We start from the raw sequence: 114989 nt of genomic DNA on the forward strand, positions 1-114989 counted from the left end.
CCATTCTTTTTAGGGTGATTCTGCTTCATACTCTGCTGGTAACTGACAGCAGCATAATTCCTCTTCAGTTTTTTGTTACAGCTAGGTTTCCTTTGTATGGTAGATTCACAATGAGACCAACTTTCCAATCATTTGGTGCTGTTTCTGTCTGCATAATGGTTTGCATGATAAAATTTGTGAATGTTCTTGTGTCGAAGGATTTTATCTCCTATAATAAGGATGTTTTCTTGACAAAAGTCCACAACCATTGTTGTCTATCACACCATAGCCATGTTTTCTTATTGTGGATTCCTTCCCTTGGTTGTTTGTGCAAACTTTTGCATTGAGATCATCCAGTATAAAGACAACATCAAGGACTAGTGTTTCCTCCACTGCCTTCAGTAGTTCTTCATAAAAGAAGTCCTAGTCTTCCCCCTCTTTGTCTTCAGTTGATGAGTAGCAGACTATAATGGTCAGTTTAGCCTACTTCGAATTGAATCTTGCCAGGAGAAGTCTATCGCTGAATGGTTGCCAACCTATCATACACTTCTCTAGTTTTATGTTGAGTATTTAGCCCACACCGCTGTTGTGCTGCCCATCATTTCTGTTTTAGTAAAACTTCTGATGACCAGTTGCAAGTTTTCAAGACCCAGCTCATGTACATCTTGTTTCACATGTGCCTAATAATTGGATGTTTTACCTCTCCATCTCCTGTAGGACTTACCCAATTTTCATGTCTGGTAGAGGATGCAGACAGTACAAATCTATATACTTCTTTAGGGGAAGGATGTTCACTATCTGGATGAGAGTTTATGTTAGGTTTGGCAGCCATGTATCATCTCTTCAGTTTCCTGAGTAGCTTCGATCCCACCGTGTATTTTTAATTCTCAGATTTGGTTTCTATAGCGATTATACTTTTTGCATGTTGTATTGCCGTCCCTAAACACAACCCACTTGACTTTAATGGCCAGTGGTATTCTGTTGGTGTTTTCCTTCACTTAGTTACTGGTTCTGCTTATTTAAAGTCGCGTTTTACCACTGTCACCCAGCTGCCATAGCATTACCAGGGTCACCAAGGTGGAGAGGTATGACATGTGACTTGCTGACAGAACGTTTTTTAAGACATTTAACAAATACAAAATCAATCATTCAGTATCACTAAATATATGAAGTATTTGATCGGTATCATTAAGCAAGCAATCATAAGTATTTGATTTTTTTGTTTCGTTGATCTAGAACAACCATGGATGATCATACTAATGCCCAGGATGTGCCCCGATGTGACCTTTGTGAGACCGTCATAGTACAAAGCTACTGTGATTTTTGTCATGTCAACCTCTGTAATCCCTGCATAGGAGAACACATCTCTGATGAATATGACAAACATAAAATAGTTCCATTCCAGGAACGAAGAAAAACCCTCATTTATCCGAAATGTGAAACGCATCAACAAAAGATTTGTGAATTACAGTGCAAAGATTGCAATGTTTTTGTTTGTTCTTTGTGTATTGCAGCAAAACAGCATAAGGGGCATACCTTTGTAGAAATTACCAAAGTTTACAAGACTAAGAAAGAAGATATTAAAAAAGACACAGAAGAGTTGGAGAATCATATTTCCCCTACATACGAGGATATTACACTGGACTTGGAAAAACAGCTTGCCAACCTAGATGATGGATACGAGAAACTTACAACAATAATGTTCAAACAAGGAGAGCAATGGCACAGAGAAATCGACATCATCATCAACAAAATGAAGTCCGAAATCGGTGAGATAAAAGTAAATCACAAAAACATTTTGAAGAAACATTTGGATGAAATTAAACAAATACAGTCTCTCATTAAACAGACATTTCTGGCTTTGAGGAAAATTGAGAAGTCCAATGATATATCTCATACCGTCCAATACAGCTCTCAGATCGGAGAGTTCCAAAACCTTCCACCCATGGTTCTGGTATCCCTTCCAACATTCATTTCACAACCAATAAACTGTGAGGAGCTGTACAGATTGTTTGGATCTATCACTCCATTAAATACTGCTACAGAAGAAAGAGTTTTTTCACTAAACCGTCCCGACACTTCAGTCAAACAGCTACTTGATGAGCCAGAGTTTGTTGCCACAATACAGACTGAGTATGAATGTCCACGCTGCGTTTGCTATCTTAATGAAGACGAAATATGGATGAGTGGACTGACCAGTGATATCAAATGTTTTAACATAAAAGGTATGCTACTTAAAACAATCAATGAAATTTCCGGAATATTCCCTAATGATATAGCTTTGGACAGTGATGGAAATATCTTATACATTAGTGGGGAAACAAAGACAGTTAATAAAGTAAAGAATGGACAAAAAGAAGTGTTGCTCACATTGCAGGAATGGATGCCATCCAACCTGTGTGTCACCTCTACCGGTCATCTCCTCGTTATCATGTGCAGTGCTGATGAAACTCAATCCAAATGTGTTCGCTATATTGGATCTAAAGAAAAACAAACAATTCAATATGACAAAGAAGGTAAACCTTTGTACTCAGGAGAGTGTGTAATTAAAAAGATAACCGAGAACAGAAACCTTGACATTTGTGTAGCCGACTGTAAGGCCGGTGCAGTAGTGGTTGTTCATCATGACGGGACACTCAAATGGAGATATACTGGTCATTCCTCAGTCACTAAGAACGAACCATTTGATCCCTGTGATATCACAACTGACAGTCAGAGCCATATTCTTACAGCAGATCGTAGCAACCATTGTATCCACATTCTGGATGAGAATGGACAGTTTCTCAGTTTAATTGGTAACTGTGATCTGAATAGTCCTTTTGGTTTATGTGTAGATAATAATGACAATCTGTTTGTGTGTGAAATTTACAATAGCAAGGTGAAGAAAATTAAATTTTTAAGGTAGACACAGCCGGTGTCGGTAGAAGAGAATGACCATATATTTACTGCATTTATATTATTTACAAAATACCTGGAATTATTTATTATCATCATCGTATTCCATATTTACGTGCATAAATATTTTACTTAAGACTATTTTACTCTTACAATTATTATAATGTCTTACCAAAATAGCTTCACCCCATGGCCAGGCAGAAAAAATTCATCAGCATTTTACAATTAATGTGTCTGTCTGGACTACGAAGTGGAAAGTCCTAGCTATTTAATTTACAAGCTATAGTGCAATATTTTGGCGGGAATAGGTTAGAAATAATGTGAAAAAGTTATTTATAGATAAGGTCGGTTGTCGCTTTGCTAAAACTATACACTCATGCATACGCAAGCACTTAAAAAACTGTATATTTGATAATAGAACCATAGTTACAGAGACATATTCCATTGTTATAATATGATATAAAATGTTAATTAAATAAAATTGGCCTTTTTGTTAATATATGTAGGCCTATATTAAACCTTGATCTTGGAATTTTCTTTAAAATACATTTAAAACTGTATTTTACTGATACTCTTAGTTATTCATTAATTCCATTAATTCAGCTACAATTTATAAAGGTCGGGTTTAGTTTTAATCGTAGATAATTCATAAAATGAAGACTCTCCTTTTTAAGCAGGATCAGATTTTGTTTTTCATAAGATAGGATTTTAGCAAAACATGTTAAAGAGGTTCGTTCCTTAGGTTTTGGGTAGCCATTTTTAGTCATCTCTAGTCTAAAAATTCTGCATCACATATCAATTCTAGTAGAATATTTATATTTTACAATGCCGAATAAACTATATTGAATAAAATTGTTCTCCAAATATTACATTTTTACAGAGTTTAGTAAGGGACTATATTTTTTGGCGGAATGTTTTCAAGAAGTAATGAACAATTTTCGTAACTCACTAGTGTAAGAGTACTGTTACTTTTGCTTCCTTATTTTCAGCGCAGACCAAATGTCTAGATAGTTTGTGTATTACGATATATTCATGATATTCTGAAAAACATATTTAAACAATATTTTGATTTTCTATGGATGTATAATGGCATGCTTACCTTATATATCATAAAAGTTAAGAAAATATTTATTCCAATTTTGGCCTAAAATTAGTCTATTTAATGCTATATCTCAAAATCTTGAGATATGACCCCAAAATGTGTTTTTTTTTAAAATGAAATAATGAATGTATGTCTATTTGTATGCACAGTTTTGGAAATATGACATTACTAAAAAAAAATATTTGCGTTATAATTTGATTGCTCCAAACTTGTGTAACATCTGTTGTTGTGTTTATTATGTACTGGTCTTCGAAACCACCAGTAGAGCAAAATTTTAAACTTTGACTTAGATTTTACGTTTATAGTCACTACATGTGTTTCACATGTGTTCAACTTCATACTGTATTAAAATTATAACTACATAATGGTTAAACCTATAAATATTTGTTAATTTCTTCAAATTATCAATTTCTATGTCAAATTTTAACAAATATTTCTGGAAAATTATTATTTCTGTTTTGTGCCATATATTTCCAAAAATGGCATGTTACATGGGTCAAAAATAAAATAAATGATCATTTTAGGTCCCCATCTCTATATCTAGGTGGTTTTCGGATGACATTACTATCGTTTCAGGTGCTAACCTCCTTAACTGACATGTGGCATGCTATATTTAAGGAATTAGGGATTATTTTTTTAGTGTTATGAGGTTATATTTTCGGTCGGGGCGTGATCAAATCCAATAAAGCACGGAGGGCTTTATGATAGATTTGATCACGCCCCGACCGAAAGTATCACCTCATAATATTCAAAGAATGATTCCTTAATTATTACTTATATTTATATAATTTTAAGCCATTGTAGGATTTAATATTGGCAAATAAATAGGAAACCCCGCTGGCGCCTCAGTTATACGCCATTTGAAGTTATGGGTGATACAGTACAAAATCAATACTTAGTGTTATCACAGGCAAAGACACTGGAAAATGTAAATATATCAGGATAGAGATACATGTAGATTTTAGATTTAAGACCCTGTCAGCATGTAAAATGTTTCATTAAGAGACAGGCTGACTGAACTTTTTCATACTTTTAGATCATAATTCATACACAGATTTACTGTTGTTTATAAATTATGTTTTTTATGACCTTGACAATGAACACACGGCGGGTTCGACCGGTCATCCTTCATTGCACCCGATCTTCTGAAACCGTGATCAATGTCACACCACGAGGACTCGCCGTAAATACGCAAATCGCGTTGACCGTAGTTATATAAAATCAGTAAAATTTTCATTTTAACAATGTATTAACTTTCATGTTTATCGACGAATATAAATTCTACCGGTACAACATATATCATAGCATGCATGGAAGCAAATAAAAGTTAATATATGATAATTTCTCATTTGATGGTTTTATACAATTAAGAATTAGATACCACTTGGCCCGTGTGTGTAATATCTGTAACCAAGATATAGAATTTATATAACATATGTATGTTGACTGCCTTCATGTCAAAGAAATATTATACTACCTTGAAGAATGGTCAAGAAGTAAGTTGAATTTTAATGACACTTTATAAACAAACTTTAACTAATTTTTCGTAAATTCAAAAGAAGAAATATGTAAAAACTACAAAACTAATTTATTCTTACAACTAAAGAAATTGTTTTGGCCAGTAAACATAATAATATCCAAAAAATTTCTACGCTTAATTACAACACAATGATATGATAAGCTTGAGAAACTAATATCGCTTAAGAATTGAAAATTTAATGAGTATGATAATCATTGGCATGCTAAATCTGTTACATGTATATTATACCTTGTGTTTATAAAATGTGCAAGGATACTGAAATCAAATTAAATTATAAGTTTATGAATATTAAAAAAAACCTGTTAGCTATTGTTCCCCACTCGTTTCCCCCTTTCACCCATTTTTATTAAAAATACTCAAACTTTTATGGAGAAAGAGTCGATTAAAGAAAGTAATTGTCAGTGTTTGTGCATAAACATGAGTGACTGTTGATGTATATACTTGTCTGTAAATTTACATGTTTATTCAGGGTATGTGACTGTGTTTATATATCTGTCTCTGATGTACATGTATGTATGTAATATGATACAATTGTAACATACCGCTTAATCATTTTATGTATATAATATACAATTCCTGTAGCAAAACAGGTAACTGACGAGTGGCATGGTAAGAATCAGGATATAGGTGTATGTAGGTTTAAAAAACAATTAAAACTTTGATATAGCATAGATATCAGGTGTACAGTATAAGTGAAAAGTAGAAGATCATAATGAGGATTAGATTTATAAGATTATACCTAGATTTTGTAAAATATACTTAGAAAATGCGACATTTACCGTCGTAAACTGTTAATAATATACAGTACAACATATATTTTTTCATCATCCGATATTTATAAATGCCTTAGTTTTCAACAGATGTGTTGAATGTTGTTTATTATTTACTGAAGGAGTATTTGCATATATAAAATGTGATATCCTCTTTTTAATATTGTAAGATATGTATAATTAAAATAAAAAAATATTAAATAATATTTCATTTAACACTTTGAGAAAATTAAAGGAGGCTTTGAAAAATTAGTTTAAAAAACACTTGATCAATATTGAAGTAATGTATTGTTGTATATAACACATTCATAGAGTAGACTAATGTAATAGATAAAATTGATAGAGTTGCCTTTGGTTTTCATGATATGGTTTACTTTATAAGCACACATGCGTCTTTTAATGACGTGACGCATATCACGCATGACCGTTTACTTCTCCTGTCATGGTTTTGGTTCTACTTATCTTTTTGTTAACATTGCAATTAAAGATTTGGCCGAGAAGTAAACACTGTTTGATAGTGTAAAATATTTAAGAACACGATTTAAAAGAGAAAAGAAAAGGTTGTTTACAATATATACAAAAGATAAATCGGGTGCACTAGTCTCGTAAAGCATGTTTAATTTTTCAAATTAAATAACTGTCAACAAATCGTCCCGTGAACGATCAAGTTACGTGCATAATAGCACCCCATGAGACATATAATTATCCTAAATTGCTTATACTGAAAAGATAGCTGTGAGGAATTTTTGTTTCTAACTTTACTGTCGATTTGTTTAGTATTTGACTCCAATATAAACATATCCAGGTTATGATAATTAAATTATACATCTCTTTGATAGAACCGAAAAGTGTAAGTTTTCGTAAGCTTATGCCACTTTAATTTTCATTCACAAAAGTGATAAATGCACATGAACCCAATATTACATAAACAACACAAATCATGATCGACGGTGTCAAAAATTGTTGTCTCCGAATCGAATCCTTTTGTAATTCAAAAAATTATAAAGTGCATTGTATCATTATCACATTTTCAATAAAATATATGCACATGCAAATTTGACAGGTGCAATACATATTAACAACAACAAGCACACATTTTTCTACTCTTTTGATACTCAAAGACATGAACTGTACATGTCACGGTTTCCAATTATGTTCCGTTTACTTCAGTGTCACGCCTGGCTCTTTAAATGCAAGCAGGACTTGAATTTATTTTTAAAGACGCGCGTGACTTGTACATTTTCCAATGTTATTATTACTGTACTACATATTTATTCCTGCCATTACCAGTTTGTTAGTAAATTCATGCAATGTGCTGCACAAGTTTTGTTAAAAACATCCCATAATTATGCAATGAGATGTACGTTTTACGCCGTAAAATTAGAATGCCTTACCCCCCCCCCCCCCCTTACACACACACAAATAAAGTCGAAGTGTATTTTAAAGCCAAAGTCTGTTTTATTTTTTTAAACCATGAAATATATTTGTACGAATTTTGTTTACAATCATAATTATATTCTTTATATTATACTTTACTCGGTTTTTGCGTTTTGATTGATTTGACTCGTGAGAAACCTGATTCATTTCTTTGTTAGCTTAATTCGATTTCCAAAATCAACATGTTTCCAAAGGTTGCGATAACTGAATAAATCCAAAAAAATAGCAGAGAAGATGCGTTCCTAATTAAATGCATTGGTGAAATTTTGGGGCATTTCCCACATATAAGGAGAACTCCTCATATGTTCAGTTATTATGTACTAAAAGCAAACAAGGAAATAAGGCGTGTAAAGAAGCCATACATACTCTAAACAAAGTGCATTTAAGAGAGAGAGAGAGAGAGAGAGAGAGAGAGAGAGATCAAATTTATTTTCTATATCAGGCTATGATGCGCTTTGATTGAAAAAGTTTATTTATTTAATATTTGTTTATTAATTGTAAATTAATTTTTTATCAATTAATCTAAAAATAAAATGAATTTGACTTATTGTAAACAATCTATATTGAGTTATTTAGCCAATATATTATTTTTATTCTTTTTTTGTTTTTTCTTTCATCTTTTTATTCCGTAACTCGTCATATTTGCTTGGTACAAATTGATGGTGAAACGTGTGCACTTTCCCAATTTGGATGACCAATGGTAATATCTCTCTCTCTCTCTCTCTCTCTCTCTCTCTCATCTTTATTTCGAGGTCCATATTCTGTACATATTGTTAATAATACACTTTAATTTGTAAATGCATGGAAATGTAGAGAAATGCTCAGTCGCCATTGTTTGTTTTTTGACAATATGTACGCCCCCTTTTTATCTGGTCATATGTAACTTAATCCTCCAATCGTTTCTACAAATAAGAGTGGATCGTTTGAAAACATGATTTGTACAAACATTATCCGGCAAGTTAAGTGACAAAAATCGTATGTATATGTCTAACATTTGAAGTCTTTCTTTAAATATAGAGGCCAAGATATACAAAATAAAGTTTAAATGTTCATCAGTTTCCATTTTGTTCACGTTTTGGCAAATGTAAAATTCATAATGCATCAACAAAAAAAATTCTTTTCTTTTTATGTTTTTCTTACTTGTATCAGTCATTTATTCATTTTCTTCCACTATATATATGAAGCAGTATTATGCTATTTTATCTGAACTGATATAATTTATATATTAGAAAAACACTAAATTGCACTTGTAATTATATAACATTAATTTATAAACTTTTTTAGGGAGGGGGGGGGGCTGAAAATTTCAAATTTATTAAATTCACTTAGTAAATTTATCATAAATTTATAAGCCTCGGACACCCCGTCCTACCCAGCAAACACAAATATCCTTCGGACCCTCTACCCACCTTTGGAAATTTTTTCTATCTATCCACGCATGTGGCGGCAATTAAAACAAAAAATTACTTTGTTTTCTTTAACCTTTTACTGAATTTTAGATGAATTGTCTAAAAATGATTTTCAAATAGAATTGACATTATGTATTTGATATAATTCATTTAGAGCAAAAAAAAATTAAAGGCAAAGAATCAAGCGATAAAAATTTTGCAAAAGGCAACCAGACTGCTAAAAAATGGGGATCTCAAACAAACTGCTATCCTTACAATGTCAGGGATCTTCTGTTCCGCGGCCACAACTTGATTCAAGACACGCAACGTTGCGAGGACAACAAACTGCAAGATAATGGCGATAGCGATGAACGGGAAGTAACTCTGATAATTTTTTTTCACTTCTTATTTAGACGTCACCAGAGCAGTATCAATCATGTTACGTACACGCATTCCAAACAGTTAGAGATTGTGAAACCTCTTGTTAACAAGGTATGTAATCGATGTATTAATACATATTCACTTAAACATTACACAATTTGCTACATAATATAGCTATGCTGATTAAAACATATAATTCCAATTAAATTAGAAATTAAGCTACTTTCGTTTTGTATATTATGATCGTTTATTCAATTCAATAAACTAGTGAATCAAACTGAATAGATCTGATTCATTATAAACAAATGATTTATAAACTTAAGTAGCATTTTTTGAAAATATATTATGATTTGTATTAACGTCCGGCATAAAAAATAGGCTGAAAGGGTGGCGTTGGTGTTTTAGGTGAATTTTAAGAAAAAATTGATACAATTCATTTTATACACAAACAATCACTTTGACTATGTGTATGAAATCTTTTATCTTTAACATTAAACAATCATACTTCTTTGATTTTTTTCGTAGAAGAACCATGGACCCTCATTCTAGTGGCCAGGAAGTGCCCCGATGTGACCTTTGTGAGACCGCCATAGTACAGAGCTACTGTGACTTTTGTCATGCCAACCTCTGCAAGCCCTGCATAGGAGAACACATCTCAGATGAATACGACAAACATAAAATAGTCCCATTCCAGGAAAGAAGGTCAACCCTCATTTATCCGAAATGTGGAACACATCAACACAAAACTTGTGAATTGCAGTGCAAAGATTGCAATATTTTTGTTTGTTCCTTATGTACTGCATTTAAACGGCACAAGGGACATAACTTTGTAGACGTTACAGAAGCTTACAAGACACAGAAAGAAATCATTAAAAAGGACACACAAGAGTTGGAGAATAATATTACCCCCACGTATGAAGAAATTGCATTGGACTTGGAAAATAAGCTTGCCAACCTGGATGGAGGATATGAGAAACTTACAACAACAATTTCCAAACAAGGAGAGCAATGCCACAAAGAAATAGACATCATCATCAACAAAATGAAATCCGAAATCGGCGAGATAAAAGTAAATCACAGAAACATTTTAAAGAAACATTTGGATGAAATCAAACAGATACAGGCGCTCATAACACAAACGTTTCTGGCTTTACGGAAAATTGAGAAGTCCACTTATATATCTCCTACCATTGAATACAGCTCTAAGATCATAGAGTTCCGAAAACTTCCTCCCACTATTCAGGTATCCCTTCCAACATTTATTCCAAAACCAATAGATCGTGAAAAGCTGTATAGTTTGTTTGGGCAGATCACCCCATTATCTACTGCTACAGAAGAAAGTGTCTTGTCACTAAGCCAACCTAACCCATCTTTTAGAGAACTACTGGATGAACCAAAGCTTGTCGCCGCAATAAAGACTGAGCATAAACAACTACGCGGTGTTTCTTGCCTTAATGAGGACATGATATGGACGAGTGGGCTGACCACGAAAGTCAAATGTTTTAATATCAAAGGTGTGTTACTTCAGACAATCAATCAAAATTCAGGAATATTTCCTAATGATATAGCTCTAGACAGTGATGGTGATCTTTTGTACATTAATGGAGCAACACAGACAATTAATAAAGTAAAAAATGGACAGACAGAAGTGTTTATCAATTTTCATGGTTGGGTGCTATTAAAGCTGTGTGTCACCTCTACTGATGATCTCTTGGTTACCATGTTCAGTGCTACTAAAACTTCATCCAAAGTTGTCCGTTACTCGGGATCTACAAAGACACAAACAATTCAATATGACAAAGAAGGTAAACCTCTGTACTCAGCGAATTCCAAAATTAAATATATCACTGAGAACAGAAACCATGACATCTGTGTAGCTGACTGTTTGGCTTGTGCAGTAGTGGTGGTCAATCAATACGGGGGACTCAGATGGAGATACACCGGTCATCCCTCAGCTACCAAGAACAAACAATTTGATCCAAAAGGTATCACTACAGACAGTCAGAGGCATATCCTGGCAGCTGACTTTAACAACCATTGTATCCATATTCTGGATCAAAATGGAGAGTTTCTCCGTTACATTGATAACTGTGACCTGAATTGTCCTTGGGGTGTATGCGTAGACAATAATTACAATTATCTGTATGTGTGTGAATTTTTAAAAAGCAATGTAAAACAAATCAAGTATTTAGGGTAGACAATATCCATTCTTGAAATATGATACACAATATGATGTAATATGTGATGTAAAGCAAACGAAAATTGCCTTTTTCTGATTACGTGAATATTGAATTTCATTATTTGAATTTCAATCAAAATGCATTTAAAACTGACAAATAGCATGTTATACATCAGGATAGAGGTGAATGTAGAATTCAAAAGAATTAGAGTTTGTCTTTGATTGCAACAGTTACTTTAATAAAACTTTCATTTTAGATGTACAATACTAGTAACACTAAACCTAAACTACGTGATATCCGATGATTTTCGCGATAATCTAAAATTCGGTTTTTTAGCAATCTTGTTCAAATTGCAAAATATTCAGTATTCAGAAATCCTTGTATTATTTTCTATAAGAACCTTATAAAGTCGCAAATGACTGACTGACGCAAATGAAAAATGCTACATATGTTCCCCATTTTCGCAAATTTTGTGACACGCTGAAAAAAAGTTATACGGTATGTGACTTTTTATGTCAATAACAGTTACACTTTGTTTCTAGATATTCATGTCACATATTTTCTTTTATCGTATACTCAAAGAAAATATCGAAACGTTTCATATCCCTAGAGACCAGTTATATAACATATTAAACAGCCTTTTTCGGTAATATTCGATTGTTATTGCGCATCCCTTTTTGATAATCATCGACTTCATGAATGACGTTGAATTCGATGTGTTTTTTATTTCCATTTTTTCGGGGGGTTTTTTAAAATGATTTCATCGAAGTCAACTTGGTATATATACAACTGGCGCAAACTGACAAAAAAATGTAAGATACAAATATATACATGTAGACAGAGAGCGATTTGTTGACAATACCGGTATCCATTTATCCCATGATGTATTTTGTTTTTGTTTTTCTATTTTCTTTAAGTATATGATATCAAAACCATAACATGGTATTTTTATATCGCATCCCAAATTACCCCTCGATCGCTGTATATCAGAGCGTGAAGGCTCTCGTGCTGATTTACAGCGATTTCGAGCAAATATAGAAATGCTAAGTTATAATCTAATATGTACATTTTTGAAATGTGTTGTTTTTGTATTGTATAATTGTATATATGTCTACTATCTTGTTTTAAAGCTTACAGAAATTAAATAAAAATATGACACTTTTATTTTTCATTCTGTCACCCACACCAGATATGGGGAGATATGGGTTTAGTCATAGACTTCAATTTTATTGTTTACAAGAAAAAATGACATGTACCATCCCATCTCTCCTATATATTTCATGCATGCATTAATGCTAACGGAATGATATTCTTATACATATGACGCTCTATAAATTATACACTGTACATGTATCATCCTTATTACAAAATGGAACATAATATGTTATGTTTGTTTTCAATCCCATACGTATTTTGAACCAGACAGCAAAACAACAATAAAGGTGAAAGTTGAAAAATACAACAGCACCGAATTAGAAAAGGACCAACTGTTTACACTGACAAGATTGATATATGTTTTAGTCAATGTAAATTTCTTTTTGTTTGTTTTTTTTTTTTTTTTGGTTTGTTTTTAGTTTCACACTTAAAGCGCTGTCGTCATTGACCTCATGAAATAATTTTTAGCTGGAATTTTTTTTTAATGTCTCCCTTTATTTAAAAATGCACATGCAATATACGCGTAGGTTTTTTTTTTAGATGGGTATATTTAAAACTAGTTTTTGTTTTCAATACCAGTACGTAACAGTAAGGATTATTATAAATATTCTGATGTATATCAAGAAATTCTGTAAAGTTGTAACAAAAAAATTTCATTTTTACCAATTTTCACCTTTGTATAGAGAAATAAGATGAAACTATAATGTTTGCATAAGAATGGGTTGGTCTAACAGAACGTGTAAAAAATTTTGAGTTATTTTAATCATGATTACCGGTACATAATTAAATAAAAGACATTTCGAATTTTGAAAAAAAAAATAATAATTTAAGCATTGAATGCTTATATTTATATCTTCATACTGATGTCTATTTGTATGAAATATTTTTATCGCCGCCATAAAGCTATTATTTACGCTCTTAGTCAAGATATGAAACATACATGGAGCAGCCATATTAACTTCTTAGCTTCAACGACAAAAAATATAGCGCCAGAAACTTTGTGGAGGAAAATCTTTTTATTAAGGAGTAGATATATGATAATGATTGTTTTTCAAGTGTACATATCCAATTGGTTATGTACGTTTCATAAATATTACAAAAATAACTATATTAAAAACACTTGAAGACGTTTGTATCTGTGCTCATGGCGCATGAACAAGGAAAGTGTATTCATACAAATTTGAACGTCGCAGATTTCCAATGCAATCATAAAGAAAACTAGAGCAAAGCTCGTTGCAAAGCAACGAGTGGGTCTTCCGTTAATGTCGGAAGTAAAGCTGGAAGTTCCTGTAAGAAGCAGAGCTCTTGAACCAATAACAAGTGTAACAAAAATAAAAATATGAAAAAATCGAATTATTCCTGGTACGACTTAACAAAATCCGAATGATTTTAAGTACGACTTAACAAAACCCTTCCTGATTCCAAGAACGACTTAACCAAAAAAATCCGAATATGTTCAAGTACGACTTACAATTATTTTTGGTACGAGTTAACTTTACTTTGAAGATTACGCTATTTTTTAAACCAAGGACGCGGAAAAAAAATTTCCGGAAAAATCAATTTTAAAACCCCGATATCTCTTTAATGCATTGTCCGATTTTAAAACGGATTTCAGTGTTAGATTCAGTTTGATAAGCTCTATGAAACACATATTCATTTTTGATTTGATCCAAAAATTCATTTTTTCGAAAAATTTGTTTCACTTCCGGTTTTGACCGGAAGTGACGGATTTTTATTTCCAGCCTTATTGCACATGTAAATTGCCAAATTCATAACCACAGAAAATTTCAAGACTCTATCTTAAAGCGTTTCTGAGAAATGTCGCGGACAAAATGACTTTTTTTAAAATTTAAAAATGACGTAACGTCAAAACGGAAGTGACGTTGTTATGGAAACTTTAACATCTTTGAGGCATTCTAATTGCACATAATCTCTGAAAGTTTCCTTTAACTAAGTTGAAAACTTTTTGAGTTATGAAGCCGAAAAGGAGTCAGAAAAAAAAGAAAAAGAAACTAGAGCAAAGCTCGTTGCAAAGCAACGAGTGGGTCTTCCGTTAATGTCGGAAGTAAAGCTGAAAGTTCCTGTAAGGAGCAGAGCTCTTTAACCGATAACAAGAGTAACTAAAATAAAAAGATGTAAAAAATCGAATTATTCCTGGTACGACTTAACAAAATACGAATGATTTTAAGTACGACTTAACAAAAACCTTTCCGATTTCAAGAACAACTTAACAAAAAAAATCCGAATGTGTTACAGTACGACTTAACAATTATTTATGGTACGAGTTAATTTTACTTTAAACATTACGCTATTTTTAAACCAAGGACGCGGAATCAAAATTTCCGGAAAAATCAATTTTTAAACCCCGATATCTCTTTAATGCATTGTCCGATTTTAAAACGGATTTCAGTGTTAGATTCAGCTTGATAAACTTTATAAAACACATATTCATTTTAGATTTGATCAGAAAATTTATTTTTTCGAAAAATTTGTTTTACTTCCGGTTTCGACCGGAAGTGACGGATTTTTATATCCAGCCTTATTGCACATGTAAATTGCCAAATTCATAACTACAGAAAATTTCAAGACTCTATCTTAAAGCGTTTTTGAGAAATGTCGCGGACAAAATGACTTTTTTTAAAGTTTAAAAATGACGTAACGTCAAAACGGAAGTGACGTTCTTATGGAAACTTTAACATCTTTGAGGCATTATAATTGCACAAAATCCCTGAAAGTTTCCTTTAAATAAGTTGAAAACTTTTTGAGTTATTAAGCCGAAAAGGAGTCAGAAAAAAAAGAAAAAGAAAAAAAATAATAATAAAAAGAAACCGAAGAATAACAAGAGGGTCTTCCGTTGGAAACGGAAGACCCTAAAAAAATAATAATAACTAGAGCAAAGCTCGTTGCAAAGCAACGAGTGGGTCTTCCGTTTATGTCGGAGGTAAAGCTGGAAGTTCCTGTCAGAAGCAGAGCTCTTAAACCAATAACAAGAGTAACTAAAATAAAAAGATGAAAAAATCGAATTATTCCTGGTACGACTTAATAAAATACGAATGATTTTAAGTACGACTTAACAAAAACCTTTCCGATATTAAGAACGACTTAACAAAAAAATCCGAATGTGTTTAAGTACGACTTAGCAATTATTTTTGGTACGAGTTAATTTTACCTTGAACATTACGCTATTTTTTAAACCAAGGACGCGGAAACAAAATTTCCGGAAAAATCAATTTTTAAACCCCGATATCTCTATAATGCATCTTCCGATTTTCAAACGGATTTCAGTTTCGTATTCAGTATGACCAACTCTACAAACCTCATAAACATTTGAAATTTAAACGAAAAATTCGAAAATTTCAAAACACTTCCGGTTTGGACCGGAAGTGTCGGAAACTAAATTCCAGCCTTATGTCCAAATAAAAACAATCAATGCTTCAACACAGAAAATTCCAAGTCTTTATCTTTAAGCGTTTTTGAAAAACGCCCTGGACAAAATCACTTTTTTAAAATTTAAAAATTGACGTAACGTAAAAACGAAAGTGACGTTGTACTTAAAAAATTAACATCTTTTAGGGACAGTGATGTGTCATAATCCCTGAAAGTTTCATGTAAATCCGTTGAAAACTTTTTGAGATATTAAGCTTTAAAAAAGTCAGAAAAATAAAGAATAATAATAATAATAACTAGAGCAAAGCTCGTTGCAAAGCAACAAGTGGGTCTCCCGTTAATGTCGGAAGTAAAGCTGGAAGTTCCTGTAAGAAGCAGAGCTCTTAAACCAGTAACAAAAGAAAGTAAAATAAAAAGATGAAAAAATTGAATTATTCCTGGTACGACTTAATAAAATCCGAATGATTTTAAGTACGACTGAACAAAAACCTTCTTAATTTTAAGAACAACTTAACCAAAAAAAATCCGAATGTGTTCAAGTACGACATAACAATTTTTTTTGGTACGAGTTAACTTTACTTTGAACATTACACTATTTTTTAAACCAAGGACGCGGAAACAAAATTTCCGGAAAAATCAATTTTTTAAACCCCGATATCTCTTTAATGCATTGTCCGATTTTAAAATGGATTTCAGTGTTAGATTCAGCTTGATAAGCTCTATAAAACACATATTCATTTTTGATTTGATCAGAAAATTCATTTTTTCGAAAAATTTGTTTCACTTCCGGTTTCGACCGGAAGTGACGGATTTTTATTTCCAGCCTTATTGCACATGTAAATTGCCAAATTCATAACCACAGAAAATTTCAAGACTCTATCTTAAAGCGTTTTTGAGAAATGTCGCGGACAAAATGACTTTTTTTAAAGTTTAAAAATGACGTAACGTCAAAATGGAATTGACGTTGTTATGGAAACTTTAAGATCCTTGAGGCATTATAATTAAACATAATCCCTGAAAGTTTCCTTTAAATAAGTTGAAAACTTTTTGAGTTATGAAGCCGAAAAGGAGTCAGAAAAAAAAGAAAAAGAAAAAAAATAATAATAAAAAGAAACCGAAGAATAACAAGAGGGTCTTCCGTTGGAAAACGGAAGACCCTAAAAAGAAACCAAAGAATAACAAGAGGGTCTTCCGTTGGAAACGGAAGACCCTAATTATACACGGAATGTAAATATTGAAATAAGAAATCAATATCATTCTGAAGTAATGAAAAAAAATAGATGAAATGTAAGATTTCTTTTATCTCTTTTATCAGTTATTTGACAGTAGAAAAATTAGCTTTTATAAATTGCTAGAATTTCTTTTGGGGTGAAGTGGGGTTATGGTTAGAATACGTGCAAATTGAAGAAATTACTTTCTAACATTATTGCGTTAATCATATCAGCTCCAATCTTACAAAACGTAATAAGCATTGTTTTCTCAAATAGTTTGTTACTTTGTTCTTCCATAATCTATTTATATAATTGAGTTAGTTTCAGTCCTTGGTTATATCTATATGTATCAATTGTAGAATACCTTTCTATAACCCCGCCTCTTGCACTACAGGTGAGTTGATCTGAGTGATTGCTGTGAACAGGTGCGCGTGTTTTTTTTGTGTGTTGGTGTCAGAGTTATCTATCTTCATCATGCGACCTCTGCCTAACGTTGTGTAAAATTAGCAGACGAGTCTTTAATTACCTTTCAGGTGAAACATTAGCATTTCTTTTACACATCCGTCAGGCACCTCATTAATCACCAAGTATGCGTAGTCGTACCGCCTCGGTTTCACTCCATCACACAGGAAGTAACGTGACGTAATCCTATTTGTTATCTGTTGGGGGAACGGTTTAGATTTGACGGGCGTAGGATATCACGCATGCCCAATGATCCAAAGAGTACCGTAAATATAAATAACGAACAAGTCATTTTGTCTTTCTTTATATTTTTTATTTAACGAGAAGAAATCCACTCAAAATGGCGGCTGAGATATTACAAATGTCGTCTCTGCTCACCAACATGAGATGCGGCTCCATGGTTGTCATGGGGAATCCACAGTGTTACTATGGCAACGTTCAACAGAGCCGCCGCGTTTTGTGTTGTAAGAATGGGTTCGTGTTTTCACCTCAGTATTGTAGATGTATGCCAGCTAATTTCGGTAAGTCATTGGTACAACTTAGAAAAAAATATCTTTGTAAGTAACCTATCGTTCATAAATGTCGTGTGTGTGTGTGTGTGTGTGGGGGGGGGGGGGGGGGGGGGGGGTAAATCAACATAAAAAACGATCAGACCCATCGATAAATGTTGAATGTTTTACCGAAAATATTTTGGCAACTTCACTCTTTTTTTTTATTCGTAAACATCTAAAAAAAAATTGTAAATAATTGTAACCAGCTGTCAATTCCAGCGATATGTTTTGAAAATCATTTGTTCTAATCTCAAACTACCGCTTGCTTATATTTACGATGATTATATTTTTATATTTTTTTCAAACGGATTAAGATAATGTTGGTCGTAATAAAAGTTGAATAATTAAGGTTGATGTCTATTGTTATTTTTGTATTTTTTCTTATTTCAAAATAATAGTAGCGTTCTTCTGTAACAAACGGGTGTAACGTTACTATACTAAAATTTAGGCATTTTGTTACAAAAAATGCATGTTATTTTCCCCAAAATTCCTTACTACATGAACACGTTCTAATATGTATTTTTACTTTACTTTCTATTTGAACAAAAATTATAGCTTTTTTTCTTGACATCAATGATATGTTAATGATATACTGCAAAAAGCAACGACAACAATTTTAATATCAATCTGGAAAAAAAATTGATGCATATGCAGATGTATAAGTATTATATTTTTCATTGATGAAATATTAACCGGCAAAATTATTTTTATTTCCATAAAAAACGATAGGACTTAGAGAAAATTTCAGAATAGTATTATTGCATCTACACATGTACATTGTAACAATAGGCAATTTTTCAAAAATCTTAATTATCTATCATTTATCTCTACATTTTTTGATGGTTTATTTTTAAATTTTCTTTTTTTTTTTGCCTGCTACGATATACTTACTCTTAAAATATCTTTTACATCGTTCAAAATTCTACCAAAAAATATAGCAGCAAGACAAAGAATCCATCTACAAGTTGCTTAAATGCACATACCTCGTTTACGATAATGTAAAATTCAGAACATTAAGCATGTGTATATAATACATATAATTTGTATCCTTCCTTAGTATGGTTATTTTTTCTGAAGTTATCTCTTTATACCGCGAATTAATTACATGTTAATCACAAAGTGTCCTGTATACATTCTTTTACCCATAGTTTCAGTTTTTCGTAAAGGACTACCGCTATTTTTAGGATGCAAACTTATATTTATCGCACATGTTAATTCAAAAATAAAGGAAATTAATTTTAAGACCACAATCTTTCATCGATGATAAATACTTTTCCAAGCATTACCTCATTTTTCATTTCTTCTTTCAAACATTGTAAACGGACTTCCTCGCATCGTTCCGCTGCCTACATACACACGCAATCTTTCATCGATGTTATTTACTCCCCAGGCACTACTTCATGTTTCATCTCTTCTCTAAAATGATCATTGTCCCGCTGTCTACATACACTTGTATATTTTCGTGGTTTTTTTTCCCCAGAATTAAACTCTGTATCAGAGAAAAGAAACAAAGCTGCAGCGAACAATGAACAAACCAGTGCCAAACTCTCCGAGACAATCGACCAACCAACAGCCGTGGTAGAAATTCAGTATCCACACAAACCAACAGGTGCCCCACAACAATCAATTAACAATCCACAGGCCCAGTACGAATTACGTGGTGTAAATCCTTTACTCAGGGCACCGCTACCGCTAATTAATTTCGCGAACATTCGACAGAGAAATGGAATGATACTCCGTATGCCCGTAATTCACGTGGCAGCCCGGAATTTCCGGAATCAGTTAGTTAGAAGAACAGTTCCAATTTACACCATTCGGGATGGTAAGATTTTCTTTTCAACGACTATTCGACAGAGATACCCACAAGTCATTGCGAGAGTACGTCAGCTCGAGGCGCAAGGAGTGGCTCTGAAGCCGACGTACGTTCGGCCGGATTCCGGCAGTTTACGGATATCACCGACTCCATTTGGAATCGGAGCAGCAAGGAGGCAGCAACAGGCACCAGTGGTCGACAGAATGACGGAAACTACCGACAATTTGGCGGGAACGGTCGAAGCAGGAGTCGGCGAAAACGGTGTCGTAGTCCCAGGCGCAGATCCAATTCCAGATACTATTTACCCGGCTGAGAAGAAATTGAAAAACATGGAAGCCGTTCCATTAATTACACCGACCAACCCCCCTCCCATGGTTGAGACTACATCCTATCAACCAACTACAGAGAGTGCGCCTGTACCTAAAGAGAAAAAAGAACAAAAGAAGGAACCAAACATGAACGAGTTTCCGTTTGTTCTGACGACAAGGGGAGGTAACACGCCAATCGACGCTCTAACAGGGCTGCCACTCAATCAGCCACTACCTGATAATTTCGTGCCACCGACATTTGGACCCCCGACGGATCTTCCACCCCCTCCGAGTGATCTCCTAAGAAAAGCCATGGATGGGGTACAATGATAAGTGTCTTTAGTAATTTTCAATACATTGATGCATTTAAATGATGATACGTGAACTGTAAATAAAAATGATGCCTTTACAACAAGCTTTTGTTTATTTGTTGAATCCAAGTGGTAAATAAATGAGCATTTTACGAAGAGAAATCCGCGGTCATTATTTATTAAGTGCATGCATATAATAGGTTTTTGAAAACCACAATGTTTGATAAGTGTAATCAAGGGATAAATTAATGAACATTCTATGCACAAGAATTCGAAGACATTTTCTATGAGGTGTATGTATATGAAGGTTTATTGAAACCACAAAAAATGCTTAAAAATGTGTATAACGTTTACGTTTCAATAAATTTGATTAGTGCATGTCCCATATTGTAAGGAGATATTGATAAATATAGATATTATTTTTCAACTTGTATTAGAATTAACATGTAATATGGACATGTATGTATTCAAATAATAAATAAGAAAAAAACTGTATTTGCAAGATGTTCACATCGTTTTATTCATTAATTTTTTTAGCTTGGTCTATTGTTTTAAAAAACGAGATTGCGTGACAACGTATCATAACCACTCTCTCAGTGCGGCATAAAAACTTCTCATACAAATACAAAAGGTTATCCTCAACGCTAAATGAGAGAGAGAGAGAGACAGAGAGAGAGAGAGAGAGAGAGAGAGAGAGAGAGAGAGAGAGAGAGAGAGAGAGAGAGAGAGCTCTTCGTTGAATATAATTTCGGATAACTAGTATAAACCTCACAGAGAGAAAAAGGCATGTTTTTGTATCCTTTTCTGTACTGTGAAATGATAATTTCACTTTAACTAGACTTTATACAGCTATAGAAACATGTTTCATGCAAATCTGAGTTTACTGACTGCAGAGTCTATAACACTCACGCCGGATCTCCCATCGTTATTAGACAACTGTCGCGAAGGAATATCCGGCTGATTGCGCAATTTCGTCACTTCCGGAGAATTCCCTCTTCTTTCTCCAGAGCGTTGCACATCCGTTCCCGATGATAATCCCATAGAAATAAAAGAGTTTCTTTGAGGCGCTTTTTCTGAAAGCAGCGTATTTGTTTTGGTGCTTTCAAAATTGTTAGAAGTAGGTAAAATAAGGTTCCGTTGTTCTGCTAGGCCAGCCTTTTGGAGATTGTTGAAAGCGGTTTGCGAATCCACACTCGGAAGATAGATGTCGCTTGGGTAATTAGTGTACATAGGATCCGTGACACTGACGTCATAATACGGAACTTCTGACGGATAATCCGGACTGGCGGGAGAAAACACGCTCATCATCGAGTCGAAAAATGACGTAATAGGGTCTGTCGGAGTTCGAAGAGCCGACGTGTGGAGGTAGTACGGAATCCTCTGTGCGATGATTCGGTTGTTCCGAATTTGTTCGTAATCAAACTCAGGAAAGTTTAATCTTCCAGTATTTTGAGAATTTGTTGTTGTGGTAGTTAATTTTGTCTGGGTTTTATTTTCGATGTTTGGTGTGATTGGCGAAGAGGTTGTTAAAGGTGGGTTTGTTTTTCTTGGCAACGGGGTGGTGGTTGTCATGGGAACGCGTTGAGTCGCTAACGTGAACCGTGGAGCTGTGTCTCTAGGATTGTAAACAAATCGGAAATATGCCTTGTCCAAGAATGGGTCGCTGGTTGGCGGGAATATGGTTGTCTGCTGGCCATAAATATTAACTGCAGAAATAGATAAGAGGCGTTAAAACAAACACATATACAGGCTGTAATACTGTAAACGTGTACGATAATTGGCGAGAATTAGCTTTTCTTAACAAGTTGGCACGGATTTTAATTAGAGTATTTCTGAATGCGATTGTTCCTATACGGTATATGCATTTCATTTAGCGATGTACTTGATTTACATATGTAACGGAAGCCACATTCCGGCCAAAAGCGTGAAATAGAATACACAGCCAAATGTAGTATGTTTACAGTATACAGTATATCAGTGGCAATGACTCTGTTTGAATATAGTCGAGATCTTAAAAAGTTGCAGAATTAATCCCTGATACCAAGTCAACTGAACAGTAAATGGAATGTGGCTTAAGGATGACGTTTACTCAGAATGAAAAAAAAATCCACTGATGATAATGAAAAACCTTCTATTGTGTGTTATAGACCTTTGCTTGTATTGTTATTTTTCACTTTCAGAAAAGTAGGTCAATGACATATTTTTTAGTTAATGGCCATTGAATATTTATTGAAAATTCAAGAAAAATCCCATAAAATTTTACACTACGATTGAGATTTTCTTAATTTTAAACATATTACAAATAATTAAACACTTTAAAAACTAAGATACAGTTGACGAATGGTAGTGGCACTAAATAAGTACACAACATTAAGATTTCAGCATCAATTTTTAAAAATAATTCAGTCCGAATTTCCTCTATCAGTTTTCAAATCCCTACCCATTTTTGATTCAATTTTACAAAAAATTGAATGATGATAATACAAACACATTTATGATATTGAACTACTTATATTGACCTTATTCTGTTGGCATAAAATTTATATGAGGTCAATGATCAAAATTTTGAGATATGATGTCTTTTATCGTTTTTAGGCATTTTTCAATATTATTATTATTACTGCCATAAGATTAATTTAATGAATAAGTGAGGTAAAACCAACGGAAAATATGCAAAATTACTTAGACTTAAATATAAAATCCTAACTTTTAATATTAGACTACTGCCAAAAAACTTTTAGCAGAAAACAAAATCTGCAAAATTTAGTCCGAATTTCCTCTGTTTGGCTAAAAGTCAATTTTTGTTTGAGCATAATTCCATAATAAAGTAAAACTATTGAATGTTTTGTCAATAATAATTCATTTCATAAATAATTTTCGTGTTTAGAACAAATTTTACTCATTACATTGAACTTTTTAACAATCGGAATTTGAGAACTCAAACCCTGAGTAAATAACACCCTTAACGATGACTGAATGATATACAAGTATAGCTTTACAATCCAGTCATCATTTCAGACCGTTAGTTGACAAATAAGTCAATCTGATTAAAATAAAAAAAAGTTAAACCCGCTCTCCAGTTTTCGCGTGTGGAAGAATTCCTGTGACGTACAAAAGACGGGGGAGCGGATAAAACTTCTGATTTTAATTAGATTTACATATATGTATAGCCTAGTAGATTGCATTCACAGGTTCGTCTTAAGAATCATTTTATTCAACTGAAGAAAAAAAATCTAAGAAGAAAAAAGTGCCCTCTCATACCTAAAGGTTATTGCAACTAAGGGTGTACCTGAGCTTGTTGTGACGGTCGAAGGAGGGGTCGGTATTGTTGTTGTGGGGAGGGGGACACTAACGGGTCCCTCAGGTAGATAAACTGGCCGACCCGTGATCACAGGTCTGTCGACTAACACTGTGGAGCTACTCTCGGTCTCGCCATTTTTCAAGTTCTTCTTTACTATGTCCATAAAAGAGTAAACTCTGTTCTGTTGTAAAACATCTGGCATTTTGACAGAGAGGGATGGCCTCGACCAATCAGGATACTCTCCTGTTAACCGGAAGTCGGAAGTCCTGTTCGGCACCCACAATGTACTCTGTTCTGATTTGTTGGTTCGTTTCTGTTTTTCAAGTTTGTATTCTAAGCTTGAAATAGCGTTGTCGGACCATTTACCTGCTACCATACCTTTCATTACGTTTTCAATGTACTTTTTATAAAACTTCTTATACTTTTCGGATCTTTGAATAAAAGGGGGTAGAATAGGCATTATTGGGTTTTGTGTTGTAGTGGGAGGGGCCGGGTTCCGGTTTACAATGGCGGGACGAGCTAACTTTGGTCTGTTACCGGAAGGAGGTAAGATGGAAATGTCTGCGCAGTTGTAATATTCTTCCTGTTTTCCGCATCCAAGTCCGCCGTAGCCATCAGGGCATACTCCCCAGTTGTTACCTACAAAAATCGTTCTTGCTTAAAGGTGCTATTAAACATTTCATATCAAAATGTTTCAGTAAATCAGCTATTATTTAAATTTAATCATGTTCGGCCTACCAGACTTGTTAAAAAATGACAGCATTATATTTACTATATGATTAAAACAAAATATATTACATTCATAAGAAAATTTTGCAAGATATGAATACAATGCCGGTTGTAAGATAAAAAAAAGTCTTTGGAATCATTCCAGGCTCAAATGATGCATTTAGTAACCTCATGATGGCATGCTGTCTTTCATTTTTATTTACAAAGTTGCACAAAAATCAAGTTTGGACTAGACCTGCTGTCAACTTAATTTAAAAAAAAAGGAATACGACTAGTGATTATGGTCAAATTGAACTTTCTAAAAAAAAAGCTTGATTCAGGTATAATTTGTAGGTCAGTCGCAGAATGGACGAGGGCTAACTTTTTATAAATACAGATTGCGTCATCACTTACCCCCGATCCACTTCCACTGAAGAACACACTGCGAACACGTGACTCCATCCGGGATCTTGAGAAACAGGTTGTGTTTGACGGCCGTATCCGGTACGTACCGACTTCCGTACCCCTCTATTGTCAGCGGGTATTTATCTAGGCACTCTTGCGTAATTGGTGACGTCACGTTGTCGTTAGGACAGAGATGGAACTCGAAGTAGCCGCCTATATTGGAGAGGACGTCCACTGTCACGTTCATGAATTGATCGTCCTGGTAATACTTCTTGACGATGTAGCCATTTGCGTATTTCCCGCCAGCCTCGTTTTTGCGTACCTCGTCATAGGAATCGCCGCACAATCCGCATTTCCCGCCATTAATTTCATGTAACCGCTGAAAAAAAGCCATATCGATATTAAATGTAATGATTGATATTATTTTGAATTGATTATGTCAGGACAATCTTAGCATATAAATAAAAAAAATATGTCTAGTCCGAGGTCGCAAGACATACGGTTGATTTTTTTATTTATTTTTTTATTTTATTATATATTTTTTTTGGAGGGGAGGGTATAACATGCATGACTTGTACCGTTATTCGTTACACGTATATAGCGAATTCGTAAGAAATCTTAAAGCGAATTCGTTGTAACATAATCAGCTAACAATACTTAAAACTATTTTCGGTTATGTAATCAATTTCACCACCATTTAAAAATGAAATGGTAATGTAACCTTTTACTTTACTTTTTTAAAAAAAATTCTTTATAATATTTGAATTTAATTATGCAATATATGCATCTTGAATTTCATTTATCTTCGATAGAATTCGTAGTAAAAATAATTCATTATATGCCCAAAAAATACGTTAAAAGTTTCCAAACGGGATCTTAACGTTACCTCGTTTTAGCCGTAGGTTTCTATAAAAATTTGGACGGGACATTAATAAAAATCGGGCATAGATGAGTAATATCCGTGTTCGTTATAGTCGCATTATGCTGTATATATTCCTTTCAACACTTTCATTAAGATATAATTTAACTTTTTTTAAACGACACACGGCTGCATATTCCTGGTTTGATTCAGTCTGTGACCTCCTTGAAAACGTGTAGATGGGAAGACTTGATCATCAGATCGTATATGCTGGAGATTAAATTTTGTGATTCTACCAGTAATGGATTCTTATTTTAAGACATGGATGAAAGAAACGGAATCGGCCAAACATTAAATTTCATTAAAAAAATAGTCTTTGCAGTACTGTAAGTAGCTAAACAGAAACATTTGAGTTGACAGTACGACCAAAGTTTCCGGCATAAATTCAGCTCTGAATAAATAATAATCCTGTATATTAATAATTATTTTCGATATTTTGCAAAAATACAATATCACTTATAAAAAAAGGCAATAAATCTTTTGGTACATTTTTACAATGAGTTTGAAACATGGTTAACAGATATTAAATAATATGAGAGCTATGTGTATAAAAAAATTAACTCTTGAGATTATCATAGTTCAACATATTTTACATTATCGTTTGCTTATAATATTTGATATATGCACACAATACATTCACTACAGTTTATCTCTGTAAATAGAAGTAAACATTTTACTGCCGATAATTGCTTGTCGTTAAGTGCGTGTTTTACACAAATAAACCCGCGCCACGAGTGATTACACGAAATGGCCACGAGCAACTCATTTACACGACGGAATGTAACGCTACAGCCAGAGCTATGGTCTATCTATAAAGCAGATTAGAGGTGTCTTTACAGCAATTAACGGTGGTAAACTCGAAATAAATCATGATGAATTAGAACTTTGCTGTTATTTGTCATGAAAACGACAGAAAATACTTTTTCATATTGCACAATGTACAGTCTTAGAAAAGAAAAATTTAACGTTTGTATAATTATGCACACCAAGATTTTGATAATTTTTCTATTTCTTTTTTTTTGGGGGGGGGGGGGGGGATAAAAGTGAAAAAAAAGCAAACGCAGAAGGAGGGTCCAAATTGTATCTAGGCTTTTAATATAAATAACTAATAATTGAGTACTAAAAAAAATTATATATATATTTTTCATTTATATGCCAACCTAAAGCTTATGGAAACTGTATTAAGTTGTATTTTGCATTACATTAGTTTATTATATTTCACCAAAGAGTTAAAGAAAAATTTAAAAAATAAATTTAAAAAATATATGAAAAGTTTGAAAATAAATTTGAATTATAAAGTACAAGTATTGAAAAATAAGTTTATTTTGAGCCTATATTTTCCCAACCTCAACATGGATAATTAGGATTATTTTCTGGTTTAAAACATAACGTCGATCTTCTTACCCAGAATCCCCCGCAGTTTAGTCCAGTGTCATCTACGTTTTTAGGAACATTCATCTGGTTCCACGGATAATACCTCCATAAACTTGACCTCATGGGAGGGTCAATCAAATGACCTCGACCTTTTACAAGGTCGATCACACCAACTATCACAAACAGTCTCAATAAATCACGAAATGCCTGCATGGCGTCGATCGATAAAGTTATCAAAACAGAAAATTCTATCTATTCGCGAAAGTCAAAGAATCCATTTTAGTGCGAAATTTGCCGTAATTTTCTCTCTCGCTTTTTGAAAATAGACCGAGAGAAAAAGAAAGCTTCGTCGTCGAAATTTTTCAAGTTTTTTCTTTCCTTGTAAACAAATCAAAAATCAAAAGAAAAGAAAAAAACTCTCACAAATTACTATCAGTTCCTAGACCACCCAATTGTAAGCGAATTTTCTCCCGAAAAACACTTTTTTTTGCTTGCAAGTGTAGATGGGTCCATTATTAATGTACAGTACAATAATTAGGAAGATCGGCACTATACACACTACTCAGACCGTTAATTAATATTTCGTGTTGATGACCCTCGGACTCTAATTGTTTTTGCGATGAGCGTCCCAGCACCGGGCTAAAAGGGGATAGGTATGTCAATGTGTTTTCGATTCCCTTTTTAAAGCAGAAAATATTTTTTCTCTCATTTCTGTTTTTCTTTAACTTTGAATCAGTATAGACAATTAAAAGCAGGAGATTTCTTTTATTTTCTGTCACTTATTTACATTGTAATAAAAGAAATAGGATTTAAATAAAAGACATTATTTCATTGTAATATTAAATACACGGAGGGTACAGTGAAAGAATAAAAACTGGCTAAATTCGCAACCCCTCGGGCCTTTCCGGCAGATCTCGGAAAAACTCCAAAACAAACCAGATATCGAATTTATTAGCATCACCAGATGTTAGATCTTATAAAAAATGGAGTCACTTCCCATCAATTTATTTATCGGCTAGACAATTTTGTATGTCTTTTCATTGTTATATTTTGGGTATATCATTGGATTATATGAAGTCTATTACAAATCTCAAGAGATCATAAATTGAGTTGTATTTTTATTAAGTTTTATATAAAGGGGATTGTGAAGAACGCCTATATAATACATACAACGTTTTCTTTTCGAGCTCTGTCGGAAATACTGTACATATGTCAAATAAGCGAAAAAAAATTGTTGATTAACAATGAAAAACTAAAAAATTCAATTCAGTAAGTAACAACAAAACCCCCTTTGGGAATCGAACTCGGGTTGTACGGATGTGCGGAACTCAAGCGCATTATTTGCTACACAAAGAAATAGAAATAAAATAGGTACCTATACAGGTGTATATGTCGTTTGCTTGTTTTAAGAAATAAGAAGCAATAAAATATATTACAATAAATTATCCTTCAAAAAGCCATGCACAGTATATAGATATAGTTTGTTACAATTGTAATTTATTAATTTCGTATGTTTACCTATTTAATGTGGAACGGTATGCATGAAAAGCATCTGCTTGCGACAAATATATATATATCTGCTTATCATTAGTCTCTCTTTTTGTAGTCTAATATAAGCTAAAAGAAGTCCTAAACTATGCATCTCGATCTATGTTCTTTGATCGATGACAATAATGATGAATAAATGTGTCAGCTTATTCATTTTATCTTAAAACGAGTTGGCAATATGATTTTTCACATCAAAGAAAAACACACTAGTAATTGCATTATTGCTTACTAAAATATCCTGTTTGATATTTATATGTAAATCGCGTCTATAGAGTTTGATGCAATAATGAGACTATACAAACTAATCTAATGGAATTGGTTATATTTACACAACCATCATACAATATAATAACAAGACGAAAGAGGGAAAATCTTGTTTGCAAATGGCTTCGTTATATTGTCGTCTGCGAGTCTATTTCCATCAGGTGCGCACGTAAAATCAAACATCATTTAATCCCGGGTTCAGATCAATAGCTACACTATAAAGAAGAGTGATAATTATAAAGGTATTGATCCACACACCTATCCCCAACCTGTCTGCAGCCTGTGGCCTCATCATGTTTTCTCCTTATTCAACCTGAGTTCGTGTACAAATGAAGCCGCGGAGAAGTCAATCGCAACTTCTCGAGGTTGTTCCCCCTGAGCTCTGCAGGAAAGGCTCGAGGAGTTGCGATTGCCTTGCAAGTGTCAACAGGTTCAGGTGAGAGAGTACTTATATACCACGGGAAATCATGGATGAATCGGGGAAGGAATGGCGGTGTGTCGGCAAGGTGGAAGAGCTAGCCAGAAAAAAGTGCCAGCGGTTATATTCGGCGGGCGGAAAAACGTGGGACCTGGCGCTGTTTCACAGCAAGGGGGTGTTCTATGCGATGGAAGCCTGGTGCTCACATCTAGGTAAATATTGAGCATCTATGTCTTAAGAATGTTTAAATCGATAATTACATACTCATTTTGAATCAGCAAAATCAATCTCTTTTTCTCTATCTCAAGAACCCCCCCCCCCCCAAAAAAAAAAAAAATTAACCCCAAAATCCGCGAAAGATATTTTTTAAATAAGCGAAAAAAAAATTGTTGATTAATTTTTAATATTGCTTTATGAATAGTTGTTAGGTTTTTTTAATTTCCCTTCATTATCTTATCAAACGCTTGTTCTAAATGTAAGGTATAATATATAATTTGATTTGTGCAATATCTAAACAAAAAACGCTTTCTTTGGTCATTCATTAAGGGAGCGATTTTGCAGAAAAAATAACATAACCCGATATGGCAGTTGCAACATTACAGAAAAAATACGTAACATTCAAGCTGCAATATTGCTACCTTTATTACCCGCATAAATCATCAAAGAAAAAAAATTCTTGCTAGATAACAACATATATACACATCTCTTTTTTTGTTAATAACTTAAGGGTTTGATCGTAAATAGTAAGTAAAATCAAATAAATAATTGTTTTATGTACATCGGTACTTTAAATCAATGAACTAGCCAAGTCGTCTTAAATGGAAATTTGCAATTGAGTCTGATATCATCATGATTATTATTTGTTGCAATCCGTGATTGTTTTTATGTTGCTGACAGTTTCGACTAAACGATAAACAGGGCGTGTAGATTTCAGTCCTGTCAGTTTCTACAGAGCTATGAATTACAATCAATTTCTGACAGGAAAAGAGGAATTCATAATTGGTGTATGTAAATATATATTAATTTTGTAATTGATATGTATAACGTTACATGTACATATATGTCATCTACAGTGGGTGATTATGTATTCATCATACCCGATGAGAGTTGGGGAAAATATGCACTCATTAAATATCAAAAGCTATAGACAAACACCGGAAGTGAACAGTGTTTGGACGAATCATAACCGCTGACAAGACTTAGTACTTGAAAATAATCGATAAATGCGATGTAATGTATTCAGAAGCATTGATTTTCAAGGATATTTATTCATAAATAATTTTTAAAATAGCTTGGTATTTTAATTGTACGAACAATTCAGATAATTTTGTAGTCGTATGAATTCGGAATACGAGACTATATTGAACTCTGGCGTAGGAATATTTCTCTCTGCTTGTCGGAGATTTACAGAGACAGCCGAGCGTCTGGTTGAACGAGACAACAATGAACACTGGCTAGTTGAACGAGACAAGAGTTCAATATTGCTCGATTTGATTCCTTAAATATCCAAAAATATTTAGATTACTGATACATGGGTTTATTAAATTAATTATATCTATAAATATTACACAACATGATTCCTTTGAGGATTTATCATAATTCTTGTCGGAAAAACCCCAAAATTCATACCGGTGTTAGTAAAAATGTATATCATTCTAATACTGGTATACTGTACAGATACATCCTTAAGCAAGTATTTGCCATTCAAAGTTACATATCGTTGATTTTAAACCAAATAATAATCCATAAAATCAACTCCCATCAGTACCTCCGTACTTTGATTTAATATTGATAACAAAAGAACACATAAAATGTCCATCAAAAATTCCATATAACGCATGCGCATTTTTGATTTGTACAGGAGGACCTCTGTTTACCGGTGATATCGAGGACTATAAAGGTCGGTGTCACGTGATGTGTCCATGGCACGGGTATATGTTTGACCTCAAAGATGGATCTAATGAAATTGGACTCAAGGTACGTAATACTATATACGGTGAACAATCTTGATTGTGATGTTCCTTTTCAATAGCAGATGGCCGGAAATGTTACAAGCACCAAATTTAGAATGCAATGTTGTTATGGTTGCCATATATTTTTTTTTCTTTTTTTTTTTATTGAGGAGGGGGGAGGGGGGGGGGGGTTGGGGGTGATTTTAATTTTTATATTTAGGTACACGTTGGAAAGGGTTGTTTTTTTAAATAATACACAACTCAAGTCCCTTTACTGTTTTAAGCACCGTGTATATTATCAAATGAATTCATTAATAAGAAGTGTTGAATGAGGGGTACTTGTTTATTAGGATGATCACCATATCTAGTAATTGCAGATTAATGTATGAACATTTGTCAATATACGCGTTTATATAGAAAATTTAAATCAAACTTCTTATATTTACATATATATATATAAGAACTTAACTAATGGGCTAAGAAAAAAGCCCGGTATTTAGTAAGTTCAATTGTTTATTGAAATGAGAAAGCATGTAAAAATTCGAGCATGAAATATGAACAGCGAAAGTTTTGTTCCAACTCTTTTGGTATATATGTTTCAGCAAGAAGTTCACGACGTCAAAATAGAAAATGGAGACGTGTATATCCTATATAGGACGGAGCTAAGCCTTACAACACCCGAATGAAAAACTGGTGCGCGACAAGATAGAATTCTTACAGTTGAAAAACCCTAATCATTGTCAACGTGTATAACTTTTCATACCTTAATTTTGGTTTTTCGTTTACAATATACATGTATGTCTATTTCAATGCATCCGAGACAATTAATCATTTTTATCTATACGTGTGCATGTGAAATATAAAGTAATGTGTTTAGTAGGCAGAGAAAGACTTGATTTGACGACCCAAAGTTTATTGACATCAGTTACCCTGAAATCATTTAAATTTGTGGTGGTTTAATTTTCATAAAAAAATGTAAGTTTTTTACATTTAATTAACGCATGACTACATATTTACAAAACTCATGCATGAACTTGTATTAAATGTATTCTTTAAATTTGAATATGAAAAATAACTTAGATTGAATATTTACCTTTTAATAAAAAAAAACAGGTAGTTTTTTTTTGGTTTTTACTTAAATCAAAAACTGAATCCCTTTTTTCTAAATCTGAATTATGTACACACGTTAGAATCATTCGAGTAAATATAACCATAGGAAAGCCACCTAACGCAACAATGGGCTTCAATCCAACCGGAGAATTTCATTCCGTCATCGCACATGCATACAAATAAGAAATGAACAACAAACATGGAGGAGAGAAAGGGTTAAAAAGAATTTGCTCCGTAAAAAAGAATAAAACATAACAGGGTTTATCAGTCATTTACATATTCGTCATCCTATTTGAATAATCCCGCCCATTCCACTGGAGGGATGGTCTTGTCCGGTGTATAACTGACTGTCAGGAATTCTCATCAAACGGTTACACCCCGCCCCTTTACAACAGAAGTTGCATTCAATTGGTTCGCCTGCTTTGCCAGTGGGCGTGTTCTGTTTTGATAGACACTTCGGATCGTCTGCTGTTACTATCCACCATTTGTTGAAGCACTCGTTTTCGGAGACACATCTGCGAAATGAGGTCGTTTATAAATTGATTAAAATTAAAAAAGTGAAGTAAATCATTAAAGTATTTATATTAAAGGAATCAGTATCATATAATATCCTTTCTATAAACATACTTCATGTTCATATATTCGCAAAACTTCACTGTCAGCATTATTATTTTTGTTCACAAAAAGTAAACACGTACACGCACATGATACAATACATGGATCAAAGGTTTATGAATCATTTAAGGGGTCTATCGAAAACTTTTTTTTTCTTTATGAAATACATGGTATAGATCTTTGGATGACATTGCTGTTTAAAAAAAAATACTGGTTGTGGAAAATATAAAAATTAATGCAAGAAGACCGCCCCCTATTTTTTTTTTAATTTTACACCGTCAGACACGTAGCTGTAATTTTTTTCACACTTTTTTTCATACTTAAGTAGGTTCTGACTTCTAGAGGGTGCTAACATTAGAACCGACCAAATATTCAAGTTTTCCTGACTCCCACTCTCTACGGACACCTACCGGCGAGTGATCTTACGACACTCGTCCCCACCCAGTTTGACTGTATTCATACAGTATAAACATTTCCCTGGCATCCCATCCTCGATATACACCTACTGGCGTGTGATTGTACAACTTCCATTCCCGCTTTGTTTGAGTGTGTTCATACAGTATACACTTTTTTCTATTCCTCACCCTCGATGGACACCTACCGGCGAGTGATGGTACGACTTCCGTCCTTGCCCTGTTTGAATGTATTAATTCATACAGTATAAAAAATTCTCTGAAACCCACCCCCGATGGACACCTACCGGCGAGTGATTCCCGTCCCTGCCCTGTCTGAGTGTGTTCATACAATATACACTTTTTTCTATTCCTCACCCTCGATGGACACATACCAGCGAGTGATAGTACCACTCCCGTCCCCACCCCGTTTGACTGTGTTTTAACAGTATAAAATTTTCCCTGACACCCCACCCTCGATGGACACCTACCGGTGAGTGATGGTACGACTCCCGTCCCCATCCCATTTGACTGTGTTTAAACAGTATACAATTTCCCCTGACACCCCATCCTCGATTGAAACCTACCGGCGAGTTATGGTACGACTTCCGTCCCTGCCCTGTCTGAGTGTGTTCATACAGTACTCGGTCCCTGTGTTACACTCCTGTAAGTCTCCATCAGTACAGTTCACACTGTCACACGTGTGACACTGGGGAACAGGGGGCGTGGTCACCGCAACCTTAGTTGTCGTTGATGTTGTTGTTGTTGCTGTCGCTGTTGTTGTCCTTTCTGTTGAGGTGGTCGTTGGTTTTGGTGTTGTTGTTGTGGTTGTTGTTGATGTTGTTGTTTTTGTTGTTGTTGGGAGCATCATCGTTGGATGTGTTGTCAAAGCCTCCTGTGTTGGACTGATAGCCGGGCTTTGAGTGGTATAAGGTTTTGTTGTTGTTGTTGGCTGTTTTAGTAGGCTTTGTAATTTTGATTTTGGCACTATGATAACTAGAGAAAAAAACAAAGGAGTTTTATTTCACAAAAATGATACTTATATTTGTTTATAAATTCTTTTCTTAATGGCCATATTAAATAACAAAACATTACAATGCATGAAAAAAAATATATAAACTGTTGCCGTCACTTTAGAAAAAAGCATGCCATATTTTAATGCATTTCAAGTGAGATGATATCGAATAATCCCTACAAAACCCCATAATCTGTGAATTTCTAAGCCTAACATGTAACGTAATGATGTAAAATTCCGTCCAGATTTCAGCCATTTACAAGCATGCACTACTGAAGCGGTTACATAGATCGGGAATAATAAGATATTTTTGCTATATGCAGTTACAATGTGTATCCTGAAATCCCCAAATTTTATACATTTAGTGAGCCTAGTTTTTGTGTGCTACAAATTTTGCAAAAAAAAAAATGAAGTAAATCTACATGATAAGCCAGTTTTGCGATTAGAAAAATATTTCAACAGTACACAATTACGAAGATAATATTTATCTGTTATATTGCTGCGATATGAAAATGATAGCGAAAATAGCGAAAAGTAGATCCAATCAAAACTAACAGATATTAGCATTTTACTTACTTGAGTTAGTGCTGGTTCTGTAGCGGCAGTAAAGGCACACAATGTTGGTTATATTGACCCTGAGTATATTCGTACAGAACTGATGAAGGAGGTCTGTTTCCCGATACTCAGGGATACAGTGATCCTCTGTCACAACTAAATGATGCAAATTAATGAATAATTAAAGCATGTACGTGTATTTATATCGAACCCTCAACTTCTTTCCAAAGAAAGAAAAAATAAATACTTTTTATATATTTTATATAAATGTATCATTTGTACTTAAGTTAAAGATAATATCGGCGTGAAAAAAAAGTGCGAGAAATGGCACTTAAATTAGACGCAAATAAATATAAATACCAGTTTTTTGCCGAAAATCTTAACACTTCATATATCACATTTTTAATTGACCATTACTCACGATTATTTTTTTTGGTTAAATCTAGAATAATCAGTAATGCATACAAAAAGCCAGTTAATTCCAAAATAGAAACTCAAGTTAGTAATTATTGACAAACTGTTGTTTTTGTTTGAAACGAACGACTTCAAACTTCTGCAATGTACGTGTATAATTTTCATGAAAAAAACAACCTTAATCTAGAACAGATCGAAATCCGAGTATTGAAATAAATTAGGCAAATGAATGGCGCCGTAGTACATCTAATGAATTATTTGGAACTTCTCGGGCCTTTACGTTTACTGTTCCCGGAAAACATTTCTATGAGAAAGGCCCGAGAAGTTGCGATTGTAATGAGCATCACTACCTGTCATGTGTGGGGCCTTTGTCGTTACGGGAACGGGTTGTTCTGTATCTAGAAAAACAGGAAAAATTGAAATGAAATTAAATTAAAAAGATTTACGGTGGTTTCTGCAACAACAAACAGATACATTTACGTACTTACTCTTACACTTCATAATAAAGTAAAAATTTATATTGGAATTCAAATAGTAAGTTCATTACTGGTAATACCTGTTAGTTTAGCTCATATTTTCTTAGATAAAGGTTTTGTTGAAAAAAAAATCTTTTACATACATGTACTTTCGGAATAAAAATAAAAGGAATCATGCTGAAAAAAATGTATTACAGCCAATTCTTACACATGGGAACAGATTGAGTATCAGGTGGTGTGTGGACTGGATTATCTGTAAAAGAAATTGACAAATTCATTCATATATCATAAAATTATATGTATGAGAGTTTTCGGCCATAAATAACAAGCTTCAGTGTTTTTAGTCAGACACTGGTTTTTAACCTAATATACAGCAATTTTTTAATCCCACCTCATATATATTGGATACGGTATTTTTTAAATCCAAAAAAAACCAAAACTCATAATATGCGACATGTAAATTATTCCAAAACAAAAACCTCAATTTTCTTGTCGTGCTAGAGAGGGCTCTTTAAATATAAATATTATTTAAAAACATATTTACTAGTATACGTGTATGTGTTTAGAAAACAAAATTTAGGTGCTTGCAAGATTGAACGTGGGTTTCTTTTTTTTCATGATTATGTTTAATTGTAGAAATTGTGTTTTGTTGTAAAACAACGAAAATAAAACAACATTATCAACCGTAACGATATAAAACACGCGTACAGAAAATGTCTGGATCGTCCAATTTTGATTCGTAATCGTGACCGTTATGCAATTAATAAGTAGTTTTTAAACTAAGTTTAAATTAGATTTAAAAGACTGTTAAAGGGGTGAAATTACTTTGCTTAAGCGTGAATTATTTCCAATAATGCAATACATGTACATGTATTAAAAACAGCTAACGAACATACTGTATGGGCACTTGGAACATTTCCCGCTGCAACCCGCTTGACGCTTTTTGCGACCAAAGACATTGTATGGACAGTATGCCGGGCAACTAAAGGGACAGTCGGCTGATGTCTGTCGCCTCACTTTATGGTGTCGATTGAAAATATGACCTGAAACAAATGCGGAATTACTTTAGTTTCATTTTTATTTGTGGGTATCAATTTTCGACATGTATTTTAGTGAAAATCTCCGTTTCAGGGATACGGAAATTTCTTGCCAATGATCTTATCAATACAATAGGAAAATTATTAGAAACTGCATTTCAGAGAACATCAACAACGAAATCCATGAAAATGTGTGTTCATTGCGTTTTGATAAATCCACAATATCCCTCTGAAAATACTGTTCAGAGGGGTGGAGTATTCAAAAATGGGGCCAATATCTTGCACAGGTTGCACACCAGTACATTTATTCATGTATTTACCAATACAGAGGCGGTTTAAGCATGGCATTTTGTCTCTTTATAAGATGTAAAATGTGCATCATAAAACTATCATTCATTAACAAAATCGGAGTGGAGTGGGTCAAAACTCTACCGGCCATTTGAATATCATTTTCCAGAATTGGAGTTTTACAAAGTGTGATGATATCACAAAGTCGATAAAGCTGGGTGGCTAACAAACAAACCGTCAGATCTACCTTTAAATTATCAGATTTTATTTGTTTAGTTATAAACGATCGTTTAGTAAAATAAAAATCATTACATTATGTATTTTAGATTGAAAATTATACAGAGCTCTATTTTTCTTAACAGATAATACAGTCTAAAAATGGTCATGACATGTCATAACATCCCTTGTAATCAAGAAACTACTATAATACATGTAAAATAATATAATAATATTCTCTTGTATGTTAGCATATGTTATACATTTATATCATATGCCTCTAGTTATAACAATAATTGTTCTCTTAAAACTGTGTATATTCAAATCTGTATATGATATGTACATTAACATTTAATTTCATATATGTTATATGTAGAACTGTGGGAACTGTGAAACACTTGATCATGGGCCCCCCTCCATTTTAGAATCCAAAGAGTCTAATGTTAAAATTTTATTATAATATGTGAATTGTTGTAAACTGATAGACTGTATTGCACAAAGTTGTATTTCTAAATAAAGAGCTTGTACCCTTCAACTGGCAGTCACAGAACTCGCAGGAGAGAGTCTTGTTTTGGTGGTTCACCAGGTGGCGCACCTGACAGGTGTTGGGACACAGGTAATTTTCTTGGTCACATGGGTTCTGTAGTGCGACAAACTGTTGATCTAAATAGACAAACAGTTATTAAAACCCTTGCAATTCTTCGAATTCCATTTATGAAAAAGGCATAATTATACATAAGTCGTTAAGTTTTTACCAAATGTTAAGACTAAGTTGATATTAGGTCTGTAAACTACATGTATAAAGAAAATAGCTGCGCTCGCGTTTCACTTTCATTTTTTTTTATAATAAAACTATGTGGATGAATAAATCTAAGCGATTCAGAGATATAACCTAAGCTGTAACTTACCCGGACAGTGGCAGTGATAACAGTGCCATTCACTGACCCGGAAGTCAACCACGGTACATCCGGTCGGACAGTCCGAGGGCTCCACCTGGCAGTAGAGCTGTAGGAAGCTGGAGTGAACTGTAGGGATGTATGGTGTATAGTATATATATACAGTATTGCTGCGACTGTGTGCATCTATTAACATCGTAATAATAAGGATATATATCAAATAAATACGAAAAAGATGTTTAGTTTTAGAAACCTTTATTTGCTACGAAAAACCTAGCTGCAGGTCTGTAGCTCCCGGTCTGAAAAAAAAGTCGTCCATCCGAATTTTTTCAGACCGGGAGCTACAGACCTGCAGCCCCCCAAAACTACTATGATTTTAAGGATTCTGCATGTAACATAACTTTGATAAAACGTTTCTCTAAAGAAGACTGATATAGTCAAACAATTTTAATACAAGACTACAATACTAGTAGTCTGAATGGGATTTAATTAAAGCCTAAAAAAAACAAACTGTTCGCATAAAAAATGATATATCGATAAAAATTTCGACATGAATATTGCATATCATATTGCTTTGAAAGAACAATTGATTATAACTGTAAAGCAAGTCCACATTTTGACATAATTCTCATTTTTTATATTAATGAGATGAATTGTGTAACAAGAAAACATAAATACCGGCTGTCTTTGTTGTTGGTGCAATTGTCGTTGAAGTTGTTGTTTCTACATGTATAAATGTATATACATTAGTGACTTTAATTTTAGTACAATTTGAATAAAAACTGCATCATTTTTGGAAAAGTGTTCTTTAGTCACAATGCTTATTTAGAGAATTAAATCTCATTTAACATTTATAAATAATAAAACAGAGCTGATATCATAGCAAATCAAACATAATCGAAAAGGTCATACCTGATTCATTAGAATTTAAGCATATTTAAAAGAAAGAACAAAAATTGTATCAAGGGAGGGTGGGGGTGGGGGGGGGGGGGTGGGGGAGAGGTTAATTGACCAATAGTTTGGCGATTGCAAGTAATCATGTTTAACCTACCAGTAGGTATACATCTACATTCCCGGCAACCATTGGGTGCAAGAGCGAACGCCATTCCATCAGGACAGCGGAAAATAGGACACGCAAAGTGAAACTGAAAGCAGGCCGTCCTTTGTTTGGAGCCGTATCCATGTCTTTTCTTTCTGTGTGCTAAAAAACATCGACATTATATTTTATTAATTCATTTCTTTTTTCTCTCCTTAAAAATGATAAGATGATTGTTTTAGTAAGATGTGATTTAGCATATCATTTGGGAGATAGAATATATTTTTTTTTATTTTGAGAAACATATACATGTATTACGTCAGGTACCTGTGAGAGATATATGTAGTATTAAGAACATACAATTTTTACTCACTTGTCAAGTTCGGCTTCACCAGGAATTTTTCTTTAAAGTCACGTTTTCCTAAGAGATCTGAAAGTAATTGAAACAAATGACCACTGCTTTGTCGAAATATACAACGGTAATTTTTCCAACAACAAAAAATCCCAGATGGAATACCGTATTCTTTGACTTTATTCAATTAAAAAAGAAAAAAAAATCAAACCCTATAATATTCATTTTCCTTCTCATATCAGAATTGACAAATACCGCAAAAGAAAATAATGTTTTCTTTCATTTTACAATTGTAAGCTCTTGTTCGGAATTGAATTTAAAAAAATCATATATATTGGAAAATGACGGACGGGTCTTTTTATTTTTCAATTGTATTAAAAAGTTCATGAATATTCACGCCATTAATTAAGGGGAAAGCACCGGTAATTAGAACACTACAAGAGATGGTACGTGCATTAATTGTAAAAAAGAAAAAAAAATGCCACCTATGAGATTTGAAAATTAAATTTATATAGGTGAATTTAATTTTTTGAACTTAATGAATTTATTATGACTGCAAATAAACTCAAATGTTTGCACAACGACTTCTCGGTATGATTGAACTAAATTGAGAACTAAAACGTTGATGAAAAGTATTGCCTATTTTCTTTTAAATTAAAAGCTAATATATTGAGAATAAATTGGTGCTTACCAAACTTTAAATTAATTTTGTTCAAGTTTTTAAACTAAAGCTCTTGATTGTTCCATCATTTTTTATCAATAAGAAATATTGGTGTTTTATTCAACAAATGGTAATATTTCAGGTTATAAAACTGTTCTACATTATAATATATTAGATGGTACCTGTAGTTGATTTAAACATTACAAAATTCTATGAAGCCGTGGGTTTTGAGTTGGATATTTTTTAATATAAAAAACTACCTAGTTTAATTAAATTAGCGTATATGCTAAGTAATGCTATAAATGAAGCTGGTACATGCAAATAACATCAAATGTATTCAGAACAAATGTGATGCATTATAAAGAATCTTGGAACAAATCAACATGAATCTTGATTAGCAAATAAATTCTAATAAATAAGTATATTAATTCTTCGATTAAAAATGGTTCAGTGTCTTCAATAATTTAGGCTTGTTAATACACTGTAGTTGCTTAATTTCAAGGAAAGCTACATGTATTAATAATTCTCAGACTTTCTCATTTTTTCGGGGGGGGGGGGGGTCAAACTTGACCATTATATTACCCATTTTTAATCCGGGTTCCAATCCGTATTAATAACAGTGAAATCATCATAAATAAGTAAGAGCCAATTTTCGCGGATGAATTATTGTTACAGTTTTATGGATGTAATTTCGTGAATTTTTTTTCTAAATATGTTCCTGAATTAATATGATGATTCATAATTTCTTTGTTAGTGAGGTTAACTAATGGTCAAATAAAATTAAGACCCTCTTTGAATGCCATCGATTCCACAACTTGTTCAAATCAAATATAAAGACCAAAAATGAAACAAAAAGCAGTCAAAGTTGGTGCTAATAAATTATAATCTGGTTTAATGAGATTTACCACGTGACCAACCCGTATTAAATTCCAAACTAATTCCAAATCATGAAAAATTCATTATATTTTTTTTCATACAAAAGTAGAGTAAGAATATTTACATAAATCCATGCAACCATCAACAAAAGGAGATAAATATATTATTTTTTGTTCAAGATAAAGGTCGAGAATGGAAACATACAAAAAAAAGTCCTTGCTTAAATACCACCACCAGAGAAAGTATATTTTGGCAATATAATTATGTATATGAAATACCGGTAACTATAATGATTGGATCGAACAAAGACCCAGAAAATGCAACAAAACATAAAATCATGGACCTAATACCAAAACATTTTACAACTCTGTAGTATGAATTACCAGTAATTAACGATTGATTAAAAAAAACCAGAACATTAAAACAAAACAAAAAAATCCTGGACCTACCCGTGATGGATCCGCCACAGTCGCACGTTTCACACATCGTCCCGTTGGGGAGGGTCTGTGTCCCCTTGGGGCAAATGAGCGGACACGAGGCATAGTACTCCACGCACGGGTGTTCCAACTTTGTGTAGACGATGTTATTAGCGATCCATTGCCCCGGGGGTAAGGTGGTGGTCGGCCCGGGGGTGGTGGTTGTTGTGGGGGTTGGGGTGGTAGGCTCAGGCCAGGCGACTAACAGAAGTAAAGGGCCAAAGCAATTAAATAATTCCATGATTTTTGAAGGGTTTTTTGGGGGGAAGAAACACAACCACCTGAATGCTGTCACCTGAATGCTGAATGTTATATACACTACCGCTGGGATGTCAATCCAAAACGATTAGAATGTCGGTTTACGCGGTAAGTCTTATTTTTGTAGGGGGTTTACCGTACCAGTTATAATAAGGTAGCAAGCAGGGATATATTAACACCGGTGTGGAATTATTATTGAGGCGGGGTGGTTTATTTTGGGATTTTGGAATGATGTGTGTTTATTATCTCTAAAAAGACCCGCCCAACCGCAAACAGAATATATGAAGGACAGTATGGTCACTGCGATATTAGAACAAAGTCCTCCACATGGCACGTGCTCAAAATATGTACCTGCAAATACCTGATATAAAAGTGCATATTAAGCGTATAATAATTCGACTTCGGGGTTGCGGGTAGGAATGTGTTAATTTTTTAATGTGAATTTTGTTTAAGATGCATGTGCTATTTTAAAATAGATAGGTTATATAAATTTGTGTATGGACACGTGTTTACAGAATGTTTCATGTTCATTGAAACTGTCAATAACAAGTGCCTACATCATTCCATTGGACAAAGTTTTAGGAATCGGATTGTTATGGCTAGCGCTATTTTCAGACTGGAATATCATGCACGTATCTTTGTATAGAAATATATCAGAATTTTCAAATCTAATCTATTAACCATAATTTTGTCCCCCCTTTTATGCAACTTTCTGCAACTTGATTTGACATCGCACATAAATATAAATATATTTCATATAAAAAGAAAATTAATGATATTTTTGCGTTTTTTTCTTTTAAAAAACCATAAATCAAGGTAACCAATATTAGGACAGGAATTTGGGTTTGATGACGATAATAGAAACAATCCTTAACTTTTCGAGTTTTAAAAAAAATACATAGTTTATCATATTTTTTAATTAAAGTTTTAAGTCAGGTGAAAACCCCGCCTTAGTGGTAAAATAAGTATATAAACTGTAAAACATGTACAAACATCAACAAAATTAATTTTGATCATGGTTTAGTAACGCAATGCAAAACTCATGCATATGAGTCCTTAATTAAAAACAAATGGCATAAAAAGTAAACTCCATGAAATATAAAATAAGAAAAAGAGATGAATTACTTGAGTATTTCGGATCATCGCAGACACAGAATTGACAGTTCAGACTTCCGGTCATGTAGGACACCCTACAGGAAGTGGAACATAACCGGAACTTCTCCAGACACGGGTTGTCCAGAGCGAAGAACTGCGCTGATAGAACTGGAACTGTAAGAACATAAAAAGGGATCGTTTCAAGATACATTTTTTCTTCTTCAAAAGATATAAGCGTAGAATTATATATTGCGATAGAACCAAAACTATTCAGTAATATGAAACTGCATCATTGCAAGAAACATTTTTTTTCAAACAGTTTAATTTAAATTTCAAAGCAAGGGAAATAAAAACAGACCTTTTTAAAGATTCAAACATCCTTATTTTTATATATTTACATTCTCCAGTGTCTTTGCCTGTGATAACACTACGTATCGATTTTGTACTATATAACCCATAATACATATGACGCCAGATTGAGGCGCCAACGGGGTTTGCTTATTTATATTTAAATATTTAATCGTATGATGGCTAAAAATTATATAAATATAAGTAATAAGGAATCATTCTTTGAATATTATGAGGTGATAATTTTGGTCGGGGCATGATCAAATCTATCATAAAGCCCTTCGGGCTTTATTTGATTTGATCACGCCCCGACCGAAATTATCACCTCATAATACTCAAAGAATGATTCCTTATTCCTTATTTAAATCAATGAGTAAAAAGATAAAGTTGTAAATAATTGATAACTGAGGAAATAAATTAAGACCAACACGTGTTGTAATTTTTGTCTTTAATAATACACTGTTTAAAATTCAAAAGTATATCATCATCCATATTTGGATTTTTATAACCCTAAAATTCGATCCAAAGAACCAAATTACAACAACAAATTGACAGAAAAAATGTCGAAACTCCTAAAATTGGTGCATGGAACCTCTTCCAGAAAAACAACATAAATTAAGTGACCAGGTCAGTTAACTGTGTCACGGACAGTGTTCTGATAAGGTGGCACAGGTAAAAACACAGGTGCTGGCAGGTGTCGGCATGGTCTCTATAATAGATGGGCTCCAACAACAATCCTTCTGCGAGTACTGACCGTCCCAGAATGCCAAACTCTCTCACTTTTTCTTTATTCCCGCTTTTCTCCGTCTGTCTTTCTCTGTCTTTCTCTCTGTCTCTGTCTCTCTCTCATCCTCCTCCTAATCATCATCACCATCATCATCGCCATCATCATCATCATCAAGCTGCATTAAGCGTGTGCAATTTTTTCTCTTATTCGAAAATCTTCCTTATATTAAAATTGTATGAAATCAAATCTTTTTTAATAAAGTCATGTTTAACAAATATGCATATTTGATTTTCTTTAATGGGTGCATTAATGTTCTTATATTATAATAACATATGCACATATGTACAAAAATGTGATATCACTTATCAAATACATGAACAATGCATTAATTGGGAAAAAAAGAAATCAAAACTGTCTTATGAAACTACTACGGTAAATTGTATGTACAAGTAAATGTGATTGTTTTCTTTGATTTTAATAGAGTGCATTTAACGATAACTGCATGCGACGTGCCTGACTCGTTTAAAATTCTGTGACCACTTATTGGTGCAAAAGGAAGTTGGAAATCGAAGATATCATGCAACAAACCCATAGCAGAGCGAGGGAGCAGTCCTCCTAAAAACTGATCTAATTGTTTCATGTATAATACATGTATACTTATATGGGAATAAACAACATAAGAAGGAATGTAGTAAGTTTATTTTAATTTCGTCCGGTGGAACACCGAAATCTCTTTATCCCTTAAAATGTTAATTCCTTCTGCATGATGAGTTTAAATGACTACCACGGGATCAACGTTTTTTTTGTTTTAGGGATAAAATTTCAATTTAAGTGACGCACAGAAACTTCAGAAAGGCAATATTTATTTATGAATATTGACAAAAATGCTGACTATTGAACAAGAATCTAGAAATAGAATTATATAATCTCAAAATCGACGCAACGTTGCCCAAAAATAGAATATAACTCTTAAAAATATCCGACACACGGCAGAATAGCGAAGATAACAATAATCCCCGATCGATTTCAAGATCTTATAAGACTATCCATTTGATATACTAAGCCAATCCTTACCTGTCAAAATACATCCCGCAAAAAGACATAATATAGTCCCATAATGAAATTGAGAGATCTCCATATATATCTGGGCCCGTGTACAATGTACTTATTCCCTTTCGCACCTGCCTGGCGTGCGTCATAGCAACATACCGGGGGGATTATTTGATTATCAGCGAAGAAGTTTTTCTTTTTTGAACTATCTCTCTTATTACTGATAAATGTTTCGAAATGCGGGCAGAAAGGTACATTAATGTCATTGAGAACAGGGGCTATTTATAGTACATGTAGATATATAAATATTTGTTTTCCCTTGGACTGAAATGTAACATTTTTATTGGTTTAAACATAGCACGTGATTGCCTCATATATCTCTATATTTGTTCTGTGAGAAATAATATTAGGCAATATGGCCGTCATTGGTCGACGCGTCGCTTACTCATTTCAACATTTCATAGTATTTTATACATAAACTGCATCCCGTTAGTTATTAAAGTATTTGGAGTAGTTGCCCTTTGAAATTCTTTTAAAATTAGAGTAGGTGCCCTTAGAATATTGACGTCACATTGTTTTGTCTGGAGCAGAACAAAATGGCAGCGTCGAAATTTGCTCAAATCTCTGCAGAGGAAAGGATGAAAACATTTAAAATTGAATAGCAACAAAACATTGTAAGTAACATGGGTGAAGCAAAGATTTTGAAAGAGTATTTGAAAGGTGGGATTGAAAATTTTGAAGAGTTTAAATGAGTTAAATTGGACGATATGTAAGGCATCTTGTACATGGCTTTGCGTAGATCATCGCTATTTGTGAATAAATATGTCGCTTGATAGTCCTCGGGAAAACAAAACACTTATTAGGTTAGTTACTGACTCACTACGGAAATATATTGGGTTGATCAATCTCATAGAAGGCTCGGCTTCGCCTCGCCATCTATGAGATTGATCAACCCAATATATTTCCGTAGTGAGTCAGTAACTAACCTAATAAGTAATAATGTACATTCTTTAACACGACGATTACCGTGTCTGTTCTAGGGAGTGTTCAATTCTGAATAAAACTTGTATTTCTATTACTTGTATCTGAAGAAAAATGAATTTAAACCAACTTGCAATTGAAACATCGTTTTAGGCATAATTTTGGGGGTTTGGAGCAATTCCGAAACATGCAGAATTGGAGTCAATTTTGTAATGGCAGTTCGCACGCAGTGACAATTTCGAAAATGATTTAATTCCTCTAAATTTGCATGTGAGTACAGCGTATCTGAACGTCCTTGTGAATGGAAAATTTATAAAAGATAAAATTTATTTTAAAATAGTTACAGTTTTTTATGAGGAGGTGGTGCATAATCAATGCGACATGCAGTCAATTTCGAAAACTATCTTATAAATGTAATTAAATATGCACAATAAACTACCACTAACACACAATTTATACACAACTTGTATCATGTTTTCATGAAATAGTGATTTTAACTATGAATAAAATTAACACCATGCTGTTTTGTTCGATTTTCATTTAAATCGATGCTCAAATCCTTTCAGCTAGAAGAATATTTACCCGTGGAATTGAGCAAATCGGTTAATCTTCAAACAGCTAGTGGTGTGGATTAAGATTGACGATAAAATATTCCGAATTTTTATTTAATAAAAAAACACAACCGGCATTGGCTAAATGTTTGTAATCTAAGTATATAAAACTGCAGGGTCAATAATCTTTTATCAACTAACATGACAGCTCGCTGCATTGCATTCACTGTTCCTCTACTCCTGATCTGGAGTTTTACCTCTTCTTTATTTTGCCTAAACCCGGAGAAATAGTATATAGGCCATTTCTTTGCGTTCTGTTAACTTCTGCAGGCATTGTTCTGCATGAAGACAAAATGTCGTCTGCTGCCAATGACTTAGCCTTAAAATTTCAAGAGCTACTGATGATGGCTTAATCTATGAAATTGCTAAAACAATCTTCCTCGAACTGGCTATTTAATTTACACTATTATTTACAATTAAAATATTTACACAGCAAACATCACTTGCAGTCTATTATTCTACATCATATGAGATGTTAAATTTGTCAAATATTTGGAAGTTATTGGCTGCGATCGCATGGCTTTGTTTATAAATAAGCATGCATTTAGCTACGACTTAATATAAATCAAGAATTGCATTGAAGCAAGTTCATTTCGACAATCAACATTTAAATGATCCTTTGCAAGCGTAAGACAGAAAAATAATACTATTTTTACAACAGTCAATTTAATTCTGCTCAAATAAATGAAACAACTGACGGTATTTATGCACATTCTTAAACATACACATATTTCATGTTAAATGAAGAAAAAAAATATTAAGATGTCAGCACCTTTTTCTTTAATTCACACTGACCAGATGAATTTGAAAATGTTGCAGTCACAGTGAAACATGAATTATTATATTGATAAGAGTTGTTTCCCTTTTGCTACGTCATAAATTAGAGTGAAATTTAATTTTCCTTAGAATAGATATATTTCAGCGTATTTTTATGTAAATAAGTTTATGTAATTCAATGCAAACATGAGGAAAATTACAATGTGAGGATGCCACGTGCAATTATTTTGCAAACTTATCTAAAATTGCTAACTTTAGAAAGATAAAAGTTTTTTTCACATATTGCACCAATCTTACACAAAAAGACATAAAGGCAAATGTTAAATATACAAATACAACGTTTGTGTGAGAGTCATGATGGCAAAGTGTGGAAAATTTAGAAAGGTATGAAATGCTCTACCGTTACGCACACAATGGAGATTCATCAAATTACAGTACAATATACTCTAAACTTGATTCCTATGATGAAACTGTACATAACGATTAATTGGCTAACACAAAAATCGAAACTTCCTAAAATTCTAGTAGAATACAATTTTTAATGTCATCTTTTCATCAAAACCTGGGTGAGTAAAACTTATAATTACACTCTTTTTAAAATCAGACAACTAAAATATGTTCTAGATTTGTTACTCTAATGAAAAAATATATTGTACATAAATAATTGAAAACAGGTTCCTTTGCCCTGTTGAACGGAAAACACACCCTTTCAGACTTTGCACTATTGCCTATACATGTACATATGAAGAAGGGTTTAAATACTGACAAATCTCTCATACCGACATCAAACACTATTACATGTTCTTTCAACATTCTCAGTCCCCAAAATTACACAATATCATATCATTTCAAATTCACAACTTTTCCCACATTTTTTCACAATCATACACAACTATAGTAAAAGACTCGCACATACACAATTGTAAACGGTTAAATCCCTAACACCAATGATACAGATTTAGCAATGTTCGAATCCTTCTCTACACAATTTCTCTTGTCCTCTTCTGTCCCCTTTCATCCTCTGTTATTCTCTGTGTATTAGCACAAACAGACCCAGGCAGGCAAGAATAGCATACTGTAACAAAAAACAGATTTATTTATACATGTAATTTACATCTTCAAGATTTCATGCTTCATAAAAACTTAGATTGCTTCTTTTGATACATGGTTTACTATGTATTTTTATCCTACTTGAATGCACTACTGTTTTTCATATCATACTCTCAAACTTTAGTATTTCTATTCATAATCATTTCATAAAACATATCAAATAATGCATGATGCTTAATCTATGGAGAGGTGTGGTTTTGAAAGGTTTTGGAAGAGTTTTTTCCCCTCAAATAAACCCAGAGCAATTGTACTTAATTCATAAAACATGAAGATCTAATTGGATAATTTGGGGGAAAATCAAATATGTCTAATGAAGTTAATCAGTAAAATGCTTTGAATCTCTGAAACATTTGTTTATAGTATTATATGATCTAATGTTGATATCTCACCTTAAATTTAGGATAATCATTCATCAATATAGTGACTATTCCAACATAAGGCACAAACCTGCAACAGAAATAAAATCAAATAAATAGAAACAAACGCAAGCTGGAGTAGAAATTGATGTTAGCCCAATCAAAAAGCATAACTAACCACCGTTTATACAACGTTAATATTATACCTCAGTCTGTGTACATTTTTATATACACTAATAAATTGGCTCTGTCTTCTAGATAATTTTTTCTCTGAAATAGTTTACATCCTGCAATAAGTATATGCCCATGGTGACTAAAACTAGTCAATGACGGTGTTCGAGTTCCCTCGCATTTAATCTCGGAACTCCTCTAATGTTATCCCAGTTGCTATGTTAAATTCCAAGTCCAATAACTCTAAATTGTTTACCAGCAAAAAACTCTGCATATCGACAGATAAAGTTTTCTTCTTATAATAATAAAATACCTTTTTACTGACAATTCGGATTATAGCAAGTATAGTGTCTTCCGAATCAGAAACGATTTTGCTAGGCAACAGACACTCAATGAAAATTGATTAAACAAATTCAAAAGTACAATTATATTTACATCTACCAAGTATGATTCACTCTTCTTCTTACGGAAACTTATAGTCAATTCATAGCTTTATAGAACAGCCAGACTGAAACGCCCTATTTATTGATTGGTGGAAATCTATCGCTGCTGAAACTGACATCAAACTAACAGGACTGAAATAGACACGCCCCGTTTAATGACTGGATGTAACCTACAGCGACCTAAGATAAATCACAGACTGCACGAAATAATCCTGATGATATAAGACTCAAAGTGTCACAGGAGACGATTTGGCTGGGTTTTTTAACAGTTATTTATTGAAAATAACTTATTTTTTATAATCAATTTCTCAATTAGTTAAAAGAATGCGGGCTATGTATTTTTTCTGCAATGTTGCCACCTTCATATCCTGTATGAATCACCAATGTTGCCACCTTCACATCCCGTATGAATCACCAATGTTGCCACCTTCATATCCCGTATGAATCACCAATGTTGCCACCTTCATATCCCGTATGAATCACCAAAGGCGCATTTCATTGTTTAAATGTACTTGTATTCAAATCCTAGAAAAAGTGGTAAGGCACAGACCCTGTTACATGTACTTTATTACAATAACTCACCCTCTAGCTCGCCCCACCACGTCTTTCTTTTCCAGCCAAAGCTGTCCAGGGGCATATAACCCTCTGTCATCTACCGAGTTGTTATCTCCCTTGGTAAGAAATTTTACTTTTCCATCTTCTCTGAAAAAAAAAAATTGTGTGATATTGATTTTTGTTCTAGTGTGAACTTGATTTTCGTTCTAGATAAAAACATTCACAGACTTTTTCCTCCACAAACTTCAGACTTAAAAAACAATTCTTCAACACTATACATTTAAGGTGGTAATGGACACCTCCATATTGTGACACAATATCTATCAAAATAAATTATAAAATCAAGTGTAATTTTATAAATAATTCATATTTTCTTTTTGTTAAAATGGTCATCCAACAGCGTAGCGCAATTGGTTGGAGCATTCACTACGAATGAGTTTGACTGCTGCTTGGGATTTTAAAATTTTTACGTTTTCAAAAATGTTTAAAACGTACATCTTGCTTAAATACTATAAAATTATAAAACTCTAAACCATTGAAAGTATTTTGATTATAATGTATTGTTATCCACATTAATATTGACAGGTGTCACATACCACCTTAAAGAGATTAAATGACTTACTTTTCGTGAACTTTCAGCACTCTGTGTACAATGGGAATGTCTCGCCCTTCTATTTTAAACACGACAATTTCTCCCACTCTGATTGGCTCCTCTCTGTAGTTGGTCAGGAAAAGTAGGTCTCCTCTGAAAAAGGCAGGCTCCATACTTCCACTGAAAATGAAAAAAAAATTACTTTGATGTGCATGCTATTTTAGGGTTTTTTTTCTACCGCATATTTGATATATATTAAGTCCCGTAGTAAGTCCCATTTTGTGTCCCTAGAGTCCTAGTTCACAAATTTTGCTACCACACTATGTTATATACAGGATTGTTTACTTTTGAAAGACTTTACATTAACTTACCTCAGAACAACAGTATTATAGAAATGTGTGTACTATACACGCAAGACATTACATTTCACTACCTGAGGACCACCACTATGTTATATATATACAGAAGTATTGTTTACCTTTTAGAGACATTAGGTTACTGATTTGAAGACCAACACTATGTAACAAGAGTGTGTATTTTGGGTAAGACTTTACGTTACGTTACCTGAGGACCACCACTATGGGACTCTCGCTGCCTGTGACCACCATAAGCCCCTTCCAGATCATCAGAGCAGACGAGACAATCATACCAAAGTTCAGCACTTGGTAATAGAGCTGAAAGAGAACAGCCATCAATTGCATTAAAAACTCAAAATCAGCCACAAATGGCCTTACAAAGTTGTAATCATATAAGAAGTATGCGATCAAAATTCAATACATATATTTAAATCATTCATGAAAATAATGATGTCATGAAAAGATAACATTGAATTAGGGTCAAGACTTTGAGTAGCTTATATTTTAAATCAAGAGATTTTTTTCTTTTTGTACTAGTCTACAGAATTTAACTTTCACAAGTAGTACAGGTATTCTGAGTGTTGGTAAAATGGCCCCTTAATTTTTTCCAATTAATGCATTCTTAGTGTGACAGTGAGATGAGTGTGTACTATACAGTCTGGGCTGACTCCGAAAACGGAGTGAACGGAAGTGATTTCTCAAAAGCAAAAATACTACGAAAAAGGAGTTCGGCGCATGCGCATTTAATCAAAATATCACATTTTTACGTGAAAACAGGGCACTCAGGAAAATTGATCGTGCAAAGCGGATTATTCATATGCAGGTCTGAAAATACGTTTAAATGCTTTATAAGACATGTTTCAACAGAATGTATTTGGCAAAAATATATGTTCGTTGGGCAAATCAAATTTTATTTGCTGTCAAAGTTGGTCAATTCTGTTTCCGATGACGAAGTCAATAAAAGTGAATAAATTAATGTTTTTTCCATGATTTCACTATTATTAAAGATTATTTATGTGCTAGCGTATGAAATAAACTATTACTGTGAGTTTTTTATCCCGTTTGTAGTCATTACACCATTCTTTTGATCACGTGTTGACTCGTCCAGTCGGCACTTCTTAAAACCTTGTATACATCGTAATTAGTCGTATTTTTTAAAATTAAACATCACCTAGGCCCTATATTAAAGGCTTGAATACTTACATGAGTGCAACATTTAAATTCCAATCTCCATACTTCCAAGTTTTAATTTGAAGTCTGATTTTCTTATCTTATAAGTCCTGGTCGACCACGTGTGAGTTTTGATATTTGTATGTATTTTTCCTGTTGTTTACCAAAACATTTCCACATTTCTTTTGATGTATAATTTTTAAAATTAACCATTTCTGAGTCGTTTAAATTTTTTTCACGCTTCTGAAGGGTTTTAATCTATTTTTCAATCACGTTTTTACGGGAAAGGGAGACAAATCTCCATTATTTTCATTAGCTACAAAACGGAAGTTGAGAAAATCGCAATGCATGACGGTGCCAAATACTCCGTTTTCGGAGTCCGCCCAGACTGCTATAGGATACTTATATATACACAAACTAATGGGTTAACCCTTAATTAACTATTTTTTTTTCATCAAAACCCCTGTGGACTTTTGAACTCGCTTTCTCTCCAGAAACTTGTGAGAGAAGTTTTATTCAGAAATATTTATGATTGTGTATGACTTTAAAAACCTACAAGCCCACTGGATTCCTGGACCTTTGATTCTTACTGACCTGACATCAAAATTAACTGGCAGTGGTCTTCGGACCACAGAGTTTTCGTGAAGACTGTAACAGCCGATTAAAAATGGTTTAAGAAGAGTTGCAATTATTCTACACAGACTCAACTCCACTTGATATTTTGGACTTTGTGCTTTACCCTGTTCTTCAACCCCAACAATGTCCAAATATTAAGCGAGCTGAATCTTCACCAATATTGTACATGTATTTCAAAGGAAAATAATCAATTATCTAACTGCAATGATAACACGCATCATTATTGTAGGCTATATAATGAAACATCAATTTTTCACAGCTCCAATATATATAAAATACTAAAAAGGGGAATTTTAAATTCGCTAGACCGAAAAGTATGCACCATATGGTTTGACACGTCGTTCGTCTCGTTTTCATGGGATTTAATACAACACTGCTGTTCTAATACAGTAGTATATTTCTTGCCTAACACATTTGAACGTATGATTCAATAAAAGTTCTATTGATCAATCTACAACAAATATTTCCTGGTTCTATGAAGAATTCATTCACAAAAACTGTTCAGAGAAAACGCGGGCTGTCAGCGTATGTTAGATTAAACAATGCCTCATTGATCCAGGTACATCGTACTGATAAGAAACAATTCGACAATGTTAATGTTAGTGATAATTTACCTGTCTCGGGTTCATACGCCGGACATCGTCCAGGAAATCCATATCAAGCAGTCCCATTTTGAAAAATCTGGGAATCGTACCGCAAAACAGGAAGCTGACCACAGTTCTCGCGATACTTCAATAACAAGTCTCGTTGTGGCGGTGTTAAGACGATTTGTTCCCTGTCCATTTGGACTCTGACAGTTTAGACCAAATTGATTATAATTTGAAACAAAAGAAAGAAGCACAGTATTTCTGTGATAATATAGCCTGTATTGATTTGCTCCTGAAGTAATAGTTTGACGAAAAATGAAATAAAACAATCGTAAATTAACTTATTGGATGGTGTAACTAAAATTTACAATATGACAGATTTTAAATAACGATATATGGCATGTCAAACGTTGCAATATTCGATCTTTTCCATTTTTATTATATAAATATTCATTTGTATTGTATAATTTTCAATTTGTATTCTATAATTTCCCATTTGTATTGTATAATTTTCCATTTGTATTGTATAAATTTCATTTGTATTGTATAATTTTCCATTTGTATTGTATAATTTTCCATTTGTATTGTATAATTTTCCATTTGTATTCTATAATTTTCAATATGTATTGTATCCGAGGGATTGTTTATTTGTTTTGTTATAAAAGATCGAAAATTGCAACGTTTGACATGCCATAGATATGCAGTAAACTTTGTATCCAAGAAATTAAAATTTATAATTTGACATTTGAATTTCACGTGTTGCTCTTCAAACGTGCTTAAGAAACGCGAAATATTTACTGACATGGTTCACATATACATGTACAATTACTAGATTTTTCAGATACAGATGCACTATAAAGTAACTGTTCTTATTTCAAATTATCGTCGGCAAGTTGCCAAATACTTTTATTATACTTTCATGTTAAATACTGAAATCTGATTGGTTTAGACGCAGTTGGTAATCCGTTTTATAACCTAATCAAAGGGATTTTGTTGTTTTATTACAAATTAAATATTTTCGTTTATTTTGTATGTGTATTCAAATTTGCAAGTGATCTATTGAACTGTCGGTCAATAGACTGCGATCTATTAGACCGCCGGTTAATAGACTGCGATCTATTGGACCGGAAACGTATTTTAGAAAAAGTGAAAATCTACAAGATGAAAAGATAACTTTATTATGTTTATTTTACTATTGGTCTTAAAATTTATCTTCATGGTATGAAAACCTTAAATTCCGTAATTTATAATTGTAAACACAAAATACTAAATACGGAATTAGGAAATAAAACAATTATTAAATGCCTGAACAGTCAATAGACCCGAATTTTGTTCCCTTGGTGCAGAGAACAGCTCAGTATGATCTATTGCCCTCGACCGTTGGCCTCGGGCAATAGATCATACTGAGCTGTTCCCTGCACCTCGGGAAAAATATTCAGGTCTATCGACTGCTCAAGCATTAAATAATTGTATATTGTTACAATTATGCGCGTATGGTTCGCCGTAGAATTCACTTCATTTCTGTATAATAAGACATTCAGTATAATAAAATAATTAGTGCCTAGCTGTTTGGGAGAGAAACTGTTGAAATTGACACCCCTCGAAAACCATTGTCAACCTCCGCTTCGCGTCGGTTAACAATAGTTTTCTCGGGGTGTCAATATTTCAACAGTTACCCTCCAAAACAGGCACTATTTATATAATATCATTATTTTACATTTAGACAATCTTTGATGTTCAGAAAATAAACAGACACTGTATTATATAAACTGTGCAAACTCAAAGTTCTGAAGAAAGTTCTATACTCATACATGTATATTTTCAATCATATCTTTGTTCACCGCTTGATGCTGTGTTTTCTTTTCTTTTTTTATGTATTATGTGTTCAAAGTGGCATATAGGCCCGACGGGTCGGGTGTTAAATCTATGCTGACTATTGTTAATATAACACTTGGATATGTAACCACATGTCACTATGAATAAATACATAAATAAATTACTTACTTACTTACTGTACATATGAATATGTAAGAGGACATACAAAAACTTTTTACCGTAATATTTTTTTCTGTAATTATCTTTTTGAAGATATTTTAAAGAACTAATTTACAAACCTGCATAACCCTTGCTTCCCAATCACCCATTAATGCGAAAAGTAACAATTATAAATCAGTTATATATACATGTACATTCCACACATTTTTAAAAATGATTAATACTGTACCTGATCTACACTGTACATATGTAACTTAAGAGTTTATCGAATCTAAAAGCAGTCCAACCAGTTAAAAAGTAAAAAGACATGAAGTGTATTATTGCATATATCATCTGAATATTAGGAACACATGGGCTATTTTGATAAAATAGAACAAATTAAAGATAATATATGTTGTTATACTTTCATGTTAAATACTGAAATCTGATTGGTTAAGACGCAGTTAATAATATTTACTATTACCCTCAGCGTTAGCAACGCACTTGGCAACGGGTAACATTAAAAAATGTTACATGCGCGAAAATTATGCGCGTACGGTTCGCTGTAGAATTCACGTTATTCCTATATAAAAGCAGTAAAATTTTCTTAAAAATTTTAAAAAAGACATTCAGTATAACAAAATAAATAGTGCCTGTTTGGGAGGATAACAGTTGAAATTGACACCCCTCGAAAACCATTGTCAACCTCCGCTTCGCGTCGGTTGACAATGATTTTCTCGGGGTGTCAATTTCAACTGTTACCCTCCCAAACAGGCATTATTTATATATTATTTTAACAGGTAAGGAACGCCATATAAATGGTTTAAATAATTTACTTCCTGGTTTCAAAAAATATGTTTGGTGTAAAATAGTGACATAACTATGGATTTTAAAAACATTGTTGTATATCTACTTGGACTAATATCATCAAATGCGTATGGTAAGTACATCATTTGCAATATCCTGTATTATCATGCCTCCTGTCAGTTTGTCGCTGTATATTCAATACTCATCTATTTTCGCATAGTATACAATGGGTTTATATAGCGTAAGCATACTATGCCGAAATAGAGCACGGCAAATCTTTACAACGAAAACTTTGCGGGTTTCGAACTCTTGCCACTAAAAGCAATCCGTCATGAAGCCCAACGCGTTACCGTTACACTACAACAGCCGATGATGTGTCTGACGGTATTTATATATATAAAACGTAGAAATATACGATTGACATCAAGCAATTAAAATTATTAATCTTTCCCAAAACACCTCATTATTGATGATAAATTTTATAAGCTAAAGTTTTGATAAACTTTTGAACAAATGGATTAAACAATTTTGAAAGAAATTCTACATAAGAATCACAAAAACGCCTTTTTAAATGACGCTTGATAAAGAATGTACTAGAACAAAATTCAATGAGATTTCGTCTGCTAAACATTTCGAGTTTTCTCGGTAAGGTGAAACGTCTCTCGTTTCTTGAAAAGGACATAAACCTTTGTTGATTTTTAACTGTACCTCAACAACTTGTTAATTAAATAATCAATCAATTTGAAATCAATTGATTAATTTGAAAGAACAAAGGCTAGCTTTTCCGGTGATTATTTTTTGGGACAAGACAACACTCAATTGTCACAGTTACTTATAGCAAAGCACGTCAATTTATACAACACTCGGCTAAATAATAACAATAGTGATGTGTTGTGCATGTACTATGCCTAAATAGTAGTCAGTGTTTGATACATAGTGCACTCGCCTCCGGCTCGTGCACCATGTATCAAACCCTGACTACTATTTAGGCATAGTACATGCACAACACAACACTATTATATAAATATAACTACTTGAAGTAAATTTTATGGCATGTTTCACAAGGGAAGATATTTGTTAACCTTTCGTAGCACTTTCTGTTACATTTATCGCTGCTTTGAGGTCAATCATTGATTTGTTTATCAGGGAAGTAAAAAGTACCCCAAGATCGAAGCACGAGGTCAATACTGTACTTACAGGGAAGCTAAATCACCACATTAATGGACGCCCCCGAAAAAAAAGCATTAGTTTATTATAAGATTCAGTGACAAATTGATACAAACACATTTTGCAATTGGGTTTTATAAAACGAGTGAAACCCTATAATTAACCTTGATTGATTTTGTTAACGTTAGGTTAAAGACATGATAACCGAACACAGTAAGATGACAGGAATGTAAATAACCAATTGTGGTATTTTAAAAAACCTCAAATATTATACACACCTGAAGATTCACGTTCAGGTAAAGGTAACTTCATGATAGAGTTATACATGTATGGCTATCAGCCAATCAGAGAGCAATAGGAATGAATAATAAAGTAAAATAATAAAGTAAAATATTTGACAGACGTCATCTGTAGAAACGATGTCACAAAATTAACGTACATGGAGTGAACAATTGTCAGTTACCTTCAGATGTAAAAAATAATATTTATGAAAATCAATTAAAGGATTACAAGACCTTACTTATTAAACAGAGAGATTGGCTTTATCATTCTGCCTATAGATTATTTTTTCAACAATGGAGAAATATGATGTATCAAAATGGGACTTTTCATATTTATATTATTATGATTTTGCTTTGTAGATTTTAATTATGTTCTTAGATATAAAACAATTATCGAATAATGACTCGTATTTTCTATTTCTGCACAGACGATTTATCATTCCAAAAAGTTGCATCACAATCAAGCTCATGGTATGGAGGTTTACATAAAGCTAGTTATGCAGTTGATAGAAATACTACAACATGGGCGAGGATACTGGATATAGGCAGGAACTCTCGTTCCAAGACTGCATGGTGGAAAGTGGATCTTGGTGGAGTGTACAGCATTTACAGTATCAATATAATATTTAAGAACTACGACGGAAATGGTATGTAATTTTGTATATTACCTAAAATTGTATCACAATGAGAATGTAAACTTATAGCACACTGTTCATTCACAAAAAAAGAACACCATTCTTCCCAAAAATGGGGGACAAATTTGTTTTTATGTGTGAATATGGCGCATTATTTTTTTTTCTTTTCAGGACTTTAAATCAAAGTCATTTGACAAACGTGTATGCAATCGTTTTAAGAAAATATTTCTAGTACTTATATCCAGCTGGATTAGTTCATTTTATTCGTATATGTACCGGTATTTATTTAAAATAATAATTTCAACATAAATGAGGAAATGAATTTCATACTAATTTTTTCGACTTAAAACATACCTTGTAGAACAGAGACAACGTGGACGTTTTGCCGGGTTCTCACTGTATGTATCTAATACCTATGTATCAGACACTAGTGACATAAAAGGATCCACACTATGCTACAAGGACGGTCCTCAGTTACCACCCCTGAACTTTACAACCACGTGTGCTGAATGCGGGCGTTACGTCACCTTTTACAACGAGCGGCTGGATGGACTGACCTACCCTACCAATTACGAAGTTCAAAATGTTTATACTGAGCTCCTCGAAGTTATTGTACAAGGTGTATATTTGCCCCGAATGATACACACTTATTGCTGTTTTTGAGGTCAATACGATGATTTAGCTACCCTCGAAGTTAAGTATTGTACTTCCTTGGTTACTAAATCATCGTTTTGACCTAAAAAAAACCCCAGCAATAATTGTATACGTTTACTGTTATAAGTGATCTATGTGATGTCAAAAGTGCTTTGGGAGGTAGTTAGAATTAGAGAGGAAACCAGTCTAATAATTTATTTTGATTTAGTAATTTAAAGCTGTAATTGACAGTTCGTATTGCATTTGAAAATGAATATGTAAGCCTTAAAGTAAAGAAACTATTTTTTCTTTTTAAAAAAACACAGATGACCACCTTTGATATCAGTAGTTGAATTTCAGATTGCAACATACTTTGTAATAGTGAAACTTTATCACCTGAGAGTGGTCACTTTTTTTTTTTCAAAACTCTCCAGTTTGTTTTTTTTTAAATGATAGAAAATCATTTATTTTCGGTTTCTTAATCTTTTATAAACGATAATATATTCTCTCTAGGCATCAAATGTAAATTTTTGAAAGATACATGCTAATGCCCAAGTCACACATTCACAGATCAACTCCACGGTTCTACTACGGAATATTTTCAACGGTTGACACCGGAAAATCAAATGATACGGAGTTAGTACGGATGCACTACGGAATGGATACAAATTGATACATACGAATTACTACGGATTTATACGGACTTAAAACGGACTTCTACGTTCTAAAACGGTTTAGTAAGTTTTTCTAAGGAAGTACTACAGTGGTTTCATCCGTAGTGGAATTTTGAACATGTTCAAAAATTGTCGCAGCTATACAAGTATTGCTACGTTTGGATACGATAACAGACGGAAAAGCCACGGGTCAATATGATTCCGGATCGCTTCCGTAGCTAATCCGGCATTTAATCCGTGAATGTTTGACTGGGGCATAACGCGCGTTATTCAATTTGTATGCACACACAGCTGCAGTTATGTGACTATACCTTCGAATTCTTACATTTTTTTCATCTCAATAATAAAAGTTACAATTCGGTACTTTAGAAAGAAACCATGCTAAGGTCGTAATCACAACCATCCATTGATCGTTTGGACTTACAAATAAAACATTTTTTTATTAAATGCACTTTACTTTCCGAATCGCACTATTTAAAAAAATATTGATTTTTGATTTATTCTTGTTCAAAATGATTAAGAAGAAAACATTTTTTCATTGAAAATTGTACTTGTTCAGCGCTAAAAGATCGTTTTCACTAAACCAACGACTTTCTTTGTTTTATTTCTGATATCGATTTAAAAAAAAGATCAGATAAACAAATAGTTAACTTTTTTAAAAAAATTTTACACGTTGTTTTAATTTTTTAAATAACATACTGTAAATGAAGACCCCCCACCCACCCACCCCCGCCAAAAAATCCATCCACAATCAAACGATTATTATCTTAATTTAATAATACTATAATGGTCAATGTCATTCCCAATGTCTTTTGAATGTTTTTTGCAGGAGCTTACACGTATGGTAGAAACTGTGACGTCCCTTGTCCCTCAAACTGTAAGGACAACATTTGTCACAATGACCATGGAACATGTTATGGGTGTAAACCTGGATGGACGGGGTTGTCTTGCACTATAAGTATGATCTGTTTCATAAAAGAAATATACATTTTATCTTGTTTGAGATTATTACAGTAAGGTATACTTGTGTAACTTTGTCTATTGCAGTTATATAGTTATTACAGGATATTGCATGTACAAGTAATTACATGTAAATTGTTTTGAAAATGGTCCTAGCCTGTTTTTTATATTTTGTATTTTCCAATGTAGATGTTATCTATTCAATTGGTTTCGTGTTTGCTATTCTTAGATGTGATACATTTATATCAAAATCTTCATTTTGATTTCTAATAAGATACGTGTAAGAAGTAATTATCTTCTAATTATCAGATATTTTTATTGTGTGTTTTTTTTTTCCACAGTAATTGATCAGTGTTCTCTGTTGATGGCCTTTGGTCATTAAGAAACTCTTACGAATTAAATCTTTTATATGTAAAATAATTATTATTAATATTATTATATTACATGTAATATATATAGATTATTCTAGCTTCATCTTCAAAGTATATACATGTAATTCAAAACCCATCTTTATTAATTTTAGACATATTGAATTAATTAAGTATTCTATTTTTAGCATGTAGAAAAGGCTGGTACAGTGATAACTGTAGTCAGCAGTGTGTAGGACATTGCAGAGATAACTCTACTTGTAACCACATGACTGGTCACTGTGATAAAGGTTGTGCCGCTGGATGGACAGGAATATTTTGTAATAAAGGTACGGAAAAAATAATGAAAATCAAGCACAAAAAATCAAATATGAAATATCAACAGATTGGTTTCTTTAAAATAGAAGATTTCGAAAATATGAATGATGCCGTGCTGTTTGTCATGTAATCGGCAAGTTCATTTGCAATTAATCGGCAAGTTCATTTGCAATTTCGTATTGTTGGAGAAAAATACGGAACTTGATTCAATGGTAAAATTATTAGACATTTTCACATTCATTTTGTATTATAGAGTGTGCTGACGGTACCTATGGTTATGACTGTGTCAACAACTGTAGTGGTCACTGTCTGAATGGTTCTCACTGTAACAAACAGACTGGTCACTGTGATAGGGGATGTAACCTGGGATATACCGGCAGGGACTGTCGCATAGGTACTTATATACGGTAAAATGTATTGTGTCTAAGTGTAATTAACCATTTAGAATTGACGGTGACTGTAACAAAGGTACATGTACTAATATACGATAAAAACTTGTTCTATTGTGTAACGTTAAAAATTGTGTAAAAAACAGTGCCAGATTTTCTAAAGTGCTTTATTTCTAGCCCAAGAACTCAAGGTTATTTTTCTTCAGATGGAAATGTGAAATAATGTTATTTGTCTACTTATTTTAGTCACAATTGTTAGTTAAATTATGTATGAACATTTTTCTTTCACCAATTTCAAACATCCTTTGACGAAAAGAATAGAAATAAACAAAAAGTAATCAAACAATGAAGGAAACATGAGTTTTAAAATATTAATCACTAACTATTTTTGACTTTTGTTGATGTAGAATGTAGCCCCGGATATTTTGGGCTGGATTGCATAGAGCGATGTAGCGGACACTGTATTTACGATGAACGATGTGACCATGTTAGTGGAATTTGTCCCCGAGGTTGTATTGACGGGTATATTGGACGACATTGCAACATTTGTAAGATTTTAACGAAATCGTAGACAAAATTTAAATAAATTTATTTTCATTAAAAAGATATACAATGATTTTGAATTTACTTTTTATAAAGGTTTGTTCATATTGTTTTTTTATGCCGTCCTTTTGTTTTTTACAGCTTGCCAACATGGGTATTATGGTAGAAACTGTTCTCTACCTTGTTCTCCCAACTGTAAGACATGTCGACACACAGATGGTCTATGTACGTGTAGGGCAGGTTGGATGGGTCATAATTGCTCAATAGGTAAATTAGATGAAAAATATTACCTTTGTAATTCTGCCAAAGGATAAATAAATAAAAAAATTCTCCAGCTCTTTAGAAAGCTCAACGTTAACTATATTTAAGATCAAAATCTAGTAAAAGATTCCATGGTGGTTTTGTTTTGGTGCTAGAACCATTATGACGTCATAATTGATTTGATGAATCTTTTCCCGTATTTTACGGGATTAATTATAAAGGATTTATGTAGAAAATAAAACAATATTTTGACATTCTATATTAAATCACTGTAAAAGTAATCCCGGTACCTATATTCAATTTGACATCATTTGAAAGAGGAGGTCAAGCGCTTGGTTAATGCCATTTTTGGAGAGACTGTAGGCATTCTATATATAATTTATTAATCAAAAATTGACAGAACTCCGAGATTTGTCACTTTTATCCTTCATATTTCATAGGAAATGGTTGTTTAAATCATGATTTTTCATTGTGTTTACCAAACAAGTAAGCCCCGGTACACCCTATGAAACACAGATATTGTTATGAAGAATCATTAAACGAATTTATATGTTGAATTTCATAAACCTGTTGGCACTTTTCATTAACTAGATCTTGACCTTAATACAGTATACCTTTCAGAATGTATTCAGTCCTATGGAGAAAACTGTCAGTATCCGTGCAGTGGACAATGCATTAACCAGACCTGTGATAGATTCAACGGAAACTGTTTGTGTGATGGCAAATATGGTAAAATATGACATACAATCGGTTAAAATCGAATTATAATTATTATACATGTATATACATATTATTTGTTATAATTGATTAAGGTAAAAAAGCATTTTTGTACAGATAGTCTGCGGAATTGTGAGACGACGGATGTGGCATCCAGTACATTATGGATTGTTGCATTCTTTATATCAATTCTCATCAACATCATATTTATTTCTACCACGTTGATTAGTCGAAGGTATGAAATAAAATACTTTTTTCTGCAATTCCGAAAGGGAAACAACTGTTGTTTATATTCTGATTTTGATTTCAAACAGTAAATATGTGATCTAGTCATTCAGATATTTATCTTTTTTCTCGTAGGAAATCATTCTTGAAACAGAAGTCTGAAACGGATAAGGTTAATTTTTCTTGTCGATCTGGGTCTATCACAGAACAGACAGTTACAACTGGTGACTCTTCTCACTATCAAGATATCAGTGTATCACAAAACGAAAACACCTATCAAACACTACATCAACAGTGACTCTAATTGGCTGAATCGTTGCCATCAGTAAACTGTATGTGCATATGAAGATATAAGGGTATGGACATGTGACTGCACTGCATTGAATGTCAAAGAATGAAAAAAAAGTTCATCCTGTGTATAATTTAAAATAATGTTTGACATGAACAAGTGAACAAGGACAAGTTGTACAGCAACTTTTCTTTTAAATAGATATAGAAACTACGAATTGTAAAACTGGAATTTTTCGAATGGTTGTGTTGTTGTAAAAATAGGTATATCCTAAACATTGTCATTTCAACGTACCGATGTTTAAATTAAGGTAAAGATCTAGTAAGTGGCTCCAGACTGTCTTTTTGGAGATAGAATCATTATGACCTCATAATTGATTTGAAGAATCTTTTTCTCGTACTTTACGGCTTTAAGGGAATTATGTAGAATATTAAACAATTTCTTGACATTCTATGTTAAGTTTTTGGAAAAGTAATCCCGATACCTATATTCAATTTGACATCATTTTAAAGAGGATTTCAAGACCTTGTTTAATTCCATTTTTAGGGAGACTGTAGGCATTCTAGATACATTTTATTAGCCAAAAATGGACAAAACTCCGAAATTTGTTAATTATTTCCTTCATATTTCGTTGAAAATAATTGTTAAAAACATTATTTTTCATTGTATTTATTAAAAATTTTAGCCCCAGCACACCCTATCAGACAAAGCTATTGTTATAAAGCATCATTGAAAGAATTTATATCTTAAATTTTATAAACCTGTAGGCACCTTTCATTTACTATATCTTGACCTTAAATGTAAAGATGTAGTTATGTTTATCACAGTTTATATGAAGGTACAAAACAGGATTTAAGGTTTGAATGTGATGGACGTGTAAAGCAAGACATAACTATTTTAATATTTTGAATATTTTTCTTTATTTTCTATACTAATATATTTTTTGTTGTTGATGCTTTGTTTCCTTTTTAAAGAATTAATTATGAATAAATAAGAAGAATTTATGTTGCATTATAAAACTTTCTGTAAATAATGATGACGTTGAGTCTGCATTGTAGAATTAGTTTGATTCCTATGTAACCGAGTAGTCAAGGAAAAATGAAGATGGTAGGAGGGTTGTTCGGAAATTATTGAGACATTTACTCTTATTTCCTTGGGGAAAAGATAAACCCTTGAAATTTCACCAAAATGTACACAAGGATAGAGTTTATCAATGTAAAAAATTTATTGTCCATGGCATGATTAGAACATTCCTGGTAAGCTGACCAAGTTGCCATCGCCCAGTGACCCGGCGCAACCGCAAACTTACCGCAACGTCACTTTAACGCTTCTTATTGATCCTATGTTTTAAACACCTAACAAACAAAGGGAAATTAGAATTAATTCTTCATTTCTCATCTTTTGTTTACATTTCAAAATGTCAACATTCGCATATTCCCTCCATTCTTGAATTTTGTGGGGAAAAAAACGGGTCATTTCTAACCAAAGGTAAAATTACTGTAAAATGTCTCCTACAGTGATTCTGTGTACATATTTTAGAACTGTTGACATCAGTTAGTGTGTAAAAATTACTTGATATTTAGTCATTTTGTCTGGATTCTAGCTGAACAATTGGTGAAAAAAGACGATAAACTGAAGTTCTTTATCCCTTGCCATCGTATAGTTTTTGTTAAAGCAATTGGTTGGCATTAAAAGGTCTTTTTCCGAAAATTTCATCAATTTGATGTATATTCGCTGCGCCGCCTTGACGTCCAATTTCTATATGCCGTCGTTTTCAAATTCCTATTGCTTGGTAAATATATCTGTACCATATCCGTATTTTAACTCAAACACTAGTGAAACTTGATCAAAAGTTAGTCACAATAAATAGCAACATGAACATTTATAATCTGATTTCTTTTAGTATAAGCTGTAAGTTTGCGGACACTTAGATAGACGATGTTTTAGTTCTCTTATTCTCCGAGTTTATGCTTGCGCTGGGTACCCCGACCACCTATTTGTTTATCTACCGTTGTAAACAAAATATTAAACATTTTTTAAAGATTGCTTTCTTTAATTATTTGTTAAGGTTTCTTCAATGTTCATGCCAATTTTCACCATAATTTGTCACTTAGAAATGGAAATATCCGTGTTGTCTCAATAATTTCCGAACAACCCTCGTATACCGTATATCTGATGACTTTATTTGAATAATGAATATAGAGGTATTGACCTATAAAATAATACATTATATGAGAAAACTGACAAGATAAAAGAAAATACATAAGCTGTACGTTACCACAAATATATTACAGGATTCATAAAAAATCAATTACAGTGCGTACTGTAAAGAAAGATTACCTTTAGTATTGACAATGCAATTAAATTAAAACCAGAGACTAAACATTTACACTGATAAGTAAAACATAAGTTAATATTAAATGTACATACCATAATATGCTACGGATATCGACTGGTTGGTATTTTGTGGAAACGGTATACTGCTCTAACTTAATTAGAATTATAGGTATCTTATTTATACACATAGCTTATATATACTATCGGAAAAAAGAAACTGTGCATTATAAAATGTAGTATAATATTTCTTTATCTATTGTTTGTATTTATAAAATTTAAACAATCGATAATGGTATTGTTTTTCACAATATCGGATGGTAACCGTCCAGGTGTGCGGACCTTTTCATGGTTAGTGAGCAATTTCGATATTTTTGTAGTGGTATGTATTCCTAAGCTAGAGTTAACTACAGTCTCGTTCAACCAGACATAAAATGAGTTGTTTATTGAAGAATTTGTACGTACAAGTTTTACGGGTCAATACTGTTTGGAATAAGAACTGTAAATGATTTGTTTAAACTTTTTTTGTTAGGGAAATCATTTTAGTTTCAACAAAATTTACCCTTATGTCATGCCACGACTCAACGAAAACAAACGAATCGTGCTGTTGGTATGCTGCAAGCTGAAGTGGCACAAAATACTGTAGCACGACACTTTGGAGTTCATTGGAACACCATCCAGTCATTATGGAGACGTTTAACAATCTGGCAACACCCAGGATCGACCCCGCTCTGGGCGACCTCGTGTGATGTCACGTCAACAGGACAACCACATTAGACTTGTGCATCTGAGAAATAGTTTCCAGACAGCAAGTTTGACTGCCCGAAGCGTTCCAGGGTTTCGACCAATTAGTCCAAGAACAGTGCGTAAGCGTCTTCGCGAGCAAAACATTTGACCAAGACGTCAAGCGGTGCCCAGTACTGCTTCAACGTCATCGTATCGCCAGAATAGCGTGGTGCACACGACATCTGCGATTCAGAATACAGGACTGGGCCAATATTCTGTTTACTGATGAATCCAGATTTCATTTGGATAGCAGTGACGGCCGTTGTAGGGTGTATCGTCGCGTTGGGGAGCGTTACCAGGTCGCTTGTGTTGTGCAACGTCAACAATTTGGTGAATGTAGCGTTATGGTGTGGGGTGGAATATCGCACGTGGAAGGACCCCTCTACAAATTGTCAATGGAAATCTCACCGGCGTACGCTTTCGAGATGAAATTATTCAGCGCCATGTGATACCCTTCATACAGAGACATCAAAATTACATCACTCTGCAGCAAGACAACGCAATGGCCACACGTTGCACGTGTAGTCAGGGACTTGTTTGTTTAACAGAATGTGGATGTCATGCTTTGGCTAGCTGTTTTCCCCGATTTGTCGCCGATCGAGCACGTCTGGGATGAAATGGAAAGACGTTGACGCCGTTTACCAAATCAGCCAGTGACATTGGCTGATTTAGGCCAGGCTTTAACCAATATCTGGAACAACATCCTTCAAGCATTTCTGAACACTTTAGTGACATCAATGAGGCGTCGCTGTCAAGCATGCGTGAACGCAAATGGTGGTCACACGCGTTATTAATTTTGTTAATTCAATTTCAAATAACAGTGACTTTCGAGTGTGCTGAAATGGACCTAATTCGACGTTGACATCAATGTGTTATGAAATGTTGTTACGAATACATGTCTAAACAGAATTACAAAAAAATAAAATTTGTTCATTGTAATTTTTAGATGTTTTTTCATATATTAAATAATGCACAGTTTCTTTTTTCCGCTAGTACATAATTGGTTAATATTATGAACCAATGAAATTACAGATAGGAAGAACTCAATTCACTTGGACAGTAAAACTTTGACTGATATAATTTTCAGATTCTATTGAACAAAAAGAAAAATACAAAATACAAAACGAATATATACACATAAACATATTACTCTACTATCACACCTATTAATGAAATTTGTTATGAGGAACGGCTTAAATCAGGTTTGCACATTTGAAAAGAGTATTATTTCCATCATGCAGGTATTTTACGGAGTGTCAATCATATTGTTAAATTCATTATTCCCTAAATACAACAGAATTGAAGCGCAAAACTTAATGTCTTTTTCAACTCACACTTGTTCGAAATGTTATCTTTTTTTGTTCGTGAAATTCGTTTTACTGTTATTTTGAAAAGAAAAAAAAATTGTAAAAATTCTCAATATTTTTTTTTACTGTTATCGCATGACTGGCTATCCAAAATAGTGATGCATTTCTTTAAACTTAAGGTCTGAAAGCCAGAGATATGGATGGAGAGATAAAAAATATCATGTTGTTGAATATAAATACATGTACATGCATTATTAAAACACTAAAGGTATACAATTTTATATTTTTTTTCAAATAAGGAGTTTTTATTTGTTGATGTGAATTACATGCATCTAATACTTTGAATAAATGGCATGCCAATAAACAGGACGAATATGTAAAAATAACAGATATATTCATTAATTGTTCGCTTGTCTTGAAACATGAACATTTTGATATACGAATTTTTTGAAGTTTTGAGAAAAATATGCGGCAAGTATGTACATGTAAATCAAATGAAGAACCTACATTTAGTACACAATACTCCATATAGTAGTCATTTTTGTTTTAAAAAAGAGCAGCTTTAAGAATGTTCATGATTCTGAAACTTTCATACAGTTTGCCTTTAAAATGAAAAAAAAATATATCATACAGTTTGTGCATGAATTGTTGTCGAAGAAAATGGAGCTATCAAACACTTTTCGTATGCTTTTCTATTGAGTGTAAACTGATTGCAATTAATAACGGAAGGGTGGATACTCTTGTTGTCGAAGAGAATGGAGCTATCACACACTTTTCGTATGCTTTTCTATTGAGTGTAAACTGAATGCAATTAATAACGGAAGGGTGGATACTCAGCTGAATTCTGAGTCAGAAACATTGTAATATTAGATAAACGTTTTTTCGGAAACAAATGCATTTGTGAGCTCAGAAACCAGTGCTCATATCGTGTCATATTTTCACCATTGAAATGTTTATTTTTCATATGATTTGACGTATAATATTTTAATAGATTTATCCAAATTAAAACGTGCTCCTTTTTTGTATGAAGTTCGTGACAAACACTTTCTTAGTCCTTAATATACACTTTATAACAACAACTCGAAATTATATCTCGAGTAATTAGCAAATAGTTATACATTTTTAAAGCATATGAATTAATAATACATACTTAACATTTCCGTTACATAGTTTTTGTTTAGTCTCTTTTAAATTAATCTTCCTTGTCCATGACAGTCACTTCAGAATCTCAGGCAAAACATGATATATAACAACTGTAACTCCTACCTCATTTTCTGCGTATTATATTCAGTATTTACGTATGGTATGTTCCACATTTTGTAAATTTTGACAATTTGAAATTAATCTATTAATATATTTAGTTATTGATTACTTTTGATATGAGGCGACTGTAATACTTTATGAAGTATTTAAGTTGTGTAATATGTTATAAGGGCGTTGGAACATTGATATTTTTCAGCTTTAGACAATATAACTTCTGATTAGAGTTATGTGTAAAGATAAAAAAAAACCGATTCAACTTATAGATTAATGATAGTTAAATAATAGTTTCAAGCTTACCAATTTTTTTCAAAAGAGTAATGAAGGTAAACTTGTAAGTTAAATGTGTTACTTATCTTTTTTGTTAGATGATTTGTCTTACAATAAAACAGCCTCGCAATCAAGAAGAGTAGCATGGCCGTTTTCTGATGTTAGTAATGCTAAAAATGCAGTTGATAGAAATGCATTATCGTGTACGAAGGCACAATATATAGGACTTAACTCTCCAGACAAGACTTTATGGTGGAAAGTGGATCTTGGTGGAGTGTACAACATTTACAGCGTTAACATTATATTTAAGAACTACAAAGGATATGGTATTTTTTGCATACAAATTATATGCTTACGTTGATGGCTTTTAGAAAAAGAAATCTACAATAATTGTTTTGTTCTAAATGTTGCGACACCTCAGTTTTAACACCTTGTTTAAAAAATATTTGCCACTGGGTTTAATATAAAACTGATATAACCTTTTAAAAAGTAAGTTTTATTTGAATATGTATCTTCTTATGAAAATGCTATTTTCAATCTACTATTCCAAAGAAGTTTCAAAATTTCAAAAAAAAAAAACCAGTTAGATATATTACATTGTAAAGTGATAATCTAATTGGACTAAATAGATATTTTTATCCAAAGTACATGTATATATATTTTTTTGTTGAAAATGCTAAACAATTGTTGATACAATTTTTTTTCGAAACGAACACTCTTTACAACACAAAAACAAGTAATTTTTTAAAAGTTTGCTTTTTAAAATCTACATACATGTATGCTGTATATAACGCTATTTTGGAAATGTTTGAAATCTTTACTGAATGGGTACTTAGGATATTTAATGTTAGATGTTAATGTATATTAATAGAATTTGACAGATATATTCGGTTTTAAAGAGAGCAGACAACGAGGACGTTTTGCCGGATTCTCTCTTTACGTATCATCCACTGGTTATATACCCGGTTCTACCTTGTGTTACAAAGATGGACCTGAGTTACCACCACTTAATTTCACAACAACTTGTATAGAGTCCGGGCGTTACGTCATCTTTTACAACGAACGCTTAAAAGATATAATCTACCCAGAGGGATATAAAACGTTAAACGTTTCAACTGAATTATGTGAATTCATCGTAAAAGGTATGTGATCTAAAAGGTTTTTATGCTCTGTAAAATGAAACTATGATATTCATCACAAGAACAAAATAAAATTCTTATCAAATAAACAGATTAGTTACGAAAAGGAAATGAAACAACTCAAACTCAATATTAATCTGACTTATAGGTGAAAAATAAACTGAAGAATTTAAAATCAATTATCATTTTAAAAATTTAGTCCAATATTTTTCACTAAAAATATTTTTTACTCAAGTGTGTAAACGATTTTGATAATGATGATTATGTCAATCTATTTACACATTTTTAAACGTAGCACATGTTGTTTATAGTCTGTTTTTGTGTAAAGTTTTGAAGATCCAGCGTTTATTTAGTTTGTAGATTTTAATACAACACTGATGTAAATAACATTTTATTTGCCTGAAAAACGTATTTCGTTATTTGTGGATTCAAAATCTCTTAAAATTTTCTCACACGCTTGCAGTCATGGGACCAGCTTTTACAAATATCTTACTTATTCGTAGAAAAAAGTTAAAAAAACCCAAACAATAAATGTAAAATGTAGATATATTTTTAAAAGTATTCTGGGTTTTAACTCTCAACTTGTTACACAGAACACTGAAATATATTCTATGTAATATTGTATTTATATTTATATGAATACCTTTAAGGATGTAGTTCACCAGGTGTGTATGGCAATAACTGTGACAAACGTTGTCCCAACAACTGTAAAGATAGCACATGTCACATTCAGAATGGAACCTGTTTTGCCTGCAAGTCGGGACGGACCGGGGAAATCTGCAATAGAGGAATTATTCTTTTCATATAATATATCTAAAAGTGTTTCAAACATGCATTTAGTATTATAATCAAATTGATATCAGATACATTATTTTCTGTTTAAAATTGCGGTTTATTTGTATTGTACGCATATATATTGCTGATTAAGGGTTATTCAAAATCATTTTAATTCCAGTTATTTATACTAATATTGGTTTATTAACTATTACTAACTATGACTAAGCGATAAAATGCATATTGTGTATTTATTTGAATTTTTGTTTTATTCAAATAGAATGTGTAATAGGATGGTACGGTGAAAATTGCAATCGTCGTTGTGCTGGACATTGCAAAGACGGAACTACTTGTAATCACGTGACTGGTCAATGTAACGAAGGCTGTGATACTGGGTGGACAGGATTTATGTGTGACAAAGGTAATTTTTTTCTGTTTTACAAAATATCACATTTTATATAAGAATTACATTATTTACATCACATAACAAAGTAAATGATTGAAATATTCTACACCACTTATTGCTTACATGTATCATAATATAATATATATTTTTTGCCCCTTCACTTAAAGGTCTAGCAAAAGCTGAAATGGTGTTAAAAACAGTGTGTTAAAGAAAAATATTAAATGGCGTTATAATAAAGTAATGTTAGTTTAAAAAATGTTTTTGAGAAAAATGTAAGTGATTCCAGATTGCTTTACAATAGAAACATCGTGAGCAACTTTGACCAAGTATCATTTTTACTTTCATGTGTATACATGTAGCTATTTTAACAAACACGTAAGTAAAAAGTGCTCTTTAGCAGTCTTTTTTTCTTTCGAATATAGGAAATGAAGAGAAAAAGATTTCATTTCCCACATTTTTGCAAAATTGCGGGGTCTTGTTTAGTTTATTGGCGATCAAAATGAACAGCTTTTGGACAACGATGACTAATTACATGACCAACATGTATTAGACAACACATTTGATAATTATGAGCATATTTTGCGGAAAAAAATCCTTTGGCTATCTTTTTACAGTACCTTTTCCCATTTTTACAGCTTGCCAACCTGGTAATTATGGTAAAAACTGTTCCCGTGCGTGTTCGCCTAACTGCAAGACTTGTCGACACAAAGATATTCTATGTTCCTGTAAGGCAGGCTGGATGGGTGATAATTGTACAACAGGTGATTATAATGATATAACTATTCAATTTTTTAAATTTAATTTCTAGAAAATTGATGGTAGCTATACATCATCCAATTCATCGGGTAATTGTAAGGAAGCAAACTATATTTAACAAGACATTATTGCAAACCACAAGAATTTTCACATAATATTTTAAGAATGTATCGGGTCCTATGGAGAAAACTGTCAGTATCCGTGCAGTGTACACTGCATCAACCAGACTTGTGACCGATTCAATGGAAACTGTCTGTGTGATGGCAAATATGGTAAAAAGTTACAATTATTCAGTTTTAATCGATTTATAGAAATAATATATAGTTCAAAAAGAAAGTGGTGGGTTATTGTTAAAACTAAATACAGATAACCAGAGGAATTTTGAGAGGACAGATTTACCAACTCATCCATTGTGGATGGTTGCATTCTTTGTATCACTCATTATCCACATCATTTTCATCTCTGCTACGTTGATGAGTCGACGGTATGATATGATTTAATGTTTTTGTTTCTTGATATTAATATTAAATGTATTATGTCACATTTAAAGCCAAACAATACATTTTAGTATACTTATAATTTACACAACATAAAAGGTTTTTTTCTTAATAGGAAAACATTCTTGAAACAGAAATCGACAACGGTGGATAAATCTGAAATTTCTAGGACGTCTGTGTCCAATACAGAACAAAATACTTCCACCAATACTGCATCTAACTACCAAGAGCTCCAAATATCAAAGAATGAAAACAACTATCAAACTCTACATCAGGAGTGACTTTCAAAAGTGTGAACCTGTGCTATTCATTTACCTGAATGTAGACTGTTTTGTCGGTAAAAGTTAAGAACTGCACAACTACACGCATGCTTTTCAGTTACCGTTTAGTTATATTACACTGAATTTTTGCTGACTTTCACCAAATAATATATTCATGTCTTTCAAATCTGTCTGTGCAAAAACAGTGCTTACTTCCGTTTAAAAGTTTTTTTTTAAAGAAAACTCAGAAAAGTATTTCTCAAGAATGTCAGGTAATATCATTAATACATCAAATAAGCATACCATGTAGTTCCGATGTTTACTATTTTCAGAATTAGAAGTAGGGATGTACAACACAAGTTTTGAATTGGTAAAATTTTGTCTGAAGCTGCACACAGTTGCGAGATTTAAAACCAAGTCTTGGCAAATGAAGATAGAGACGATTCAGTCTTGATATGGTTTTGTTCATATCTATATTATCTGGCCAAAAATATAACATTTTGGCCAATGAATCAATTTGAATTTGGACAAAAACACTATAAATGTTGCTATAAAATTACCAAATTGATTGATTATATCAATTTTCAATTCAATTTATATTTAAAAGTATCTTAGAGTTTGAGGCCTTTTTTATACCGACATATGTGTAGTTTATTTTTTGATACGGTTTTTGTATATACATTTGTTGTAATCAGTCAATTAAATAACATGTCTTTACGATTATTAGGTAGAACAGTCTACACAAAGAGCCAGATATTTAGTTTTGTTTTATAAAGATCTCACGTTCACATATGAAAACCCTACATCCTTTTTTTACACACTATAACATTTATTGGTCATTTTTGTTTCAATTAAGAAACCTATTAACTGTTTTTTTCTCCTCTTATAATGCTTTGTTGTAGCTTTATGAAAGTTCATGAATATAAAACTTTCACTTTATTATTCAAATGAAAAAAATAGCATCCATGAGTTTGTCGGCAAATTTTTCACACGTTATTTAGTGCTTTTCTATTTGGAGTAACAATGACTGCAATTAAGAAAGTAAGGGTTAATATTACTCCGATTATAACTGAGTCAGTAACCTTCTGTTTTTATTATATTATGAAATGAATTAAAGCCTGTAGATCATGTCATGTTTCACATCGAATTATGTATTGCCCCATATTATTTCCTTGATAGTATTTTTCTTAGTGCATTTAATAAAAGGAAATCCTTCTATTTACTATGGAGTACATGAAGTAATGGACAACCACTTCATTTATATTTACAACGATTCGTGACTAGTTCTTCCGGAATCGTCTAATCATAACGCATCTTCAAAGCTTAAGATTTAATTTAACAAAATTAATATTTCCGTTACATTCATTTTTGTTTCGTTTTTTATTCACCTTCCTTGTACAACACAGATATTTAAAATCAAATGAAAACATTAATATAAAACGTCCGTGGCCTTATGTTTGCATTTGTTGCGGATTAACTTAAGTTTATACATATGATATATACTACATTATGTAGCTTACGTCAATAATTACTAAGAAGTGAATGCATATTAAACAATCTATGACGAGCTCAAGAAAGTAAGAGGATGAATGGTCAGGGACATTTTAAGATTTATAATTCTCCTCAAAAAGAGCTATGTATAACAATATTTGAAAAAATTAAACCGTTAAAGTTTTCTTAGTAATAGTTTTAAACTTAACAAATATTTTTTTTTGAAAAAAAAAATTAAATCTAATGATTAACGTTTTGCCAGCCTAAACCGATTTATGTTAAATGTTTGTTAATTTAATTTGCTAAATAATTTATCTTTCAAAAAAAATTCAAAATCATGCACAATGACAAAGTCATTTTGTGAAGCTTAAAGTGCAACAACTGAATGAAAACCTTAGAAATAGTACTCAACTCTCCAGACAAGACTTTAAGCAAAATGATAATCTTGGTTCAGTGTTCAACATTTACAGCATTAACATACTGTTTACGAACTTTTGGTATATATTTCTGCACAAAACAAAACACAATAAACACAACTCAAAGTACGGACAAAAATCAATATGGTACTGACCTAATACATTAGCAAGATACTTGGCTCACATTTCGGTGTCATGTAAACAAGGTCCGTGCCCTGTTTTTGTTTAGTAATACATAGGTTCAATAAACCATTAAAAAAAATCTGTTTCAAGCTGATTTGTTTATTTTCTCTTTTGTTTTAAGCCCATCATATTAACAGTTCATAACCGTTAATATTACATTTTAGGCCTAAAACTGGAATTTCCACTTCAGTATTCAAAATGTAAACAAAAACATGACCTATGGTTTGTTTACATAACAAAGAATAGTAAGATCTGTAACTTGCTTATATAATGCAACGAATGACACTTAAATTTATGTTGCCTATGAAAAATACCTTACTTTATAAACATGAAGATAATTTTTGACTAAAATCGTGACCATATCAAAAGACCTTGTAGTGAGCGACCAGCGTGCTAAGTTAATTTATTTGTCAAGTTGTTATCCAGAGATCCTAGTTACATGTATATGGATCTATCTAATATATTTTTTTATCCCGTCCCCTTTCCTGCAATATCGGTAGGCCTTTTCCTGGAGCCAGCCTTTCCTTACAGTAACGTCGCTGTCTCTATATATGGTCATGTCAAATTAGACAAACTAGTCGACTTTAAATGCATGTGTCGATTTGTAACATGTCAGCTGTTCTATTTCAGAAACTGGAGATACAAATGCATAGGATACGGAAGAAAATGCCTGGTAAAGTGACATGTTAAATATAAGCAACAGACAGCATTTTAAAGCTGCAAATTTGCATAATTAGAAAGCATTCGATTAAAGGCAGCGGATTCAACTCTTGATAAGTGTTTAAGTCCGAGTTATACACTAGAAAAAAATTGCTAACGCTAATTTCAAACAAAACTAACCATTAACATCCTAAAAAAAGATGTATTTAATGTTTGAATAAGTGACCTTAATTTTAAATGCCCAAACGGATAAATGGACGGATAAATGGACGGATAAATGGATGCAATGTTAATCAAAGCTTAACTGTTCATTAGAATTGCTAAAATCGTGCTCACACCTTTTTTGGAAACATAAATTTTCTTTTCTTTTTGTGTTCTTCTTATTGATGCATGCATTACTAAAATCTCACAAAAAAACTGACGGGGTATGGCACGTTTGACCACAGAGAAGCGTGGCAGGGCAGTTGGTATAGTCTCTGCAGGTGCTCCTGTAGTGAGGTTAGAACAAATGTTAATATTTTAACGATGATCGGTGATATTGGATAAAACATGATTCAGCATATCTATAACAACAATGTCATTTTATGGTAGCCACATTGTTTAATAGACAGCACACGTCAATTGCAAGGTTGTGCCGGAAATTGGTACAAACTGGAAGTGTGAGGGACCGAAAAAGAATTATAAAGCGCCGCGTAAATACTAGGCGAAAAGACAGACACATCGCATATATCCGCACAAATGAAGGGCACACCTGATATTGATATGTGAATCACATAATGGGGGTACCGATATGTTTCATAAAAAGTACTCAACGCATCTGGTCAATAAGTTTGCAACAAATGATGTTAGAAGGCTGTGCCCTGTTTTTGTTTTCATAGGTTCAATATGCCTATAAAAAACTTTTTTCTAGCTGATTTGTCTATCTTTACTTTAAAGTTCAAAATACAAACAATTTCTTTTACATAGTTACATGTAGCCAAGAATTGTACATGTACATTGTAACTCTAATTTTGGTTGCTTCTAAAAAATGCCTTACGAAATCATTATAAACATTTAAAGTATAAACAAAAAAAAAATGACCAAAATCGTCATGCTTCTTTAAAAAAAATTCAGTATGTATAGACAACTGGGTATATTTAATAAATAATGGACAATTAATTTATAATTTATTTGAGGTAAAAGGGTTTAAGTTCTAGTATTTGAGAGGAGACAATGTTGATTATGTTTGGTACATGTAGAAAGTCTGTTATTGGAAGCTAATGGAGAAAGTTAACTTCAGTATCCTCACGCTACAATAATCATTTCTGAATTTATTCTTCAGACTTTATATTTATAAATATATTTCGATACTTTTTAGAAAATCGATTTTGAATATTAATCTTACATTTTTTTTCAGTTTATTCAATCTTTTTTACGGCACATTTGTGGTTTTTATCGCATGTACTTGCACATTTATAGCTTTAAATTACATCTGTGAAAGATAGGATGGCTGTATCATGTACGATTTATATATTTTTCTAAAATTGTCTACAGATGACCTTTCCGTCGGGTAAATAGCCATTCAATCCCATACGTATCCATTCCCGGGCTCACTTTATTCGGCGAATAATGGAGTTGATAGAAATACAGATACATGTACAAGGACACGGGCCATTGGTTATGGACCTCAGTTTCATGTTGTGTTTTGGGTTGTGGATCTTAAAAGAGTACACAACATATACAGTATACATTTTAAAAATGGTGACGGTGGCGGTATGTACACGTACAACCCCAAAAACCCTCCAGAAAAATACTCCTCGTGACCGAATTGCTTCTCTTTGATTAAGATTCTAAACATCAGATGCTATACTTTGCCCTTGATATCTTAATCATGACTGTTCTGATATATTTTCAGCGATTTTGTATTTAAGTAATATTATTGAGATCGTTAAGAAATACAAAAATAATAAGCTAGTATAAAGACATAAGTTTCAACAAAGATATATATTTTAAAAGATTCAATACTATACCTGTATTTTATCAATCAAGTTATAAAAATTCCTCATAACATAACTTCTCAGACTTAAAACATTTATGGAAAGTGTTAAAACAACCAACTCTTTTCTCTTGTTTAACAACTTAAAAAACATAATCATATGGATTTTATATGAAATATGTTGGTAAAGACATTGTCTTTGAATTTGATATATAAACTTTAGTACATTTAAATAGGTAATAATATTATTTCTCAAAATCATTACAAGGGACATTTAATAAATATCTCTCAGCAAAGTGATGTATTTTAAGACAGGTCTATAATTTACAACTAATGGAAATTATGTACATCACTATACCGTGATTGAGTTCTTTGTGATGAACAGTAATCTTTTTTATATTGCTTATATTTGTAGAAAAAAACACAACGCAGGTGGTTTGCCGGATTCTCTCTGTATACATCTAACACAGAATTATCAACAATAAGTGACAGAGAGAATTCCACTTTATGTTACAAGGACGGCCCTCAGTTACCGCCCCTTAATTTTACAACCACGTGTACAGAACACGGACGTTACGACATCTTTTACAATGAACGACTTGATGGAGTTACCTACCCTGCTGGATACAAATTGCATAATGTGTATACTGAACTGTGTGAAGTAATTGTACTAGGTATATCTCACAGGGCGAAAAACCATCTTTAAGCAAGTCCTTAAAGGTGGCTTAAAGGAGCTTAAAGGCTATACAACCTTTAAGCCGCCTTTAAGTCACCTTTAAGCAAGTGCTTATAGGTCCTTAATGTCCAAACTTCTTTAAGCCACCTTTAAGCCACCTTTTAGCCATCTTTAAGCATCTTTAAGTGGCATTTACGGTCTCTTTACACTGCCTTTACACTGTCTTTAAGTGGCCTTTAAGTCAATATTGATCAAGCTGAACAATATAAACATATATTAAATGCAAAAGCTCTTTTATAGAGATGGGAGGGGGTCATCCGAGTGATAATATAATTTCAAAGAAAGGGGGGGGGGTGTTCCAGGCGGTTTTAATCGTCGCTCCATTAAACACAGATCGCTATCATCAGCACCGCTCCGATGGACACAGATTGCCGTTATAAAATTCTTTATAATTTTTGGGGGGTTTCAAAATTATTGTAGGGATGAGCGCAGTCTCTGTATCTTAATATGTGCATAAAACTAATTAAAGTATGTTTGTTTCCTATTATAAATTAATCGGTGAAAAAAATATCTCTCTCTCTCTCTCTCTCTCTCTCTCTCTCTCTCTCTCTCTCTCTCTCTCTCTCTCTCTCTCTCTCTCTCTCTCTCTCTCTCTCTCTCTCTGTTCCTCCGGTTATTAAACAAAATAAAAATAATGAACCAAAAATGCATGATTTAATTTGATAATCGGTTTAAGGTTTGTATTTTTTTTTCAATTTTCATTATTTCTAACTCTAGATCTGCTAGATACATGTTAAAGATGAAAACTCTCAACTGCCTTTGTTATATCGGGCAGGATATTACTGCTTTGTTTGTCTAGACATAGTTTTGTTCGTTTGTGTATATCTAATTAGAGTCTATTGTTTGTCCAACTTAAGAAAACCCCTGGAACTAACACAGAATATACAAGATATACACAACAGTTGTGTCGTGTGCCCAGGTGCATGTTTGTGTATATCTAATTAAAGTCTATTGTTTGTCCAACTTAAGAAAACCCCTGGAACTAACACAGAATATACAAGATATACACAACAGGTGTGTCGTGTGCCCAGGTGCACGTCAGGGTTTCTAAAGCCGTTGAATCTTAGTATGTACGAGTATACGATAAGTCTAGTGAATAAAAGTTAATTTACATTTGTAATTCATTTTCAAAGTATTATTTCCTAGCTCTGGGTTTCAAAGATGTTACGTCTACAAATTAACGATACATGTATGTAAGAGTAAAATCTTGAGGCTAATTAATTAATGTACCGGTGATCATAAATAGGGGTTGATTATCTAAATATATGTATAAGGGTAAATATGTCAAATATACCCGGCCTGGCACATCATACAATTGTATATACAAGTCATTTGCAATTGCCACATGCAGTAAATACGTCACCGGTAATTGGTAATTTTGTTTGATATAGAATTGATAGTTTAAAAATCATGTACATACAATTACATGTAAATATGTAAACATATTGGAACGGCGCCGCGATCATGAAAACCGGGAAATTGCGGGAAATTGAACAAATACCCTAATAGTATCAATGCATTTCATAAAAGAAACGATTTCATTTTCTTTCTTACATTTTTATAGCTATAAATTAGATGAACGTATATCTACTCGGTTTAAATTTATTAACTAAGAAAGCCTACTATAGTGAACCTAACGGTTTCCATTTAGGAATAATATATTTTTGTTCACTGAAGACCAAGTTCCGTATTTCATTCTAAATACACGCATGCATGTAATTTATAAATTAGATATAATTGATTGTTACAAACTGAATGGTTTGTCAAAATCTTTTCAAGTAAACACAATCAATACAGTGATTCAATATCCACTGATATACAGGATATAAAAACACTCATTTATATGTACGTTTGCCGTGGCGCAGAGGAAGTGTGGTGATGCTAGTAAACTAAGGGTCCCGGGTTCAATTCTCGCCGTGGCCGGTTTTTTTTTTTGTGTTTTTTTTTTCATTTTTCTTTCTAGAACAAAAACCGTTTTAATACCTTTTCTTTCATAAAGTTAATACATTTCGTTGGAAATTAAGCACAATATTGAAATAATTTTTTTTTAATGGCTTAAAGGTGGCTTAAAGGTAGCTTAAAGGTGGCTTAAAGGTGGCTTAAAGAAGTTTGGACATTAAGGACCTATAAGTTGTCCTTAAAGGTGGCTTAAAGGTGGGTTAAAGATAGTCTTTAAGCTGCCTTTAAGCCATCTTTACGCTTTCTTTAAGCCATCTTTAAGCAACACATATAGCTTAAAGGTAGCTTAAAGGTGGCTTAAAGATCGTCATTTATTTTCGAAAATCACTATGTATTTGTTTAGCATGTGACGAAGGCTGGTATGGTGATAACTGTAGTCAGCAATGTGTAGGACATTGCAGAGATAACACTTCATGTAACCACGTGACTGGTCAGTGTGAAAGAGGTTGTGGAGCTGGGTGGACAGGAATATTTTGTGATAATGGTACCTTTTCTTTAAAAAAAAATAACAAGCAAAAAATATTTATGAAATTTCAGCAGACTGTTTTCGATAATATAGAAAAGATGACATTAACTAAGATTGATGTTTCTGTGGATGTCAGTTTGCTACAAACAGTTACCAGTACTGACCTAGAGTTAATTGGCAAGGTATAAGATCTTTTCACATTTATTTTGTCTTATATAGTTTGTGATGACGGGAAGTATGGATATAATTGTGTCAACAACTGTAGTGGTCACTGTATGAATGGTTCTCTGTGTAACAAAGAACATGGTCACTGTGACAAGGGGTGTGACCCGGGATATACCAACAGAGACTGCAGCATAGGTACTAATATAAGAGAAAATATGTTGTTCTAATGTGTAGATAGTTATTCAAAGAAGAAGCACAGACTTTGCAAGGTGCTAATTTACATTTCCCTTAATCTCTTGAACTTTTTTTTCTTTTTCTTTTTTAAATGGCTGTTTGTCTACATGAAATTTAGTCACAATTTCAAGTTGACATTAACATTTTTACACCAATCTCAAACCAACTTAATAAAGCAAACAAACAAGGAAAAGATAAATAAGGTATGATTTCAATATAAATATCATGGACTAATTTGACTTTTGTTAATGTAGAATGTAGTTCTGGATATTTTGGAATGAAATGCAGAGGGCGATGTAGCGGAAATTGTATAAACAATGAAGCTTGTGACCATATTACTGGAATATGTCCCCGAGGGTGTATGGACGGGTATATTGGACGACATTGCAATATTTGTAAGATTTGCACTAAAATATTATAGTGGAAAATCATTAATTTAACGTTAAACATAAAAATATATTATCATTTTGAACTTATCTTGTAATGGTTTGATCATATTGTTTCTAATGATTTCGTTTTAATTTTTACAGCTTGCCAGTCTGGGTATTTTGGAACAAACTATTCTTTTCCCTGTTGGCCACACTGTAAGACATGTCGACACACAGATGGTCGGTGTTCCTGTAGGGCTGGTTGGAGGGGTCATGACTGTTCAATAGGTGATAATGATGTTAGATTTTTATTAGATTTTCGAAGAAAAAGTAACATCATCGTGATGATACAACAAATTTCAAAAGCCCTATACAACACTCAGCTTTAAATAATAAAATGTATTTTTCAGAATGTACTCATTCCTATGGAGAAAATTGTCAGTATTCTTGTAGTGGGCAATGCATTAACCAAACATGTGATAGATTCAACGGAAAGTGTTTGTGTGATGGCAAATATGGTTAAATATGTAAAAACCATCGGCTTAAATCAGATCAAAAAAAATCTTCCATAGTTGATTAATTGAGGCTTGAAAGTATTTTTGTACAGATGGTCTGCGGAATGTTGAATTTACGACCGACGTATCTGCTTGTACATTTAGGATTGCTGCCTTCTCTATATCCCTTGTCATCAACATCATATTTCTTTTTGCCACAATCCTTAGTCGAAGGTATGAAATGAAATGCGTTTAGCTGAAATTATCAAATTCATACAAGAGTTGTTTATATTTTGATTTTTTATATCAAAATCCAACTTCTTGCATATTTGTTCTTTTCATACTGATATAATTCATTTTTTTTATCATAGGAAAGCAATCTTGAAACCGAAGTCCACAACAAAAGAAAAACATTTTTCGAGGCGGTCTGGATCAAAAACAGAGCAGACTGCTACCTCTGTTGACCCATCTCACTATCAAGAACTTCAAGTATCACAGCCTGAAAACACCTATCAAACTCTACATCAGCAATGACTGTCATAGGTGAAATCAAAGTCATTGAATAAAATGAATGAAAGGGTATCGAAAAGTGATTCCATTCCATACATATGTCTGGGTGAAATGTGTCTAATAAACATTAAACAAAGTGCATGTCTTTGATAGTCTAAAACTTCAACAAAAATAGTATGTAGAGAATGGAATTGGTGTTATACTGAAATAATATGATGCATCCACATGATATTTGTCACTTTTTATAAAAAATAAATAAAGTAATAAAACAGTGTTTTCAGTCATATTCTTTAAAAAAGTCAATATAATTCTTCTCAAATTGCATAATAAAACTGACTGTACTTAACGTCTAACTGTTGTTTTTTTTTAAAACTTAACAATTGTTGTTGGAATTACATTTGTAGTTTGACTCATTTTTATTAAATTAGTTTTGGGCTAAGGATGCGAATACGTTTTCTTTTTTTGAAATTACAAAAACTTCCAATTTTTAAAAATATTTTTACCTATACTTATTGCTTTACTTGATATAAAATTCTCTAATGACATCAAAGTTATCGTTCAAAATCTGTTTTTTCTATCACTACTGTTGTTATCTTTTGTTTTTTATATTTATGTAATCTGGGGTTTTCTTCTAAAGGTTTATTTGTAAATAAGGATTTTAAATACAATTTTTCAAGCTATTGTTGCATGATTTTTACAAATCACGATAATCTGAAATTTAAATTTTCTGGAGCCAATTAATTTGTTTTCCTAAGAAAAATAAGAAAATAATACAGCTGATTTATATTTTTCTTTTACAAAGAAGATTGAACAAATCTGAATCTAATTGATTGTAGATTATCGGTAGTCGATAGTACACATTTGAATTATCGTATCGCCCTCTTTGTGATTAATTGAAAGTTTACGCAAAGGCAATTGTGATTTCGAAACTAAAGCTTGCAGTTCTAAAATACACATATGGAAGAAACTGCATCGTACATGTTAAATACTCTAATGATTTACCGAAAAACTTACATCAAATTGATATGCTTGAATTTGCTATATCTCTGATTCCGTCTTTCATAAGGAAAGCAAACATTATCTTTATTCAGATCAACATACGCTGATTGCAAAGAATACGTTTCTTTTGTGTTCGCAATATTATGCCTGGAATCTTAATAAACGTCGCTAAAAAAACCACAAACAATTATCGGGGTTTCAAATCATTTATGAGGTATTGAATACAATGTTCAATGTCTTATGTTAAGTGTGTGCTCTACTATTAGAAAAAAGCCGTGTTTTAAAGAATAGTGTTAAAATTTTGTGCAAGTGATTTTTTTTATCGTTCTGATATAACAATTAATTTTTTTTTAAATATTGTTTTCTAGCTAATTTAAACAAAAACAATGTGAAAAGTCATAACACACCGCCAATCCAATGTATTTTTCCATCCTGTACAGATCCAGCCTTTGTAAAACACCAAACAGGTATTTCAGGCATTTCACGTGATGGTGCAAGTAATACTTCATCATAATCACGAGCATGTCGTCTGGCAGACTCAGATCTAAGATACCTGGTACTGACCGAATCCTCTGTGAGATCATATATTTCACAATCGTCATCGAGCTTGGTTTTGTCAATTCTGACAATGTGTCGTAACTGAAAGCGTAAAGCCGGTTTTATATAAGACGCGAATCTATTAATTGCATCGCGTGTTTTTGAGCAGGATATGTATCTTGATTTCACGCCATCGGACGATCCGCAGGCAACGTGTTTATTTATAGACGTGTTCGAATAGATGTTCTTTGGTTCAATTCCCATATTATAAGACTCGCCTGGTCTAAGTAACCTATATAAAAATCTCTCTTCATCTATTGCATTATCTTCTTGCCCTGATGCCTCACTTGTAGTGTTTTGATTTTCTGATTCCGTGGTGGAAACTAAATTTTTACATTCATTTTCCATAAAATTTGCATCTGATACACCCCTTTGTTCAATTTGAACATTTGAATCCTCTAATACCCCAAGTGAAATGGGCCCTTTATTAGAGATGCCCGTTTCTTGCAGATTAACTTGGCTCTGATGTTCAACACAGTTATCAAGGCTGGCTTCTTCCTCTTGAACATCATCGATGGTATCAAACTTAATGTCACCACCTTTTCCTGTATCTGATTCAATTTCTAGATTGACTTCCTCTGCTTTGGTATCTTTACCTTTAGAATCATCATCATTCTTAGATTCAGATACGGTTGTTGGGGATAAACTGACATCAGAATCGCGTACTTCCTCGTCATTTATATCATCTCTAGAATCTAAAGATCGTGCGCTAGCAGTCATTTCAATGGCGCTGCATTCTTTTTTGTTTTCGATAACAGGCAAGCTAAAGGCATCAGACTTTGCATGCATGTTAATGAGAACCGCATTTTCCTTCTCCTCCTTCTTGCTTTCAGATACAGATATACAACGGTATGATCCATCTTGTTCAGTTTCATTGGATTCTGTGTCATTTATATTGTCTAATATAGGTTTTTGAGCCTTGGATACAGCTGTTGTATTATGTTTTTCAAAGGTGTCGTCCAGCCGAGGTCTCTTTTCTTGCTTTGACTCATCAGATTCATCTAATCCTTTTTATAAAAAATATTAAAACTGTTAATTACTAATCGAACATAACATTTCTAGTATTATTTTTTTTAAATTTATTTATTCATTTTATATCTACATTGTAATTTCATTTTTCGAACAAGAACTCAATGATATACTTACTTTTGCGTTTGTTGGAGTTGGTCTCAGATTCCATTTCCTCGTTGAGTTAGATTTTTCAACCAACTTTAAAAAAATACTTAGTATTTTATATATTATTATTTTCACATCGGCAATACAAATAATGCTAGATTTTATTTTTTTTCATTTCTCTCTCATGCTAGTAAACCTGAATACACCAAAAAGATAGTCTGTGTTAAAATATGCATGGTCGATCGATAAAGTTATCCCTCTTTATCGATTGATATTACAGTTTTTAGTTTGTTTGGTGACCAGATATCATAGAATTTGCAGACTTGACTAGATACTAGTATGCATCTAGGTTTTGTAGAGCAAACATAAAATTATACGCCCCCTTCCAAAAATTAATAAATTAAAAAACATAACAAATAAAGTACACCTTCTCCTAAAAGATGGTGCAAGTCACATTTAAAAAAACAAATAAAGCATAATAATTAGAGTTAATCAAATGCACTTATTTTTTTATTGCAATCACAAACATTTAAATGTAAACAGAAAGTTAATGTCCTCTCATTGTTTACATAAGTAAATAAAATAGTTTGTGATAATATAAGTACATATATGTATCATGTACTGTTAGCCTCTAAATAAACTTGTAACCAGTGGATAGTGCATTACCATGATACAAATTTGGTCAGGTTTTTTTTTAACCTGGATACCGTCATTTTATTGATCATTTAAATATATAACAAGCGAATATAATTTTATTTCTGATTTCTTTTCTTTCTATGCATATATCTATTGGGAATTAAAAGAAAAGAATTGATTTTCTATGCTAGATTTCAGAAAATACCAGATCGATCGATATTATGAATTCTTCATTAAGTTTTCGGAAAATGGTAGGCGTCTGAAATAAACCTGGGAAAAACGGCAGTGTTCCTAGTTTAAATGTAAACATGAAAACCCGTATCTATTTATATTTTGCATTGTAAAAACCTATAATCAGCATTGATGGTACAAACCGATCAAACACAAAGAAACCATTGAACTGTGCAGCACCTACTTCGGTTACCCGCAGTGTCAATAGCACATGAACACTGATATTTAAAACCTTTTTTAAAGTTTCATCGTCGCACGATCTGTTCAATTCAGGGGGGAATTGCCAGGTATTAAGCTAGGTTATTTATATGGACAATACCCTTAACATTTTTTTTTGAAATTTGAATTAAACTTAAATTTCATAATAAAGGGAGCGTTTAAACATTTTCTGGATCAAATATTTCGCATTTAAAACAAAAAGGGATGCAAAGACATTATAAACTATCTTATTATGTGAAAAGTTAACACGAAGATATAACAAGGTGATTTCAGTGAAGGTTTAATAACTATACAACGCCTGTTAACAAACCATAGAGTGAGCTTCTTTTGAAAAAATACAGAACCTGTTTTTTTTTTTATTTTTAACACGACAACTGACATTAGAATTGATAATACATTTAAAAAAAAATCGGGGAAAAATAAATTCTAGTTCCAATTTTGACCATAGTTTTTTTAAAGGAAAGGTTATACATTTATTTAACATTTTCAGAACTAAGTTATTCATCAATATCTGTTTTAATGAAATTGGATACAAAGTCCTATAAATTCGTCATGGATTTTTTCAGTGTTAATAAATTAACATGTTTTAGCTAAATAGTGGCATACTCTTGGTTTAACCTTTTACTATTTTTTTTTACTTATCTCGATAGGTTGTACAATAAAGTTTAAAATATTATAATTTTAGATTATCAGTGATACAATTTATGATCAACTTTGATAGTTTATATTTATACAAAGATACCTGGTGGTTAAACAGTGGTCCTATCTTCTTGCTCCCTATTCCCTTAAATGAATAATTTCTTACATGTCAATTAATCAATGAGAGTGTTCCAACTATGTACTTGGAATTTAATATGAAACTGTTTGAATGTGTTTTCAAAGTGCTGCATAACACGTTTTCGAAAACTAAGGTGTACGTTTAAATATAAATATGATTAAACTCTTAATATACATGCATTGATAGTTTTCATAACAGATACATTATGACCTCGAAACATGTGCAAATGAAAAAGATATAAGGACCGTGAAAATCACAGGCATAATATATGGGATAAATTGTAGTAGATACGATTCAATTGTTACTTTATCAATTATCGATATTCTTAATAGAATTACATATTAAGTAATATCAAATGATTTTTTTAATAAGTGGACTCAATTATTGGTTAAATTAATTGGCTCAAACAGAGATTTTCCTCAACAAAGCTTTATGAGGTTTCTAGATGTTCAGTTAAATGATACTCATCAATAAAAAAATCTACCTATTATGAGCTTTGAACTCTACACGGCTAGTGAACATGTTCAAATCATAACATCGGTCGTCCCTATACAAAAAATTCCCAGAGTTGTGTTACGTTTTATCCAGCAACATGTAAAACTGTTTCAAACAAAACAATCATTTCTCCCTCTTTTGTAAAAAGGAGAAAAAGTGTCTATAAAATGGCCACACATATATACTTAATATAATAATCAGAGTAATCTCTGGGTTTTTACATTAATGATTTTTTATTTCAATTCTTAGACACATTTTCAAAAACTGATCAATGAGCTTCCGACTGAGAAATGTATTGATCGTTGTTCTTAGTTTTATTAATACCCGTCTGACAGCCAAAATCGATATTTGATCGATAACAAGAAGGGGGGGGGGATTGAGTCGGTTTTGACTTATAATGATAACTAGACTTTGACCTGTGCGTGCACGGGTTGACAATTGCATATCGGGCATTTACGAAATAGATACATCGACACACCATATTATTTACATTTACATAACAAAGCTATAAGCATACAATAATGCGATTAGTTTCACTACACTTTCCTTAGTTTGAATATTCTAACCGTGTCTCGGGAAAGGCCCTCACCACAGTTATAATGCCTTCTATTTACCCGTAATGTAGCAGAAAATTGCAGAATCGCTCCGGAACGATTTTGGAGAAAATTAATGAAGTTCAATTAATAAATTAACATGTTTTTGCTAAATAGTGGCATACTCTTGGGTTAACTTTTTACTGTATTTTTTACTTGTCTCGATAGGTTGTACAATAAAGTTTAAAATATTATAATTTTAGATTATCAGTGATACAATATATGATCAACTTTGATAGTTTATATTTATACAAATATACCTGGAGGTTAAACAGTGGTCCTATCTTCTTGCTCCCTATACCCTAAAATGAATAATTTCTTACATGTCAATTAATCAATGAGAGTGTTCCAACTATGTACTTGGAATTTAAAATGAAACTGTTTGAATGTGTTTTCAAAGTGCTGCAGAACACGTTATCGAAAACGAAGGTGTACGTTTAAATATAAATATGATTAAACTCTTAATGTACATGCATTGATAGTTTTCATAACAGATACATTATGACCTCGAAACATGTGTATATGAAAAATTTAAAAAAAGATATAAGGACCGTGAAAATCACAGGCAAAATATATGGGATAAATTGTAGTAGATACGATTCAATTGTTTCTTTATCAATTATCGAAATTCTTAATACAATTACATATTAAGTAATATCTAATGATTTTTTTAATAAGTGGACTCAATTATTGGTTCAATTAATTGGTTCAAACACGGGTTTTCCTAAACAAAGCTTTACGACGTTTCTAGAGAAAAATGTTCAGTTAAATGATACTCATCAATAAAAAATCTACCTATTATGAGCTTTGAACTCTACACGGCTAGTGAACATGTTCAAATCATAACATCGGTCGTCCCTATACAAAAAATTCCCAGAGTTGTGTTACGTTTTATCCAGCTACATGTAAAACTGTTTCAAACAAAACAACCATTTCTCCTCTTTTGTAAAAAGAGAAAAGGTGTCTATAAAATGGCCACACATATATACTTAATATAATAATCAGAGTAATCTTTGGGTTTTTACATTAATGATTTTTTATCAATTCTGAGACACATTGTCAAAAACTAATCAATGAGCTTCCGACTGAGAAATGTATTGATCGTTGTTCTTAGTTTTATTTATACCCGTCTCATAGCCAAAATCGATATTTGATCGATAAAAAGAAGGGGGGATTGAGTCGGTTTTGACTTATAATGATAACTAGACTTTGACCCGACACTTTTTGATCGACACACCATATCATTTACATAACAAAGCTACAAGCATACAATAATGGGACTAGTTTCACTACACTTTCCTTAGTTTGAATATTCTAACCGTGTCTCGGGAAAGGCCCTCACCACAGTTATAATGTCTTCCATATACCCGTAATGTAGCAGAAAATTGCAGAATCACTCTGGAACGATTTTGGAGAAAATTAATGAAGTTGCCTTGAAAATAACAGTCAAAATAATCATAATAAACCTTATGAGACTGTAAATACCTTTCATCTAAACAATTTAATCCAAATAATGGAAGAATTCAACACTTTTTTACCAACGTACACGTAATTTCTTTCCTACAGAGACAATACACGGAACGCATTCTATCGTAAAACTGGGTCTGCAGGACATTATTCATTTTTGCGATAAAACATATTCTATCTTCACTCTCCTAACAAATATAATGTGATTTTTTTGCATGTAATCAAATATTTTTTGTCCTCACGAAGACAAAAGTACTTAGTTGAACTGTATATTAATTGTTATTTAATACTTTCTCTCATAAGAAATCATTATATAATATATATGAACAGAATATATAGCAAATTTCCAATGAAAATTTACCCGTATTTGTATTATCAGTTCTGAGTTTATTCATGCTAATATGATATTGTGGAAACATAAACTAAAGATCCCGCTAGCGTGAATGTATTGCACAAGCGTAAGATTGTAAAATCCAAAAAAATCCATTTGATTTCCGGGATATTTTTTTTTTAGGAATTTTCGTTGATTATTAATTAGCTATGCTTAACTGAGAAAAAATAAAAACATATTGGTAATCTTCAAGTACCAATGACGTTAGAATATATAAAACATAAGACATTTTTCTTCCGATTTATCGGTATTAAAGACCAAGAATTCGAGTCTATTATTTTAATATAGTAGTATAGATATTCTATGATGTGTCTTAATATTCTATCATTTAGTAAATATATTCATTGCCACGTATAATTTGATGGCACTTGAAGAAACAAAGCAAAATTTTACTCAATGCAAGTTTCTTTACGTTTCGACGACATAAATTATGTATCAAGGTAACGCAATTTATATTTAATATGAGAAGTTAATATGATTGCATACAAATTTGATTCATCTTATCAGTCTCTGTTGCAGATCAAATCGTCCAAAAATTGAAATTCGCTTGCATGAATGTCAAAAACATCTTGGTAAAAAATAGTTGCCACTAGACATCACTGTTGGGCGCTGGAATATTTTACAACGTCACAAAAGAGTTTGAAATTTGTGTAATAAAATGTTGGTGTAATAAAATGTTGGTGACGAGTTTTCTTACCTTATAGAAGGTAAAGTATTATAGTCCGATTGAACAAAAAATATGCAAGAAAATGTTATTTGCAACTAAATACTTTAAAGGTTTGAATTTTTTTTGCTGAGCGCAAACTCCGTATTTAGAAAATATCAAAACAAATACTCTATATCTTCATAATTAAAATGTATCAGCGTAACAAACAATTTTTTTTTCAGATGGTGCTTGAAATTTGATAAACATATTTGTTTATAATTGCTTCAGGTCGATGTTGTAAAGGCGTAGATGATTAAAAACTGTTATGTGTACTAAACAAAAAAATCTTAATCGCCCCTAAGCAATTCATAACGTCGATCTAAAAAAGTTTGAATCACCTTGGTAACAAATACTTTTATACAAACATATTTAGATAAATGTAAGGGGAAATTGTGTTTAAAGAAAGTTAACATCTTTTTAAATGATCGGCTCGTCAAAAGATTAAAAAAGATAAATACTGCTTTCTGTGTATTGGATCTAAACAGCTGATACCGTCAATTTCCATTTTGAGTATGTTTTCATATAGTAGTGTATCCCCCGATATTTTTTGTTAACGCCAGATACGATTTTAGTTAATGTATGTAGTTGTCGTTTTGCAAATAACTAATTTAAAAAAAATATATATTTATAAAATGTTCCTGTAAATTTTTGCATTTTCAGTACAATTTTGGAGTAAAATAACCAACATTTATTGAACAATAGACTTTATTACTGTGGTTAATATTACGTCATCTTTAGCAGTCATGTATCATGTGTAATGCTTTAAATTTGTGTTTGAAAGTACAAGGGTTGATCCAAAAGTAATGTCACACTATGCACCGCGTTTAACACTGGCGCTGTATTGAATAGAATGATACATCAATATTTTCTTTATCAAAATTCTAATTTATAATAAAAGTTTGATTAGATTTCGTTGTACACTAAGCAAAATATTGATGTTAATAGCATGATATATAAGGGACAACGCTGCGTCATGAATTTACGTTTTTTATAGGGTTTGCATATATATATATATATATATATATATATATATATATATATATATATATATATATATATATATATATATATATATATATATAACACAATTATTAAATATTTGAAAAAGACCCAAACAACGCAATATTTAGAAACAGATATATCATAGACCTTTTTTAACTGTTTTAGAAAATTAGGGAACGTTGCCGACCATTTCGGATATCTACGTAATGACTTTTGTCTCTAGATCTAGGAATAAAAAGGCTAGACATGCTAAAAGTGATACGAAGCATTTCTTGCTTCGATGGATAGAAATCACCAGAAAATGTACTGAAATTGATACATTAACCTAAAATTGAAAGCAAGTAAACAGGATACCCTTAACATGGCTCCAATATTTGATAAAAGCATATGTCATTTTAATAAATAAATTAAACAGACCGAAGATATATTCTCTGGAGAAAAGTTAAAACTAGGTTCTTAGTTCATAAGCTATATCATAAAACTACATCCATGACTTCATAAAGATACATCGACAAACTGATCGCACATTAAATAATATCCAATATACTAACCCATCAATTACAAAAAGAGTAATTAATTACTTTAAAAAAAATGAAAAAAGAATATATAAGAGAGCACCGTGGCCAATTTTTATTGAGTACTAAACTACAAAATTCTACCAGAACGCCAAAGTTCTAAGAAATGACGTGCGGCGACTATCCTTGCTTCTCGCTCTGCAAAATATTTTATCGTCAGAAATATTTATCATAATGCATTAAAATTTACAGATCTGAATAGAAATAAATAGATATTTTCAAGCACAAGTTTTTGTCTTTTTACGCGGATTTTTTACGATTTTATCGTATCTGTGACATTACTCTTGGATCAATCCTCGTATATGTGTCATCAACATTATCAGGTTCTTAATTCTAAAGGCCTGAAAAAAGTAAACGAATAAAAGATAGAGAACGGTCCGTGGTTATTGCTGTCATTTCCCTTTTAAGCATTTTATATAGAAAAGGGCATTACACACATACACAAGAAAACACATTGACGCAACCGTCAAATGGATGGGCCGTAAAAAATATAATTTTTATATGAATCACCATTGGTAGTTTACATTAAAAAAAACCCACAAAGAAGACAATAACGAGTTGGTTATAATAATTTTAAAAAATTTTCAGTAACACGTTTTGAAGTTTAACATTTCGTTACTGTACGCATTTCTAACGGTAATTGAATGACTATTGCCATACTGGTCTCACGACACTTTTTTTCCAAAGGTCCACGTCAAAACATGGCTGAGGCGCATAATTCCCAATCTCCCCTTCGTGTTTAGGGGTTTTCAGCCAGCGACTGTACTTTTCTATGAGATGAAAAACAACGTATAAATTGCCTGATTTTCCCACTGGAATTTTTGATGCCAGTTGTTTCGGCATGGGGGAAAGACTCGGATTTGATTTTCAAGCTAATGTGTAACTTTGATTTAAACAAACTCTCGTGCCTTTTTGAAAGGATGTGTATTTTTGCTGCTGAATTGGTTTGGAACGACTGTTTTAAAAGTTGTAAAGAGGGATTTCCCCAGAAGTTTGTTTTAAAACTCGCTTCCCGTGTGTAAAGTTTCCTAATTTTGGTAAGAATATATAGTAAAATTAATAGGGTGTGCAACCTATAATGAAGCAATGGAGAACACAGTGATTTGTACATTATTCTAATACAAAGTTCAACTAGTACTCATTATTATTTTCTCTGAGATTATATATTTCAAACCATTTAATTTTTTATTGCATTGTATTGAGTTAGAATTAAAACTTAATGCATTAGTTGATATTATTTCAAGAGACAACATAATAAAAAAATATGTTATCTTATAATATGATCCGGTAGAAACTGCACGATTTTAAAGGTTAAAAAAAGGCAGGATAAATTTTTCTCCTAAAAAGAATTATAAATCTCATCTACACTCCAGTTTATAAAGAAGATCATGGTTATTTAATTGCATGAGGTTCTCAAAAGAAATGAAAGATAAATCAGGTCAGCTAAAAGTTTCAGGTCATTTCAATTTGTCAGGTCTTTCATAAGTTTGCGTAAATAATTGATATGAATTCTACCACATTTCATATGGAAATATAATAAATACACACACGAAGTCAGTTTATTTGATGCAGAACATAGAAATTCAAATATATAAATACATGTATATATTTTTAAATTTAATGTCATTCAGGTCATTAGTGTTTCGGGTCATTAGCATGTCTCGTATACCGATCCCGATTTATTGTTTTGAAAAGAGTGAAAAATTTTCCGAATAGATAATAGACTCGATTACGCGACTTACACGACAGTCCTAGACCTCCTTTACATTTACAGTAAAACCAAAAATATGTTATATTTTTAAAGACATAAAACATATTTCTACATACAGATTGACTTTTAATTCGAAAAAATAAAAATAATAAACTATCCCGCAGAAACGCAGTTACAATATCCAAATATATATCAAATAACGGATCGCCTTCTGAGGGCCTGTAATAACAATCTCTTAGTCTTAACACCGATGAGAGTCATGAAAAGAGATCCAAGATATGAGCAGGCAGATTGCGATGGTTTTGGATTTCAGAAATATAAGAAAAACGAAATTATGTAAAAATGTATTAATTCGAAACATGATAACAGTATTTTGCGCATTTTGTTATCTATAGCTTTGTATATTTTAGTATAAGATTGCTTTAAAGTGGATGACACATTCACATATTTAGGTCGATTGTTGTTCACTCACACAATTAGAATTTCTTCAACTTTTCCTAAACCATTGCTTACTTCGCGTCCCGACGACGTACACAGAATCAACGCCAGTAGTACTGAAGATTCAACCCAACAACAGGGGAACAAAGATCCCACACTTCATGCATCAAATCATATCAATAGTGTATTTTCCAAGTTAAACTATCTTTTATTATTGCTATCGTAATACAATAATACAATGGTGGACTTTGCAATATTAGCCACATAGAAGTGAGCGTGCTTCTATGTTTGTTTTCTTATGGGTTTTTGTGTATTATATATATAATTTATATATAATCTCTCTCTCTCTCTCTCTCTCTCTCTCTCTATATATATATATATATATATATACATTTTTCACTCTTGTTGTGTGAATTAGGTGAGTGGTTGAGGATTGTTTGTGTTAACTTAATCAAAAAGCACCAAAGCTAACTTAAGGTAGTTGGTGTAATTGAGATCGATGGATTTTTAAATGTTACATTCTTTCGTATTGTCCTTCCACAAATTCATTTAAAAATCAAATTTGTTGTTAAAATAGTCATAACAACAAATTTGATTTTTAAATGAATTTGTGGAAGGACAGTATTCTCTCTCTCTCTTTTTCTCTCTCTCTCTCTCTCTCTCTCTCTCTCTCTCTCACGCACATTTCGTGCGATGCGTGTATGCTAAAACCACCAATATTGTTACGTGTTGCTTAGAATTAAAGTAAGCAGCCATGTAGAGAACTTGGAGTACCTTGAAAAAAAACACATCTGTAACTTTTTGTTGGCTAGTGATAACAAACTATAGTGTTTGCTTAAATATTGAACAATGGTTCACTTACAAAGATAAAGTCTGCGTGATTAAATCATGTTCTTATTTGTGTACAGAATACATGTAACACTACACTGCTTGACTATAAAATGAAAGAAAAAGAAAAGAAATCCGTTATATGTAATTGAATTTTACGTACAGCGCACTGCAACTTTCTAAACATATTTTTTATATTATCCGAAGATTAAAAAAAACCAAACGTTTTACTGTACATTTCCATAACTGAGCACATTTAAACTTTAATACTGTCATATAAAAGCCACACATTACTGTTTTGATTTTATGACAATTGTAATTATCCTGTGGTGAGCCCCCTCTTTCGAAATGTTACCTGTACAATTCAACTGTAACGAGCCTCAACTAACTGGACCATTAAAAATGAAATTAGTCCTGCAAAGTTTGATCACGGCAATCCGAGGGGAAGGACGCAACCTTGACTTCTCCTGTTTTTTGTTTTTTGTTTTTGCTTTTTTGTACAGGACCTGGCACATTTTTACTTTGCTTTAAGCATTCATATTTATAATGCCTATGGTCCAGCTTCTCTGAGGTGAGCCTTCTCTTTGTCATTATTATTGCGTTTTTAATGTTATTGTTTCATAAATGCAGTAAATGTATTAAACATCCATTTACGAAGTTTCTCGGTAATTTCAACTTAAAGCTATTCACGTTTATCATTAAAAATCTTTACCAGCTGTTTACCTATATTTAGCATTCTTAGTATGGTGGTCCGTTTATGTCTTTATGTATATGAATGAGATATGTTCCGTTGGTCTCCTTTTCGTAAGTGTAAAGTGTGAGTAAGTTTAAGTGTATCCATGTGTAAGGTAACGCATGTATTTCATGTATGTTATGCGTAACAAAAGTTACGAGTAAGTAAAATGTCTATCATTGAGACATGCAGTATTTATGCATATGCCACGTGTTGGTATGGTGTCCAACTAATTGTGACATAAGTATGTATTTGTATTTGAACAATTAACAGGTCTAAGTATTTCAGGTAGTTTCCCTGTGTGGTTCCACGGATATACATCGTAGACATCTTTGACATTGAATGGAGCATCAGCCTCCTACAGGACCAGCACCAGCAGAACCATATCTGATGCACAGTCACCATAACCACTATACTTCACGGATAATCAATTTGATAATCAGTGCCCTCCTCGTATGTTAGATTCATGGACGAATCATTGTGTCAGTATATTTTATAATTCAATGTAAAAGGAAATATAAATAATTTATGTAAAGTCAGTATTTTTTATCGTTTGAGGGTCGGGATCTTCTATTATCCCTAGGTCACTTGGTCATTATGTGACAAATACAATATTCCGGAAAAAATATAAATAAACATACATATATTAAACAACATAGCTGATTTTTAATGGGTAAGAAATGCTAAATGACCATTAACATGTATACAGGAATATTTTTTGCTAAAACACCATAAACCCTATATAAAGAATTGTTATATACATATTAACAACATGACTTACATAACATTTGCTTTAGGAATCAGATATACATTTACAACATATCTTGTAATATAAATTACAAAAACTTAATTTATATTACAAAAAATGTTGTAAAATTATTGTTCACGTTGGGGTAAGAATGTGTGCATGCTTTCTAGAATGATAAATTATTTTTAAGATCATCGCAATCTCAAAACAGGTGTTCCATAACTTTACTTCAAATTATTATAACTTTAATGGGGTCATTATGAGCAGAACAAGACATATTTTTTAGAAAGTAAAAATGTACACCATTTATGACAGTTGTCCAATATAAACTATATGAATGAATACAAAGACGAATCTCTTACATGTTGAAATGCAAACTACAAACAAAAAAAAAATATAAATAAAGCATAATCCTGTTTTAAGCTTCTCTTTCCCTCCTTTTATACCTTAATAATGCTATTCATGACATTTTGTAATTATATACACAACTCTTTTACAAATAAAAAAAACAACATTGGCTACCAAGTTGAACATAAAATGTAGCTATTTCGTCAAACTTTGCATTATCTGAAAAGGAAGATAAAAAGTAGGGGATATTGTTTTTTAATTTCTAATTAAGAATGCAAATTTGAGTTATTCCTATTCCAATAAGACGCCTAAGCCATATAGCTTTACACAATTTCTTGTGTGCTCCACAAAACAGTAAAAAAAATCATCACACATTTGCAACAACTCTAGGGGAAATCTTTGTCAAACCGTCCAGTGTCTGATGAATGTTACAAGATACATTAAAGCTGACATTAATTCATAAATACGCATTATTTCCCTTTTATTTCCGACAACCGCTATAATTATTGTCGATTTCTATTGTTCTGCTCATCGCTAAACACCCCCTATACATGTATAAGGCTGAAAGCACAATTCATGCTTCACCGCAATCGGGTATTTCATAAACCGTAACACGTTACCTTGGAGGAAAAGACATGTATCAACGCGTGTTGAACAAAAATAATATGTCAACCACTGCACTGAGAGGGAATATATCCAATGAACGACAAAACAAGACAGACTGAAATCCAGGCAAATAAACTTCAAAAATCCTCGATAATTGTAGATCCTTTTCCTATTTATGTTATAACATTACACATGCGCAACCACACACTGTGGGTGATCGAGCAATGTCAATGATAGCATGGATTTTAGAAACGGGGTGTTTTTATAGAACCGATTGAAGAGAGTCGTTGTTACGTTGTTACTTTCTTGGATTTACTATCATTTACCTACTGGGTTGGATGTAGTTCCGCAGGGGTTTTCAAAAAGATGCAGACGTTGTTCACTCTGTATCAACGACACACGTGTTCGATGTGCATGTGAAGTAAGGCAGCACTGTGCCAAAAATATGGATACTAGTACCTTGGAAATTCTTTCAAAGAATAAATATATTTTGTATTTTATTGATTGTTGTTTCCTTTATTCTTTATTACAAACTTTTTACTGCAATTTGTAGTTTATGCATTTAGAAGTCCTTGCAACCTGAATGCCTCGATCGGAAAGCAACCGACCGTAACTTTATCGACCGGTATATATACCCCAGTTGTAGTAGAGAAGCGATCGAAACTAATATGGCGACCTTTTATGAATTCATGTCAGCTTTATATACTGAAGTTTGTACAATAAAGAACATATTTTCAAATGGCAAAACTTGTCCTAAGATATCCATTGATGACACATCATTTATAATATATGTATACGTGACATCACTCACTGCATGAATTATCCCTTTACACTTTAGTATTTAATTTCACGCTACAAAAACATGAAGTTTATATATTAGATTTTCATTTATTGAAAAAAAAAATGTTAGAGATATATTATAAATAGAAAAAAAGGAAATTTTCAAAAAATATAGACTGGTTTATAAATAGTATGTGTTTGTAAACGATAAGAGTTCTTCAGTTCTTTAATTTCTTTAAGCTGATATATTGACATCAATTAAAAAAACCCAAAAGCATTCGGTCTCGGATCTAGGTATTTTTTTCACATATTGTTTTCGTTTAGATGAAAACAACATTAACTTTCAGTACAAAATGCAATTTGTCTGCCATTTCATTGCTATCACAAAATAAACACCATTTTTCATGAATCGAAATGTCTATTCTTCTAATTTCACCCTTTCTCTAAAAAGTTTTAGGAATAATGGATACAACAACAATTTCAAAGAATGTCTCCTATCTTCTCTCTTTAAAGCTGGCATGAGTTCATAAATACGCATTATTTCCCGTTTATCTCCAACTACCGCCATATAAGTTGTCGATTTCTATTGTTCTGCTCATCGCTACACACCCCCTATATAAGGCCGAAAGCAGAATCAGATAACACCAAAGCTAAGGTGGTGGATGTAATGGGGTCGGTCGATTTTTTTTTAAATTTTACATTTTTTCTATATTTACTCTCTCTCTCTCTCTCTCTCACGCAACTTTACTGCAATAAATGTGTGCTAAATCCACTAACATTGTGTTTTACATATTGCTCAAAATAGAAGCTAGCAGCGATTTTGAAATTCTTTTACGAACTTGAAATAACTGGATGGAAATCACATTTGCATCTTTTTGTTGGCAATTGATTGGTTTTTTTTAAAATTAAACAATGGTTCATTTCGGAAGATAAAGTCCGCCTGGGTTAATCATGTTCCTTTATGTATACTAAAAACTACAGTATTGCCTGACTATAAAAATGAGAGGAAACATGAATAAGAATCACTTTCTGTTTATTGAGTTTTAACTACAGCGCACTACAACTTTCTAGAGATCTGTTATAAATAAGTTTTATGTATTTCGTGGTATGCATAAATAAAAAAAAAAATTCCATACATATTCACCTTTCATCTTTAATACAATATTCACACTAATTAGAACTATTAAGATAGACATTCATATATCATATACAGATTTCGATAGGAGAAATAATGAGTTACATATGTACCACCTTTCAATGAGTTCGAACAATTATTTCAAAAGTTGTAGACGTTTTATGTTGCTAAACTGTACTTATTCATGTTTGAAAAATTGTATCAAAATGCAATTTTAATGTGATAGCTTTCCTACTGGCAAGTTGAAATGGCCTTTAAATTTTAAAATACATAAAAAAAAGGATTGAGATTTTTTTCTTTAAAACTTTGCTTTATTATATAGAAATCAGTAAAAAAAAAGTGACGTAAGTTTAGAGAGCACTCATCGCTATAATTGCCCTGATAGGGTACCTGTGTTAGCTCCTACACCATGAACAAATATTTGCAATATACCAATATTTAAGTTCAATTGAATGTTTACATATTAATCGTCAAATTTAAACAAATATTACACAGATTTAACAACATAATCTATATAACAAAAGCCTTACACCACTACCCCATAATATAAGTTGCCATAAATTCATATTAAAGGGACTTGGTCACGATTTTGGTCAAATTTTTTTTTTTATTATTTACAATGCTTTAGGAATGTAATTTTAGTGATAAAATAAAATTTGAGAGTCAGTCGTAGAGTAATGAGTAAGATACAGCGCTCACAATTCTTTGTCATGTAAACAAGGCTCGTGTCCTGTTATTGTTTACATAGGTTCAATATACCTATAAAAATCTTTTTCAAGCTGATATGTCTATCGTTTTATTCATTTTAAGCAAAAATAAACAGTTCCTAACGTTTAACACACTCTTTTTAAGTCTAATACTAGAATTTTCAGTTCAACATTAAAAATGTAAACAAAAGCTTTGTTTTCATAGCAAAGCATTGTAAGATCTGCAACTCGCTTATATTGCAACGAATGACACTCAAATTTTGGTTGCCTATTAAAAATGCCGTACTGAAGCATTGTAAATATTTCAATCTGAAAAATAATTTTTGACCAAAATCGTGACCATGCCCCTTTAAGTATTTAGGTCTAAGCCATAATTTCACAACATTCATGTTTAATGTAATACAAATTACAAACAAACACTATCTATGTTACAATATATATTTTGAAATAAAAATTATCGGTCACATCAGTGTTGAAATGTCTGCCTGCTTTCTAGAATGATTGATGGTTGATTATTTTTAAGATTATTGCAATGTCAAAACAAGTGTTCAGCATCTACCCATAACTTTAATTCAAACTATAATAAATTGAATTGATTTCTTGTGTTTAAAATAAAACATTGGAAAAAATAATGATACATTAGCCACAACTTAAGTACATCTTTATGAAATCTCTGAGTATCACATAAATGCTACAAGACAGTTAAAATGATTTAAATTGTACAACATAGTATACATTGTCAAATTGCAAAATAATTGAAAAAAAAATACAATAACGGATCTTAGAAGTATTCAGAAACATAGTTACTGATAAATGTGGGATGATACAGATCCATTAATGACACATTATTTATAAAACATGTATGTATACGTGAAATCCCTCTCTTCATGAATAATCCCCTTGGAATACACAATTTAGCTCACACCATAAAAACATGAGGTGCTTATACAAGGTTTACGTTTTATTTGTTGATAAAAATGTCAGTGATGCACCATTAATCATAGGTTAAAAAAAAGTACAGATGTTCGAGGAGGCCAGGATTTCTTGTAAATTTTACGTGTAAATGTACATTGAGTGTACCTTTATGTCATTAATAAATGTCTGATCTAAGTAATTTTTGTACTTATTAAACCTTTAGATTCAAGTTAGAAAAATGCATTTTATCTGCTATAAAACTGCTATTACAAAACATTAATTTATTCTCTGTATAGTCTTAGGGATTAAGGATACAACAATTATTTCAAGGAATGTGTCCTATTTTCATTTTTCTAGGTATAATGGTAAAATTGGCCCAAACAAACAAATTAATGGTTTTTTAAAATAAAATAATAGAGAGGTTTAGATTTCAAACGTGTACGGGTACGTGTATGTGTCCTAAGGGAATCACCTAAATTCTTCGCGTATAACGTCATCAGTTTTTGTGACGACAAGGTTTCTACACGTTTTGTAACTTTGTAGACTGTCGGCTACACGTAAGTACAAACTTATAATTTTACAACAAATATAATTTAATTGATGGGTAAATATATTCTTCCGATAGATTTCATAGATTTTTTGACCATTGCTTGCAAATTGATAAGAAATTCACCATTAATTTTGAGTTAATAAAGTAAATTTATGTCAAAAAACTGCGTCTCAATTTACGTATACGTTCACATCCTACAAGTTATGAAATCTCAACTGATTAATTACAAAAACGTGTACTTGTACGTGTAGTTATAACACACGTACGCATAGCTGTACGCGTTTTAAATCTCAACCTCTCTAATACTGTCATCATACATTTATATGGGCTTTGCCTGTTGCCTAATCCATTTGATTACTCAATAAAATATGTTAAAATTAAATTATACCGTCATCATAAAATTTTCAAATATATAAATATCATTCACAGTTTTCAGTTATTAAGAAATATGGATTCTATATAAATGTATGCATTTAGCAGCGTAAATAGCATTTTTGTTTACACAGAGCAACATATAGCAAGTTTGGATGGTTAGAAAGTGTAAAGTAAATAGGAGTAAGTTTTGCAGTCCATATGAATTACATGTATTATGCACAGATCATTTTTAGCTACAGATGTTCAGGAAAGTTACAAACAACATGTGTGATATTAAAAACAGGCTAAATTTAAACACAAACATTTACAACATGTCAATTTGCAAGTTAGATCCATTCACAGACTTCATTTGAGATGGACAAGGTATCCCTATTAGGAGGTTCTGTCTACAACATCTACAACATGACATTGCCAGCTGTTAGTTATTCAGTATCATACAAATTATAAAACGATAGGTCTTGATCTTCATATGAAAAGTTTGAAACAATTACAATGATCCTGTTTTAAATTTTATCTATTTGGTTAAATTCATTTGACTTAAATCAAAAAATTACAATTTATCAATATATATTTTATATGATGAAATAACTACAATGGCCTGTTATTTCAAGCAATTTAATTAAATGGCATGTGACTGTAGATCATGTTAATGAAATGTTTTTTTATCTTATATGTTTTTTTTAGATGATCAGATTTATCAGAAAGATTGTTTGATAGAGCAAATTCTGTAACAACGAACTGTTTAGAAAAATAAGACAAACATTCCTTAAATGTATCTTATTGATTAAAAAAATTAACACGGAACATGTGTCTTAGTCTAATCAACATCAATGATAATGGCTCAGACTTATCTTTAGGACTAATAATTTACATGGATGGTGTGTCTTATTTACCTATTTCTAATAGACATCGATGATTATGATTTAGCCTTACCTGTCAGAGCACCCTGTCTGGTCATATACTTATAGACACACAGCTTGCTGTCCCAAGATCCAACCCAGAGACGGTGAGTGTAAGCATCATAACTCAGGCTGAGTGGTGCATCCATCTTTTTCGAATCTGTCACTATGTGTGAGAGGAACTGACCGTCCTTGTCTATCATTTGAATGGTGTTGCTTAAATCATCACACACCAGAATGTGTGACAGCGTGTCAGTACAGATTCCACAGGGCCATATTCCTGAATTTGATGGATGTCCTGTATAGGAGAAACGATGTCTTCCCCCACGCTCTGTCACCACTACAGCATTATTACTGTCAGACACCACAACATCGCCGTTGTTGTTTTCTGTTACATAGATAGGATCATTATACAGTCCCTGTCCTGTGTTGTCGTGTGGTATTGTTTGAGTCAGTTCTCTGAACTGGTTGTAACGGGTTACTTTGCCTATCAACGGTTCCTCTTTACACATCCCGACCAATAGATCCTCAGTGAACGGGGACCAATACACACACTGTGGTCGCCATCTGAAATCTATTCTTTTTATAAATGTGGTCGTTGTTTTCATATCTTTTGAGAGCTTGTTAATGTTGTAATCCTTATTTATGTATATCAATTCACTATCACTGTTCACTGTGTGAAATCCATTATATAAATCACTACATAAATCCTTCACACGATGTAGAGTTGAACCTGTTGTGTGTGTCAAGATGAGATTATATCCATCACTGACCCAGACCCGGTGTGATGTCACACAGGAAATGTGATAACAACCATCAACAGTTGTTAGTGTAAGAGAGTAACGTATCTTAGGAACGGGCATTAGTTTCAAAAGAAAATCGTTCTCGATGCATCGGTGATCTCTCTTTGTGATTTGGATTTCACTAAGTAACTCCATCACTTTCTTCTTATTGAGTGACTCGGTCATGGAGAGCTGGCTGCTGTGTTGAGGTATCTGGGAGATGCAGGATAGGCGGATTGTCTTAATGTATAAAAGGAATTGGTGCGGACTTTTTTCTGACTGTTCATATATGTGTATATATCTCTGAAGACGGAGAATAAGTCTGACCAACCTTCTCCTTTGTTCTAACCATCTGTGTTTGATATCACTGGTACAAAACACATTGTACATAAAATCGATTTGCATAGAGTCAATTATATTCTTCATTTTCTGGGACTTTTTTAACATATGTGGTTGATAGTGGGATATTTCTGTACGACATGTTTTGATATCAGCTTTGATTCCTGGCATGAGAACATATCCCGAAAAAAAAGCCTCACTTTTGATGGTGTTGATTGTTAATTTGCTCTGTTGTCGCTTTGTTTCATACGCTCCTTGTATATCCAGAATTGTGTGCTGTCCTTTTCCAAAGAAACAACTTTTAAATGTGTGTGAATTGTCCTCGGAACAAGAATCACACAGAGGAACCTGACAATGTTTACAATACTTTCTATAAACTTGCCTCGGATGTCTCACACAAAACTCTTGTGTTAGGATGCTGTTCATTGTCTTTACGGTGCGGCACAATATAATGGTCTGTTGTTTCGGAAGTTTTTATATGGTTCACTTTTACACCTGAGACTGAGATTGCATGGGCAGGATTCGCAATAGTATTCTTCGTCCCTCGGACACTTTGAACACTGCTGGACTTTGTATGGTGTGCTTCTTTTGTCCATGATATAGTGAGTTTAAATTACAATATCACTGATAATATTAATGCAATGTAAGATAAGTTTTTTAAAGCAAAGAAAAAAATCACTGTAGGAAACACAAGACGTTAAAAATACTTTCTCAGGTAAAACTTCTCTAGTGACCTGGAAAAGTAGGATAACAAACGAATTAAACATATCATTGACATACATGTATGGTATCAATATTCTGTATTTATTTTCATTAGTAAAAAAAACAAATTTTGCAATATAAGTTTTGATGAGAGAGTGCAATATTTACAGATATTGAAGAATAATTCAACTCAGACGAAATGAGGGTAGTGATGTTTATTCTAAATATCCATAACTCCAAGAAACATTTCTATGAAATTGGGCAATTGAATGTTATAAGACAGTTTAATTAAATTGTAAAAACAGAGTACATAATATCAAATGTATAAACTTGTCCTAAAATATGATTGATAAAAAAGAATACCTGGTCTCGGTAGTTTTCAGATACACAGTAACTGGTGAATGTAGAGTTACACAGAGTTTAATGATATATGGATACGTAATATCGCCCACTTCACGTTTTATCCCCTTGTAAATCAGCATTTTAGTTCACACTATCAAATACATGAAGTACAAATATAAGGTTTACATTTGTTGATGAAAATGCATTATATGCACGATAAATTTTTCAGACAAAAGTACATTTGTTCTAGAAAGCCGTCCTGGCTCATAAATAGTATGTGTAATTTAACAGTGAGAGTTCTTTAAGTTTGTTAAACTTCAAATTTGGCATCAATTCACAAAAAATAAAAGCAGTTGGTCTATTGTCGGATGTCAGATCTAAGTATTTTTGTATAGATGAAACCTTATATTCTAGTACGCAATGCGCTGCGTTCTGGATTCAGTTTGCGCACTCGATTCCATACTTTATTAGTAAAAATCTACAAAAGACAAATGAATGTTGTTGCAATACACATATATTTATAGACATGATAACAATCACAATAATCCGACTCCATATATTTCCGTATATAAATGTATTAATAACTCAAACTGTTTTAGTTTCATCAGCAACTATGCGTTCAGCAAACTCAAACAGAAAATCACTACATTGATATTTACTTATATATCGTAAATATGCCATGCACTTATACTGTATGAGAAAAACAGCCTTATATTGTATGCTTAAACGATTAAATAATACTATCGACATATATTCAGAAAAGTACAAAGTACATGTTTCCGTTCCCGACCAAGACAAAATTTTGTAAAACTCCGCGCACGTTTTCGCAACTTAATTGGAACTTGCCTTATGCTAGGAAAAATCAGTAATAGTATCATAACTATCAGGAAGTACCAAATTTTTCCATTTACTTATACATCAAAGAGAATCGATAAAAAGTCGTGTTTACCATACTTCCAACATAAAGTTCATTTTCATCAATATACTCTTATTTATCGAATTATTACTTATCTCAAGGATGGTAATAAGTAACGGAAGTGTACTGTTACTTACTCACTCATACAATTCTGTCTGTCATCACAAAGAATAAGGTGTATTGAAGTTTTTACCATTGTCTACATAACACTTTGAAAATGGACCACCTAATTCACTTTCAAATTGACATCTACCTTCCCATAGTGAGGGAATAAGATTTAAAGCACAGAAAAAAATCACTTAGAAAAAACAAGACGGTAGACATCCTTTCTCAGGTAAAACTTCTTAAAGTACACAGACAGAGTGCAAAACCATCGATTAAGAAGCTTGTATGTATCCTGAACGATGTCAAAAACTAGAAGGAAGAATACTATGGAACATCATCAGACATAGAGCAGACAAAGAGTTGAAATTTGCAAAATGTTCTCCGAAATCACTCCCAACATCCCCGACTATTTGTAACTCTTCCTTAGCGAAAGGTTTCAATAAAAAAATGGAATGGACCTGGAAACGTGGTAACACAAATGCATTTACACATCATTGACATATGGTTCTCAATACACTGAATGTATATCCATTAGTAGAAAGAAATAATATATAGCAAAAGAATCTTAAATGACAAACTGAATAGGGTTAATTAGAGTAATGAGTGCAATGTTAACATATTGTTATGGGGATTCAACTCAGACGAAACAAGAGAAATAATGTCTATTCCAAATGTTCACAACTCTCAGGGACATCAGAAACAAATCGGCCAATTAAAACTTAAGACAAAGTACATATTACCAAATGCCAAAACTCGTGCTAAAATATGATTGATGAGAAAGTCCAATGCCTTGTCTCGGGTAGCATTCAGATACACAGTATCTGGTCCATGTAGAAGAGAACTCAGAAGAACTCCCCCCCCCTCCCTTAAAAATAATATTCGTAAATTTTTAAAAGAAAGATCAAGATCCATTTGGATATAAACATTCAAGGATTCTGGGATAATACATTTTTTCAAATTACGAATACTATGTAGAAAAACTATTGATTCAGCTTTAACAGATTATGAAAATTGATACTCTTTCTTAATGAATATTAGTCAAAAATTATAATCCTTGTATATCTAAAAGGGTGTGGCATTTTATTCAAACAGATGATGAATGCAAAAATGTTACACATCAACTCATATTATTGCATGAATTAAAGAGAAAATCTAACAAATTAAAAATGAAATAACAAAAGATATTTGAGTTATTAAGAGATTTAGCTAGACCCCTGAATTTGTGGACCTGAAGAAATTTACAAACATATTTGCTCAAATGTGCAAGTAATTCTGGTAATACATCTGAAATCCAATCCTTAATTATTAAGTCCACTAAACTTAATTAGAGTTAATTTAGGATCCGGTGACATACCTGTTGTAATGATTATATGTAAGAACAATAACTCTGTATGTAATGTATCTTTGGATTATTGCCCTTGATTAAAAGAGTCTGAAATGCATAGTGTGTTCCATGTGATGGGTCATTGACAAACGGTATTAATTTATGGTAATCCAGTGCTTAAGGATACTACATTGGCGACGAGGATTGTGAATAGACTCTATGATTTAGAATGGCGCAGTTAATTACGACTGATCTAGGGGGAATTCCTACATTTGATTGTGATGGAGAACCGACTACGGTAGGGGTCAGATGGCAAAAATGGCGCAGAGCTTTTGAGTTATTTGTTGTCGGTAAAGGAAAGAAAATGCGGCACAAAGAGAGCATTATTATTGCATTGCGGAGGTATGAAGATGCAAGATATATATTTCACATTTCCCGCGGCTCGCGAACCTGATGGAGATTAGACGGTGTACGACATAGCTATGGAACAACTTGACAACTACTTCCGGCCTAGAGTAAACACACCATTCGAAAGGCATGGATTTCGTTTGATGACACAAGAACCGACAGAGAGTGTGGATCAGTTTGTGACTCGATTGAAACAGAAAGCGCAACATTGTAACTTTGACAAGGAGACGAACATATAAGGGATCAAGTCATCGAAAAATGCAAATCATCTCACTTACGTAGGAAATTACTGGAGAGAGGAGGTGATTTGACACTCGAGCAAACGTTAACTACAGCAAGGGCTTTTGAACAAAGTCAACAACAAGCTACCGGAATTGAAGGAGGAAGGAATTCAGAAGCTTTTGTGAATAAAGTAAGTGTACGAAAACACAAACCGAACTCAAGTATAACTTGTTATAGGTGTGGTCAAAGAGGACACATTAAGTCAGATCCAGCATGTCCAGCCATCGGTCAAAAATGTCTTAAGTGCAACAAGCCCGATCACTTTGCTAAGTGCTGTAAATCGTTCACACCAAAGACTCACAATTATAGTCACAAATATTCCGGACGCAGCAAACCGAAGCCACGAGTTAGACTGGTGGACACAACAGACCAGGAGGATTCTGATGAAGCTTATGCATTTACATTGTCTATGGATAACCCACAAGAAACACTTGAAACACTTACAGCCAATGGACCGTTTCACCCAACCGTTACCACAAATATTGGTGGAGTAGAAGATATTGTGATGATTGTCGAGTCTGGTGCTAGTTGTAACGTACTGGATCGCTTCTTATGGGAGGATTTAAAGAAGAGAAGAGTAAGATGTACGTCACAGCGATCTAGTAAAAAAACTTTATGCGTATGGAAGTTCAAAACCACTGGACACCCTAGGAAGCTTTATGGCAGACATTTCAGTGGGAAATTCTTCAGTGAAAGCAGTGTTTATTGTGATTCAAGGTAAAGGACAGGCCCTGTTAGGACATAAAACAGCAACAGAGCTCGGAATTCTGAAAGTGGCACATGCAAATTTCCTGCCAGAAGCCAATATATTTACCAAATATGAAAAGTACTTTAATGGTGTGGGAAAGTTAAAGAACTTTAAGTTGATGTTACATATAGATGAGAATGTTACACCTGTAGCACAGCAAGTCAGGAGGATTCCATTCGCTATGAGGGAGAAGGTTGAGGCAAAACTCAAGGAGTTACAGGACATGGATATCATTGAGCCAGTTGAGGGACCATCATCTTGGGTCAGCCCTATTGTTGTCTCACCGAAGCAGTCTGGAGATATTCGTCTGTGCGTGGACATGAGGCAAGCTAATGAGGCCATTATTAGAGAGAGACATCCAATACCTACCACTGATGAGATCCTGCACGAGCTAAATGGGAGTTGTATTTTCAGCAAGTTAGACCTTAAGTGGGGTTTTCATCAATTGGAGCTAGCTGATGAATCTCGTGACATTGCCACTTTTGTTACTCATATTGGACTGTTTCGCTACAAGAGACTTAGTTTTGGTGTCACGTCTGCACCTGAGATTTATCAGCACACCATTCAGCAGGCACTTCATGGATGTGACGGAGTGATAAATATGTCGGACGACATTATTGTACATGCCAAAACAATGGAAGAGCACGACCGCAGATTGCTAGCTGTGATTAAGAAATTAGGCAGCAAGGGATTGACATTTAATAAGGAAAAATGTCAACTTCGTCTCCGAAAACTAGAGTTCATGGGACACGTCTTATCAGACAAAGGAATCGACCCGACCCGAAAGCTATAGTAGAAGCTAGACCACCAACAAACGCATCAGAAGTCAGAAGTTTCCTGGGATTGGTTACATATTGTGGAAAGTTCATTCCAAACCTAGCATCACTGTCAGAACCGTTTAGACTTTTGACGAGGAAAAACCAACCATTTACTTGGGGTCCTGAACAAGACAAAGCATTCCGAAAGCTGATAACAAGTTTATCGAAAGCTGAGACTTTAGGATATTTTGATCCAAAAGCGAGAACTCAATTGATAGCGGATGCCAGTCCTGTGGGGCTTGGTGCAGTGTTAGTACAGATACAACAGGGAGAGCCCCGTATTATTTGCCTTGCAAGCAAAAGTTTGACAGATGTTGAAAGAAGATACTCGCAGACCGAGAAAGAAGCCCTAGCATTGGTGTGGGCGTGTGAACGCTTTTACATGTATTTGTATGGCATCGAGTTTGATTTGCTGACAGACCATAAGCCTTTACAGTTCATTTACAGCAAGAAATCAAACCCGTGTGCACGCATTCAGCGATGGGTATTGAGACTCCAACCCTTTCAGTTCACAGTAAAGTACATTCCCGGACACAAAAATGTTGCTGATGTACTTTCTCGACTGTGTATATATAAATCTGATGCACCCTCACCAAGTGAAATATCAGAGGATTTTGTGAGATTGGTGGCTCTGCAAGCCGTACCAAGAACCTTGACGATTCAGGAGGTGGAGAAAGAGTCCGCTGGAGATCTTGAGCTACACAGAGTGAAAGAAGCCTTACTAACTGGAAATTGGACAGATTGTGAGAAAAGCTACGTATCCGTTAAAACTGAACTGTGCAGCATAGGAAAGGTGATTCTCAGAGGTACACGTATTGTGATTCCAACCAGTTTGAGGGAGAGAGTTTTAAGCGCTGCTCATGAAGGACACCAAGGAATCACTAAAACCAAACAACGACTGAGAGAGAAAGTATGGTAGCCAAAGATTGACAGTGATGCTGAACGTGTTTGCAAGAAATGTTATGCATGTCAAGTAGTAGGAGGTCCATCGTCACCTGAGCCTTTACGCCGTAAAGTGCTTCCAGATTATCCATGGCAAGCTACAGCAATTGATCTAATGGGACCGTTTCTAACAGGAGAATCAGTATTGGTGTATGTGGACTATTACAGCCGTTTCTTTGAAACTTTTATTTTGAAGAACACAGGATCAACCAAGATCATTGAATGTTTGGAGGAGATTTTTGCTCGATATGGTATTCCTGACACCCTGAGGAGTGACAATGGAGCCCAATTTCGTTCAGCAGAATTTGAAAAGTTTTTAGAGGAATACGGCATCAACCATGAAACATCCACACCTTATTGGCCACAAGCTAATGGAGAAGTCGAGCGACAGAACAAGACCTTACTCAAGGCTATCAGGACAGCTCATGTTGAGGGAAAGGATTGGAGAAAGGAGTTGCCAAAATTTCTATCAGCTTATAGAAACACACCACATACAGTAACTGGAGTTGGACCAAACAAACTCATTTTCCGATATCCAGTGAAGACCAAGATTCCCAGTTTTCCAGAGAGAGATGAGGAAGATATCCGAGTTAAAGACTGGATAAAAAAAGAAGAAAGAGAAAGAATATGCAGACAAGAGTAGAAACGCAAAATACAGCCAAGTACAAGTTGGAGACCAAGTGTTGGTTCAGCAGCCAAAAGAAACAAACTTTCACCTGCCTTTGAGACAAAACCATACGAGGTCGTTGGACGTACAGGAAATGAAGTTTTGCTGAAGGCACCACATGGAGGTGCATATCGCAGGAACGTAAAGCAAGTGAAAAATCTGGAGATTGGCGGTAGCTTTCCACTTGATGATGCAGACGATGTGACTGACCTAGATCTTCCACAAAGTAAACTACCAGATGATGGGGACGACCTGAAGATCACTGACATGGACGATGACCAGAAGATTGAGACAGACCGTGGAGACTCTGTGTGTACAAGACTAGTTCGGCAACACAAGTTACCGGATCGGTTCAAAGACTTTGTTTTGACATAAAGTGAAAATTTTATGGACTATTTAAAATTTTTTGACGCAACTTATTTCAGTGAATTTTATCTTGATTTTGGACTTTAAAGTTAAAACTCATTTCAGTTTAAATTTCAAATAAATTTGAATTATGTTTAAAATTAAGAAAAGGAGGAATGTAATGATTATATGTAAGAACAATAACTCTGTCTGTAATGTATCTTTGGATTATTGCCCTTGATTAAAAGAGTCTGAAATGCATAGTGTGTTCCATGTGATGGGTCATTGACAATCGGTATTAATCTATAGTAATCTTGTGCTTAAGGATACTACACCTGTCTACGAAAATGTTAAGTCTTTTTAAATTATCACTTACTATGTGTTGACAAAACAAAATCGTTGCCTAAGCAATGATTCGATATTTTTGATATTTTTACCTTTTGAAAATCCAACCTCTGACACATTTTTAACGACATAAAGCACATAGGTCAATTATATCAAAAGTTAAATTAACACTTCACAATTTTTACTCCAATTTATTATTGCTGAGGAAACATAAATGGGTTTTAAAGCTTAAAATGATACATGTTTCTGCACAGGGTTCTTACACTTTTAATACCAATTTGCAGAATTTATTGACTTCAGATTTTAGATAAGAGCAAGCTAGAAATCTCTGTGGTTAAAAGATATAGGAAATGGGTAGTGTGAGTCAGCTATTACGTCGCACCGAATGTTTTCGATCTCAGAGGCTTCAAATATGCATATTGAAGTCAGGCGTCTTATCAGCTCTATAATTCAACAATAGCTGTGAAACAGATGGAAATAGCTTCGTGTTATAGTCTTCTTTCTAGAAACTAGGTATTTGAAGTCAAATATAAAATCTAAACGTTTATTGATTTTAAACTATTTCTTCATTGATTTGTAGTGTAAATGAGTTCTAGAAATAAATGTAACATTAAAAATAGATTGTTTCTGCTGTTGCAACAATTAACTTGTTTAATAGCAATCCCCCCAATGAATTATTTCCGATCCGCGTCTTACCTAGTAGTAGCAATAATAGTAAAATAGACTATAATGTTTTATGCAGAATGTTCCTTGAGAATGGCTTTATACACTATGTTTTTATCCAAAAAAGACACACATTTCTTTTTAAAAGCAAGGTATTGCAAACCAAAAGCATCAAACTTCAGGTCCCCTGAACTTTTATTAGAGCACCTCTGGATTTATTGCATGCTTAGCATCGATACAGAAAACATTTTAAACACATTCACAAAGGTTACAGAGTACATTGATGAAACGCTTCTTATAAAGCATGTGCATGTATACGTGAGATCGACAACATCACGAATATTCCCGGTACAATTCAGTATCTTAGGTAACACTAACAAATCCAGGAGATATAAGGTGGTCATTTGCTAATAAAAATGTCAGAGATACACTATAAATATTTTAGAAAAAAGTACAAATGTTCCAGGAGGACAGACTGGCTCATAAATTGTATGTGCTTATCAACAACTAGAGTTCTTTATTTGTCTAACCTTCAAAGTTGACACCAATTCACATAAATTTGAAAGCATTTGGCCTTTAACAAATGTTGGATTTAAGTTTTTTGTAAAGACAAAGCATTAAATTCTAGTACGGGATGCGTTTTATCTGCTGTCTGATTGCTTTTACAAAAGGTACACATTTTTTCAAGAAGTGGAATGTCTAAGTAACTTCTGGTTTCATTTTTTCTCTGAAAAGTTTTAGAAACTATGGATACAACACATATTTCTTGAAATGTGTCCTTTTTTTGATTTTAAGGTATAATGAAAATGCCCATCTGCAATAAACGGAATTGTCAAATTCATAGGTTATTTATCAAATATAACTGACATGATACATCTAGTAAAGCTTCGCGTCGGTTGACAATGGCTTTCTCGGGGTGTGAATTCCAACAGTTACCCTCCAAAACAGGCACTATTTATATAATCTGTATCTTAATGACTGATAATTAAGACGACGGAC

The 114989-nt window shown here is 32.9% G+C and overlaps 12 protein-coding genes across 13 annotated transcripts; 7 read left to right on the forward strand and 5 right to left on the reverse strand.

The window, feature by feature from the left end:
* Positions 1–1221: 1221 nt before the first annotated feature.
* LOC128170397 (uncharacterized) lies at positions 1222–4061 on the forward strand. Its single transcript, XM_052836173.1, has one exon. It carries the CDS (start codon positions 1223–1225, stop codon positions 2882–2884), a length of 1662 nt encoding a protein of 553 aa, XP_052692133.1. The 5' UTR covers position 1222; the 3' UTR covers positions 2885–4061.
* Positions 4062–9528: 5467 nt separating this feature from the next.
* Positions 9529–12816, forward strand: LOC128170395 (uncharacterized). The gene is made up of 2 exons (XM_052836171.1): positions 9529–9603; positions 10018–12816. The coding sequence occupies exon 2, from the start codon at positions 10025–10027 to the stop codon at positions 11687–11689; it is 1665 nt and encodes a 554-aa protein (XP_052692131.1). The 5' UTR covers positions 9529–9603; positions 10018–10024; the 3' UTR covers positions 11690–12816.
* Positions 12817–18189: 5373 nt separating this feature from the next.
* On the forward strand, positions 18190–21365 carry LOC128170673 (uncharacterized). Its single transcript, XM_052836437.1, has 2 exons — positions 18190–18408; positions 19919–21365. Exons 1-2 carry the CDS (start codon positions 18228–18230, stop codon positions 20887–20889), a joined length of 1152 nt encoding a protein of 383 aa, XP_052692397.1. The 5' UTR covers positions 18190–18227; the 3' UTR covers positions 20890–21365.
* Positions 21366–21493: 128 nt separating this feature from the next.
* LOC128174126 (uncharacterized) lies at positions 21494–27890 on the reverse strand. Its single transcript, XM_052839758.1, has 4 exons — positions 27608–27890; positions 25294–25663; positions 24160–24810; positions 21494–22576 (listed from the first exon to the last, which is right to left on the reverse strand). Exons 1-4 carry the CDS (start codon positions 27788–27790, stop codon positions 21735–21737), a joined length of 2046 nt encoding a protein of 681 aa, XP_052695718.1. The 5' UTR covers positions 27791–27890; the 3' UTR covers positions 21494–21734.
* A 1780-nt stretch (positions 27891–29670) lies between these two features.
* On the forward strand, positions 29671–32501 carry LOC128173643 (Rieske domain-containing protein-like). Its single transcript, XM_052839316.1, has 3 exons — positions 29671–30019; positions 31669–31784; positions 32362–32501. The coding sequence occupies exons 1-3, from the start codon at positions 29857–29859 to the stop codon at positions 32443–32445; spliced, it is 363 nt and encodes a 120-aa protein (XP_052695276.1). The 5' UTR covers positions 29671–29856; the 3' UTR covers positions 32446–32501.
* A 386-nt stretch (positions 32502–32887) lies between these two features.
* On the reverse strand, positions 32888–45835 carry LOC128173642 (integumentary mucin C.1-like). 2 transcript variants are annotated; one of them, XM_052839314.1, is made up of 14 exons: positions 45677–45835; positions 43558–43701; positions 42148–42375; positions 40183–40239; positions 39825–39974; positions 39452–39496; positions 38786–38902; positions 38406–38540; positions 37233–37379; positions 36545–36589; positions 36211–36258; positions 35468–35602; positions 34464–34872; positions 32888–33384 (listed from the first exon to the last, which is right to left on the reverse strand). In XM_052839314.1, the coding sequence occupies exons 1-14, from the start codon at positions 45738–45740 to the stop codon at positions 33153–33155; spliced, it is 1956 nt and encodes a 651-aa protein (XP_052695274.1). In that variant the 5' UTR covers positions 45741–45835; the 3' UTR covers positions 32888–33152. The 2 variants fall into 2 exon arrangements, with proteins under 2 accessions (XP_052695274.1, XP_052695275.1); XM_052839315.1 differs by having other exon boundaries at positions 43558–43695; positions 45677–45833.
* A 2055-nt stretch (positions 45836–47890) lies between these two features.
* LOC128173659 (signal peptidase complex catalytic subunit SEC11A) lies at positions 47891–54159 on the reverse strand. The gene is made up of 6 exons (XM_052839332.1): positions 54025–54159; positions 51813–51922; positions 51279–51428; positions 50684–50803; positions 49521–49578; positions 47891–49096 (listed from the first exon to the last, which is right to left on the reverse strand). The coding sequence occupies exons 1-6, from the start codon at positions 54079–54081 to the stop codon at positions 49046–49048; spliced, it is 546 nt and encodes a 181-aa protein (XP_052695292.1). The 5' UTR covers positions 54082–54159; the 3' UTR covers positions 47891–49045.
* A 2643-nt stretch (positions 54160–56802) lies between these two features.
* Positions 56803–65233, forward strand: LOC128171687 (multiple epidermal growth factor-like domains protein 10). Its single transcript, XM_052837460.1, has 11 exons — positions 56803–56911; positions 58655–58873; positions 59223–59480; positions 60998–61126; positions 61685–61825; positions 62068–62208; positions 62611–62751; positions 62888–63013; positions 63629–63736; positions 63842–63959; positions 64085–65233. Exons 1-11 carry the CDS (start codon positions 56854–56856, stop codon positions 64245–64247), a joined length of 1602 nt encoding a protein of 533 aa, XP_052693420.1. The 5' UTR covers positions 56803–56853; the 3' UTR covers positions 64248–65233.
* Positions 65234–69892: 4659 nt separating this feature from the next.
* On the forward strand, positions 69893–75367 carry LOC128171703 (multiple epidermal growth factor-like domains protein 10). Its single transcript, XM_052837474.1, has 9 exons — positions 69893–69968; positions 70294–70521; positions 71095–71337; positions 71985–72120; positions 72387–72529; positions 73150–73275; positions 73435–73542; positions 73637–73754; positions 73883–75367. Exons 1-9 carry the CDS (start codon positions 69905–69907, stop codon positions 74046–74048), a joined length of 1332 nt encoding a protein of 443 aa, XP_052693434.1. The 5' UTR covers positions 69893–69904; the 3' UTR covers positions 74049–75367.
* A 3147-nt stretch (positions 75368–78514) lies between these two features.
* LOC128174127 (multiple epidermal growth factor-like domains protein 10) lies at positions 78515–83708 on the forward strand. The gene is made up of 9 exons (XM_052839759.1): positions 78515–78529; positions 79168–79426; positions 81791–81931; positions 82133–82273; positions 82567–82707; positions 82843–82968; positions 83091–83198; positions 83288–83408; positions 83546–83708. Exons 1-9 carry the CDS (start codon positions 78515–78517, stop codon positions 83706–83708), a joined length of 1215 nt encoding a protein of 404 aa, XP_052695719.1.
* A 1173-nt stretch (positions 83709–84881) lies between these two features.
* LOC128171696 (uncharacterized) lies at positions 84882–88276 on the reverse strand. The gene is made up of 3 exons (XM_052837467.1): positions 88225–88276; positions 86427–86489; positions 84882–86287 (listed from the first exon to the last, which is right to left on the reverse strand). The coding sequence occupies exons 2-3, from the start codon at positions 86458–86460 to the stop codon at positions 85080–85082; spliced, it is 1242 nt and encodes a 413-aa protein (XP_052693427.1). The 5' UTR covers positions 86461–86489; positions 88225–88276; the 3' UTR covers positions 84882–85079.
* Positions 88277–103393: 15117 nt separating this feature from the next.
* LOC128171689 (uncharacterized) lies at positions 103394–107063 on the reverse strand. Its single transcript, XM_052837461.1, has 3 exons — positions 106449–107063; positions 104297–106117; positions 103394–103758 (listed from the first exon to the last, which is right to left on the reverse strand). Exons 2-3 carry the CDS (start codon positions 105807–105809, stop codon positions 103736–103738), a joined length of 1536 nt encoding a protein of 511 aa, XP_052693421.1. The 5' UTR covers positions 105810–106117; positions 106449–107063; the 3' UTR covers positions 103394–103735.
* Positions 107064–114989: the final 7926 nt, after the last annotated feature.

This window comes from Crassostrea angulata, chromosome 2 (assembly GCF_025612915.1).
Source record: "Crassostrea angulata isolate pt1a10 chromosome 2, ASM2561291v2, whole genome shotgun sequence".
Taxonomy (NCBI): domain Eukaryota; kingdom Metazoa; phylum Mollusca; class Bivalvia; order Ostreida; family Ostreidae; genus Magallana; species Magallana angulata.

Coding starts and splice junctions, on each gene's coding strand:
- LOC128170397 (XM_052836173.1), top strand. CDS start 1,223: ATGGATGATCATACTAATGCCCAGGATGTGCCCCGATGTGACCTTTGT.
- LOC128171687 (XM_052837460.1), top strand. CDS start 56,854: ATGGATTTTAAAAACATTGTTGTATATCTACTTGGACTAATATCATCA. Junction 58,874..59,222: donor TAAGAACTACGACGGAAATG/GTATGTAATTTT, acceptor CATACCTTGTAG/AACAGAGACAACGTGGACGT. Junction 63,960..64,084: donor ACCACGTTGATTAGTCGAAG/GTATGAAATAAA, acceptor TTTTTCTCGTAG/GAAATCATTCTTGAAACAGA.
- LOC128174126 (XM_052839758.1), bottom strand. CDS start 27,790: ATGCAGGCATTTCGTGATTTATTGAGACTGTTTGTGATAGTTGGTGTG. Junction 24,811..25,293: donor TCAGTGGAAGTGGATCGGGG/GTAAGTGATGAC, acceptor CGATTTTTGTAG/GTAACAACTGGGGAGTATGC. Junction 22,577..24,159: donor GACCGTCACAACAAGCTCAG/GTACACCCTTAG, acceptor CTATTTCTGCAG/TTAATATTTATGGCCAGCAG.
- LOC128171696 (XM_052837467.1), bottom strand. CDS start 86,460: ATGGAATCTGAGACCAACTCCAACAAACGCAAAA. Junction 86,288..86,426: donor CAACTCCAACAAACGCAAAA/GTAAGTATATCA, acceptor TTTTATAAAAAG/GATTAGATGAATCTGATGAG.
- LOC128173642 (XM_052839314.1), bottom strand. CDS start 45,740: ATGGAGATCTCTCAATTTCATTATGGGACTATATTATGTCTTTTTGCG. Junction 38,541..38,785: donor TTATCACTGCCACTGTCCGG/GTAAGTTACAGC, acceptor TTGTCTATTTAG/ATCAACAGTTTGTCGCACTA. Junction 36,259..36,544: donor TACTCAATCTGTTCCCATGT/GTAAGAATTGGC, acceptor CTGTTTTTCTAG/ATACAGAACAACCCGTTCCC.
- LOC128171689 (XM_052837461.1), bottom strand. CDS start 105,809: ATGAACAGCATCCTAACACAAGAGTTTTGTGTGAGACATCCGAGGCAA. Junction 103,759..104,296: donor CAGACAGGGTGCTCTGACAG/GTAAGGCTAAAT, acceptor GTCATGTTGTAG/ATGTTGTAGACAGAACCTCC.
- LOC128174127 (XM_052839759.1), top strand. Junction 81,932..82,132: donor AGGAATATTTTGTGATAATG/GTACCTTTTCTT, acceptor TGTCTTATATAG/TTTGTGATGACGGGAAGTAT. Junction 83,409..83,545: donor GCCACAATCCTTAGTCGAAG/GTATGAAATGAA, acceptor TTTTTATCATAG/GAAAGCAATCTTGAAACCGA.
- LOC128170673 (XM_052836437.1), top strand. CDS start 18,228: ATGGCGGCTGAGATATTACAAATGTCGTCTCTGCTCACCAACATGAGA. Junction 18,409..19,918: donor ATGTATGCCAGCTAATTTCG/GTAAGTCATTGG, acceptor TTTTTTCCCCAG/AATTAAACTCTGTATCAGAG.
- LOC128173643 (XM_052839316.1), top strand. CDS start 29,857: ATGGATGAATCGGGGAAGGAATGGCGGTGTGTCGGCAAGGTGGAAGAG. Junction 30,020..31,668: donor AGCCTGGTGCTCACATCTAG/GTAAATATTGAG, acceptor TGATTTGTACAG/GAGGACCTCTGTTTACCGGT. Junction 31,785..32,361: donor CTAATGAAATTGGACTCAAG/GTACGTAATACT, acceptor TATATGTTTCAG/CAAGAAGTTCACGACGTCAA.
- LOC128171703 (XM_052837474.1), top strand. CDS start 69,905: ATGATATATAACAACTGTAACTCCTACCTCATTTTCTGCGTATTATAT. Junction 69,969..70,293: donor ATATTCAGTATTTACGTATG/GTATGTTCCACA, acceptor CTTTTTTGTTAG/ATGATTTGTCTTACAATAAA. Junction 72,121..72,386: donor ACCGGGGAAATCTGCAATAG/AGGAATTATTCT, acceptor TTTTATTCAAAT/AGAATGTGTAATAGGATGGT.
- LOC128173659 (XM_052839332.1), bottom strand. CDS start 54,081: ATGGGACTGCTTGATATGGATTTCCTGGACGATGTCCGGCGTATGAAC. Junction 51,923..54,024: donor GGCGTATGAACCCGAGACAG/GTAAATTATCAC, acceptor GTTCTCTTTCAG/CTCTATTACCAAGTGCTGAA. Junction 49,579..50,683: donor GTGGTGGGGCGAGCTAGAGG/GTGAGTTATTGT, acceptor TTTCTGTTGCAG/GTTTGTGCCTTATGTTGGAA.
- LOC128170395 (XM_052836171.1), top strand. CDS start 10,025: ATGGACCCTCATTCTAGTGGCCAGGAAGTGCCCCGATGTGACCTTTGT.